Below are 144,179 nucleotides of genomic sequence, written 5' to 3'. Positions count from 1 at the left end.
CAACTTAATATTTGAACTATTCCGATAAAATTTGGGAAACAATCAATATGATCTATTATTAGATAATATAATTTACAGTTTTTCATATTTAAAGTGACAATAATAGCAAGCGAGGCGACCCGCAAATTATTTCACTTATACAAAATAAATATGATGTAGCTTTAAGATTTTCTTAGCATAGGCTCTGGAATATATCTATTACTTAATTCCACGAAACGTTACACAGATCAAAAATAGCATTGGGTACTTATTTATAATTAACAATTATTATGTATTTCGAAATACAAGTAATATAAAATATAAAATATATTACAAATAGGAGGTACTTACAACATTTTTTTTTCATTGAAATGTTAAAATGTTAATTTGAATTTAATGTCACGCGAATAAAGGAAATCACATTATGAATGTTATGTTTGAATTGACTACGAATTCAGGTATATGACATTACTTGGTTATTTTCCGGCAAAAAAACTGAAAATACGGTTACAACAGCTGGTATACGCTCTATTTTGAATCGTTTCCCATTCTGGGATAATTTATGGCCTCAGATTTCAAATTTCAAACGACAACACACCCACAGCTTATATCTGCAGAAGGCAAAAACAATAGTTATTAATCATTGCCTAAAAAAATAGTGTGGCGTGAAACTATACCTACAGGTGGAAGTATAGTTATATAATATGAGTCTTCCTGCACGTTCCCAGCCTTCGTCGTACAATGCGATCTAGCTAGGATTTATTCAAAAGCATATAAAAACTAATATTATATGTAATTACTGATTGGTGTAATAACAATAAATAACAATTGATATTATGGTAAAATGTAATTTCAGAGCAATTATTCGTTTATCGTAAATATCTGTCACAAAAACACCAAATTCATTTAAAATCATTTGTTAAAAAAAAAAAAATCAGTCGTTAACAGACGATTTCACTAGTGAAATAGATTTTATATTTTGGGGTATACTACATGCACATATATTTATATGCGGGTGTATAATAAATTTGGTGGAGGTGTATTGTTTTGAATTCAAAAACAATGAATCATCGAGTTCTAAAAACTGTTCTGAACGGATCTTGTGTCGGCGCGGCGGGCGTGTAGTATTTATTTATTTTAGTGTATGTTTAAAAGTACAAAATAACAATAAATTTTATTTTCAATTACACTTATGGCTGCCACTCAACTCAATTTCAAAAATATTTATGAACAAATGAACATAAAAAAAAATTACTTTGACAAATTTCAGCCCTGAAGAGCTCATATTATAAGCAAGTAAGTATGATATAATATTTTTGAACGTATATTTGTTTATACACATTGTACTTACATAATTATTATTATTGAAAAATATATAGTTAGGTATTGAGATACTATTTACTTCAAAACTTCAAAAGTAGTTTTGATTATAGTATACACGCATCTACTATAATCATATATGTTTATTTATTGAAATATAATTATAATATGTATAATATTCCACGCGCTATCGGAATATTCGTCTTATAATAAAAAAATAATGTTTTTTTTGGCCGTGGGAATTTTTATTGTGTATAGCTTATACTCTTATATAATATAATTTAATATTAGTATATATAATATTAATACACAACTATACATATTATGTTATGCGTATTGTTTCCATATTATTAGATGAATTTCGTTTTTTTTTTTTATTTATTCAAATTTCAATTTAACATTATATACCTGTCGACGTGCTTAGACAGTCGTTTATTGACATATACGAGAGTATTATATAGGCAGTTGTCAGAAATTTGTTAAAAATACATCTTCGCGAAACTCGAATATACGCGTTGTTCTCGAATCAGGACGTTAATGAAATTTAACACTCGACCAAGCATATTTTTAACGCAATATCATATGGCGATGAATAATTGTGTGCGTTTTTTTTTTTTAAATTCTTTATAATAACACTGAATACTCAAACACTTTTTGATCGTCGCTCGTATTACATTTTAATACGTTATTTTGTTATTATCAACCACGTAGTTCTATATTTTAGGATTTATAAGACATATTTTGTCGTTATTATGTCTATTGCAACTTTGGATAATTATTTACGCGTTACATATTGTATTCTATTTTCTATAATCATCTGCTTAGTTTTATTCGAATTTTCTTAATAATATGTCAAATAAAACGGATAGTGTACACCCGACTTGTTTCAGATAATAAGTACTGCAGTTCTATATAAATAGTAACATTAAACTCATATAAACGAGAGCATTAACGCGCGTGCAGGCATGTCGAGTAGTTGACGTACAGCTCATTTTATTCAAATCTGACGTATAAAATACTTTTGTTAAAAACGAGTTCTTGCATTTACTCATCGGTTGTTTTTTTTTTAGTTTTTTTTTTATGACTTTTTTGAAAACAATGAAAAGAACAAAAAATTATCTGTGCAATTCGCAGATGGTTTCTGAGGTACATGTGCTGTATTTAATGAGCATTTTATTACCACAAAAAAACGTTTTTGTGAAAATAAAATAAATAGTTATAAGGATAATATATTATATTATTGTACTTGTAAAACGATAATTTTAGCTTCCTCGTTATACTCCAAATATGATCGCGGACAGTTGGGCGATCGTGTTCACGGGGTAATCGATGTAATCAGTAATCACAAGTAACTTAACCCGCGAAGCCTGTATACTTGTAGTATAGACAATTTTGAAGGTCGTGACTAAGCCGAATTCGAAAAAAAATTGTCCGATCGGTGCTTGAATGGGTACGCGAATAAATAGTGAATAAATATCGTATAGGTACAAGCAATTCTATAAAAAAAAAAAACAATTTTCAGCGCTTTCTTAAATTCGACTATAGAAAATTCCATTTTTGACCAATTTCCACGGATGTGATCAATATAAGTCTTAAATAATCATATTATATTGTTATAATGTACCCAATAATAAGACATTATGAACAACGAAACGCGCTTGATTTATTGGCACGAATAGATTTCTAGTTTCGCCCAGAAGCTAAAACTTAAAATATAATGTAGTATCACTGTATATTAGTATAATATACTTTGTACATGCAATATAAACAGCGCTTATTAGATACGCCGCGATATGCTGAAATAATTTATTATAATATGTTCTTTTGTAAAGTTGTTAACATTAAGTCAACAGTTGTTTACGCTGTTATTTTTATTGTCGGTGATTTTTCAAAAGCGCATTTTCTATTTATCTATGCACGGAATAACTGCAATACTCAATACGCAATACAAAATAATATTACAATGTAATATTGTCACGTCGGGACACGTCATATAATAATTGAAATAATTGAATACGAAAAACAAAATCGATTAATACGCTAAAATATAATTTAATATCGCGTAATAAAGTTACGAATAATAATAACAGTAATGCCGTATAAATATATACACCGGCCGTTGATAAGTTTTACGGAGGGTCCCCGCGGTATAAATATTATTATAGAAGACATATTATTACTATTACACGCATGTATGATGTGTATGCGCACAGAAGGGTGCCAAACCCTCCCCTGCAGTACATATAATAATAATCTTTAACGGACATTTTCCGTTTATTATTATTATTCCACGCACACAGCGACCCGTCTTGCAATAAAATTCAAACATCTAATTATTATAATATACAGTCGCGAAATCACTTTATCGTTAAATTTTTCAGAGCCGAGCAACATGTGGTCTGGTATCAGCACACACGATTGTAATAATGATTTCTCACTAATCATTATAAATCGCACGTTTTTTAATATGTACATTGTACACACAGACGAAAATGTGGGTTTAGGACGCGTTTAGATACTCTGTCCCGTATATTATGCTGTATGTAGTGCAGTATGTGTTATACTAGGCGGAACCATTATTTTTTTTCCAAAAATGAGATACTGTTTCCCACTAAATATTATATTCATATATTAGATTTTTTAATATTAAAATTATTTGTTTTATGAAGAAAATATTAAACGATAACAAATTATTTTATTTGTATCCTTATAATGTTATACACCAGGGGTGGGCAACTGGCGGCCCGCGAACCATTTTTATCTGGCCCGTATTACATTTTCAAATTACATCATAAAATTTCAAAGTCAATTGTCTATACTCTATGCTACGTCTATACTAAATTAAAATGCATATTTTAAATGACCTTTTTTTTTGCTCTCTATAGTCTATACTATGGCCGCTATATTTTAATTTTCTAAAAATTGGCCCTTTAATAACTTTTAGTTGCCCAACCCTGTTATACACTATTATATAAATGTATATAACACTCGTAATATTTATAATATACCTATACATAATTTATATAAATAGTTAATTAAACAGTTGACGATAATATGTATTTTTTGTATGACATAATATTTCGATTAGAAGTTATTAATTCTAAATTGTATGAAAAATTAATCTATTGTGACTATAATTTCATGTTAAATTATAGTTACCACAGAGACGTTTAAATTCTACCCATATATTGCAAGTATACCGTATCCGATTCGGCTAAAGGTACTTAAATGTTATACGTTTTACTTCAATTTATACAGCAAAAAAAAAAAAAAAAAAAACACTTAATCCAAATTATTGATTCATACGAAATTCTTGTTAGGATCTTTTTGGGCTTATGGTATGCTAATAAGGTACAGGGCCAGGACGTTATCCTAAATCCATACCACTCAGTATTCAGTATTCACAATAATCAATCACTGCCCGTTTTATTTCCTCAGCTCCCTTGACATGTATATGCGACTAATCACATGGTTCACTCAACACAGATTTATAAATATTACAAATAACAATTTTTGTTCAAATAAAAATTGTAGATTAACTAGCCAAGATCGATTTTGATTTTAGATTATATCTCCCTGCCCTCTATAAATAGTTTGTCATCTATTCTCACTGTTTCCCGAAACTCGAGTACAGCAAAAGGACAAGCTTGATTATGTGCAGATTAATAGTTCTTAAATATAGGTGGACCTTGTTAGTCAAATAACGACATGCGCACGCGAAGCTTTCGACTTATTTGTTCGCGATTTTTACACGTTGCAGCGCGAGAAAAAGAATTCGCAGTGTATAAAACATAAAGTCGAACACGAATTAACTTCTGCGGAATATAATAATATATGAAATAAGCTGTTCCAATCGCGCAGCGAGAATGTAAAAATGTAAATACAGACAATATCAAATCAAATAAAAAACAAAACGCGAAATATACGAAACGTTATAAGTTATTCGGAACGGGCGAAATTGTAACTATGAACACTTCGCGTACTGCATATAATATTCTATACGTTGGCGACTATTTAATATTAATAATTACTAAATATTATACACGTACCGGTACGGCGGTACGTCTTGTTGCCAATTGGAACGTTCTACAAATGTGCACAATATTTTTATTAAAATTTAGGGCTTTGGCGTTATGTTCAGTCGAATTATACTCATTACTAGAAGGCCGTGAGTGACGTAAGCGATTCGTTTTGAAACATTTAAAAAAAAAAAAATCGCTCACATTTAACAGCTATACGCATACGTGATTATAATAATTGTCTATTGTAATAAATAATACTTACTATACAGTAGACGAGTCTGACGAGAACTAATTAAATCGGTAAATTATTGCAGGAAACATAATATTTGTTATTTAACATAATATTATTGACGTACGTGTCACCCACTCGTATCTAATTTAGAATCGACGGAAAAGTTAGCCGAATATGTTGAGATTGAAAAAAAATCGAAGAGACGAATATCAGTACCTATTATGTACAAATATTGACGCAAACACACGGATACGCGTACTGAAGCAAATACACGGGTACACAGTTTTCAACGTTCATTTACCCGTTAAATAGGGTAATAGGGACCTCTAGTATGCCTAGGTGTAATGGTATAGCCATTAGCCGCTGCACCCCATGAACTTTTTTATACTTTACTCGTATATCTAAATACACGTCTTAAACAATATTCTAAAAATCAAAGTTATCAGATACAGAGAGAATGTCTGACAGCGGACAGTTATACCTTCTAACAAGGGAAAAAATATTGAAAATTTCCCACAAAATTAAAATGTATGTCCTCGATAAATATTCCATCCCATACTTTTACATCAATACAGTCCGAGACTGCTGGTAACGCGAATGCGAATCACATATTATATTATTTATTATTATATTCATATATATATACACACACGCTATGCAGAGCCGGGTTTAAGGCTAATAACTTTACAAATTTACATAGTGCACATACTAATAAACTTATATATATATATATCGTAATGAATATGGTATGATCGAACTTTGCAACACAAAGACTATTGTCGCCGCATTGTGTATTGTATATACATAGTATATACGTCATATACACACATATTATAAACGTGCACGGCTATCCGGCCTTGTCGTTATAAAAATACTATGTAGATGTGTGTATAATTGTTGTCACGTGGAAATTACGGAACTATGTGTACGTTAAAACGAGCTCATACTAATCAGTGACCAGCGTGTTTACTTACTCATCCGCCGCATTTACTCTTAGCAAAGCTACGATAACCTTATACACACGAATATTATGCGCGTATACGGTATACCTATATACTCTCGAATAAGGTTTCGTATTTACGACGATAACGACTATTATACGTGTCTATACACAAATAATAAATCACGATAAATAATAATTTAGCACTGTAAACAATGTAGTAAGTAATGATATCAATACATAGTTATTGTAATCAATATCATTGGTAAGCGCCAAGCATATTTTGATATTAATCGTCGTGCGTATATACTCTGAGCTCGAACATTTTGCACATACCTTCTCAATATTAATCTACATTTTATGGTATGGTACACCTATCTCTGCAAATGGTTACAACTTATAAATTTTATTTGGGCGTCAAATCACTGCAGCAGATTTGAATAATTGCTATGTCAAATACCCATAATCATACACATTTAATATCTATACTCGAATGTATATAAATTTCCTGAATGTTTTAGTAGATACTTTCGGATTGTCCCGTATTAATCACCATTAGAAAACGCAGTCCAAGGAAAATGTTGCCATATAAATTATTCGAGAAATAAACAATGATTTTTTATATTAATTCAGCACTTGAAGTGGCTCAAAATAAATTGTGGGAGAGACGAGAAGTGGTAGCTAAAAATGTGATAAATATCAACAAATTGCTTCTTAAGTGCAATTTATGTGTGTGATTTTCTCTTATGGCAGCTTAAACTTTGATCACAGGGTCTAAACGATAGCTTTATAAGTATATTTTAATATCTGTTAAGTACTTATGTATAATATATTATAATTTTATAAAATAAACATAATTTATAGTTAATGATATCTGAATTAATAGACGCATAGATAATTGCATCGATTGAACATGACAAGACTTACTATGTACACACTGTATTACACTATACCTACTTGAATACTATCAGAAGTCTTGCGCCTCAACGAGTATAATTTATAATTTATTACATTTATTACAATTTATAGATCTACGACACACACATACACACGCAATAAACGTTTCGACATTTTGATGTAAATGGTCAATCCAATAACATATTAATATATTAATTTATTATTATTGATTTCCATCCATCGACCTTTTATGTTTCATAAAATATGGCAGAGTAAACGACCGCTGAATACATATTACTAATATATTAATCTATTAATGTAGACAATATAGTCATCCGGTATAATTCAATACATTATATATTAGCCTATTTGAATCTGAAATATACCGAATAGACTGTAATTTTGGTGATATTTTCTGAATTGAAAACATACTGAGGTGCCGAAATCGCATATAATAGTACACTGTTGTAGTCAGTAGTATCAAATATTTATACTTTACAACGTAAACTTTTCAGCATTCAGCGTACTAAACGACGCGCGACACAATGCGTATATGAGTATTATATGATTATTATTTACAGTTGTTGTATATACTATATAGTATATATAATATAGATAGTACAAGATTTCCTTAAAAAACGATTATTAAATACCATTGAAATGACTAAGTAATATTTTATATTTCATTAAAACTAGTTCACGACTAAAAAAAAAAAAAAAAAATCATATAAGGTCAAATTAATTAAAACATAATTGTTTTTATTTTTGTTAGAAACGCGTCTAATACAATATAATATATTGTATGGTATTCGTATACCTATATATACGAATACCATATTATTGTAAGTTTAGCCATTGAATTTTAGTACTCACTCAGTCTCATTTTTCACCCAAAAATAACTTTCTTTTTTTTATATTATAAGGTGCTTTCTTGTTTTTGCCTAACAATAATTGTATCCTTTTTTCCTGCTGTTTGGCGTTCAACATTTTGGAAAACATTGTCTATCTCAAAATTATTTACATTTTATTTTTTCTTATAATTTGTGTGTGGTATTGGATTGTGACAATCTTGTCTGTGTATAAATCTGATATCGGTTTCTTTAACGGAAGTCATTATCTTCACGGACAATGTAATAAATTATTTTACATGACGTGTGTTATCAGTATAATTCGAAATTTAAATAATATGAATATATTAATATAATATCAATTTATTTCAGTTATAGTACATCGTTCGCTTTTGTGCCAAATAGTATACTTGCTTATTTTCTTTTTCGTTGTTTTATGGTGGTAATTTCACTAAAGACTAACAAAAATATAAATTTACCCGTTGAATGTGTGTAAAAAGGGTATGCAATGTAAAATTATACCGGATAAAAATAATGAATTAACTTCAGCAGTTGAAGAGATAATCAAAATTAATTTTTCAATTAATAAATCGAATATTAAATACAGGAATCTATTGAAGATATAAGACCAAACAAAATTATATTAAAATAAATTGTTCAAAACACTAATGTTAAGTAGCTTTGAGGTGATTTTGAGACATTATTTTCAGAAATGTTGAAAGTGAAATTTTGGGCAAAATGAATGCAATTATTTTTAAGCAGAGAAAGAAACTATTTTATCATATTTGGATGAAATGATGACGAGGGCAAAAAGAGGAAAGTCATTTTTGGGTATAAAGATGAGTTATGTCCGAATAATGCATTGTTTTTCAAAATAATCTAATCTGTTGGATTTATAATTAAAGCAAACTATTATTTTAATGTAAATGTCGTATAGGGTGACGCAGCGTTTAAAATAATTTATTTGAATATTTAAATTGTATAAAGTCTAAAAAGAGTTTAATTTTTCTTAGTCGAGTCATGTATGTGGGCTAACGCATGATGCCGGTAAATCGTATACATAGATACATCAGTTGACAACGTGTAATAACATTTTAAGACAATTATTAAAATTGTCAAGGAGGTACCTACAATTTTCGGACCATTATTTTTTGTGATATAAATGGTTACTTATGGTTCTTAAATTTAAATTTTCAAAATAATATGTTGAACAATAATTTTTTATTTTTTATAAATGTACGGTATAAACTATACCGATGTCCGATAGTGTTACTATACTAACTTTTTTTGTACATAAACTGAGTAAATAATTTATGTAAATGCGTAAAAGTCGAATTCGGTTGCCTTAATTGCTGAAAAGCGATGATAATATGTTAGATTATCAGGACCCCTACCACCCCTAGAAAAATGTTGAAAATCCGCTACTGCTGCAGATTAGCGTATGCGATAATAGCATCGTATCTGCCGTTTTAGTGACTAATTCTTTGTGCTCATTATAAATGCCAATATTATATTTATATTATCGCATCATTATTACAACGATATGCAGAAAACAATTAAAGAGACTGTTGAGTATCAGTGGACGGTGGTTGTTATCAGTAATGACGGTACGATATTATATTTCACGCGGCGGTTACTAAACGTTAACACGTAATCTCGGAATACTAAAAAATATAATATCATAACAATACAGCATCGTTCACGAGAATACAAGCTCCAAATGTCTACGCATATATCCGTGTACAAGATATTATAGCAAAACAGTCCCCCCCCCACTGTTATAATGCAACACATAATATCGCTATGAATTGTATTATATTATTATTATAATATCGACGGTGTTGTTCGGGACGGATTTCACAATCAAAACGACGACGAGCAATACACGTTTGTGTATTATAATACCGATAAGTCGATAACCCAACCACGTAGACGGTGCACGATTAAAACGGTATTATTACTATCGGGTCCGACATGTGATGTATATATTACTATAAGCAATAAGCATGTACACAGTTTAATAACACTATGGTAGTACGTGAAATATCAAAAACGTGTTTAATATTATTAAAAATAATGATAATATACCTATACGCCATAATGTAATACTGTAATAGTAGTCCTGCAGGGATCCCCAATACATTTTTTTTTTTCAAAAGTCATTATTTAAGAATCCAAGAAGTTTTTGGGTACCATAAAAATTGAATTCACAACAGAAAAGTTATAAATATAATGTGTATATACTATCGATAGAAGGCCGCGGCTAAGACACGTCCTTACCTTAACACACTACCTATATAGTATAAAAACACAACGAAATTTCCAACAACCATCGCAATAATAACAATAATAATATTATATTTTTTCTATTATATTATGAGTATATAATAACTACTATAGCTGACTCTGCAGCGGCTAAGGGGGAAGTCGCATGAGCAATACTCGCACATTTCGAATCGTCACGGTGAAATCGAGGTACCAATATTATAATGGCGCATGTACAAAAATATGTCGTCAGAATAAAATATAACAGACATTTCATTATAGTATAATAATGCATAATATGCATAACTCGAATTCAATAATAATCAATATAATAGCTAGTAAACAATATAGTATAACAATTAATATTATAAAAATATAGCTGCAATATAAATATACTATATGAGTATACAGTATACATAACTAGAAAATTCAAGCATAATTAATATTTAATAGTTACATTAATTATTTTTAATTTTAAACTCTAGAAATAATATTATTAATAATTTTATAATATTTGTATACTATTAAATATTAATTATACTATTGAATTCGATTTATGTATTATAATGATAATATGATATCGCTGTTAAATTTAATACTGACGAAATTTCGTTTACGCGTACTCTGTGGCGTACCAAATTGTGGCGCCACGCGTTATAAGTAGTTATTTGATCAATATTATATTATATTTAGATCGATTTATTTATACGAGCTGCCGGTCTTTCGGGGATTTGATTTGAGATAGCTCTGAAGTTGCAATAAAAAAAACCTAAGTTTTCTTCTGACTAGAGCTTAGATTTAAATGTAAATACCCATACATATTTCTACTATGACTTCATAAATTAATTTAGACACGTGACACATTCTTTTCTCATAAAATTCAATTAAATTAACTATATTTGATTTTACATTGTATCTTGTCATCAATACGTGTCTTGCATATAATACAATAATTCCGTTTTTTTATGTATTTAGACGGTTTCTACAATTAAGACTAATATACTTTTATACATTTGTAAGCTTATTTTTAGATAACATTTTATCGACTAAGATACTAACTATCTTATCGAAATTAAATTAATAATCAATCCATTGCAACCGAGATGACTGAATTGTATTTAATATGAATAAATGTGTATCTATTTTTTAGTATATTACTTTACCACTTTACCTTATTTGAATTTTAAGTTAAACATAAGAAAAAATTCAAATTCAATAAATGAATCATATTTTGGTAATTAGTATATTATTATATATATATATATAAATTTATTATTAGATATTTTTATTGTAAATTTATCAACACATATTTTGATATTAAATATATTACAATTTCAGGATTATTTAAAACATTGATCGTATTAAATATTATCTCTACTACTTTAATCTAATTTATCTGTTAACTATGTATGTATATTCTTGAATTATTATTGCTATTTAATTAATTATGTTATTTTATGAATATACAAATCTAATTATAATTAGAACTATAACTTATTTGTCACTGTAGAAAAGATTGTCGCTTGGCGTTTAATAAATAAATAAATATGTACATTCAATACATTGAATATTCCGCAAAGCTATTTTTTGGTCTCTGGTTTCCTAATTATGCCAGTTTGCTTAATGTTAGGTAACAATATCCATTAATACAAGACTTCAGTTATGTGTTGAAATTTGAAACACTAGATTCGAGCCCCGAGACGGCGAGACCTATACATTTTGCTGTAGAATGATATCCATTATTCAGCTGGTCACAATGAGTGATGACACTTGTAAGATATAAACTACAGCAGTAAGGCAACTGTTACTAAGATTATGAATTTACACGTGTCCATGAGCCGCAAATAGCAAGTCTACAGATTCTTTTTTGTAGCTTTATTTACAGTAGTCTAGAACTGAGCATTCTATTCGGTTGCAAAATAGGCTTTGTTTACAGAAAATAATATTCTGAAGTGTATACTTAATTTCACTATAAACTTGTTATTTTGTGTGGTTATGATGACTCCTGGGTAATTTAAACTCATCTATTTGCTCGAAAGAAATAGTGGCCGTCTACTTTTAAAGGTACCTTGTCAACCACATCATGTCTAGACATCACTATAGGTAGTTACTAATTAGTTAAGGTTCATTTCGTGGCTAGACTCAATTAGTTTGTCTATCGTCTGTGATCTAAACTACCTACATCGTTTTTGTAATCTACTAATACTATATTATGTCTGCTGTGCACGCGAGTATTATTTACGTTGTTATTACCATTCTGCATTCAACTCCGTTTCGTGGGTTTCCATATCGGATTATATTTTCGAGTGCTAAGTTAAATAGTATGTATACGAGACATTGCGTCTTCTTGTCCAAGTCCAGATTTAATCTCATATTATGATGACAACTTCTCTTAATATTTTACAGTATGTGTTTGAATTACACATTTCAACTATTTTCAGAATTTTTTTTGTAATTCCGAAGTTTCTTAACGATGTTTATACACATATACTAGTATAAGATGTCACATCTATTTTTTTCTCCACATATTCAGTAACAACACATAAAAAGTGACCATCACGTCTAATATATAGGTAATATATAAATTAAAATGTCGTTTTTACAATGGTGGTCGGTAATGAGTTGAATTACATTTGTATAATGTAGATAACTATTACAAGATTAAATTCGTCGATATAATATGTACGAAATCATTAAAATTACAGCAGTTACGACAATGACGAATTATTATTTTTTCATCGACAGTCGTAAATTTTTTAGATCCCGTAATAACGTATTTATATAAATAGACATTGACCGTGTGAATCACATCGTCCGACTGATCGAATCATATTACGCGAGTGCAATACATATATGTATACCACGAAGACAATATAATATATAGGTGTATAATTTTTATATTATAATACCTATGTATGCCGCGTGTGCACAACTCATTACGTCACTCTTGATACGTAAAAAAGTGACTATACATATATGTATATCTATACATCACGACACAAGTCAATTTGATGACCACGTCAACGGCTGACGACGAATGTCATATAGTAATGAGAAATTTTTAACACGTAAAATAGCAAATATTACGTACACTAATGTACGCGTGTATGTTATGATATAATGCCGTGTGTGGTGTACAGTATACCTACGTACAATACACATATATATATATAGTCATATGGATGATATTTGTAATATGGCACGTGTCTCGTTGGTCTTCGAAACGTTTACATGGCCGGACAGTCAACAATATGTTTATATAGGTATGTATGTATAATGTATATATATATATATATATATATATTATAGGTGTATAGTATATTGTTATTGTATACAGTAATAATCCGAATATGTTTGCGTTTAAATATTTATAGTTTCAAATATCTAAGATATTACATATTTGATACACGAGGTGTCTATGGCGGATTGATGAGCGTCACAAAAAATATAGGTGGAAAAATGTTCTCGATGACGCCAACATTATTATAATAACGATTGAACACGATGGATAAATGATAATTTTTGCGCTCCGTACTACAGTATTGGGATTCTTTTCTTCATATCTACTATAAAACATTCCTGGCTTATGAGCAATTTATACCTGCGTTATATATAAATATTTAGACACTATAGATAGAGCCAAAGTGGCGTTTGGTGAATATGCGATAAAAGTACCTATTTATGTAATTATTAAAAAAATTATGTCATTTTTTTCTTTACTAAACTGGTGGCCTAGTTAATTTAGGAACATTTTTTAATTATCATTTATGCATTATGCATGTGATTTTTTGCAATGGTTATTAAAAAACTTTTAGAAATAATTATCAGTAATCTCGTAACTCAAATATAAATATATATACATATGTTTAAAAATAGTTATGTTACCTACTTAAAAATATAATGTTTTAAAAAAAAATTTGATGACGAATGCATTTGACTTTAGGGGTAGTAAAAAAAATATTTTCTAGTGGTGGATATCACGTCGTAAATCAGTCGACGTACATTGTATATTACATACGTATTATTATGGTCTAGCGCGTCCTGTGTACTAGAAATATTATATGCATATTACATTATTACATGTTATAGTCAAAAGGCTAAGGCTTAAAGATACTCGGCTTGCAGAGAACTCGATACGTAATGTAATATAGCTGAGCAAAAGCTACTGTATTTTCGTGATTTTTAAACGGTCACGCGATCGCCGTACCGGTCGCCACCGTCGGTTAGGGTTCAAAAAATCCGAAAACAATAAAAAAAAAAACATAATTAATATATCCGTTATCTAGAGAGAAGTCACGTATACGTGTCGGAAAATATAATCTCGACACGGAATAATAACCATCAATCAAAAACCGATTAATTGTCGAAATATTAATACAACACCGTCGGTTTAAGGCCTTGGGTACGTTTATTTATGTGAGAAGACGAGCACTATACTATGCGACCGACGGCGGACGGTAATAAATTGACAGAACAACGTCCAAAACAATTAAATCCGTCGTGTTATTTTAATTTGTATTTATAGGTATATTTACGATTTGCACACCAAACGTAAACATTTTATCATTCTTATCTAAACGACGTAGTCATTTTTTTTTTTTTTGTTCAACCATCGTAAGTCAATAATATAACGTGACATATTATTAGGTCTAGGAACTTCCAGAATTTCCACGTTTTTTTGAATAGTTAAAAAATTATTTAAGTACTAAAAATCTCACTGTTAAGATACAAAGAATCTAAATCCAAAACGGTATTTCGCATATTTTTAAGTTTTTGTTTATTAGAGCATATTTACGTATTATTTTGCTTTTATCCCTTTTACCTTGACTATTCTACTAGAAAAAATTGTTTATATTATTTATAATAAATAAATAATAATTTTATTATTATTATTTTTACATCGCTATTGCCTATAGAATCCCAACATTGTGTAAATATTTAAGTGCCCCTCACTGCCGATTGATTTGGAATAGTGATATATATATAGTTAAATAAAAAGAGAAAAATTAATAATACGAATAGATATAAAATACAAATTTCAATAATTCAGTGAACATTTTGTTTTTGTTTTAGTGCATATTTAAAATGTTGATTGAATTTTTTGGAGAATATATGTTGGCACCTTTTTAGAACTAGTATAATATCCTTAATAATCCTACATATTATGTTGTATCACATTCGTACTATAAACTCTGGATAATAGTGTAATACCTTAAACCTATAATCTATACCGGTTGGTGTCAACCGATACAACATCGAATCAAAACGCATATTAAATACAGAAGTTTGTTTTTTGAATCAATTGAATATGAAAATATACGAACGTATAATAAATTATATGTAATAAAAATTATTAAGCCTCATGCGAGTATAATTTAATTGAATCCAATTAAGTTGTGTGTACTTAATAATAATTCGATGTACGCACAACCCACATTAAAAATTAGTCTAGTTATTAAATAAAATCACGTTCCTATTCATAGATGAAAGGGGAAGAAGGGTTTAAAATGTTTAGATGTTATAAGTTTTATTAAAGTGCGATTTCGAAGGGAAACCGGGCAAGTTTATTATAGCTCTGCTGTGTAGCGTGTCTCGAGTGCATACCTCGTCAGTCATCGTCATTGAGCAGTATTTACTGAAATGGATGTATTAAATTTAAATTCAACGATGAATCATTATAAACAAAAAACGATTCTCAGCTACGATGACGATATGTCAACCTTGCTGATCTATCTAATTTTTTTTCGAGGACTTAGTAATGTTTTCCAGTCTCAAATTAAATCGTTTATTTGAAAACGTTCATTTACCATAATATTTTATTTTTGATATAACTATGAAATATTTTTTAACAATCGTTATACTGACAATATTTATTTACTGTTTATAATGATCATTATGATGTATAGTACTCACACTATTTATATTTTTCCAGTATTTATTATTATATAGAGCGTTGATTTATAAAAATATATAATCACTTTCGATAGTATAATACAATATAGTACATATAGTATAGGTTCACATATATACAAGTATACAACTACAACATACCTACATATACATATTATGTAGGTATATGTCGAATGCATTTATTACGTAAAATTAAATTACACAAATTAGTTAATATTATATATTACGCAATAATAATAAGAGAGTTTAGCCAACACGATAATTATTTAACGACCAGCACGACGCAATTTCCCTAGAACAACAGATTTGCCAACGTCGAAGTTGCCGTTGCATCGACATTAAATTGCACTTGTGATTGTTGTCGCAGCTTACGAAAACGACTTGGACACAGATATATATTGGTCGAGTGGCAGGGGGGGGGAGAGGTCTGCAATCGCCTCCCCCGTGGAAATTTCTAATCGATGAACATATAATATAATAATAAGTAGTTACCTACTAAGATTAATTATATATAATTTGAACATCAAGATATTATATTATGTAGATATAATATACACACAGTGTAAGGACAAGTTTTTCGACATAATACTGATACATCATGTATTTTTCGCTTTCCGATAAAAAAAACCTGCTGCGGACTTACGCGTAGTAAGTATTATATACATATAATATTAGAATTGACAAAAATGGTGTAATGATAAATTTTGTCACGAAAAACGTAAAAGACCCGGCAATAATATATTATTAAAGACATATAATATATCTGTCAACAGCTAAAATCGCAATTTATCGCAAGTACGCAGGCTCGTTTATAGGCATAACTAGCGTAACTGCACGTGTGACGCGGGACTGAAATTATTACTATTACGCGTATATTTTCGACCCAATACGATGCAATAATACGAACGCGGATGGCGGCGTTTACAGCGTAATTTACGATTAAAATGATTAATATTATTGATTTTTTTTTTTTTCTAAACGACACATTTTAGTTCTGTGACGTGTTGACAACGACTTTTTGATATAGCTCACCGCGCACCGCGTGTATATACGAGGTATTGAGTAAACCTACTTGTATATTAGTAGGTATTATGTGCATCGTGTGCTCAGTGGTGCACACACTGCACACTAAGTTTTTGTGATAGCTGTCTAGAACACTTTTCAAAGACATACACTCACGACACCCTACGCTTGTGTACAGAAAAATTAAGCCAAGCGTACTTTTCACTTTGGTTACATCGCTTTAATTAATATATTATTGTGAGCGTCGCAGTCCAGGTTTTTTTACGACATTCTATAATTTCACGCGTGGCACACCGAAAGCGAAGCCTAACATGTTTGACACATTACAAGTTTTTTGCTGTCTTTATTTGTCAAGGGTAATAAATTAGGTACTGTTTTTTTTTTTTTAAATTTGTTTTTTCCCGTTATATACACATTAAAATCGTGTTTTGGTTTTTGGCAATATTGGTTAGATAGCTAGAGAGAACTTTGGCTACGTAAAATAATTTTTTTTTTTTTATTCACGCTGATGATTTTATACAAACACATCACTAATAATACTCGTAATAATATGTATACAACCGTATCTAATAAACGAAGACGGGTTATTGTAATTTATACGGTAAAAGCATCACTTTAACAGCCATAAGGAACCCTTGGGGGGAGGGGGTGCAATTTCATTCGGGTATTAATGTATTATTATTTATTAGATATTACTACTGTCTACAGGCAGCTTTCCGCCACCCGATTTACGCGTCGAATAAAGATCACGAGTGGTTTGTACAGATTGAACAAAGGAACCTGCGAATTCATGTCTATTCCTATTACATCACAATATGCAGATATCAAAAGATTATAATAGGTCGGGGGCAAGTCAGTTCGCATAAAACGTTGTATTTTATTCGGATAACTGCCCGAAACTGGCGTAAACTATACGAAAGAAATTATTCAAGTCCATCCCAATAAACATTTTCTTGGCACCACCGATTATTTATTATCCGATGGCGACACGCGCCTCAACGTTGTATTCTGTAGATTTACATAATAATTTACTGATACACTTTTTAGATTTTTAGATACATATAATTGATAATTATATTATGATGTGTATACCTACCTAATATCCGCACAATACCGCACATACACAGTCAGCGGCTTTAAGTCGGACCGTGTGTCAGTCTCTTGCGATTTATCGTCATTAGTCATATTATTCTCTTATGTATATTTTCGCCCTCCCGGCTTTGTACACTGCAACACACACGCACACATAATATATCTACTGCATGTAGTCGACGCGCTGCGGATGATGTCATTCAATCCGCTGCCCCGTATATACAACCGACTATATATATAATGCGCCGTTGAAGTGTACTCATAATAATAATAATAATAATAATAAAGAGGAAAGCTGCAAGATGACTAATAGCCCGTACAAAGGGTAAAAAATATAACGCCGCTCGCACGGTTGTTTGAAAAGGGATTTTTGGTTTGACTCATCATCTCCCCTGCAATGATTCGCCGCCGCAGACCCCCTCGCGGCGGCGGCGGCGGCGGCTGTGCACCGGCCTGTAAACTCGGGATTAAAACCTGTCGAAAATCAATCGCCGGGGACTTTTGTGTACGTATAATGTGTAAATCCGCCGTGAAAATTCGGAGGGCCAAACACCGCTGACATTGTACACACACACACAACTTAAATACTTTACTCGACAAGTGATGTATATATTGTGTTTATTGTGGTGCGTTAAGGAAATGAATTGCGAATCATGTATCATAATAATATATTATGTATCACGTGATACGTTAAGGTTAGCGTGTAAATCGGTTACTTATATGGGTACACTATTTGTACACAATAATATTATGGTAGTTATGATGTAATATATTTTGTAGCTGAGTTCATTGTATAAGATAAATATATGACATACAGCATATGCGTATAGTTCATTCAATATACCTGTGAGGTTGCTTTGAGTGCAAGGCACGTATATTTTATTTTCGAAGCTAAGCCGTCACCATCCGAGGAGAGTTTCTATAGGCTTTCCAGACGATGGTATGTCATATCGCCAGAAAATCGCATTCGTCGATGTTGTCCCGCTTATTTTTTAATTTAGCCGGAAGTTAATGATAATAATATTATAGTCGAACCTATACACAGTAATGTAAACAAACTGTGTATAATAACTGTCAAACGACTAAAAATGTTCCGCGGTCAATAATATAATATATAGATCTACAAATAAACAATATAAAATAAAGGAGTATAGATATTCAAAATGTTTAAATATCAACTAGGATGATTAATGTCATTCAAAACAAATTAACCACTATCTATATACTATACTCGTAGTATTATTATTTAACCGTTATTTGTAGTAATTATTTTTAGGAAATCATTCAAGGAACGCACCAGTGTGCCACACACACAATTTTTCAAAGCAACGTTTATTTTTTCCGATATCTATTTTCTAAAATACTATAAGACCAATTTCGTCAAGACTGCACTCTCGGGACAAATATATCGATAAACGACTACAAAGTACCAAGTTATTATTACACGTCATAAAAGTATCTGCCCTTATTTGAATTTCCAAAATTCTTATTATGAGCCATTCATACTTTCTATAAGTAATAGAAACTTTTGAATTATCTATACCTAAGCCTCTAAGATACCCCAAAAAGTTCAATTAAACAATAATTGTTGTGAAATAATGATATACTGATTCATGTGGGGGCTTAAAAAGTTGCAAAGTGTAATTGAAATATTGAATGATGCAAATTCTTTTTGTTATAATGTGAATAAGATTCCCTTTATCTGCCTTTCAATGGCCTTAAACATACTTATAATACAAAAATGTGTATATAAAAGGGCACCAATTTTTTTTTTCATAACAATATTGTTGAAACAAAAGCCAAGACTCATTCTGAACTGAATACAAATTAACTTAAACTAGCGTATAATTGTACCATAATACAAATACATTGATATAAATTGACTAGTATAAAAAATTAAAATTAAATATAAATATTTTAAAACTGTAATATACTAATATATACTTTTAAAACACCCCAATCACGCCATTAGACTATAATATAAAAGTATTATAATAGTACAGATGGTTTTAGAAATGCATGGGTACACGCGCTTTGTTAGAAAATTGTCGACAAGGATTTACTGTATCACGTGGGCGCGTTTTCGGGTAAAATGAAAAACTGGGCGGGATTTGCACGCGTCATGATGCGCGCGAATTTCTCTTGGAAACGTTCGGGGGCGGCGGAATATCGACTGCGACTGCCCACCACCATGAATCGCTTAAAATTATTAATAAAGGCGCTCAAACGCTGAACAATTCTGTTTTATTTAAACTTTTGACACGTATAATTTATGGAAAAACTTTTTGTTTTATTTTAATAATTTTACATAATTCATATTTTTTTAAATTATTCCACCCCAGATTATGAAATTAAAATTATAGGTATACGAGTTGCAATTTAAAATATGGATAACAGTTTCAATTATACACGTTTAAAGATAAAAAATTAAATAAATACAGAATAAAATGTTCGGTTTAAAGTAGGTATTTGCTTACATCAGATATTTTTAATTTCCCAAAAAGTAAAAAAGTAAATTTCGAAAAAAATAACTGATATTTTTCGAAATAATTAACGGCGTTCGCTTCAGCAGTTGGTACTATAAAATGACCCTAGTATACTCGTATACTATATTCAAGCATATACAATATAATATGTACATTTTTATCATTTTATAATTTAAATAGGTAGGTATGAATTATTTGAAACAACATTTTAGTAGGTACACGACATATATGTTATAATGTGGTTGTATGGAGTTGTCATTACCGTTATCGGATTCGTGGCTGATTAAAGAATTTTGAATAGATGTAGAATTCAATGTCCAAAAAGTAATCTTTTGTTTTTTTTTTGGTTGTTTAGTTCCGTGGTAATATATAATCTGTGATGTTTATCTCAATATCTCAACAGTTTATTGCTGAGCGAGTCATAATGGACTTGCGGTGCAAATAATATGAGTAAGTATTGCTACGAGAAAATGAGTCTTAATCGCATAACCTTAAAAACTATTCTTCTCGCCGGGTTATATGAATGTATAAGGCTGTTGAGTCTCGTATTCATCCTGCAATGGAACGGTGACAGGATCAATCCGAGCCGAAATGGTATCCGTCCACGCACTTGCATTCACGCTTACGTGAAGTTGGCAGAACTTAAAAAAATAGGATATATATTTGGAAAAATGAAATAAAAATATTTTTACTAAGGGAGGTATTGACCGTGATTAAGTTTTCCTTCCATATTCACATCGTATCCATACGCATATTATAACTTAATAGTGCGTTAATAAATAGTACACACTACATTATTATCTACACGGTAGCGCCAATATAGGTCACGATTGGCGTGTGTATGCGGTCCAATCACGATGTTGTATTGATGTAACCATAAGCGAACATACGCGTCGCGGTAGAAGACAATCGTTCGTCACAAATTTGATTTTGATAAGTGAAAAGGGATACGGAGCCTCAACATGAACCATAATCACAAGGTTAGAGTTGTGTACTATAATTATATTACTCGTAAGCTAAATGATTTCGACGAGAAATTTCAACTGATGTCGTCACTCGCTGCTCGAAGAAAAACGATGAATAATCTGCAACGTTGTAAATAATAATATTTATTATTACGATTTACGACAGTAAATTATAAAACACGGCGTATTTTATTTGTTTAAGTTTACCGACTAAGTTCACGATTTCACGGGCATGTCCGATGTCAGTGTCAGTGTACCTCGCTTTATGGACAAATCCGACCGAGATGATGGGAAATTTGACAGCGGATTCATAATCATAATCTAATCGGCTTAGGCGTAGCTCCATCTGCATAAATGAACAATTTTAAGATATAAAATTACAGCACTTGTTTTAATTATTAGATTATAATGTATGATAATATATATGATCAACAAAAATATTTTAAAAAAAACTTTCAACACCAACAAGGACGTATTTCTAATTATTCTATACATTTTTATGGGCGACTCTTAGAACAATCTTCGACATTTTTGTGAAAATCGATCGATTGTAGTTTTTGAGTCCATCGCAATAACTACACACGTGTACACGTTGTTTCTTATATATTAGAATACATAGATCGAATAAGCCACCCTACCTCTCCCCGCACATTAATAATCGGAGTAGCGATACCACTCGAACACAATATGACGACTATATTATTCTATTATATTATCTATAAGTTGTAACTGAATCAAAGTATTAAGTAGTAACTACAGACTACAGTGAGTAGAGGAATACGTATATCTATGTTTTTGATTTTTTGATCCATAATAAATTGTTATTGTAATTGTGTAATTGGTTCGTTAAGAGTAAATATTATTTACACGAAAAATTATTGTTTTTAATAGTAATGGTTTATAATATTCAAGCGACGCAATAATCTGAATAATCCAATGTAAATAATGGGCATTTTGCAGATTTAATGTACAATTAAAACAATAATAATAACATGTTCTTTATAATAGCGATTTAACTTAACGGTTGTCCGACATTACTGTATCATATTCGCCGACGATGTTTGGGCATGATTATTGCGCAAGATGTGTACGACCGTCATACAGCACGCGTCTCGAATAACCACAACGCATTGCGCGTTAAATATTGAAAATACGATTTTATCAATAACTCTAATAGAAAAAAAAATATTTGTGCTCATTAAATTGTACGTATATGTGTATAAGTACATGCTTAACGAGTACCTTTTTATTCATACGCGTATTAAAATAAAATAAATAATTAGGTAATCGATCTACTGTACAATGGGTGTCGAGTGTACCTATAGTCATTGAAGAGTAAGTCACAGTAATGTATATGTATTATATCATAAATCGTTGCATACGAAAAACGCTGCTGAGCAAAGACTAGCTATATATTACGCACTAAGTATATTTTATGATACATAAACATATTGATATTAAAGTAATTTATTTCATTATTAGAGCAATACGAACGGTTGAATTAGATTTTACCAAAAACATTGTAACCAATTCCATGAATTTCGCCAAAATACTAACTTTAAATGTTTGTAAAAGAATATTGTGGCTAATGGCTATTTATTTTTGATATTTTAATATGTTGTATGTGAAAAACTCTTGAAGAAATTTGCATTAAATTAATAAGTAGCATTCAGTTAAATAACGCCCAGCAAATTATTTTTTTATTGATATTAACAGAAAAAAAGAATAGAAAAAAATTTTAAATGTCAAATGTCTATAAATAGTTTTCTTACGCAAAAAAAAACAAAATCGATTTCGATTTTGAGTAAAAATCCCCGTTTTTTCATAATATTATTTTGAAAATTAATGGGAATTTATGTCTTTTGATCCTTCAAAGTAGGTACCAACTAGCAGCGTGATAAAATCCCCGTGTTTGAAAATAAAATCATTTTTACAGTTTCAAAAGATAAAAAATGACAGATGGAAAAACACACACATCATATTCTAAGTTCAGAATAGGAAAATATTCACTATTTGTCATGCTAAAAAAATTGCATATAATTGGTTATGTTAACAATTATTTTAAGTCTTTCATACGTTCGTGTGATTATCCTATGTCATATTACTTGTAATTGTCTATTTAAATTATGTTTTAAAAATTATGCACGCATTAATGAAATACTCGCCACCTCTATATTATCTAACACGAGTTCAATTTAATGCTTAAAATATATCGTCATTAAATCGTATTAAAAGTATTTTGTACTGTGTAAATTATGAAATGATTTTAATGAAATGTTATATAAAATTATTAATTAATAATTTTTATAAATAAATTATATAAACATAATGTTTACATATATACTTACCAGTTTCTATACCTATATAGTACGATTCAGGATCATAACACATATATTACAATCAAAATAATGTTCCAAGATAAATGCGTATACAATATAGTATTTTGTATATAGACGCTTTATGTATACCAATCTAGACTAATAAAAATAGAAAAGAAATATTATGAACGCTAAATGCTAACACATAGTCAAAGACAATAATATATATACAAGTAATTATTATAAAAAACTTGTTTTCCGAATCAAAACAAAACTACCTATTCAAAACGTCAGTGCGTCATGCAATATTATGAAATATATGCGTTTAAAATTTAAAAACCTTATTAATGTTGTCTAAAACTGCTCTGTCCGGTTGTGTGTTTTGTTTTTTTTAGGAGCGTTTTAATAATTGTCCTTCTAACACATCTTTTGATAGTTCCTAGTTGAGTCCATCGTAGGGACACTCAACGATTATTGTTGTACAGCAGTAAGTCGTACATCGTACATCATGAGTAACGACTATATCAAAAACGATAGTCGAACGAATAAATAAGTAACGAAATAACGAATATACTGTGCTATAGCCATCATGTGTGAGAGAAGGGCAAAGGAACATGTTCTCCCACTATTATTTGTATGACTACTATAGTATGTACTATGTATAAAATTTAAAAAAGTTCATTCAAAAACATTAGAGGAGTATAGAAAAGTTCAGTAGTTGGCCTTGATAAGTATAAGCTAAAAAATATCAGCAAACTAAAAATTATTCAAATTTTTGCCAAAAAAGCTCCAGCGTCTTCGATTTTTGGACCGAGAAAAAAAATCATAAAAATTAAAACCTTTTGACGTAACAATAAGTAGATACCAATATAGGTAACCTTTAGATTAAAAAAAAAACTATCAAAAAGAGATATAAAAAGTAAAACTAAACACGAATAATGACTTGTTTACTACCGAGTATTTGATATCCCCCCTTCACTGTTCCATTAAAAATTCTAACTACGCCGTTGAACGCATACACACACACACACACACACACACACACACATTTATATACATATATATTTACATAATATATTGAAATCATTACTCGTACACACTCAACCGTTCATACACACACGCAGTTTAAAGCGCCCCATTATGCACACCCATACATGTTATAACATTATTAATTATGTGATGCACACATATGATTCACCGTCTACGGAGTGATTGTGTGATTCATGCGCAGTTTGCGCATGCTTGTATGCGTGTTTTTCTCGCAGTGTCGTGCCGCGTGTATTGTGTAGACGTACCTATGTATTATAGAGGTACCTATTTGGACGACATCAGCGCGGTCGCAAAAAAAAAAAACAATTATTTCCAACGTAGTTCAATAATTCAACAACAATGCAATATATATTTTTGTTTTCAACGATTTCGTTTTGTATTTAGACGGTCAAATATAAAATACAAATCATCTTGCTACATATTGACTCAATTTTAAAAAATATGTGGGGGGGTACATGATCATCATCAATTATAAATATTCTATGATTATATCTACAAACACAGCCTTTAATTTTTGTTAAAAAAAAAACATAATTTTTACATCAATTTTTCTTTTTACATTTCATACATAATATATATTATATATATAATAATAATAATAATAATAATGGTGTAATTAAAAAAAATAGTAGTAGTCTCAGCGAGTAATAATACGTATATTATATCATATTATATCTTATGTACAATGTTTGCAAGACTAGATAATGCTCGTTTTTCGAATCGTGTCAAGTCTGCACCAGTATATGATGCAGCGGTGTCATCACATGGTGTCTAAAAGTTTATATATATATTATATTATGCGTAGCTGCGAAGAAATCGCCGTACGATAATAATATTTGATGTACCTACTGCGAATTCACGCGGACAGTTTTTAATTTTTTTATTTATAACATTACAAACAACAATATAATAATAATAATGATGATGATGATGATGATGATATTAATAATAATAATAGGCACATACGTTATAATATACAAACATATATGTATATATATACTTTCACATTCTTAAACGGATACGTACGCAAGTTTATATATACACATAGATATAGGTACTTTTATATTATTACTATCATTTCGTTTTAATCATTTATTTAATATATATATATTTTTTTTTTTTACATACATTTGCGCGAGAATGGAAAAACTAATTATTAGGAACACATTATATAGGTTGGAATATCTCGAACGCAATTGACACAAACAAATATTATACAGATGCTTAATACGTATATATATATTATACATATACCAATATTATAATATTATCTTAGCATGCCCGAAGCGGGGACATGGTACCTTGTCTCTGTCCTGCGCACGCGCGCAGGCACACACGTACACACAAAAACCCGTAAATTTGAGCACGTGTGTGCGTGCGTACAGTCGTCGGGTGCGGCGGCCTTTTTTTTTTATGTACTACATCCGGGCGACAGTTCGTCTGCGGTGGATTGGGCGGTGACCCAAGACTGGCCGCAACGCGGTTGCTGTTGTTGCTGTTGCTGTTGTTGCTGTTGCTGCTGCTGGTGTTGCTGTTCGTACTGCTGCAAGCTCTGCTCGAGCTCCAACAGCTGGCCCATAAAGTTTAGGTTCGGCGATATGATCGGCCGGGCTGCTTTGACCATCTTGTATGCGTCCACCATGGACGTATTCCGGTGGCGCATCACGTATGCGATGGCTATGGTCGGCGACCGGGATATGCCGGCCTGGCAGTGTATCAGAACGCTTCCGCCGGACTTCCGAGCGCCTTCTGTGAAACCAAAAAAATAGATCGCGATCAGTATAATCACGAAGGCACGACTATAACGGTCAGTGGTGATGGTGGAACTTGGGCGGGGTATTACCGGTGGTAGGTACGTGATTTATGCTATTATAATATATCGGTTTGCTGTCGATCAAACATATTTATATAACGTTGGCGCGTGGTCGTGTAGTATGTTTAATCCCGACAAATCAATATTGGCAGATATTATCAATATTTTTAACACACGGCAGTAGCCATCATTTGTACACAAACTACACCACGTCCATCTCTGCGAGACATGACTCACCGTATCGATAAATGGCGTTATAGCGTGTGTTTTGAGGTTAATTTTAGAAGACAACCTAGCCAGAAATAAACAAGTCGCGAGCGGCACCCGAATTTGGCTATAAAAATACAACCGCGGTCAGAGATCTGGTAGACGTCCAGCTTAAATCAAATCTCGGTGTGCGTCCAAACTGACGGTTTTAATTTTGGCTCTAGACGCACTTCTAAACGCGTGAGTCTATTTCGAGTTGTACGTTATAACCAACATAACACACCTACACACTCACCCCCCTACCCGTCGCACTACACTTCACTTATGGTGTCATAATCGTATGGGTCGCACAAGCGGACGATCTAATTTTGAAATTTCCACGCTCAAGTCGCCGCCACCACAGGATCCCACGGTTTTATTGAAATTAATAGGCCTGCAGGACTATATAGCTACTGCTGTATATTATGTGTGAGGGCAACAGGACAGCTTCCGTGACGTCATCTATTGTGACATCAACGGGTCTAGTACCCTCACAAATATCACATAGGGGTTGTCGTCGCGTGTGCGCCGCAGAAAGGGGTGACAATCACGGGGCAATTACATTACGTCCAAGAACATATATGAGTCATTAGTAGTAATAGTTTTAGGGGGACAGGGGAAAGTGGTGCATCGATGACGGGTAATTGGGAATAACCTAATATATTTATAGATACGTAAATATATATGGTTCACACCGCGAAAAACGATGACCAAAACGTAACGAATAACTCTTATTTGTAGTCTGGATGTTCACAACTTCATAAGACGTACGGAAATATATTTTACGAGCGCGTGCAACTCGAATAATATCATAACAGCAGTGATATCGGTGTGAACAGCTCCGCCGCAAATACGGCGGATACGTCGTATATATATATATATATATATATATATATATATATAATAACACGACGTGACTCACGCGAGAGGTCGTGCGCCGATGAGCTATAAATGGCTAAACACAACCGCACCGGTGCGCTCGTCTAGAAATCCGCTCGCACTAACATTTCCCCGGTCTCGTGTTAAAACAATATAAACATCACCGGCGTGTGTCGGTTGTCGGAGCTTCCACTTATATGAAAAAGGGATTCTGGGCGCACCCTACAGTACACCTAATAATACACGTAATTGTGTTTGCCGTTAATAGTTTCCAAGTACGGGTTTTAAATACCGGTCGGACCGATGTTATTGTTTTGTCAAAATAGGAATCGGAAGGGCGGGGGTGGGTGGCGTGTTTCCGGACGGGTGTCCGCGGACGACGTCGTTGTCAACACGATACATAGAGGGAACCACCACCGCCGCTGTCGCTGAAAACAATACAAACAATAAAACTCGGTCAAACGCGGGCGATGACGTCATCCATACGTGTGCTATCGTTGAGTCTTGTACGATACAGCTGCCACCGTACTTTGACGTGACTCACAGGTCCACGGAAACATAGGGGAAACGGCTTCTGTTTTCCCGCCCTTTTTTCGCGGGAGAAAAAGCGACCCCCTATGAATATGACTACCTACAACCTATACCACTAGCGTTTAACAACAATGACGAACACTATGAATAGTATAAATTATATTTGTTTGATGCGCAATTACGTGTCACAAACGGCAGTATCCTGCAGCAGTTAAATACACAGCGAAAAGATAATTTAGATATCGGTATGGACGGCGAATCGTTATGTCGAAAACTATACATTGATAATGAATTAGTCTATAATAATAATCACATAAACCAGAGATGATGGTTATGGGCATAGGATCCTGAATATTATATGGCAATCCGCAGTGACTTACCGATGAATTCGAACGCTTCCTCGAAGTACTGTTTAAGGTTGGCATGCCCGTTATCTAAGACGGAAAGCCGCTTGTAAACGACGCCGGAAGCGCGGTGGTCCATAGTAGGGGATGGTGACTGTTGGCTTGTAGTCACGTTCAACACACGTGTCACCCCGATGGCAGTCATACTATCCCGGTCGTCAGCATCCTTGCTGTTACCCAGGTACAAGAACGGCAGCACCTTGGTCAGAGGGTGGGTGTCCATAGACTCTCGGTCCACATCTGGAGGACAGCTGGCGCTCAGCGGCGCCGGCAACAGGGAGTTTTCGCACATGTCCTTATGCCGGGAATGGAATTCTTTGTGGCCACCTAAATAGAAAAATAAACGCGTTAAAAAGACCATCTGATGCTTAATACCTCAAATGGTGGAACCGTTAAGACTGTTGAAAACGATGATAATATTATTAAAATACGAGAAAATAATATTTCTGTCGGATTAGCGCGAATCGATTATAATAGGTAGGTTAGGTATACTATAGTGCTATACGGGATACGTATCATTTGCGCAGTGTCTATCAATAGACATAATACTAAATGTATAGCCAAATTTTATAACAATTGACTGATATGTGTATATATATATATATATATCGTTGATCGTTCGGATTGATCTGGATGATAATTATTGTGTATTCTATAAACAACATCGACATGTTTGTATACTCGATAATAACATAGAATCGCTTTATTTACAAACACGGAATAAAAGTTTTAAAAACAATCAAGTAGTTAAAATATGTTTATGCAGAGTTAAAGTAAACAGTCTCGGTTTTCGAGTTATATTTCGTTTGGGTAAACAAGGAAATTGTAATTTGATTAGTCAAGAAAGTAACATTAAATATGTAATGGTATTAATAAAATAAGTAAAAGAGTTAATAAATATTTCAATATAAAACAAAGTATTATTATCTATACATTATGAAATACGAGTACTATTACTACTATAGTAACTATGAGTTGACTTGTAACTTTCTTTTTGGTTATTTAAATTATCCTGCATGTGAAGTGTGTAAACAGTTCTAAATATGTTTTCGTTTTATAATACCGTACACGATTACCCACTGATTACTAACCGTTGTTAGTGGTATATACCTTCATAAAATATCAGTAAAATAAAAGAAATCAAACAGATTTTTGTATCATCACTAGTCAGGTGGATTGAATAATATAAATATATATATATATATTGCAATAGAATTCAATATGATAAGACCGTGATTACTCGCACATAACATTAGAGGGGGGTGATTCGAAATGATCGTAGTCGATCCGTTAACACATAGTGATTTGCGTAGGTACCTGAACGGATTCTGCTCCAAGTGGGACAAGCGTCCAGGGAAAGCTTGAGCTTAAGCGTGAGTTTCTTGTGTCCTATTGCAGCGGTCATCTTTGCGCTTTTCCGTAAAAGTAGGTTGTAGACGATATTACAAGAATCGAAAACGCGAACACAAAATACTTATGACAGTATTATTATTGTTGTTATTTTTAATAACGGTATTGTAAATAATCGTTGGTCGAGACACGAAACTATATTCAATAAATATGACTGTTGATAATGTACATAATATGTAAACTTATTAAACGCGTATGATAATATATTATTATATTATTATAAAAAAAAATATTACTGAGATGCACAGTAACAATGTTTTTTATTATATTATATTATATTAAACTGTGCGAAACCACCGGAAAAAGGTCGAAAACGAAGAAGGAAAACGTTTGCCCACGGAAGGCTACGCACGATATATTTGTACCACACACATTTTTTCGGATACGCGGTAAACGGTTACGATCAGCTGCGTGCGACGCGTTACACGACTACGAGTCGAATGATGGCAACTAGCGACGTTCGAATCTGCGAGCGCGGTCGCACGCGGTCTCTGGAATACGGAAGGCGCACGGGCTGGGAGGGGCGAATAGTCAAACGGTGAGGGGCCAGAGAGGGGTAACGCATAAACACATCGTACTACTACGCGACGGACAAACCGGCTGGTATAATATCGTATGCCTCTCTCGCTGTGCATTAGTCATCCGACCTTGTCTCCTCCCCTTCGGCTCGCCTTCCCCTCGGCCCCACCAACGCCGCCGCCGTGAATGAGAGAGAGTGTATACATGACATCCCCCGCGCGCAAATTATATTATTATTATTATTATTATTATTATTATTATTATTATGCTTTTCGTAAACAAGCGCCACACCGTCGCCGATATATTTTTCGCGTTTCAACCGTCGTAATTAAAATAATTAAATAATATTTCTATTAATTACCATGAATAATAATACTGCGTATTGCACGTTGCGCATGATGTATCACCGTCAAGATAGTACACTCATCAAATTCGAGAAAAAAAAATGGTTTTCGCAATTCATTATTATTGTTATTAATATCATAATAATACAATGCCTATTACTGCAACTCGCTGCAATTCCGCAGGTATCGGGAAAACTCACTTAGTGTGTAATACTTGTATATGTATAATAATACTACATACGATGATCATAGCACATATTATAAATGCGTTAAATGGTGAAAAAATCCGAATGTATATGGAAAAAAGTATTTAAAATGAATATTTTGTTTTATTATAAATTAAATACACAATTATTTGTTGTTAAGTCATTATAATTAATAACCAATTAACTGCAAAGGTAACAAATACGTCTCTTTAAATTCATAGGTACCTATAATATAATTTTTATAATCATAAAAAATATTTAGGACTTGGAAAAAAAAACAATTATTTGCATCAGCAATAAAACGCATTTCCCAAAACAAAAATAATCGTTTATTAGAGCTAAGTCAACTATAAAAAGGGTTGATCTTAAATCTAAGCCCTAGCATCAGTAATAACTAAACTCGGGTAAACTTTTTAGGATATGCTCGACTTTTAAAATTCACAATTCGACAAAAATGTTCTTTTTCTTCGTCAAACTTTTTTTAGATAAATATTTTGTCTAGAAATAGAAATGTTCAATGTTATATCAAAGTTTCGATAGTCCGGATATATCGATGACTTGAGAATTTGAGAATACATTTATTTTTACTTACTATTTAATTTAATTTACTTGTTTAGTTTTATATGATATACCATATGGTACACACTACATACGAGTATTATAATATTTAAATGTTTGCGTTATGCCTACTCTACTGTGTAAACTATATTAAACTATTAACTACCTTTGTAATTTTTTTTTATTTTAATTCCATATTCATCATGCCCTACGGTGTAAATAATTGCTTACAAACATTGTTGTATACTATGATAATAATAACTTACAATTTATTTAGGTATAAAATATATTTTTATCCATTGGACATTTTGCTAGTGTACCGTTACGAATGCACGCCAAAAATCGGAAACGATTTTTTGATTTTTCCGCCCTATTTGACAAACCGACGAAGTGTGAAATCAAATTTTGTCTGTAATGTCAAACGCCGCTGCCGCGTCATATCATAATTTAATATTATTATATTTGTGAAACAGATCGCCACCCTTCAACTTAATACCAGTTGTGTTCGCATAAGTGCAACGTATACGATAGTATGGTCTGTTTCACTTATCGAAATTTGATCTTTATAGTGCGAAATTCGAATACGAATAATAATTAATAATTAAATCGATGAATGGATCGATTTTCTGATTTTTAATCGAATCGTTTACGCCATTCGTCGGCGTGGCACAAGAAAAGTACCTAAGAGATAGATATACGCTAGTAAAATGATATTATTTATTTGTCAGGACAAAGTTTAATACTATAATCGAATAATATATATATATAACAACGGTTTATGCATTACATTACTAGTCGGATATTTAATGGGCCTATATAATATATTGAATACACACGAATACGGGTACTTAACAACTGACGTTTTTTGATATATGAAACTACTTAACGATAAATAAAAATAAATTGGTATAGTATTTTCGTATAATATATTATATTGTTATAAAATAATATATCCTCTATATTATACGCATCGAACCCTACAAATGACGACATCGTACTTAAAACACTGCGGTATTGGTTTTCATCTGGACTATATAACGCCATTGCATTGACGTATTTTATTTTCAATAATATAATTTTTAGTTATTCCGAAGTCGTTGTATTTAAATCATAATTTATAACATATTAATATACAAATAATCATTAATTAATAGATAATATCGAAAAAATTAAATACTATTAAACGATTATACCATACTATACAATTATTTGAATTTCATTAAACTAATTATAAAAAATAATAAGCACAATTGTGCATAAAATGACGAATTCAAAAATATTAAGTATTAATAATAATATCAATATGTTCCAGATATTTAGATAATATAATAATAAGACGATGTCATTAAACAAATATTATATCTTTATCTATATTATTGACAATTTAATCAGATTGAGTTCAATTATAATATTTGTCATTTACTGTACTTAATCAATTTATACATTAAGTACATTAAGTATGAGTCATTCAATTATGGATGAGACGTACTGCTTCAGTATAGGAACACATATATACACAATATAACAATAATTTTCATATGAAGAAAAAGAAGTACTTGCGAATTGCTTATATGATATTATTTTTTTTCATTTTCGTCGTATGTTATGAAAATATTTCTCCCGAGCAAAATTATTAATTATCGCCGGCTGAGTAAACGCTAATATGCATCACTAAATCTCATCTCCCGTATATAATAGTATTAGTTAACAACGATCGAAAAACCGGTTATGCGATGGAATGACAAAATTGTTTGGCCTTGATATGCTGTGAGACCTTTATGATACGCGCGCGTTTCCTCATTTCTTCCTAGTTGAATCAGAATGACCAATCATATCGGAAGAACAACGAAACTAAATTTACTCAAAATATTAGCTATATATGGTACTAAGTACAAGTGTTGTGATATGGTGCGGAATCCTACCTAATGTGCCCGTATAAGCAGATTCCTGGGAAAATGGTTCGTAATTTGTGAGCATTTATGTGTTTAGGAACGCAAGGAAAATATGACGAGGACTACAGCATAATATGATATGATGACATACGATAATATACTTTTTACTTACGGTTTAAATATTATGTTACCTCACAAACTTTCGATTGCAGTTCAAATAGTAAACTGCAGAACGAGAGAGTTGGCACAGATAACTTGAGATAAAATTACGCATATTGACATGTTAAACGATATGATTATAATATTTAAATAGTATCATACGATTTTAAGAGCACAACGGAAAAGAAAATGCAGTTATCTAAAAATTATAAATATTCTAAAAAATTGTATAAATGTGCACCACCAACTATATTTGATTCATGATCAGCCACTTTGTACAACAATTATATTGTAATATTATATATTTATAGAGTGCAGTAAATCGATCGTGTGAAAATCATTGAAGTCGGGCGCGACAATTCGCGTAATATTATTATTATTCAATCGAATTTGCTATGGATAAATGTATTATGTATAATATATTGTTATTATATAACAATGTATTTTGCATACAAGATACAACTATGATAAAATGTTTTGAAATACGTTATTTTTTCCATAATTTATTATACCATCTAATTTAAATGCACATTTATTTCTCAGACATTGACACGCGCTAGTATAATAGTTGATATCTATATTATATTATAGATCCGATCTAGTGCACACGTGTTATATAATATAACATAACTATACCTATAAGATATTATTTTCTTAGCTCGAGTAGCACAACTGATTTGCAGATTATTACATCGTATGCTTAAGCATATTTGTGAGAAATTATCTATTGGACAACGGAGGCTATGAGCAGTCATCGCCCTCAAAAAAACCTAAGACGGAAAATGTCTATAGGCCACTGTAGGTAGATACTATTCTTAAATTCATCAAAATAACTTGTAAAAAAATTAAAATAATAATTATCGCTAAAATGTGTATGCATTGCAGGTATGTTTTTTTTTACAGTGGACTTTTATAAATTAGGCTAAGGTATCTACAAATCACCTCATATCGATACATATGGTTAATATATTGCGTTGCATACTTTATGAATAATGCATGTTATTGCATACTAACATACCGATATATATTTGTAAAATAAGCTCAATAAATATATGTTTTATGGTATATTTAAGCAAAATAAGTGTACAAGGCTAGATGACACATCATATTACGCTCATAATTTTAATTTCATTAAAACAATATGTAAAATATCGGTAAATTAATATTTTATCTATATTCTATAATACCTATCTATATTTTATTATAATTTTTTTGCATATTTTAACATACCTTAACAAAATAAAAATACACGTGTTTTATTATTTTATAATGCATATACAAATACTAGCACCAATAAAAATCATTGTTATTAGTCCTTAATTATGGTTAATCTGACCAATCAAAAAACAAATACTAAACTTTAATCTTTAAAATATAAACTCATCGACTTATCGTACTCACTTTAATTGTTACTTTTCTCTTGGATATATCATCACCGCATGATATTATTTACAATAGTACACTGTTTGACTTCAACAACTACGAACCTACGATGATAATTGATAATTTGATATCGATTATGATGAGAAAATAATTTTCTATAGTTATAATTGTATAATTATTATATTACTGTAAATGTTTACTGTCCATAGGTACTACGTTGTCCATTATAGGTATTTAACGTGTTATTTTTGAGCTGTAATACTTTAAAAGAAAATGGTTGTTATTATGGATAATTTTTAATTTTGGCATAATATTAAGTAATAATATAATATTATTAATAAGCTTTTAGTGTTTTGTCTTTTAACTAAAACTATGATTATATTAGATTTTAATAAAGATATTTACTTAATGTTATTAGAAAATGAATGAAAAATAAATCTAATTAATTCGATACCTTTTATAATTCACGAGTCGAGTGTTGTATATTTCTAAATAAAACTAAATAAAACTATAGAAAATATATATTATATGATGGTTAAAAATGTGGCATTATATTGACGTTTCGAGGACCGATATAATAATAAGTACAGCTGAGTATATGTCGACCCAAATAAAAAGTTTATTCGACAGAATGAACAATAATGTTTGACGTATTGCAACAGGAAATAGGAAATCAACAAAAATTGCAAATATATAATATATGTATACTATAAGGTGCTGTGTCTGAACTAAACGTAGAACGATTCAAACTGTACAGTGTACACATCACATATTTTATTTGATTTGAACTAAATATAGTGTGGGCGAAACCGGTGTAAAAAAAATATCATCAACAATCTATGAGTGTGATTTTTCACACAGAAAAGTATAACTTACACGAGTGATTACAATAAGAATAATTTTTTCTGACTTGATTTTTCCCATGCAAAACTACTGCGACGAACGTAAAATTGAAAAAAAGGTCGTTATTTTTCGTCTCACCGGCGTATTGTATTATATTGTGTGTATGTGTACAAAATTTGTAAAGAAGTTCCTTCATGACGTAATATTTCCAGCATGATATCATGTTCACTATTTTTACACCGTTACTGCATTTCATTATTTGCCACGATCGTCATTGTGTGTATAAGCGTGTATCTTTTATCAGTGTACTGAATTTATAAAGTACATTGCAGATATAGGTAAATATACCAAATAAGAGTATTTTGACACTTTCGTTACCGAATTACCAAAATAATTTTACACACATAATTCATAAATGTCAAAAATCATAAATCTCTAAACGATCACTATTATTTGCACATGTGCGACCATTTGAATATAAATTTATTTTTCACGTATTTAATGTATCATTCGTTATATTTAGATAATGATTACATATATATATATATATATATATATAAATAATAAAACAATTATGCATAGTAGTGTGGAAAAAAATGATGTCATCTAATAAAAAAACAAATGAGTATTATTGACACTTTTTTTGAAGCGTTTACACGAATGACTGTTTTGGAACGGTTAGGAATAGACTACCTACATGATGTGATTATATTATGTTCAACTTGATTTTAAAAGGTAAATACCCAAACCCCATTTAAGATCTTTAGTTGTCAACCTAAAATTATATCATGTTAATTTTTTTAACAAAACAATTACTAGAAATACTAATATTACTAATATTACTAATATTATATTAATATTATACTTTAAAAATTTATTCCAATTGCTTAAACTATTATTTAATTGAGTGAATATTTTTTCTCGCAATGTACTTTTTATTTGAGACCAGTAATTTTCTCGAGAAAAACATTTACTCATAGACCAAAAAGTTTCATGTAATTCTCATACTCTAAATATCCCGTTACATGTCTCCAGGCTTTTCCGAAAAATGGAACTACTTGCCAGCAAATTGACAATATCTCTAAACGTTGCGACGAATAGGTACGGACAACTAAGAGGTATCGAGGACTACTTTTGCTACTATAAAAAAAAATTTCAATTTTGAAAATGTATTAATTATATTAAATACTAATTATTATAGTTTAAGCAAAAATTATTTATTTCGATAGTTGTAAGTTGTGATTTTTAATATGAAGAAAAATATCCGGTCAAATTAATTTTTGATAGTTGTATAAAAAATATATTCTATGATAATATGCTTACGTTAATTATATTTTTCTACGTGATTATTATTGTAAAATTTCCTTAACCAAGTTCAATTAAAATTTTAAAATATATACTAAATACAATATTATATAAAATAATGATGTTACCTATACATTTTATTTTAGGAAAAATACTTCTTTGACAATTTTTTTTTTTATATCATCGTATGTAGAAGTAAAACTTTTGTTTTTCTTATATTAGGTATTAAGTAAAACTATTTAAGCGCGTTCAAACCCAAATTTATGAAAATTGCACCCACAGTATTTGTGAAAAACCATTTTCTGTGTTTGGCCTAGTGCAGGTAATGTAGTACTTATGTCTTTTAGGATAAATAAATAATTAATATTTCTGAAGACATATTCGCAATGTTTTAGTGTTTCACACAGAATTTTACCATCGAATATGATGTCAATTGTTCGTTTACACAATAAATAAGGTTGTAAAACATAAATTACTTAAATAATTATAATTGATTTAATATAAAAGTCATACACTCATCCGACGTTCTATTCTCAGGCTGCAAAACTTGTTACAGCGGTCATTCAATCGTACGGATACCGTATACTTAAAACAATACGCACGCAGGAGACTGCAGGAGATACAATAATGTAATAACACACACACACACTATCTATATAATTTAATAGCCGTACTTGCGACTATTATTCTATTCGTTCTTATTCGAACCGCTTTCACGACGTCGAGCGGCTATCGGTAACAGTAATAATAAGGATACTTTTGTAACAAACAGAGGTTATATACGAGTGTATGTATACAATAACCCTCGTTATTGAAAACACTACAGCCTTTCACCTCGATCCTCGCCGTGATTTACAAAATATTATTTACAATATACTGTAGCGTGGACCGAGTGGAAAGTGGAAACTGCAGTATACACCTGTATGAGCATTATTGTACGCGTTAAATAGTGTTTATAGGTAGGCACCGATAAAGTGCATTGAAAAAAGAGCGAGTAATTATTGTCGTCTTAATAATCGGCGTTGTGCAGTAATATCGGGATAGTATGGTCATTTCCCAGAAAACCTATTAATACATAGACAGTCGTTTCATAGACAATTTCTTGCCACTCCTTGCAGTTCTGCGACACTGAATCATCCTGAGGTAATAATTTAATGTGGATAATAACGTATGAATCACAACGTTTGTCATTAATGATATATATATAGGTGCCCGCTGCAATGTAATAAACATTAACGATATAGGTATTTGTTACGACGTTAGACGCAAATATCACCAATGTTAAATCTGTACACACATAAAGCATACATAATATATTGTTATATTAGATCTTATCGAATACAAAAAAAAATGTAAAACAAAATCATTTGAAATCGCTCGACAATAGAACGGGGTTGACAAAATTCAATTTCGAAACGAGCACATTATGTAGAGAGGGCTTTCTTATTTCGTGTTTATATTCAATAATGTTATGGTAATTTTTTAACTCTTATACCTCATATGATATACATATGACGTACGTATATATCGTATTATATTGTACCTATATAGCTTTCGTGTTGAATCTGTTTTAGTCACTGTGCATAACAAAACGTCTACGTTTTGTTCAGCAAAAACCATTAGAATAAACACAAAACGTCTTTTTTTTTCTCACAATCTATAATCTGGAAAACATTATATTATGTCGTTTACAATAAACATGAGTCAACCGCGTGTTCGGTATATATTATACTATTCTTAAAGCATTTGGAGCACTCACAAAGCATGTAATATGAAAAGTCCGATAAATTTAAAATCTGTATGACTCATGCATGTTAATGAATCGATTAAAATGATTAACTCGGCAAACGCATTATGTGTTTAGGATAACCCTTCCGAGACTGAGCAATAAAAAAATATAGAAATCTAAGATAGTTGAATTGCGTTTTAATGACATTATAATTAATTTGAATGACTGTGATTCTGTTGTATCAAACATTCATTTAAATTTTCAATTCTAATTTTCATATTAAAAACTAATTTAAATATATCAATTTTGAATTCATACATAAAATATGAAAATCGGCTTTAATCAGTGATATTAAGAAACCATTAACATTGTGTGATGAATAATAAATTTAACAGTCGATACAGATTAGGTTAAGTAACATTAATGAGTACTTTCAATATTATTTTTTAATTTTATATTTCACGCCTTATAGAAACGATAAATAAAGACGATTTTAGTTTAAAAATTAACTAGTATTTAAATAAATTCAAGTAAGTACTTAAATATGTATTTATTCGGATAGATTTATTTTAGTGCAGTCGTACGTGATTTGATTTCACATTATATTATGTACCTATATATATTATTATCATAGTTTATTATTAATGTGTATACTGTATAATTTACAGTACTGTTTTGATCCTGATTATTATTTTACTTAAATACAAATAATAGTTTAATGATAATAATTCTGACCCGTTTAACGTTATTAATTGGCTCTATTGAAATAGATTTGAACGGTAGTTACTGGCTTTACCACATGATATAGTTAAGGGCAGAAAATAAAAGGGATACTGTATCGTTAGTCATCATTGTATACGTGAGAGTATAATCCATTGGGATTTTTCAATTAGGGACGCACACCACGAACGCGACAACCCTCGTACAACAAACCAGATGTTTTAAGTTATATAAAAGCCGATGGTTTGAATAATTTATAAATCTGAAACAACATTTTTCGCATAATAGTTGAATAGTATTATAGACCGTTACCTTTCCCTCGATTATAATGCACTAATATCACGGTATCTATAACAATTTGGATTGCATTTTTTTTCAATAAATTTTATTGTCAACATTTTATAATATGTTCGATAGCAAATTTATTTATTTTCTAGTCGTAAATTTTAATTAGCGTTATAGTTGTAGGTATATTGCGTTTAGACATTTAGGATACTGAATATTATAATAACTTGATAAAACAATAATAATGTCATCGTAGTCTAGGTTGTTTTAGACTAATAACTATATAGGTGGTGTAAAATAATTATACGTTTCATGCTACCGAGCAATTCATTTATTTCAAGGATATTTAAATAATTCAGCTTTTTAAGGCGATACCCGTGCGTATTGTGGATATAAAAATTGCAATTACCCAATCGGCCATTCTTCGAAAACAACATTAAATATAGTTAAATGCACATGTGGCCAAAGTATAACAACAATACGATGTATACCCTTCGCGAACACTCGATGACACATACACAACACTTGTAAGAAATCAGAAGGGTTGCTGGTTGGATAACTATTGTTTATTGTTTCCAGAACAAAATACAGAGCACTCATCTAGGAAACCCCACGGCAAAAGAAAGCTACCCCCTAGGGTAGGTCTTTTTTATATTATTTCCCCTCAGTTTTTTTTTTCAAATAAATCTGTAACATTACGGAGATTAATATATTTAAGTAGTCCGTGTTTCTAATACAAATAACATGGGGTATTACAGAAGCGTTTAAAATAATAATGTAGTTAATACTTTTTTGAAAAATAATTGACGATTCTTCATTGTTAAAAATGACCTTATATATATTATAATTACCTAGTTTTATTGTAATTTTTTTTAAGTATAGTTTAGTAACTTTACACGGTTTTGTATTTATGTCAATAATAATATGGATGAAAAAAAATAGCGTATAGTAACTACATACATCCGAAAACGTGTTCTTGTGCTCACTGCTCAGATTTACATATAACATAAATAATATTACAAATTATGAAACAGCTGATACTACTCAGCAGTCACGCGTTGGTGTGGATTTACAGGGACTGTGTTGGGTATTATCTACGGAATTTCTTTGTACGATGGTAATATGAATAAGGTTATATATATATATTATGCGTATCGCGTCGCCATGTCTGATGTTGTTCAAATCATATGTATTCCACCTGGTAAGGACGATCTTTGTCTGCGTACCGGATGGCAGATGCTTCACTTCGTTGTGACAATGGTTTCTCAAAATAAACCATACTTTAATTCAACTGTCAATATTGGTGTCAAAGTGCGTAGACAACTAGTAGGTGCGAGTAGCACCAAAGTTCACTAAAAATAATTTTTTTTCATTTGGTCTTATTGTGCACATATACTAGGTAGCTTATGTTCATTATTCCATCACCACTAGTCTTTCGACCAAACTTGTAACGAAATTAATATGTGCAATCACTTATTATAAGTAGTAAATATAATACATAACACGCGATGGTCCAACAAAAAATCACTATTGTAGTAAGTTTATGCGTTTTAGGACTATATCAGTTGAAGTTTTGCCTACAGGAAACAATGAAATAAAGTTCCTACCTACATAATATTATATAGCAAATCATACCAATTACCTATAACGGCTATAGCTATAATAATGATCGATAATATTTTCAGTATTGTGGGTTTGTCGAGAATATAAAGTTCAACATATTGATTCATGTATAAACGCATAATGAACAATTACGTCATACTATATGTTTTTATTTTTATTTTATTTGTAATTATTACATATCATATGTTTGATTATACTGATAATTGTATGATGTTTCATTAAATTCTTAATATATTCATTAATAGGAAAAATAATAAAATGTAAATGTGAATGCGATAATACTGTTAATAAACAAATTAACTCAATTTCACAATTGTAAGTTGTAAATACATTTTTTATACGAATGATCATGTCATATTTTGATTTTATTCCAGACAATTTCCAAAGGTTGACTGATGATGTTAGTATCTAACAACTTCTATGCGACAATTTTTAGTATACAATTTACAGGTACGTATAATTTAAAATTATTTCTTCATAATTCGTAATAATAAATTTAATAGAATGTAAGTATATGTAACTAAATTGAGTGGGCAACCAATATATTAAGGATTGACGAATATATCGCGAATAATGACCGAACACAAATTGACGAATATAATGACAGTATAATATAATATATATTCACCACTCCCTTCATCCCTTAAGAGGACGCAACACCAGCATGTGTTGTCTCTGTATGACACATACGAACAACAAGCACATTTGTGTTTAAGCAATTCTGTTTTGTGTACTAATGGCTTTAATAATAAAGTGGATAAAAATAACACAATAATTATATTTATATATATATATATAATCTATTATCAAACTTAAAGGTAAAAAATTTATCCGTGTTTTTTCGTGGTTTTTTTTAAGTTATTTTAATTTTTAAACAAGTAAGCTATGAAAATTTTTAAGTTTTAATATTTTACATACTCATAACTCGCTTAAAATTTGAATGTGTTATAAAACTCTGGGATTCTCTTATTAATATATAACTGAGATAGTAATTTGCTTTAATTTGCCTGACGCGTGTAGATTTATATTCTATAAATCTACAACAAAACAAAATATTTTTAACAAAAGCTTAAGTAATTATCCATTACTAGTTCTCATAGCAGATTCAGTAATTTTTAATAATTGTATTTATTGATTATACAACGCAATGAAATATATTATTGTATTATTACGTGATAGAAATTAGGTCAAAGATAAAATTCAGTGACAATATATGAGTAACTAAATTATAAACAATAATACAATATAGCATCATCATTCCACACTTCTATAATAAAGTTGTATTCTTCATTAGATCTCAAAGTTATTTAATGCTCTTAAAACAACAAATAATTTATTATATCTGTTGAGAGGTTTAGTACAAGGGTGCCCGCAGAAATATAAGCCGGGAGGGGGTCAAAGTCTAAAGTATAAATATTAAAGCCATGTAAGTAGGTAATAAAACAATTAATATTTAATATTAACTAAAATAGTAGGAGGTATCCCCCCGGGCGCCCTTGGTTTAGTGTCAGAACTCGGTGAAATATTTTAAAATACATAGATATTTATAATATATTTTAACAAATGAATAACATTTTTACTACTTTTTTGAATAACAGTAGGTAGTAGTTGATTATAACTTATAAGTAAGACCAAAATAACTAGTTATTTTCGTTCAAATATCTTATTTTGTCAAAATTTGAATTTGTAATATTGTTTATACGTATTTTTAATAATTAAAATTTCTGTAAGAATAACTTATAAGATGTTTTATATTAAATTGTAAGCTTTTTATCTGAGTATAAACATTTTTATCGAATTTCGCAGAGAAGAAAATTCGAAATTTTCAAATACGTATAAATATTCGTAGCTTAGTATTACTTTAAACACTTGGATAATTAGATTTTGTACCTAAAGAAAATAATAATTTAAGAATAGTGAAGTATTTTAGTATCTACGATTAATATTTTTTTAATCAACTAATGAACAAAATGATAAATATCATTTGAGGAAAACGTGTTATAAAAGCCTATGATTTATTATTAGGTACATTTGAAAATCTAATGCCAAAAATGTTATCTTCAAACGCTCATGAAAAATTATGAAGGTATGTGATTTTCGTTTAATTGCTTCTATAACTCCCGTAAAAAACTAACAAGAAATATATAGATACAATAGAAAATAGTACAGTTAGTGTATCTTATACTTACATACCTTTAATCTACGATATTTAATCTCGTATAATGTAAAGCACGTCTATACAAAAAAATTATAACCATTCAGTGAGAATAAGAATTTTTAGAAACTGTGGTCCTATATACGCCATACCTATCTTATGGACAATATTGTATATTTTGTGTGTTCACAAATACAAAAAATAATATCATTAAATGAGTTTATATACTCTATACGGTTTTACGGGTTAACACCTTTTAAATATAATCGTTTGAGGAGAAATCGTTTTTTTATACTTGAATATCCAATTTTATCTACATTTTAATTTTAAATGCTCATAAAAAAACGTATTTGACTTGAAACGTCGAAATATTTAGTCAGAATTGTTATTAGTCATAATGTTGAAAAAATACATTAACATAAAAATCCAGACCCTAGATTATGTTTTTAAATTTTATATGAGCCGAAGGTGAGTGGCAGACAGATACTCCACAAAATGGTCTACTACTCAGCTCGTCTAAATGTTAAATACTTATAATTGATTCTTTTTTCAAAGTCAATTTATGCTATTTTATGGTAATTTATGTTGTAAAAATATCTTATATTTTTAAAAAATATTGTTTTCAAGTATTTATCCGAATTATTTAAAAATACGAGTAGTATTTGGAAAAACATTGATAATTTTGAAATTATGAGCATTAATTGTTAAGAGAATCCCATTGTATATGTATAATTTTTTAATAATATTTTGTCTAAGATCATTACTATAAATTAATAACCCTAAAGTACTAATCTAGTTAATATTATTTTTTTAATGATGGTATAAAATAGATACAATAATAATTATCAAATTAACATGATATATATATATATATAAATATATATATACATATACGTATATATGCATATATCTATTATATCCAAATACTATACACATATTGACAATAATGACAATTAATCATATAAATGTAGTATGTACTCAGAAAATCATTTAAATAATGATGAAAACGTTGTAAAAATGTAAATGTTTGAATATTTTACTAGACAATATTTTTTAATTTAGGTAGTAGATTAAAATCATTTGTTTAAAGCAAAATATAAGACCCACGGGCAACATAGATAAAACGCATTTACGTAAAATTATTTTTAATGATAAGTAATCTTAGAGTTAAATTACTTGTCAACAAAAATGATAGAGGATAATATTTTTAAGTTTTTTTAAGTAAATTTAAATTGTTTTGAAACGACAATATTTATATAAACCATACCCTTAAAAATATTATTGTTTTTAATTTTTGTGTTGGATAATTTCATTTTAAGATTATTCAAAAATATAAACAAAATTATTTTGCGTGAATGCTTTTTGTCCATGTTGCGCGTGGGCCAGTAAGAGAAAACAAACAGTGCACTGATATCCTCATAACGATATCTTATGTTATACTTACCAATTTTTTTTTTTTTTTTTTTTGATAAGTATAAATATTAATACAATATTAACTTATAATTAATAATAAGTCAAGATAGCTTAATTTAATGTGACTATTATTGCCACTTGTCAAGAGTTGATTTGAAATATATTTATTTGCTCTTCATATTTTATACTAGCTACCTACGCATCTTGTATTTATCTAATGTGTCACTTTAGTATATTGAAACAGATTATTTCACGAATAATTTATAATATAAAAATAATAAGTGTATAAAATCTTTACTCTTACAGGTGGGGTTTGAATTACAATAAATAATGTATAATGTATATACACAGGTGCATACAATTTAAAATTATTCAAAATAAATATATAATATACTATATAGCCTAAGTCCTCAAGGTTCAAAGTCTTGTAACTACGCCTTACAGTTTAGTGACTTACCGATAAGAAACGACGGTTCTCTTTCATCATCCACTAATGAAGCAAGGATTAGTATCAGAGGATGGGTATGGGGCACTCTGTCTAAGTCTGTAGTCGAGTCATCATACACCACAATTTCTCTGTACCCACGCCTCCTTAGAGCATCTTTGGCGTCCCTAGAAGTCGCCAACTCTACCAAAGTTGCTTTTCCTGTTTGCAATCTCCGTCTGTTAATCCGGTCGGCAACGTTCACGTTCACAGCACCCCTGACATGGCTGACGTTGTAACACACGAAAGACCGACAGTCAATAGCCAAGACCGCCGGACCAAAAAGTTCCAGTTTTTGTCTAAAATAATCACTGCTCATTCGTTTTACCTACATTATAATAATACAATAATTATCTCTGATACAAGTAATGATATTAACGATAATAAATATTTATTATAATACAAAATTTAATAGTAAATAAAAAACGAATGACGTGCCATTTTGCTGAGGTATAACATTGCAGCAGAAAGCAAATCTAACCCGACTAGATATATTCAACCTTTTGACATTATTATACAGAGATAACATAGTAAAACGTTATATTATGATATAGCTAGGTGCCTAAAGGTATCAAGTTTTATAATATTTATAAATATGGCATATTAAGTCATTCCTCGGTGAGTCAGTTTATAGCTGTGGATATAGATCAGCGATTGGTCGGCAAGAATAAATATTTGATAAAATATAATATAGTAGGTTTATATTATACCTACACGATTACTATATATAATATATATATGCAGTACTTGAATATACATACCTTGTTGAGTATTAGAGCACTGCTTAAATTTGTACCGTCAGAATTGGGGCTAGCGGGTAAACTAACCGGTAGACTAGGTATCGATTCCAATCGAAATCGTTTTGAGGTTGTTGGTGTAGAAACAGTAATTGGTGTTGCTGGGCCCGGCTCACTGATACTCCTGTTCAGGCTGAGCCTAAGCCCAGCTCGGGATCTACCGCCGACTCCACCCTCGTAACAAACGGCCGACATGGAGCAACGTTGTTGGTGAGCTTTCAAACTGCAAACTGATTCACAACAATTCACATAAATACTATAGTTTATTGAGTAGTATAATTAGCCTTAAACGTAATATTAAAAAATAACTATACGCTTGTAAAATGTTTGTATCTACTCACACAGGCGATTATAATAATACTACAAATGTGAATTATTTTGAAGAAATCATTCAAATTGAATGTATTAAATATGTGTACCCGTGTATATTCACGATGCTTATATATTTACACGATAGAAATTATAAATTGTAATTACGTCAACCACAAGGCATAAATTAGAATAAAATAACCATATAACATGTACTGTCAGTATAAGTGTTTTAAACTGTGGCATTAAAAATCAATATTACTTAAATTTCAAATAACATCTATAAAAATTAATTTTAAATAAATAATAATTATGCAACATAATTATGTATAATAAAAATTAATTAATTGGTGCGTTTAATGGGATAGCTCACAATAACCAACTTTATTTTATATTTTCCTAATAAATATTGGTGTAAATGCACAAATATATGCAAAAAAAATAATAATTTTCCAAAATTATAAACTTGCAATCAATTAATTATGTTGATAGAATATTTTTGATGAATATGATAGTGATTTGTAACTCAGTTTTAAAAATATAAACGTTTATTCTTGATATAAATAAATAAATAAAATAATAAATATATTCATATAAATAATATAAACTATTACATTAAATTAGACACTTATAATTAATAATTTTAATATTAACTGTTAAGAATCGTGTTAGACGTCAGAAAAAAATATATTATATTTATATAAATGATTTATTGATTTGTAAAATTGAAAATTATCATATTTTCAGAATAAACTATGGTTAATTAATAAGTATTTTAATAATTCATTTTGAATTAAAGATATTTGTATTTTTTATTTAAGGGTAAGACTGTAAGTAGGAACGTGTTCAGATTACTTGTATTTTTTTATTTTTATTTATTGTGACGTGGTTGTAATTTTTTTTTTTTTTGTAAAATATACATACTTACAAAACTAAGACGAAATAATGTTAATTACGTTTCAGATGATAACTACCGGTGAAGCGATGAACTTACTATCTTTGAAACAGAGAACATTTTATTTCTATACATAAATACGAGTAATTGTGGTATAAGTACTTGTACTTGAATGATTGGAGGGAGCAATTAATATAACTTAAATTTTGTGATATAGGTAATTATATAAACGACACCATAATAAATTGTACATATTATGTACTTTTTTGAGATAATACACAATTCTCAACTTTTTATCTGCTTATTAATATTTTATTTTTTTTTAAACAAAAAGTATTAATAAATGGATTGATTGTCAAATACGTTTTATGCTTTAAAACTTTAAAACAGTATTTTTACACTAAATTAAAATAAACTTATTAATTCCGTCATTAAATACCATACTCCAATTTTTTATACAATTATTTTAATAATTTGCAAGAAAACCTGGATTATTAACAGTTTCGTACAGTGTTGGAATAAAAATTAAAAGATCGAAGGAAACTAGCAATGATTTAACCACTTCATTTCTTGTTAAATCTTATGTTATGTAATATATTATATAATAATGTTATTTTCGTGTATAAATCAATAAATTGTTGGCAATATTTTAATTTTTTGAGATATTAGCCTTATGCCTTATTGTTAACTTAATATTCTACCATGTGTTGAGCTTTGCACACTACCATCCCTTCTGATTTAAACTCCCACTCCACAAATAATACTCACCATCAAAGGTCATAATTTAATTGTAACACAAAAATTTCGTTTTAAATTCTTATTAATATTTTTAATTTCTTCGCAAGTAAAAATGATATATTATTGTTAAAAATATGAAAATAATCCTTTGCTCATCGGTCATCTCTACTCTATAATTTATGTAACGTAAAAATAATAATTAAACTATATAAACAAATAATTAATAGCGATAAATTCAATTACTGATTAGCAATTAGCTTATTAATACTGATAATTCAATGTATACATATATTAAACAATATAATGTATTTATGATTATATTATATTTTATTAATATTTATCGGGTTGTAATTTTCAAAATGATCTGCGAAACTATAATATCATAATAATTATTAATTTTGCTGCTGATGTTGCAAATGTTGAACATTTTGGTATATATTGATTCAAAGTTATAATGCTGCGTGTTATATAAACGACCATTTCAAAACTCCTTCAAACGAAACACCTACACTAGAAATGTATGAGTCACCTTATTAATATAAATTATAACGTGTTGAGTGAAGTAAAAAATCATCCGATAAACCATAATAAAAAAATAAGATACTTAAGAAACCTGATGCACCGGCCGATATCAGTTTTGTTCGAGTCGCAATTAAACAAAAATAATGAAAAATATGCAAATTTGTTTAAAATTGCACGGGTCACGTGAAAATTTTGAAATGTTGCCAACGGTTACAGCATGAACTTAACATATATGTGTAAGAGTATAAAAATAAAAACAGTTTGAAAATTCTCGAAGGCAAAGATAAATGTATTATATTCACAGGTCGGGCGTTATTATTTGGTCAGTCGTCACAGCCGAAGAGATCGAGCGTGTTGCAGCGGTTGTTGCAATAACGCAGAAACGTGAGGTTTACGTCGATCGACGACCGTACCTGTATAATAATAACTATATAGGTAACGCAGGCGTTCTCGGGTACAAAATGAAGAATCTGAGGAGGAGGCATTCGATTTTTTTCTCGCGTCGTCCTAAAGAATTTCTATACGTACGTCGAATGTCATCGCATGGCGTGCGATTGCGTAAAAACCTAATGAAATATTTAAGCGAACGGACGACACCTGCAGTAGGTACCTGTACGACGGCGGCGTATAACACTATATTATTATATTATTATAACGACGTCGGGAGATTTCGCGGTGAAAGTCGACTGACCGAAAACCGTTTCGAAAAAAAAACATATCCTCACGCTAATGCAGGTACCTACGATTACACACTCGTACACGCACGCGCGCACACACACACACACACACACACACACACACACACACACACACACACACACACACACACACACACACGTTATACGCACTCGTAGGCATACGTAGTGATATGGGCACACACGCTCAACACACTTACCCCAGTCATCCGGTCAGTGGGAATTCGATCAGTTTCCGTAGGAATATTCCCGATAGCGGTCGACGGCACCCATGTCTCGTCGTGTGCGCTGGCCGATACGTATGATTATGATATCGAATCGCGTATAAAACCGACAGCGAAGACTTACGAAAACGTCAAACTGTTTACGGTGTTTACACGATGTTTACACCAAAACTCACTAGATATAATATTGTGCGTGGGTCACGGCCGAGGGCCGGAAATAAAAATTCAAAAACCTTTTAAGATTTGTAACATCGCAATGACCAATATACAATATCATGTACGTTGCGGTGCGCGGCGGACCTTACGCGACGAACCCGTGTGTGGATGGCGCGCACGAGTTTCGTACAGTGTCCGTGTATCGGTATTAGTCGTGGTCTCAGCGGCGGCGATGGTGGTAGTAGTAGTAGTATAGTAATAGTAGTGTAGTTGTAGTAGTAGTAGTAGTAGTAGTAGTGGTGGTGGTGGTGGTGTAGTAGTGGTAGTAGTGTGGCGGCGGTGTAAAAAAACTCGCCGAGAGCACGGCGCGGGCGCGCTCGCCATCAATCGATGTTACAGTCACGCTTGGCGTCGACGTCGATTTCGCGTCGTACGCGATTTAATATCATTATAACGACGCGGAAACAGTAACGCGGCGGCGATATCGTCGCGGCAAACATCGAGCGCGCATGCACTCGGCCAGGCACCACGATCAACCCCGACGCACGGGGCGGTCGTCTTCGACGGGGGTTGGCGTCTTGGTGGTGGATCGTCGTCGGATAAAAAAATAGAAGGGGATGATTGATACGTCGTGTATACGACGCTATTTACCCGCTTTACCCGGGTCCCCCTCCCCGTCCGCTCGTTCGTCGTGTAGCGACCCGAAAGGTATTTCGTCCACGGTCGACCGACGGCGGACAGGTGCGACAAACATCGATATCAATACTACGCGGTCACCGGCGGCGGCGATAGTTGTGCGTCGTGACGATGCGGCAGAGCGAGGCGTACGGCGGCGGCGGCGGCGTCTCTACGATGAGTCATCCGATCACATGCCTATACACACACTCTCGCACACGGACACGCTCACGCAAACGCACACGCACACGCGGCCCGAATCGACCTTACGAAACCGCTGCGGTGGCACTATTATAATACAACTTTACGTGCACACGCGCACACAGAGCGGATTGGATGGGAGAGGTTGCGAGCGGGGGGGGGACGGTCCGACTGCAACCTTGCTCACGGGCCGCCGTGCAATAGTGTGGTGCATTGTATAATAATGATAATAATAATAGTAATAATAATAATAATAATAATATGCTAATGTATAAAAATAAATATTATGATTATTATTATTATTATGTGGCACGTAGCAGTCGAGCGGGAGGTTTTGCCGAATGAAAATTGTTCGAAAAAAATAAAAACCGTATCCGCACTGTGGTGCGTTTTATACAGGACGAGTTATATGCCTATCGCATAACATAATAATCATAATATGTAATATAATATTCGACGATTAGTCGAAAATATGAAACCATTCGGGAACATTTGTTTTGAACGTTGTTGCTGCAAAACGCGGATAATTTTTTATTCATAAGGACTGGAAAAGTATATTTTCGAAAAAAGAAAAACCCGACTTAAAATATTATTATTTTGATGTGTACAGTAAGCCTGCAGAGCGACGACGACGAATAATTTATAGACTGTTTATCGTGTTCAATCGCGAGTCACGAGACTATGTCTCATGCTAATGCATTATTATTTTTATACCGCCGAAGTACCGGGTGAAGTCGGCCGTTTCACAATGTTGTTTAATTTGTGCTATATACGTAATACGCGACGCTGTACCCAATTTCCCTCCGTATAGTATCGAATATTTTTCGTGACGACGGCGGTTGTCGACTGACTGTATAACAGAAAATGTATTATTATTATTATTACTATTACTCGATTTACGATATAATGTATCGTCGTTCAAGTACTCGTGTTCAACGTCCCTGCTCGTTTGTTTCGAATTTAAGTAGGTAGTGTTTATCTTATTTTTTTTTTATTAATATAGGTAAGGTGCCGTAAATGATGTCATCGGCCGTTATGAAATAGAAGTAAATCGTATAGGTACATTTAGATACGGTGGTAACATTAATTCAAGATTTATGACTATATATACAGTTTTTTCGTTCTTAATTCTTATCGAATGTATAAACAAAAGGTCAACAGTTCGTATAAATGACGATGCGAGACCACAACATTATACACGAGTAATGAATTTGTTCTATTCGCTAAACAATTCATTTTGATTATCATTTCCAATAAGTACTATTAATATCCTGCTACAATTCGAACACAAACGAGGTATTTATTTTTTGCTTACCACGCAAATGATTTCAAATAATTTGTTTTTTATGAACATTTATTTTTAGTAGATATTTTAATAACATTTTAGGTTAGTATGATATTGTAATTTTATTAAAAAAAAAAAGAAAAGATTATGAAAATAAATATCAACAAATTACTAGACAATAGACATAGATAAAGTTATGAATTTATTATGTGCAATAATTATCAATAATTCAATATCAATGAATACATTAGTTATTACATAATATAATACAACTGGTAGGTAGGTATGATGCTTAATAATAATTTTCTGTTATTAGGTCCCGTTAGTAAAAGATTAAATGTCAAATGACTTTATATGTTCAAAAAAAAAAAAAATAAATAAATAAACAGTTTAAAATGAGTATGAAAAATAATACTTAAAAAAAATTAAAATTGGTTTTAACAATAACCAAATTTGTGTATTATTTTATGATTCGATAAAATAAGTATTGGATTATACGTTTTATACGTGACAACATCTATTAAAACAAAATCAAAAACGTTTTAGACGTTTTTGAAAGTTCGACAAACATAAATGTTAAATAATATTTATACATTTGAGCGCGTATATTGTAAAAGCAGCATATGACGGTCATAAAGGGGGTAAGAGAATATGGCGCATGACTCACCTGTGACTGTGTATATTGATCTTTTGTTTTGGGGAGGTGTCTTTTTGGGTTTCTCTCTATCGTATCGTCGGACGATTGGTAAACTTTTGCATATTACCCCGTGTAATATAATGGATTAAATAACTTATACGGACGTACAAAATGTGTGAACGCGTACAATAATTTTAAATACGACGCAAAATATGTACTTTATTGTAGCAGACATGAGCGACAAAATACTAGCGAATTTTCAAGGTCCAACTTTACATTATATACTCATGCCGTTACGCTGCAGCAGTGTATACTGTACAAACCTCGTTTGTATATATGAATTTGAACGTATAAATTATGACTCACGCCAAGAACTGACGTATAGCGGGTAACTTCTGATTGGTCGATAAAATACGTACAAAATTTAAAAAAAAACAACATTAAAGATGTACATCGTAAGTTACTGCATTTTGAAAGTTTGATCCTAATTTTATCATCTTACGGCAGACTAGTACTCTTAAAGGGGTATTGTGTATGCAATTTAATAGCACGACGATGGTGTTTTTTTTTAATTCAAAGCGTGAACTATTATTTATTCAAACGATTATGTTTTTACGTATAAAAATTATCGTGATCTTTTACATTAAAATAGATTGAGATATAAAATTTTACGACTTCAAAAATCACACTTAAAACGTGTACTTCAACAAAATGTAATTAAATTACTATGATTTTAAATTGAAAAGTTCCATATGACCGAGCGTATACACACGTACGCTATCATATAACCACAATAAGTTAGCTATGTGTATAATGTAGAAAAATTTGAAATACTCAATAATTAAATTTAAAATCAGATACCTAATATTATATGATACTATTTATAGCAACACGAAACATAAGAATCACTCTGCTATATAATATAATACGAAATTAGCTCTAAAACAATATAAAGTAATTAACTCACTATGTGTTATATTTGCCATGGTGCACATCATACCCATTACACCACATAATATTATATAATCTATATAAGACTCTGAAGTCTTACTATATTATACATTTATACGAAATAGTTTTAATAAAATTATAATTTCAAATGAACTGAATACATAATGTATACCAAAATATTTTACTTACAGCGGTCGTGCGTACTGTTGGTAGCTGGCATGGAACGTTTTCTGGACGGCGAACGAACATTTAATCTAGGTACGGCTATTCCCATCATGCTCAAGTCTAAAAATGTATACAATAACTGAATAACGGCGGTTTAAAAATTGCCACTTTATTAAAATACAAAATTTGGTAGAAAAAGCCTTTGAAGAAAATATTTTATATCAACACAACAACGGGATTTATCAAAATAATAGAATTTATAACGTTAATCGATGTTATGATAAATAATAATGAATACGATATGGTCACATTAGATTGAATTACTTACTATAATTAACTATACAATAAAAACCATCATCAAGACTTAAAAATACCTCCTTTTGACAAATTAGCTTAAACACAATACTCTTTATTCCATATTAAATAAAACTAAAATAGAAACTCGTCAATAAAACAATCATTTTCCTTCTCTAACTTTTTTTTTTTTTAATGTATATAATGTACAGATAGTAAATATAATATTAAGAGAATGGAGGATGACTTTCGTATGTACTTATCATTGTCTTGAAATGTAATTATATTTTGTCATTTGAACGGAAACACTCAATATGATTTATTTTTAGTTATAATTTTATTAATTTTTTCTTAACTAGTCTTAATTAGTCTTAACTCTAATCGAATATAATATTGTTTTTAAAAAAATCGGTTAGATAAATATTAAAGTAAGAAGGTAGGTACATAGGTAATTTTAAAGTTGATTTTAAGTACAATGAAATATGTACGTAATTCAAGAAGTTAAGAAGTTGAAATTAAAACTACATTTTATTGTTCAAATACTAAATTAACGTAAGAAAACAGAATAATCCAAATTAGTTTGTGAGATATCAGTTTTATTATTTTAGAATTCTAGAATTTGTTTTACGATTGTGTGCCATACTATAATAGCTCGCATAAGAAACCTTATAAATGGAAAAAGGTCATAATGCACTTTAGGTCCAGTATTATTGATTTCTATAACTGGTCGATATTTATTATAACCCTATTTTATTGTTATTATAACAGTTTTAACAAATTTATTAGTAGACACATAAATAATAAGACTATAACAAAAAAAAAAAAATAATAAACTTTTTTATAAACTATTATAAATTTTAATAGAAAGATCAAACGCATAATGAAATTGTTACCGTCAAAATAAAGAAAAATTTTCAAGCACATCATTTTGAGCCAAATTGTAGTTCAGCTTAAAAAAAGCCGTAAATATGTAGATACAATCATTGGGTTGACGTTTCACCCTACGCATTCACTCATGTTCGAAGTCAAGGACGTTCGTTTTTTAAATAGAACAGACAGAAAATGTGTTTGAATTAGTAATACAAGACAAATTTACACCTAATTTTTTGTACAGAATTATACAATGACTTAATTTTAAAATCATATTTATTTTATTATTGAGTGTTAGTTGTATTTATGTATAGAGTATAATAACATGTAGTATTAGTAATAATACTATTTATGCATAATTTTGTTTTTCGCCATAACACAATACCTATAAAATATAATAAGTATAAATAAATGTGATTCAATAGGAATGTAATTTTAAGCTGGAACTGGAATGTATTACTTTTAGTCTTATAGAACATATAAACGATGTGTCGATACGCGTATGCATTCCTTTTATATTAGTGTCATACATTGTTCAAACTTATTATTATAAATCACCTAATCGGTCAAAAAACTATAGCAACCTTTTACAGAAAATCCATAAGCTTAGTAAATACACTAAAATTTAATTAAACACCAAATAGGTACCACAATCTTAATTCTTTTTAGTCTATAGAATATTCGATTTTGAGTAAAATAAAAATAAAAATTATAATACATTTTAGTTAAGTTATAATATTTTTATGGATAAGAAACTCTGGAGCAACTAATAAAAACACGGTGTGAAAAGTTGACCGTACAGACAAATTGTATCCTATTGAATGATACTTTAAATTTTTATACATAATAATTAATAAATAAAATTGTTTTGTAGTCAAACATGAATATTTTATATCGTGTTATATGTGTATCGTTTTGCTTCTCCGGCTATTTTTAACAGTTCTATAACGGTTTATTATAAATACATTTCTCATAGTTATGTTAAAAATGAGTTAAAATAAAGCAATTAGAACAAAAATTTACATCATTGACTATTGATATTCTCATTACCAGTACAAGTGGTTATTTATAAGTGTTTACCTAGTAAGTATATTTTTTTTTTAGATAAAAAAAAATTTGACGACATTCAATTATTTTTAATCATGAATGAGAATGTTGTCATACTTTAAAATTACTTTTAAAAGTTTATAATAATTCTTCAAAATAACTTCAATAAAAGTTAGTTGAAACTAGAATTATAATTGCTAAGTCACACTAAAATAAAAGGTGTAAGATTAACTTTGGGTTAAAAATAAATTATTATTTAGTTCTTACTTTAGTTTGACTGGTAACTGGTTTGAGATGCACTTAAATAAAACCAATAGGGATCGCGGAGGATTGGATGACGTGATGAAGAATATATCACAAGACACAAACAATAATTATTACACTACTAAAACATTAACCCGTCCGGCAGTCACTGTAGTGTTTAACAGCATAAAAAGAAATGACGCTGATTTTTCCGTCACCGTTACCGCGTGATTACGCGGACTAGTCTATAATAACCTTGAGACGACTGCACCACAGTAATAATTGACCTTATTGTTATAAAAATAAGATTGTTAATATTATAACCATATTAAAGGCGGAAGGACGAGCTTTATTTAAACACAATATTCATACGTAATATAGTCTTTCGTTTTTATTCCCGTTTTTCCTTTTTTTTTGCTGTCATAGTTAAATCTGAGCACAATCTAATTTCGTCCAAATAGTATAATAATAATATGTGGAGGGTGCTTAAAACGTCATAACATGTATTTATTTCGAGAAACAGTAGAAATCATAGAAAAAAAAAGTAATGCCTAATAATATAATAATATAAAGCATACACAGCATCTCCTAAATTTCGTGTGACAAATACTGTGTGGATAATGTGTTAGATTCACGCGATCTGCACCATTTTGTCACACAACATTTGGAAGACCCTATATAACAGCATTTTATATTTATTTTAATATTTAACGGGCAAACGCCCAGATACATAAAGTATATATACATTACATAATAGATACCTATAACAGTTATGTAACAATTTTAAACATTTATACATTTATTTTTTAAATTAAATCTATAACACTATACCTATAGGTACTTTTAAAGTAGTATCTCTCAATATCCGATAACCAGCTAACGTTAAAAAATATACGATTGTATTCTATTTAATTAGACGAATGAAACACAAACGGTAATGCAAGTATGATACATTTCAAATTTAAATAGATCCACTGCCCACAACAATATAATAATATAATATTTTTAGTTGAATTTAATACTTAATAAATTATTAATACATCTTTTAATCGTAGTACTTTGCACAATACTAATATTTACCAATAATAAATGTTTGTGTTTAATATATTCCATGTTCTAGTATATCAATATTTGATGAAAAGCAATTTTACATCATAATGTGTAATTGTATTCGTGATTACATACTCATTACCGTAAGCTATTTACTATTCTAATAATATTACAGTATAATAATATTATATTAGATAGTACGGCTGCGTGTGTCGTTTAACTCATGCGCATCTATTTATGTCCTGCATTAGGTACTGATTCTCACGCAATTTGACATGCATAGGTACGTAAATAATATTAATAGTTATTCTAATACGCTAGGAATATCGTGTCATTAACCTTACAAGTTGTACTCAATATAAAATAATAAATTAGGTAATTTACAGGTATTATTTGTTTTCTAGATAATAGTAGACTAACGCGTAACTTGTTCCGTGTAGTGTTTAATGTTATTAACATTATATTAAATGTACCGATTTAAGATTTAATTTTTTTTTTAATATTAAATAATAATAATATTCGATCTTGTATATTATATAAGCTAAAAAATTTGAATAAAACCAAGAAGGAAATCACACTCCATATACATAATATAATAATATTAACTTCCAGGTTTATTTATACACAAGTAATTAATGAGTCTTTAATGGAATATCTGTGTAGTGTGTATGTAAATAAACCTAATCGTCATAACCAATTCCATCCAAGCGTAATCGAGTTCAGATTTGTTCAAAATAATATTACAGAAGTATTACAGTAAAACGGTTACTACTAAGTATTAACCTTCGCATTAACGCAATAACGCTAGATAAATACCAGCTATAAATTAAACATGGTGTACCTATACACATTATATTTCATGAAGTGGTGTGATATACCTACTAGTATGGCGTATACATTTATGAACATTGGTGGTTAAAATTATCTATGTATTATATTAATTCAAATTTCAATAACAACAATAAAATGGTAAATTACAAATAATGATACGAACCATGAAGTGAATAATCAACAAATAATAACTATATGAAAATCAATGCAATATTGCAATGGTATTGATAAATTTATTTGCATGTAGGTACAAACTTTCAAGTGAAAACCACTAAATTATTAAAAGATACTGTAGAATGTAAAGATATTATTTATACGTAACTACCTAATTGTATAAAAGCCAGCTAACGTTATTCTATTACGACCACAAGCAGTGCCCATTTAACAACTTTGGAAAAACAATTGAAAATATCTTTCAATTTAGAATAATTAGATTACTACACTTATTGAAAATATTAACATGGTAATTTTTTTAATTTAAAAATTTTAAAAAAAATTACGTTTATCGTATTATCTTTGCTTTCTATATGCTATATAGTATAACTGAAATATGAATTCAGATAGTCCCCACACCATTCACATTATGTCTTATAGACTGGAAATTCATAAATATTTGTAACTTAAAACATTAAAACAACATTGAATTCAAATATCATTGATTCGAAAAAAAATATTATCCGATGATTCATAATATAAGTTATACTAATGACATTGATTAATCATTATTCATTAGGCTTATTCATATAGTTTAATAATTATTGTCTATAAAAGGTAAAGCGAATATAATACATAATATTATATAACACATATGCATCGCGATAAAAATATCGTTGTAAATATTTATATTTTTTACACAATTTTAAGACGATAAGATTTTTGTTAGTCTTTATTTAAAGATTGACAGATTTTGTTGTCAATATTTCATTGCTCAACTTTTGTAACAATAATACTTGTGTTATTTTAAATAATTACATATCAGTCAGTGATGCAATGATTTATAAACAATAACATCGCATGCTATACATAGAAACAATATTTATTATACATCATAGTCCATATGATTATACATATTGTATAATATATATATATACATATATATATATATATATATATCCAATAAAACAAATGAATTAATAAATAATAATTAAATAATTACTCTTTACACAAGTTATGTAAAACCAAAATTCCCAAAAAAAAATATCTTTCAATCATATCTTAATACATAAAAGTTAACAATAGAAAATAAATAAATAGGTAACAACCAACCAATATTTAATATTCTGTTTTATAAGTTTAATATTAATATCGGTTAAATATTTTAGAATTCATTAAGTTTCAGTTTTATATAAATCTGAATGATAATAAACCTACACTTTGATAGCTTATTAGAAAAATGTATTTGTTACCCCACCTAAATTTGAAGTTTAGAAACTTAACAGTTAACACTAAATTTAAATAAAACGTACGAAATTAATTACTAATTAGTATATTATTATTTTAAATTTAAACTTGACGATAGTTGATTCATCACTAAAAATACATCACATTTTTAATTTATTTTTTATATTTGCTATTTTATACAACCTGTTTAAGTAATTTGTCACACCCCCATGTGTTGTCTCCGTCTTACAAATGTACACATAGTTCGACAGAATTTCGTGTTGTTTTCATACAAGAATGAATTGACCTATTATAATATTAAAATACATATTTATAAAATATTACATCTGTGTTTGTAAGACGGTGACAACACATGCGGGCAAGACATTAAGACGTCATATAACGTAAAATTAAAAAAACAAATAACTTTATTTGAAGTCAAGACAAAAGCAATATTGTAATAAGCATCTTCCATAAATAAACAAGTAAATAATTGTTTTCTCCTTCAAGTGTTATAAATAATTGATAATACTCATTGTATATTTAAATAATTATGGCGTATATCATCAAAATTAAAAGACCTAATAAATTAATAATACAATGACTATTTAAATTAACATTACATTACTATTATTATTATTAATTACTATTTACCTTTAAATAATCACAAAGCATGATTTCAAATCCTTCAGGATCATTAATATTAAACTTGATAGCTATTTTTCAATTTCTATTCATTCAATTATTAGTATATTATATTATTACCTATTATAATTATAATTTGTTATTTTAAATCGGTCTAATTACTCAAAATATTATACATTTATAATCAATGAACAATTTGTCAATAATCAATATTAATTTTTTTTCTATAGCCAAATTTTATAATGTAGTATGGTATTGTTCGTGCATTCGTGGTAGCTATAAATAATAATTCAATAACATATACAACAACTATAACAATAATCGTATTTCAATGTATATAAAATATTTCAATATTTCAATTATTATATACCTTTGTAACATTTGGATAGTTGATTGTTTTAAATCAGTGTTTAAAATGCATTAATTAATATTAATCATATTATTTTACACATGAGAGACCATAATATATAACAATATACTTTCACGGTTATTATGATTATTCAATTTTTCATTATAAATATGATTTATTATTATTATTACCTTGTTCCATAGTTTCACGTGGTTTTAAACGGCTCTTGCCAAAACACATTTTTAACGTCTTCATTCCCCAAGTATTTCTGTGCTTATTTCGAATTGAACACGGTGCATCACGATGCATTTTCATGAAAAAAAAAGCTATTATAATTTGTGTTTATTCTCAACGACGCAATAATATACGTAGTAGGGTCATATATATAAATAATATCTTAGAAAAAAAACTTTGTAAAAAATTACAAAAGAAAAAAAAAAGAACATTCGTGCGTTTTAAAGTCGGCTAGGTTAAGTTTTTAAATTGGTTTTAAGCTAAACGTTGTAAAGACAAACCGGCACGATTCACTTCTCATCGTCCTGACTGTTCGATTCACATTAAGCTATTATAATTTCACGTACCCACCTATCTACCTAACAAATTTAACCAGTCTATAAATTAGCGATAAGATAACACTACAAAAAGATTAATAAAATTACCCAGATTATTTAGGTTTTTATTCAGGTGTTAAAAATAAGTTTTAATAGAAAACAAATTTGTTGGATACTTTTATAAGTTTATAATGTTATAGTATTATGGTCTATATAAAATATTGTGGCTATGATATACCTAGGTAAATATGGCCAGTTTAGTAATATTTTAATAATTAATCAGTTAACATAGATTTGTTTATTTTACTTTTGGTGAACTGTGGTAAATTGTATAACATTCAATTTCAAAATAAGTGTGGTAATAGTGGTAATATTCTGTTTGGTAGGTAACTGGAATAAATTGAATGGTTGTATTATTAAATTTAAAAGCAAAAATAAAGCATTATTTTTGGAAAAATGATTCGAAAATTAGAAAAAGAATTAACATCATTCAAAATGTTGGTTTTAGTAGATTTATAGAAAAACAATATATAATTTGAAAACCAATAATACTAAGAGTCTAAAATAAAATAATATATAATATAATTTCAAATATTTCAATCAATATTTTATTGGCAAAAAATGTATATATTTTTATTTACATTTGGTTATTGTATTGTGAACAGTTACTAACGAGCAATTAGCTCTCCTAATTTACCGTTATATATGAACACGAGACTAAAGAATTTTCAAAGAGATCAAAAAAGACTTGTGTACATAAATTAATAACCATATCCCTTGTCATTATAAGTCACAGATGGTAATTTTCAACCAATTATGTTTTATGTATCTACATTAGCCGAGATAATAATTAGTGTACGTTTAATAATATATGTACCAATATACCTGTAAAATAGAAAACAAAACCAATTGTATGGTACCTATATAATATTATTTAAAAATATATTGTAAATTATGATTAATATCATATCATCATCTAACAATTAAATAATTTAATGATGCAATATAGTTGTTTGATTGATAAAAATAAAATTGTTAAAATAAAAAGTAGTCAACAAAGGTAAATATTATAATACAATAATACTTAAATATTTAGAATCTATTTAATTGCATCAATTTGCATGTAAATATATATTATATAATTAATATATCATGACGAATATAGCCCAGTAAAATTATTAAATAGATTTTAATATCAAATTGTATTGTTCAAAATGACAAATTTAAAGCGTGCGTATAAACATATCCATAATTATTTATTTTGTTTTTGGGGTTATTACTGTTATTAGTAATCTGTATTTACTATTTTATATATATTTAGGTGTAAGCGCAGAGATAATTAATCAATTATACATAATGTCAAATTTAATAATTATAATTCAAATATTAATGTTTCGTGATCAGCGCATTATCAGTCGATAAAAGATAAAAACTATGGAATTTTCTCTGCTGTATCCACTAAAAAGATTCTTTAATGACGTAGTAACAAAAACTATGATTTTTCCGTCGTAGTAGATTCTAGAAGCATTATTATAAATTAAAATTTTGAGAAGTTTGAATATTACCTATTTGATTCATACTTCTGGATTTGTAAGGAAATAAAAATCCCTAGTGTTTATTCTTTTTTTTCGGTAGGTATAGATATTTGACCCCCCTCCTCCCCCCCCGCCATGGACTTAAATATAATTTTGAAAATTGTAAACTTTATTAATGTTTAAACAAACATTTCATTGATATTATTTTGACTTTTAACTTTATTTTTATTTAATTTATTTGTAGTGTAAATTTTCACCTTTATTTTGTAGTTGGCAAATAATAAACTTTTTTAGTACATTTTTCTATGTTTAATTTGATTATGTCTATTTCTGGTACATTTCTCGCGGGCGGACATAATGGGTAAAATATTGCTAGTGTATTATATTATATGATTCATATAACTATATAAGTCTAACTCTCTTAATACTAAAATAATGTTTTTGAATTATAAGAAAATAATAAATATCGTTATCCAAAGTACCAATTATGAATTCTAAATGCTTACATATTTTTCGTTTGTTTTTCCAATTATTAAGTAAAGTAATAAAAATTGTTTAATTTTGAACACCCCCCTCCCTCGTTAAAGATTACCAACTAAATTCACTTTTCTATTATAGATACAAGACGAAGTTAAAAATCTAAACATTTTTACTGCTCCAAAATATGACGACATAGAAAAATAAAGGAACACAAATCATTGTAAATACAATACATAAATTGTCTATCCGCACTCAAAATCCAAAATTAATATTTTGAATTTTCACTAACGACACTAGGGACACTCGACCCTAACGTGAGACTTCTGGACTCTGGGCGGTAGTATCATATTATGGATATATTGTGCATTACGTACAAATCATTATAAATTATAATACAACGTTCGTAGAGCTTAAGGCGGCGTTTAAAAATTAGAATGACAAACGAAAATCGCACTCGAAGGGTAGGCTAACCTATATACATATTATATAGTATATGGGGGAAACATATTTAAGCTTAATGCGCTGTGTTTATCTTTAACCGGCGGCAGTCGGCGGTGTTGTTGTTTTTCCAGCCCCTTGTTTTCCGCGGGATCAGATCGCGGATTTGGGAGGGATGGTTGTTGTGTGATACACTTTATATAGCCGTGCGCGTGTGTATACGATAAAAAAAAACGACACCGGCAGAGAGGGGTGGACGTCCAAAATAAGACGGAAATATCGTGAGTCATCGAACGCTGTGACGACGGCCTGCCGGTCTGCGTATTAATAGAGAACGAGCGCGCAGGGACCTCCCACACACATACATGCATACTACGCAAGACACGGTGCGACGTGCACATAAATGGACCTCTTCCGGCCGGTCCCTCGGTGACAAAAACAAAAGGTTTTCACAGCCGGACAACAATGTTTTCTGCTTTTCTGTTTAGATCTCTATTCACACGCCCCATTTATATTATTTTAACAATATATGGTTATTGGTCACCGTATGTATTAATATGTACTTGAGCATGATTAATATACATACAGCAGTATAGAGTTCGGAAGCTGCTGTCCTATAAAACACGTTCTCAGTCTAAAAATACAAAAAATGTCATAATAATCTAATACAGAAACGCCCTTAAAAAACTATTTAATGATCTATAAGAACATTAAAAAATACATTGAGGTTTTTTAAATTAATATACTCCAGTTATTTGTTTATTCGTGTTTTTAATTAATAATAATTGACACTTGTGAACATACACGATATGCAAAGAAAATTTTCGGGTGAGTAAACATTCATAAACAATCTACGAGGAAACTTTTGAAACTTAATTAGTCCGATCCGTAGCTATAATGGTTAAATTTAAACAGTTATTTAGAAAACGGTACCTATATAAAAACATTTATTTGTATGTTTATTATTTTCTTAAAACATCTGCTTCCAAATAAATAAAATTAAATAAACACGATAATCTAATACGAATAACAACCAAACAGATATTGCAGACTACTGAGCACTAGGTATCACATACGGTTCTATAGGTAGGTAATATATATCCACCTACATATAATGACGAGATTGCTTAGCTACTTTGGTTCGCGTTGTTTAGGAAAATAAAAATCAGATCATAACATTCATAAAGCTTGTGTGAAATATCCATACCCGTTCTAATAATTGAGTCACTTATATTATTATAGTATTGTTTATATTTGTAGGTATCAATGTATTACGTTTACAATTAAATGAATGTTAAGAAAGTTTTTGAAAAAAGTAATATTATGGGAAATTAAATGTAGATTAATATCATGCTTGCTTTACACTTTTACAGTCATAAGCAGCACAACACGTTTTTCAATATGATAAATCTGAACCAAAATGTTGTACAGAGATAAAGAAAAATTGTATAACATAATATATTATATTTATTACAAATAGACAAATAAACATCCAATATCTATAGTAGTATTGCAATATCTATATAATAATATTATGTATAGTTATAGTACTCAGTTTGTGGGTCTGTAGAGTGTAATTATTAGTTTGTACAGTTTGTCGATGTGTCACTCTCATTGTTTTATTTTAATAAATTCCGAGAATAGAACATTCGTTATTGGTTATAATTAAGTAGGTATTTAGACGTTATGCGTATGTAAACGCTATAGTATGGTTATTATTTATTAAGTTATTTCTGCAACGTAGGTATTATAAATTATAAGCTAGACTAATACTTTTTTTTCTTATTAATTCGACCACATTTCGAAAACTGCTTGCGCATTACTCCCACAACTTACAAGTTAGACTAATACTTAAAAATTAAAATTAAAACTTAAATAAAATATTGCACTAATAGTATTTAACTTTTTAATTTATAGATATTTTTAACTGTTTAATTACTTGATTATTTTTTCTTGATCAGATTCGATTACGTGTTTGAAAATTTCTGAATCTTTACAATCAAAAATCTCATTTAACGAACATAACAGTATAAAACTAATTCGTTAAAAACACTCAGAAATCAAAAAAATTTAAGTATTTTTAAACATTACTTATAACTTTATAAGTAATCACTTTTTGTCATGAACATGAATACAAGTAGGTATAGATTAATACGATATATTGTATTAAATTATATTACTCTTATAAAAAATTTCTGAAACGAATCGAGGGAGACACGAATCTGCACTTAACACCAACCCCAACTCTTACTTGGATCTAATTGAATCGTTGGACGGAAAACTCCCATAAGCGATTTTTTCATCTCGATGGTTTTACAATTTTAAAGGGAACCTTTAGAAATTTGATTTGATACTAATGAGCTATGAATTGTATTAAAATGTATTATATTATGTTATTATAGTTATTATTTATTACATATATATAATTTTTTTCCATACATAATTCATGTTTAAATTTTTAATAATGTAATATTTTTATTACATAAACATTACTCTATAATACAACTGTACAATTATTTGAATTTTTATTTAGCTCAGTAAGGTTAAGAGTGTTTCAGAATCTTAAATAATAGATATAAATTAAAACTTAGCTTTTACAAAAATGTAGACATAGATACCTACGTATTGATAACTATTTTATACTATATTTATCTTGATCAACGTTGTCTCAAACTTAAAGGTTAAAATACGTTTACCTACCTATTGGCTACAACGCATAATTTAACATAAATGTGTATCACACATAACTTAAGTTGATACTCTTATCAACTTCTATACATTACATAATGACTACATTACATATAAATATTGTAAAGTATCTTGTACTGTTATTATGAATATTTTATTAAATTTTCATGAAAGTTTATTAACCATGTTTCTGGGTCATACAGGCTATATAGGCTATAGGCATATAGCTAAAGACTAAAGCGAAACTAATTAATTTGTGTAGATTACTAAACATATAATTGAACAAAAGTAACACTTTTTATTTTTTATTATTAGACTTAAATACCAATGAATCATTTAATGCATTAATAACTAATTTGATTTTAATGAAATGGATTAAGAAATTTTATTAAACTTAGGTATTTTAGGAGGCGGGTTGAGTAATATTATAATGCTTTGCTACGGCGAGAAAAAAATTCTTTGGCGCCTGTGTGCCCGCGGGTATGTCACAAATATCAAAATTAAAACAGTTATCGGAAATCAACAAAATAATATAACTAGCGCTCAATCTGCCTATCATGCGTGGACTGCGCTTTTAATCGAATTATTCCCTATACGCACTATGCATAATATTATCTACTGTTTTACAACAATATTTATATATTTTTATCCCCGGTGAAGTGTGCGCAGACTCGTATTTGTAATACGAAATGCGCAATACACGCAGAAATAATGTACCTATATATCGTCTGTGTGTTTATCTGCGGTCGGATAAAACATTAAAGTGACACGACAGCTTTTTATCGCAAATCGTTCTTTGTGTACACCGGCGGCGATGGTGTTGAATACACGCGCACGTGCCAGTTTGTCTGCACGTGTAAGCTCTTCGCCGCCAGGCGACAAATAATGCGAACCAGCCGATGATAATGAGTCATCCTGCACACTGCTGGGTGTGTGTAAATAGGGAGGTTCGACTTTTAAAAATATCCTCAGCGCATGTGGCATGTAAAATATAATTGTTGTATATAATATATATATATATATATTTAATATTTGTAACATCCTAGCTAGGTTGAAACGAAACGTGTGTATAATAATGAATAATGATATATATATATATGCATATATATTATTAATATGTTATTGTTTCGAATACGATTGAAGAATTTCTTCCGCATGTCGGACTCTGAAATCTATTTTTCGACTGCAAGTCAGCAATTCTATATTGGAAATAAATTGGATTCTGTAACGTTAAGTGCAGCGATGTTGGCCGAAAAAAATTATGAGATTTCCAGTCCGTTATATATGTTCTAGTTAAATATGTACAAGTGAGTAACTAGGTAAGTTAGTTATAAAAAAAAATAACTTGAATTTGTTAGTTAACTTTCCGTGCGTGAAGTTAATAATTAATAAATAATAATATATATTTAACTAAGAATTTAAAGATAATACAGATACAATATATTATTAACTTTATTCAGTTAAAATAAAGTTAATCGATTTTTTCGTGATCAAGCAACCTCGCAATTATTTTTTTTAAATAACTAACAGTTTTATTAAAAATTGATCCTACTATTCCTTCTTAGTAATTTAGAGCACACGAGTATAATATTATAAATTACTTTATTTAAACTTTACAAAGGAGTATCTACCCAATATTGGCTGGGTATATTAAAAGCATAATATGTATTTCCAATAGAATTCATAAACTAAGCTAAAGAATGTTATTTATAATGATAATAGTTAGAAGTTTCAAGTTGTTAATAATATAGGTATACTCACAGAATATACTGTGATTATTAAAAATGTAATACCATACACAATAACGTTCCAACAAAAAGATTCCATGGATATATAACAGTGATTAATTTTATAACTACCATTACTCGGAGTACTCGGACTTTCTCAAGTACTCTATCAAGTAAAGGTTAGCTGATATAGTCCTACACACACATACACACACAAAGGTTGTCATTAACTAAGTAAAAATTGATTACTATAAACTTTTTAATTTATCTAGTTAATGGAATTAATTTTCTAATTAAAACTTAATAACTTATAACTAGATTGATATTGTCTATCATTATAATAACTTGAGTTTTTTTCTATTAGATTAAAAAAGAATAATAGCAACTATACTAAGTTAAAAATTTAAATCATGTTCATAAAAAAATCTATAACTATGTTTAAAGATAAAAAAACGAATGCTATATTATTTTATTTTATACTTTTCTCAGTATTAAATTTAAATTGTTTAAGTTAAATATATTGATATTTGGTAATCATAAACTTAAAACTTAACGTCCAATTCATTGAAAAAAGTACTGGAAATTTTCCATTTTTGCCTCTCGCAAAATACAAGCTTGATAAAATTTGCTGCCAAAAACTACCTTCAATACGTCTAAGATGAAAGTAAATTTTCTTCTCCAAAACGTGATGACTCCAGATAAAAAGACATATTATTAAAAAAACATGATTAAGGCTGCTCAAAATCTAAATATTCAAACAATTGATATCGAGGTTATTAAAACATACTTTACTATATGATACTATGATTCACGAAGTTACGACTATTATAGGTACGAACATTGATTTAGTCATTTAGATGATATTTTGTTAAAGTTACTAAACAAAAAATTAAGCCGAAAACAAGCAATTTAAAGGTTGAACGATCATTTTAATGTAAATACAAATATTTTCGATTTTATAAATAATAATAAAAAAAATTGTATAAAATTGTATTATAAATATCTATATATATATTTGGAAAACTAAGATAGAAATCTACTTATATAGTCGATAGAGTTTATCCAAAATTATATAAATCATAACTAATTTTGCTCAAGTATACAGTATATCGCGTTTTTTGCTGGTAATTACAAAGTTAACCAGTAATGCTTATATCATAATATAAACAAGATTGTTTCATAATATATAATAATTCAATCTAAGAATTTAACAATTATATAATGTTATGAAATTCTCGATCCAGACTGAGCATTATTATTATTTGTTAAGCCCACAATCTATACAGATCGGTAAAATATGTTGTTCAAGCGTTCAGAAATCCTTTAATATTTAGGTACGCGTATCATATGCTAGTAGCAAGTGTAATCAATGCGCCTTTGGTAGATTATAGAGCACTTATTTTTTTTATTATTTTTTTTTTCCGCGCCATCTCCCTATTACTTTACTGCTTGTCCATTAATCATATATACGTTTCTGTGGTTGATTTTTGTAATTTAAAAGCTGTACATTTTTTTACGAGCACCATATCTTTCTTTATATCAAGCTCGGGGGTCATAATTCTATTATGAAGTCATCCACCCCTCTATTCGATGGTGCCATAGTTTGATAAGGGTGAATAATCCCGTGAAGCAAGGCATATGACTAATGGGCTATGTTAACACCCACGAAACCCCAACAACTGAGCCCTAATTTTTAAACACTCCATTAATAAGGCCGAACTATATAGCGTGCATATCTCTACCGCCGGGAATCATCCCTGGAGAATTGAACCATTTATTCCACATACGAATACCGGATTTGTTTGCATGGAATATAATCTGGACATTTAAATGTAGATTTATGCATATGTAAAATACACTGTCCCAATTATTTAGGTACATTAATTCTTTACATTACTTTAAGCTTATAAAGTTATTTCATTTGACTGTACATTACATTTTTATTTTTTTTTTATAATTGAATATTTAGTTTCAATTTAAAATTATAATTGCATTCATATAACTTTTATGTACTATACTTATACTAAATAATAGTTAACTTTATATTTTACTATTGTTATTTATTGTATACTAATGCAGTAATGCCACAACAGTTTATTCGTTGTATTTTTTTATGTATATCTATATAGTATATAGCTATAACATCGCCACACATAACATCTAAAAAATTGTTGTATTATTTTTAAAAGTGAATTGGAGGTGTCCACGTGCTACCATAGATACGGGGATTGCCACACATGAAAAAAAACTTATATTGGGCAGTGTCCACAGCGGAACACTGCTTATAAATCAATAAAATAATTATCAATAATCACACTTAAAAGGGAAATTGTGTGATAAATCTCTCCGAGTGATGGTATCAATTAAAAAAAAAATTGCATATTGAAAGTGAATTTTCATTTACAAAACATTTTGGTTTTCACATTTGTTTTGCCCAATATTACTTCTATAATAAATTATAAGTTACAAGATCATGTTGTATATCTAAATTATATGAAAAAATATTTGGAGATAAATTGACTATTATTTATTTATTGTGTATTTGTGACTCAGATAATGATGAAAATTAGCTTACCTACAGATTACTTTTTGTTCTATAAATTTTATTATTGTACATAACTCTTTTTGAGTTATTTATAGCTATGAGAAATTTTTAATTTTTAATTTCTATAAATGTCGATAAAAATGATTTGCTGGGTTAAAATTCTTGAAAATTTAATACAAGATCCCACAAAAATTGTTCTTATAGATTTATAAAAATATTAAAAATATATAGGCAACATTTATTTTTATATGCATTTGAAATTAGAATTTTGATAAAATTCGTCAAAATCCAAAAAAATCACAAAAAATTACATACTATATTGTAGTTAAAAATTAATAAAAACTTTTCATTTTGTATCTAAGTTTTGAAAAATGAATGCAAGATTCTTCATAAATTTTACAATTATTTTAGACATTTTACTTAAAAAATAGTTATTACAATAAATAACAACATATTAATCAATTTGTTATAATTTAAAAACACGATTCGTGGAAACCTAAATTTTTATATATTTTAGGTTATTATATATTTTTCTAATTTAATAAAATGTTTATTTTATTTTTAAATATGATCTGTTTGTAAGTTACTATATAAATCCGTTTTTATTGTTTTTCTAGTATTTACAGAAAGATGTTATTAAATTTTGAGTTATATAAGTTGATATAATATGGTATAAATATATGTTATTCTAATAATTTTATTTAAAATGTTAATAAATAATAATATAAATACAATATTCTCTGCAAAAATTACATCAACTTACTATCGTGTGTCTCTTCACTCAGAAGATTGGTCAGTCGCTAGAATTAACTGAATAAAGACGTGTTCTTAATTTCAACGTTTCTTCAGTCCGGTGAAGGGTATAAGTTACTATTTACTTTATCAGGAATCCGTAATTATCCGGCTAAACAAGTAAAAAGCCAGATGGATTTGTCGGATTTGATAAAAACTCTATTTATTCATAATACCATAATAATTATTGATATACAAGACATTTCACATATTCATACTATTGTGTTAGTCGACTGCGTTGTTGAGATATAGTTTTTCCATTTTTTTTGTATTACAGTTATTACTTGTTTTGTTTAATTTATTGCAACTTTGAATTTTAATGTATATTTCAGTTCGAAAATGATAACTCGGGAGAGCTTACCATCGGGAGAGTTGACTATTTTTAAAAATCAGGAGAGTTTACTACCACCCAAAAAAATATACAATGAGATAGGTTTTGAAGATTTAATTCACAATTGTCAAAAATAATAATAATTAATTAACATTTAAAAAATTCTTTATTCAGTAATTAATAATTACAATTTACATTTGGTAAATAAGTCAATTCGTATAATCTACTGATTGTACTATAATAAAAAATATATGATTAAATGTAATTCATAGTTGTTTGATAAAAAAAAAAATATATTTCTATCCATGATGGGGTTTATGGTATCAAACAACCTTTTTCGATATTATATTAAATTAACTGTTACTAAACTCTAATCAATCTGCCGGATAAGCCACTGGATTGGGCGATGAATTTAGGAACACTGCACGGTTAAACTACTAAAAGTAAAATGATTAGCTTTAATAACTATATCAAAAAAAAAAAACATTATCACTTGGTAGTTGGTGACATTGACTGATTGATCGTTTCCGCTCAGAACCATTTTTCGTGATGTACAATGGTGTATCATATAGAATTCAAATTTAACCCACCCACTCGACACCTAATGTACAGTAGAGCGGTACTCACTTACCTACCTTGTTTAATATTAAAATTAATTTTCTGTTATTAAAAAAAAATGCAGTTACATATTTTTGCGCATATTTTGGTTATTTTATTTTTACTACGTACCTAAGTACTTATTTTTGAGTTTTTATATTTCTAAGGTTTTAATATGTTTTATTTTAAGAAATAAAATAAAATATTAGTTGCATATTTTTAATCATATTTTGATCACCTTTAATGCAACAAGTCCCGAACCCTCCTGATAAATGATACCAGATAGGCAGAGACTCTCCTAATTGCAATTACATCACAACTGGTTACGTTTTTCCCTAGATAATAAATAGGTAATCCAATCAGAAAAATTATGTAGTAGTTTTTAGTGATAAACTGATAATAAATAAATATATACATATTATTTGTCTAAATTATTACTTTCATAATCCAACGTCAAATGGTTTACATATATAAACGTTAACATAATATTACAGTCTATCGTCATAAATACTGATTTAAATCAAATTGCTTGTTACTAATTATTTTTTAATTTATAATTTTATGTTAAACTTTGACCTTTAAAATTAATATACACATGCGAGTACATAACAATATATTGTCTAAGTATAATTTTTTTTTTTTAAATAGTAATGTATATTGTATTTGTATATATTATATATATTTAGTTTTTTTTAAATCTATTGGAACACGGCTTTAGCTTAGTGCTCAAAACAAATTAAATTTTTTCCAAAATAAAATATAATGTATTGTTGTTCCGATTTATGTAAAATAGCATTTAGATTAGAGATTTATATTATTAGATATTAATAGATATTTTTTTTGAAAATCTATATAATTATTCGAAATTGAACATTAAATTATAGAATAAAAAATAAATAGTGACAAACAATTTAAATTAAATCAGAACTTATAGCCACTGACTTGTACTTGGTATTATGTACGTATATAACTATGAAATCTGTGTATATAAAACAGTAAGCCGATTGACTGATCTATCAACGCACAGCTCAAACCATTGGACGGATTAGACTGAAATTTGGCATACAGATAGCTATTATGGCGTAGGCATCCGCTAAGAAAGGATTTTTCGAAATTTTGATTTTAAAAGGTTGAAATCGGTAAAAATAATTTTTTACACGTAATTTGTATATTTATATTTATATTCATATAATAATAACAATAGCAGTAGACCGATTACGGGAAATACGGTTCGGCACGGGGGCCATCTACCTGTAATCTGACCTTTTTTTGTGTATATATTTTATTAGCGTGTAGATATGAATTATTCCGTGGCTATATTATTATTTAAGAGTTGTATAGAAAACACCGACTAGCTCAATTATACAAATTGCGTATATTAATCTTACTTTACAGCGATTTCGGGGTATTATTTATAATATCGGGTATTATTCCAGAAAATTTGTGCACAGTTGTAACTACGGTTCAGGAATTAATATCAAAAATTTATCTAGATATTGCTCATATTCATGATAAGCCTATGGAATGGTTGTGTGCACGTGCTATACTCACTCCAAAAAATGACCATGCGGCGGCTATCAATGATACACTGCTGATGTCTTTTGAAGGGGAAGAAAAAGTATATACTTCGATAGATACGGTGGTCAATATAGACGATGCCACTAATTATCCGGTTGAATTTTAAAATTCATTAAAACCGTCGGGTATGCCATATTATAAGCTTATTCTGCGTGTGGACACACCTATTATGTTGTTACGGAATTTGAAACCATCTAACCTGCACAATGGGACCAGGCTTAAAGTCAAAGCTTTACATCGCAATATAGTAGAAGCCACAATTAACAAAAACTATTAGTAAAACATTTATTTTGAACATGCACTGCTAAAATTTATCGTGAACAAAATTACGGCCGCCAAAAGCTATAACTTATACAATAGGTTATGATAATAATTTTTATCTTAAAAACTAAATTAATATGTATAAAATATTATTTAAACAATCTTAATTAATTTAAACTTCAATAGATAAAACAAAATTTAATCTTACCAGGTTATATACATTTATATACTTAAACCCGGAAACGATGGGTAATTCGGCTAGTTTAAAAATAAAATAAATGTAACCTGTTAGCTGTTAATTATATTTTAAGTTGAAACCTTCACACACGACTGATATTTTTCTATCTACAAATAGTATGCCATATATTTAATATTATTAAAAACTTGTTTAGTAATAACAAAAAGGTAATGGCCGAACAAAATAAAATTAATTTTAAATTTCAGCGTACTTAAAATAGACTATATATAGTATTTACTACAGTTTCATTGTATCTCTAATTACTGTTTCTTAATTTTGAATAATTAGATTTAAGGTACGGTAAACAATTAATAGAAACACTGGCCTTCGAAAAGTTTTTACATGGGAATATTACACTTAATTATCCTAAAATATCATTTCAAATGTACAGATAAATATACAGATTATAATAATTGTAACAGTATTAATTATAATAAAACTACAGGTCCAAAAATATGCAAACACGCGATCAGTTTGTCTATAAATATGTAGGTTGTTTCAAATTGTCGTACAGTTACTCAGTCAGATTTTTGAACGTTTGCAAAAATGGCATTCAATATACACATATCTGGACCAAAAATGATTATGCATAATAAAACAATAGCAGAAATGTTTGTAGATCAATTGAATAACAATGAAGGTCTTTATGGTGTAAGATATTTGATATTGTACCTGTACGATGCTTACGCATCACATACAGTTCTTTACATACATTTATAATACAATATATACCTATTATCATGTATTTTAGTATTTATATGTTTATCAAATTCATATATACAGATCGACTGTTCTACCGGTAAAGAGTACGGTTATCCAAAATTGAAAAAAGACGTTTTAGCAATGGCTACTGCATTTAAAAAATATGAACTTGGACACGGAGACGTCGTGATGATTACAGACTATGGCTCGTACGAAGCGCAAGTTGTTATGTTAGCTGGGATTTTGATCGGAGCAACTATAGCTGCGTTGAATCACAGTTTAAAAAAAAGTAATAGTAATGATTTGGTTTCGTACAATATTATAACTTGTTTTGTTTCGTTTTATTTATCATTAACGATGTTTTATAGGTGTCTTGATAGCGCTCATTGACGAGTCCAAACCAAGCGTATTATTTTGTAATACGTTTAGCATAAGTACAATAACAGATGTTTTAAATAATATTACGCATCAACCGACATTGAAGATTTCTACTATGGTTCGTGACGGCTTTACTACCTATTCGAGTATCGTTGTTGCGGCGGAAGAAATTTTGTTTGTCCGTCCGATAAAATCAAAAAATCCAATTGGCCCATGTGCTATTATATATTCGAGTGGTACTACAGGAATCCCGAAAGGAATTTATTTGTCGGACAACGCTATAAAATCAGCTTTAATATCGTTCAAGCAGTGAGTACTTACATTAAATAACTCAGTCGATCAGTGTACGAGTTTAAAAAAAAATATTGTTAAAATTTAATGCAGTTAGGTGATTTGGCATGATTCTATTATGACATTAAATTTTTTAAGGTCATTAATGGAAGAACCTATTGAAAACAAATTTATGATAACTTCTCCTATATTTTGGTACACGGGAATTGTATTAATGATGCTCGGTATTCATTTTGGCAAACCAAGACTATTTTTTTCGACAAAATCGACCATTGAACAAATACTTAGTTCAATAGACAAATTTAAAGTAAACATTAACCACTATTATTTTTTCTTACTATACTATAAATATTAAATGACTGCTTATATTTTTTAAGTTATACAATATATTTTATATGTACAATAGATAACGCTAAATAAAATACATACTATATATCAGTGGCGTAGACATAATTTCTGAAAGGGGGAGGATCAAAAAAAAAAAGCTAAATGGGAGGGGAAAATTGAAAAATTTCCCACCCTCCCAAAACTTTTTACTTTGGTAGTAAAATATAGGAATAAATGAGGAAAAATTGATAAAATTTGAATTGATTCAAAATTCATATTAAACACAATATGAAAGATTATTCACTCCAATACTCCATAAAGTCAAAACTTCTGTACATATTATAAAATGCCATATCATTAAATGTATGAATAAATTAAATAACAATTAAATTAACAAATCTCGTTTTCTTTTTCCTTTTTTTTGCTAGTTAATCTACAACTTCGCTGTAATTAAATATTTCTATAAACTAGCATAATTGTAAGGCCATTTAGCCGTTCCTGTAACAAATACATTTTCACACATTTTCAACAATCCGGTGAGTGTCTTTTTTTATATTTCAGATAAATAAATAGTAGGTAAGTACTATATACTAGTGTGCTAAGTATACGCGGTGAACTAAACCCGTAGTGTTAATGATCTCATTAGTCATTTCTCATAATTTAATAACAACGATAATATCTGATAAAATTTTAAACACAGGCTCATTCACAATGGAAACATAGCCCTTTTGGTCGAGCCTACATAGATAATTATATATAAAGTATTGTCTCTATAAATAATAAGATAAACTATAATAAAGACAATAAAGTATAAACATAGTTGTCATTGACCATTTCGACTAAATAAATATCACTTTGCTACAAATAAAATAACGTAAAATTATAATGGTATTTAGTATTGACAAAATTGTCAAAATTCAATAGCTCGATAGATCTTATTATCACAAAATATTACATTATAATGCATATTGCATAATGTATGCAAAAACAAAAAAAAAAAAATAATAAAAAGCTAATAGGGGGGATCTGACCCTCACGTCACCCCTTGAATACGCCACTGCTATATATACAAGACTAAACGCATAATATAATAGTGCGTTATAGAATATATCATATTATACGATATGATTTAGCTAATTTTATGTGATATAGCCAACATTTTTGATGACTGGTGTAGCTGCAATCAATGAAATGATGTCCTATCAAATGGCAAATGGCCACAAGTATAATATCCAGAGTTTAAGGACATGCGTAGTTGGTGGCTCTCCGATGCGAGCTGATTTACAAAAGACAGTGGTAAACAATTTACTGCGGGGAAGGATACCGATCAAACAAGGGTACGGTGCATCTGAACAGGGTATTATAGCGGTTTGGTCGATGGATTCGGGTATAGATACCGTTAGAGACGGATCTGTTGGGAGACCAGCAGCTGGTATAAAAATCAAAGTTAGTCGAATAAAAAAATTGTTTATTGTGGTTATTAATTAATAATTATATTTTAAACATCGTTTTTAGGTCGTTAGTTTGGAAACTGGCGAATGTGTTGGCCCCAATACTGAAGGCGAAATTCGTATTAAATCGGTGTCTAACATGATGGGATATGTCAACGACATGAAAAAAACGATTTGTTCGTACGACGAGGACGGTTGGTTCAGGAGCGGTGATGTTGGATATTATACGGACGATTGCTGTTTGTTCATTGTCGGTCGGATTAAAGAGTTGATGATTTACAAGCACCAGAGGGTACGATGAGATATTTGATTTAGAATTTTGATCGAAAAACCGTGTGATATTTTTAACATCACGCTATTACATATATACTTACATAATAATATATATTATATAAATGTTCATAGATCGCTCCGGTTGACATAGAAACCGTTTTATTAAGTCATCCTGCCGTGCTCGATGCCGGAGTGACGAGTAAATACAGTGTTCACGGAGATTTGTTGGTAGGAGTTGTCAAAGTCAAATCTGGTCAAAATGTCGCACCTGACGTACTCTTATTGTATGTCAATGGTAAGATTCTACAGTCATAGATAATAATATGTTCCCCCGAAATGTGTTTATATAGTTTCTTGTTGTCAAGATGTTGGTAAACATTTTTCAGATAGAGTGAATGACCACGAGAAACTGCGTGGCGGCATTATATTCGTAGACGATGTGCCTAGATCTCCGGCTGGTAAATTGAAACGAGAAGAACTTCTTAAGCTCGTACAATAATTGTATTTGCATACAATTCAATACTATCAATAAAAATAACATAACAGAGTAATATGGAATTTTTTCACCCGATCCACAGATGGTTAACGGTTTACGTAAATACACAAAAATAAAAATATATAGGTAGTCCTGACAGTCCTGTACGATTATACGAACTGTAGGTATTAAGTAGATATACTGAATAATAAACTGAATATAGTATAAGTATTCCATACTTGTATTTTCATATTTTATAATTGTAAAAATTATTTTAGTGGAGTAATTACTAAGGAGTAGTCAAATATTGAATTGAAAAACAATTAAAAAAATAAAAGCGCAAAAGTGTAAAAAAATGCCACATTGTAAAAAAACTATGATATTGATCTCAAAACAATTAATTAATTAAATAAAAAAGAAACAAAATTAAATAAATACATTAGTAAGTTATAACTGGAGTATGTAGTTTGGTGGTAGTGAAAAAATAAGACAATTCATTAAAAATTAAGCAACATTTAGCCAAGTTAAAAAAGCGATATTTGCACAGTTGAGAATATTTCAGGGGTTAGGGAATACTATGTGTACTTAGCATAGTATCTTAGAATATTTTATAAATTTTGAGGTATACCTATACAATTATTTTGAATTCTAATTTAGTTTAAAAATATATTGTTTTATGTTAATCATATTATTGTGAATCTCTTTATAAAAATGTTACTAATAAAAATCGAAAATAAAACTTTAAAAATCGTAATATTCATAAATGTCTCAAAAAGAACTAAAAATGTCCTAAATAATGTTAATTTGTATCATGTCCAAAAATATTAACATTTTGTGGAAAGATTAGTAATTTTTAACATTAAACTTATTTTGTACAAAAATATCTTGTATCCATTAAAATGAATTTTTTATTGGCTTGTCTTGGTTAAGTACTAGTTTACTTTTGAATCTTCCCCTCCTATACTATACCTACAAACTAGATCCTGTTTTTGACCCAAACCACTCTTAAAGTTGAATATTGAAGTACTTTCACTGCTCCAGAAAGTGATGGACAGACACGTAAAAACTAAAAAAGAACATCATTGTAAAATCAATACATTCGTTGTTTTGCTCATAATCTGAATTCAATAAAAAAACCAATATTGTATATAGCAATGCCATCTAGCGACGAAAGTCCACAACCTGCGATATGAAATAAGGCTTCGTTAAATGAAAATCCAAAACCGTACTAGGTTTGAAACATAATAATATTGTACAATATAACAGTTGTTAGGAGTTTAGGACGACGGCGGATTACAAGTGATTATAAAGTTATAAAAAAAAAAAAAAACCACTTGATCTGCCGTATAACAGGTTTTGACACGGTTACACACTAAGATATCTTAGTCCGTGGGTTTTGTGTTTTTATCAATGAATAGGCCGCAGTAATGAATTTGTATAATTGGAATTCAACAATAAATCATTGTATACGAAAAACGATTCTGAGCAGAAATTGTGTGACTTAATTTTCTAAGTAATAATGTAATATTATATACTACAATTTATTTATATTACAATAAGTAATTTACATATGTTGCATATGATACAATATTATTTTTATTGGCTCGTAGTTTATATTAGGGCTAGGATTTATGGGGCTTAGTGGGACCTAGGCACTTGGCCCTCTATAATTTTTTAAAAATTTTTCAACAAGTTTTAGGTTATTTACTAGAGAAACTTATAAAATGTACAACATCATTCCTCAACAGGATATCCAATAAGATGTTATGTGAGCGTTTAAAGTTCATGCAAGATTTTTATATTGTAAATTTGTAATAAAATTAATTAAAATAATGGAGTTATATGTACGTTGATATTTTATAACGACAACGTTATGTATACGCAATTAAGAGGACCCATTATCAAATTTAAAAGTAAGAAAATTATCTAGACAATGAAATATGCTTTTAATGATATTATTATTTTAAAGTGAGTTATGAACATTTTAAAGTTGTTATATTTTTTATAGCTGTAATTCACTTACAATGATAATATCAATAAAATCATATGTCATTGTCTAAATAATATTTTTACCTTTACATTTGATAATAACCAATAGGTAAATTTATTCTAATATTAAAGCTAACATCACAAAAGGTATTCTACTGAATGAAAATTTGTTATGATGTACGTTAGTAAGACAGAGATAACATATGCGGGTATGGCGTCCTCTTAAATAATTTTTAAGTGTTTATATACATCTTTTATAATAAATGTTACAATAAAAGTGTAAAATTTACATGTAGGAGGTGCAGGGAGCGAAGCCCTCTGTGGCCCTGTTTTAGGTTTATTATTTTAACCCCCCTCCCCTTCTAACAAGCCAAATGTACAACTGAGTATGATGTCGTCAGGTTGATGCCTGATGGTATCATCCGGGCGTATTTTTGACGTAGGTATACGGGTTCCGTACTGACTTATAATCGTGGCACTCAACGTGTAACTATAATAATATACAGAGTATTATGTTTTTAAATTATTTTCAGATACAATTTAATCTTCTGAAATATCATTTATCTTTATAACATAATCGACATGTAATATTTTTAATATTTTAAGTTGCCATCCAGAATCTAGATGCACGATTGCTATATCTACGTATTTTATATTATAGGATGAGTATGACTAGTGCTCAAATTGGAAAAAAATATGTAGAGGAGTTCAACTTAACGATTTAAAAATTGCGTCCCAAGTGCATAATTATTTAACACTAACAAGTTGGGGTGGGGGGGAGGGGCTTCGCTGCCCTCTCCCACGACAAGACTAATATTTTTAGCTGCATTTTAGCTGCCCACATATAAATTAAATTTCAAGTATAATCCATGCAAGTGAATGTAAATTAATTTTTAATTTACACTCAATTTTCTCAAATTCACCCAGTATACTTCAAACATTCAGCCACTTAAAATGGCAATTTAAAAAAATAATTAAAATCCAATTTTGATGGCAATACTTTCATGTAGTAAAAATAAAAAAATAATAAATATCAACGTTTTGATAATATGAAAATATTGTTAATAAATAAGAAAGTTAATAATTACTGTTTTTATTACAAAGTAACTATATATTTTGAATTTTGATAAGTATATTCTTCGTCATTTACATTTCTCTTTGGACAACATAAATGGTCAGAGGTCAACTGATCTATTAATTATTACTATGCGTAACCAAGGTCCAAGATGTAACATAACGACCTGATTCAAATAAATTAACTCAAAAACCAATATAGTGTTTTATATAAGACGTAACATAAAATTATACAGTGAGTTTTGCTTAATGTGATTACATTGGTTCAGATCATTTTGATTCTATTAATCGATTGATTCCATATAACATTTCTTTTATTGATGAGTTTATATGTGTGTGTATGTTTAAAATTAAATTAAAATAAAGTAAAGAAACTAGCTACTTTTTTATTGTACTTAAGAATTTACTAATTTCATTTTCATATTAGCCTGAAATTAAAATTCATACTCAATTAATATAATGTATACATGATTTTTAATTATTTAAAATTAAATAAATAATAATGTATGTACATTATACCATTGATTATAAATAGTACTATTTATAATCAATGATTGTACCTATAACAGCATAACTTTTGGAACAACTGAAAAGTGTGAATTTAATTATTTAGGTAGATTGAGGCATAGGGCACTTTTGCCCATGAAAAATTACAGATCGTGCCTGGGCACACGCCTATGAACATTAGTAACATAAGATCTGGTTTGGGATTTTCAATTATAATTCCAATAAACAGTTGATTCTATAAACCAGAGATTACATTAAACAGAACTCACTGTATTAAAATAAATATTAATGTCACATAATTTGATAAATATAAGAGAATGATGATTTAATCTTAGTAATCAATGTAATAAAATGTAAATTGTAATACATGAACGCATATTACAACAAAATGATATATTACTACACTAGTTTTGTCCCAAAGATAGCAGAAACTGAGTGTATACATTCAATATTCAACATTAGGTTTTATTTTTTTAATTTACTATTGTCATGCCCATAATATATACAAACATTTTTTCTAAAAGTTCACATTTACCTGTGATAAATTAATCACATTTTATATTGCCTGGACAATAAAGAAATTGTTTAAATAATTATTCATATTAGTAAAAAATGATCAGATTTTCCACATTATTGTACTTAACAATAACAATGGTAACTAACAAAATTCATAAATGTTTTAAAAAAAAAAATTAGAGTACTAGTGTAGACTTGTAGTATGATTGAAATGTATAATTTTCGTATTATGATATTACACATTTTATTATGAAAAAGTACTTGTTATTTGAGTCATTGTGATAACGGTTATAAATTTTTATTCTAATAAAGCTTAAAATTAATATTTAGTTTACTAACTATTTTTGAATAATTTAATTTTATGAAGTTTATTCCTATACGTATACAGGGTGTAACAGATAGACTTGACCAAAAAAAAAATAAAAAATTATGCTTCTTAAATGTATGACAAAAATTGTTAATATTATATGATGAATTGATGAGTAAATAATTTAAAAAATATACTCATGTAGCAAATTCTTAAACATCTAAAAAATAAACTAATTGACTTAGAAAACTCTTTTTACCGTCAAAATTGTTCTTATAATCAGATTCACAAATTAGGCTATTTAAATTTATTCAAGAAATTTATTTTTTTTAGTACTAAAAAATAAACATAAAAATTATATTATACATGTAGTGCTAGGGTCTCTTAATGATAAATAAAAAAAGAATTGAAAATATTAATTAGAACAAAAGTTATTCCAAAAGTCAGTTCTATCTGTTATACTGTATATTTTGTAAAGAAAAAATTGCATATTTTTAAGATTATTTTAGTACATCAATTTCTAAGGGCTGGTCACATATTTTGTTTTTTAATATCTTATCAATGCGCAAAAATAATATGTTTTTCTATATTTAATTTTCATTAAAACTAACTATGATTCATTTTTTTTAAAGGAAGAAATTAGTGTTTCAAACATAGGTTCAAAATCAAAATTTCAAGAAGTTAAATACATAAAATCAGCAATAATATGTACTAATCTGTCTAAGAGTCCTAACCTTAATAAATAATTAATATGTAATACAATTCAAATTCTTTTTGAAAATATTGACAGTTTTATAACACAAAACTCTGTTTTAGTTCTTTTTTAGTATAATCGGCCTTACAATGAAATAGTTAAAAAAAGTAATTTTAATTCTTTAAAGTGAATTAAATGATAAATATTATTACACAACAAATGAATCAAACAATAAATTTATATTATTTCAAATGTACAAATAAGATGTTTTTAAACACATAATTACTTCCTTTTCTTTTTTAGTTTATTCATTTTCCTATTTTCTTTTCTTATTTTAGATGCCATTTTAGGATTAGCCATTAATATATTCTTGTAACGTTTTTTAGTAGTTTGCTTGAATTCTGCATCTGCTAAAAGTTCATCGACCATTGTACATTTTCGTTCCTTATTAGTGAGACGCCCACATTTACTTTCAAATGGTGAATCTACTACAGTACCAATCTAAAGATAAATAACACAAATACATTTGAGAAAAAATAATTTTTGAAATAAATATTTTATAAATTTACTTGGAAATATTTGGGATATGCTTCAGTTTCATTCTTCTTATAAAAACGTTTAGTATCTAATGCTGATCTCATACGGATTAAGTCGAGATCGTGTCGAACATTGTCAGTCAATTTAGTTGCTGGTAAATTAAACCAACCTTTGCCTTTAGTTTTTGCTTCTTCTTTCTAAACAAAAAATATATAATATACATGTAATTATAAATTTTAGCAAAATAAGGTATTTTTTATAAATAATAAATGCATTTTATTATATACAATTTTCTACTCATTAATTGAATATTATTTAAATATTAATTGTAGTACATTTTAAGAACAGGTACTAACAATATGTTAGTTGATGTCATACTACCATACTTTCTATCACTCAAATTTAAGTATTAAGTGAAACTGCTGTAAAATGTTTAATGGAAGATCTAAAAAATGATAGCCTTCTGGAAGTAGCAATACAGTATTAGAGAATATTATATTTATATTACAATGTTTTTAACTTTTAGATACAAGTCTTTTTTTAATGGTTATAAATTACAAGTAGTCTTTAATTTATATTACAACATGTTATAATAGGAATTTAACTTTATATAATATATTTTCATAAAATATGACGAGTATAATACCAACAACTAACAGAATCATAGATCATAATCAATAAAAATATAATTGATAAGTGTACATATTTATTAAGTCATTAAATTATTATTAATTGTGAGCTTTTAAAATGAATGGCATATTGGCATTATTGATTTCAATTTTTCAAACCAACATTGTATTGAATTTTTAAGTAGATTATTAATTATTAAATCAACGAAACCATACGACAATATGCAATAAATAACTGAAATACCTTTTTATTTCTTTTGATGATTTTTGAACTCTTTTCATTAACTGGAACCTTGTAATTTTTTTGGAAACCAGGTTTCAAAACGCTCTGACTCAGAAGTGCATCGACAGCATCCATGGTTTTATCAAAATAACGACTATCTATCGTAATAAAGTAGTAAATAACAATAATTATTTGATTTTACTACTAAATAGAAATCATTCTAATTTCTATACTATGGTATGGTTTGGGTCCATACTCTATACACTATACAGTAAGTTAGTAGTCAAATACTCACATGTCGGAAAATCGGTATTATTGTTTTTGGATTTTATGATAACTGACAATGATAAACGATAAGAGCTAACTATATAGACCGCGGTTGATGTATAATAATTATTATTCTAACCAAAGACCTTCAAATACAAAACTACGAATTGTTGTATGCACGGCACGGTTAAAGATATATCTACATCCATGATGCACGGTAAACAGAAAGTTGTCGAAGCACTGCTAACCTAACCTATAGCTGTGATCGAAACATGGAGTAACTATGGTAACTTACTCTATGGGTCGAAAGATATTGTATATTTATGTACACCTTAATGTGTTTTTCGAGAAAGGTAACACTTTTTATTTTCTTGTTTCCATTTATTCAACTAAATAGGGAGATTTTAGGGCGCGAATTAAAAATAAAAACATAATATGTGCCGAAACAAGAATTGTCAATTAAAATTTTGTTTTTATACTACCAATGTGTACAATTAATACATAGTTCAATCACGATTTAAGGTGTATAAACATACATGGATAGATCTAAGACCGTGGCACGACTTAAGATCTACCTTTTTTCAAGTATTTACTTATACTTAATTCTGTTACATAAATTACTCATTTAAAGCATTATAACGTCCGGGTTCGATATTTTAAATCGTAATTTCAATACTATTATTATATATTTTTAAAAATATAGTATGGTAATACCTTGACAAACAATTAGTTAATGTTGTTTCCTCCATGGTTAGGAAACAAAATGGTAGACCAGTCAGACCAGTCATCGGTGTATTCATAATTTTGTCATTATTTTTATAAACTTATTAAGTTATAACAATATAATATCCAAATCATTTATGATCCTCGTTTCGCATCTTGTTTCTTTTTAGCATTTCAGACCTAATTATATCGATTTTTCATCCCATTTCCGATTAAATTACTTAATACATAATGAGTAATAAATAGCAAGATATAAATTTTAGGAAATGTTGAACGTTATTACAATTAATCGCCTATCATAACGGTTAGGTAAACACTATGAAAACGATTAATTTAATGATGTATTTCAAATATAATAGTCTTATACCGTATAACTGCAAAAGATCAATAATTCAGTGTATAGACTAACTCGCGCGTCCAGCCCGAAAATATTCAGTTAGATGAAAACGTAAATATTTTTTGTATTAATTTATATATATTAATTTTTCAAACTGATTAATACATTAATATATTTTTGGTATTAAACGCGTGATATAATTTGATAGTAATAAAGTATACAATAGTCTATAATAATGTAGAATCCATTTATTGTGTATTTGTGTTAGTCACGACTCACGAGTAGTGGCGACCATAGAAAAATTATATAATAATATATTAGTATGCTTCAGCATGAAATCTTGTCGCCGATAGGCGATAACGCCGCACTCTGTCAGCACCGTCTAATGATATGATCTATATAGAATCGCTATAGTATTATTAATTATTCTTGCTTACGACGTGAAAATTAAATTCGATTACAACTACGCATCATATGTCAACTTTTCTTCTGCCGATACGATTATAAATTATAATGATATAATACCTTTAAGTAATATGTGTTCGAAAAAATATGAAATATTTTCTAGCAAAACGCTGCCAAGGCGTGCGCCGAACCAAGTCTTGACGGTCTCGTTGCGTCGGCGTGTCACGATCACATAAATTGTGGAACGTCGAGCGTACTTCAATAAATACATAATATTATGTTATTATAAATTTAAACATTAACATTACGTGTTGCCTAATGCAACTACAGTCAAGTAAAAAAAACTTGTGGAATGTAGGCGTTTAAAGAATATGCCGAACATTGTCAGAATATGATTAAAGAGTTTTGGAGAGAAAATAACTAAAAACAAAACTAAATCGGAAGAATAGCGCTTACGTAGTTGTCTGGAGACCGATATTTGATATTCGCCGAGAAAATATTTTGTCGAAATACGTTTAAAATATATTTGTAATTATAATGCAACATGGATCTAAATACAATTCTGAGAATCATATTCTTCTCGATTTGATTTTTTGTGTTGTTCCATTTATGTATAATATAAGGTATAAAACTGAGTAATGTACTGACGCACAATGGCCGCGTAATCGTCGTCGTTCTCCTCAATGGATTTCTATGCCATTGTGCACCCACTATTCTATTTATTTTATACTTATATAGTTATGAATACACTTTCGTGAACTCTATTCTCTAAATCGTTAAAACACATACATTTCGTTAATTTTGTTCATCATTATATTGTACAAGTAAACAATGGATTCTTTTCGTTTGTCAGTCAACTGTCCGCGTTAGACCATGTATGATACTTTGGTTTATTCTGTTTATTACATGCATTAAAAATGAATTATTAATAAGCTATAGAGTACTAATACTAACCACCAACCCTGCTACATTTTATAGTTTTATACGTATGAAAATAGAAATTGTGTAGTGTAATATTATTTTGTAGTTCGTAGGTTAGGAATTAGGATACAAAAATGTTTCAACGTTTCAGCTTTCGGGGAGGGTGCTCTGTACGGACAGAGCACCCTCTATCAGTTAATCAGTTGTCCGCACCCCTCGAAAACGTGCTGAACTTGTACTATACTGTATGTATTTGTATAGTCGTAATATAGGTATAATATTCGTTTGAAACAGCATTTCAGTCGGAGAATAGCATTTTTTTGCTTGGAAAATTGGAATTATCAAGACGCAGAAAAAATACCCTATCTTCCGGGTTTTTCGAATCATTATCTTTACTTTCGAGGAATAATATAATTGCAGCAGTCATCAGTGATCATCACAACATTTTTTGATTTTCTTATCTGAATAGTTAATGATCTAATGGCGTAATATTGAAATATAGCTGCCTAGCGTAGTAGCCTAAAATAATAATATAATAATGTTCGGTTATTTCCGTTAATAAATCGATCGTCGGTGTTCATGTGGCGTCCTTTGTGGTTTTTATATTATTATTACACCGCCGGCATCTGGCACGCGTCCTGCAGCTGCTCTGCCAAAGAACACGGTGTCGGTGTGTGTCACGAACACTTGAAAGACGAAAAAATTTTTTTTAAAAATATTGTAGATGTACGACGATCGTGTGTTGAATAATCGGTAGCATAGTGGGGATGGGCAGGAGGATATTCACTTTCTCGTTCGTTTCGTTATTTTGTACACCATACAAGCATTAACGTATACGGTTACGGTAGGTATCAACATCAATTACCAATATAATTGAAACAGTGAGCAAAAGATTAGTTTGAACTCGGGAGTTCCGAACAAAACTACCTATTTAATAGTCAGTCAATAGCAAAACGCTTTCAGTTATCAAAGTATTAGGAACTATATTATGATAAGATTCTAATAACTATTAAATTAGTAAAAACTATAAAATAATAACATATATTTTGGAAGTAACTAAGGATGCAAAAGTTGTAAAAATTCGTCATGTTTTGAATTATCTTAGCATCCACTACAAAACTAAAATTACAGAACACTGAACAGGTACAAACTACGAATGTACGATGAAAAAAGCCATTTTCGGCCTTAATAATAATATTATCGTTATTATTACGACACGATGACCGCTCCTGCTTTTTTTCACTGTGCGTTACTGCGATCGATGATTCGTAACCATCAACGCATAAAATAATATAATATATAACATATTCCTATCTTTTGGACGGGAGAAGAGATAGGTATAGCCGTAAAGGCAACCGCTTTCGTATTTCTACCATAGTTTTAAGAATGTTTTCTGAATTATATTTTACGGCGATTGCGAAAAAAGGTACGAACGGGTGATGAGGTGGCGGTGGACGACCAAAATATATATGACATGAGTCAAATGGCAAATACCATAATAAGCATTATATTGTTGGTTTTTCCTTTCCGTCATTATGGGTCGTAAACCTGCCATAAAGACCTCGATATTGTAATGTATTATTATCAGTTTATAAGCGTTGAAGTTGTAGGTATAAATATAAATGTATAATAATAATAAAACGTACGGCTAAATAATGTGGTGAGAAAAAGATATATGTAAAAAGCGAGCGAAATCGTCGGTCTACGGCGGAGGTGGGTGGTTGTGAACTCTTGATGGTCGGAGGGGTTGCGAGTGTCGTAAAAAAATAAAAGCCGACTGGAGTTGCCAACCGTAGAGTTGTTTACCGGGCAGCCCATAAAGTTGGTCACGCCGCCCGGATGTCGCTAGTCGGATTGGCTCAACCAATCGAGGTCACTGCGCGTGCGCTCTGCTGGTTCAACGGTTTTCACCCACGCCGACCTGACCCGCGGAATCGCGATCGATAGCCGTTCGATTTTGGTGATTAGCGGCACAAAAAAATTGGCCAAAACAAAATTTTTGACGACGAGAACCATCCAGAAGTCCATTTCCATATTCCTGAGGTGTTTGCGGTATTTTCGTTCCCCGGAAAAGGCCGAATCACCGTCGGATGCGGTCCGCCGGGATATCGATAGTTTTGGTGTGATGTCGATAGTGATGGGTACGCGTCGCGGTTGGCGTCCGGCGGCATTCCCTCCATTGTTGCCGCCGCTACCGACGCTTCTTCTCATTCGCGAAACTCAAACGCCGCGTCTCTTCCCTTTGTCGCGCTCGCTCTACGGTTTATTTATTCCGAGTCCGTTACCGAACGCACAACACAGTTCCTATTCGCTTTTCGCTTGCCCTTCTGTCTACAAACTCTAAAAATACCGCACACAATGGCCGACGTTGTAGCTGATGTTAGGTAAGTCTTAATTAGCATTGTTAATTATTGTTAATATTATTATTACTTACAACTATTATTACGATTATTATTATTATTAAGAGTATATGTATACTATTGTTATGTATTGTCACTGCATTTGCGCCGACGCGTTGTGGCTACTATACTAACGTCGCCGCTACCAGTCGGGGTGGCCGTTTTTTCCCCGTTCGCCGCGATCACGCGCATACTTCGTTGGACGCCGACGCCAATGCCGCGCCGAGACGTTGGCTCGCCGCGAGTCTTTGACCGCTGTCGACAATCATCGTTTCCCTTGACCCGTGACGACTCCCTGCGCGGAGGACTCAAATCGTCTATCCACCCTCCCAGTTAAACGTTGGCTTACTGTTTAAACTAAAACTATTTCCAATCCGGAAATCCGGCTTTTAGCGAATGTTACGGACAGGCGTGAGAATCACATGGTCGGGTGGCGTACGCTGTTGTTAATCCGAAATACATCGCTTTTCGACCTTGCCGATAGACGCAGAGTCGTTTTTTTCTCAATCGTTAAGCGTCTGTTTGAAGCGGTTCGCTTATCTTACTATGTCGCCATCCACACTCATGTCAGGACCCTCGCGAAAAAAACATTTTATTTATCGATAACGTATGATGTTTTTTGCTTATGCAGTTACGCTCCATTAAATTACAATTAACAGAGGTCAGCCATATAGCACGTTGACCCCTCGTTCTTATAATTATTGCCCCTGTAATTAGCCCATTAGTCGGTGTCAATATTAGTATAGTAGTAGACGATTAAAATGTTGCCCTCATATTGTGTCCACTCATTCCCTCGTTTGTTATGTAAACAAATTTAATACTTGATTAATGTACTCCTGTTATAAAGCAAATGCATTTGTTGGGTATAGTATAAATTTATTATTATTTTCAAAACTTGTTAAATGATTAAAGCTATTATTCAGTTTCAACTGTGCTGTAAACACCTGGACTATATATTGTACAGTCACTGCCCACCTGCTAGAATTCTTTTTATCACTTATTATAATTTCTATTTTTATTTGCTTGTAGATATATAATAATAATTGTATCTCTATGATGTTAAGTCAAATGAATGCTGCAATCAACTATATTTTTGCCTTTGTAATTAGAAAACAATTTTATTATATAATTTTTATGGTTTTTTATTTTCTTTAGTGAATCAATCACCACCCCAGAAAAGAAAGTAGTAGAATCGCCAGTAAAAGATAAGAAGGTGCCAGATTCTCCAGCCAAGAAAGTTGAATCTCCAGTGAAAGAAAAGGCTGCTGAAAATGGATCTGCAAAAGCTGAAGAGGAAGACGATGAAGTAAAAGAAAATGGTGCTTCAGAAGAAGAAGAAGAGGATGTTGAAAAAGAACAGAATGGTGACACCAAAGGTATGTTTTATTAAATATATATTGTATATGTATATTTGAATAAAATTAATTAACTTATATGTATTTATTTTAGACGAAGAAGAAACTGACAGTTGTCAAAAGGGTGTTAAGAGGAAATCTGGTGCTTCTGAAGCAGCAGTTGAATCTGAAGACAATGAGAAGAAGGCTAAATTAGAAGAAGCTGAAGAAGATCCAGCTACTGCAGAGCCCCAATTTGTCGAAGCGTAAACATATGTCCATGACATTAAATTATTCTAGACCCTGCCCTCCTTTTGTTATAATGATAACTACCATTTTGACTTCGAAGCAGATCTCTTTGATACATGAATTATAAACTCTCCATGTTCAATTTGTTAACTGCTCCAAATTATAATATGACGTACAAAATGTTTCCTTTTCTCAAAACTCGACAGCTCCGCGGTACTTTGATAATTAATTAATTAATTTTAAACTTAATTTTAAGTTAATGGTTTTTTTTTACGTCTTAATGAACTTGGTCAATTTTTATTTTATATCTTTTTACTATAGGATATGGTAAAATTATATTATACAAAAGTATAGTTTTAGACAAGGGATGGTTTCTTTTTAATATTAATATTGAAAACTATCAATATTTCTTTTAAACTACAATGTAAGTAGCTAGAAAATTAGTAATACCTGTTGTGGTCCCACTAGTAAGGTTTTTGTATTATATTCTACTTTAAATTTAAATAAACAATTTATCTATAAGTTCAAAGTGGAATACATTTTTAAAACTATGGTTGTAATTACAATTTACCTATTTAGGATAATACAGTTCTAGTATTAAATATATTTACCTATGGTAATTATATATATTATATAGTCTATAAAGTCCTACCTATTTTATTTTTTTTTACCCTTGTATACATCCTATTTCATTCAATTTTTCTTTGCATAAAATAGGTGTAATTTTTATGATTATTTAAAAATATTTTTCAATGTCCTGTTTTGGTAATACTAAAAATTGTGTATCTTACACAGTCATAAATTGTACTGTACTGTATCTGTTTTAATTAATAAATTGTCTAGAATGTATACCTGGCATTTGTGATTTACTATATTAACTAAAATCCTATTCAACATCGTTTTTTTATTTCATAAAAATGTTAACATTAGCTAATATTGTTAATAATTAATATTAAAAAAAGGGGTAATAACAAGTTCTGCAATTAATTTTAGTTTTTCAATCATAATAGTTTTGTCTAGTGTTATATTATTTTAGTTTCACTTGTAAATTAGTCAAATTAAGAGAACAATTGTTTTTTGAAATGACATTTTTAATACCTTAATATAATTAATATTTACTTGTTAGTGTCCTTTATGTTCATTAGTATCTCAATGGACTTATTATTTGCATAATGCAATTATAATTGGTTAAAGTAAGATTAATCAGAAAAGGTTTTGAAGATTTATTTTTCATTAACAGTATTATTGATGAAAAAATTCATTTATAATTGTAAGCTTTTCTTATATTTTTTATTTTGCATATGGTAATTATTTAATTGTCTGTTACTTATTATTAACACAATAAATTTCCAATCTATTTTAATTATAACAGATTATTGTTATTTGTGATTATTATTCCACAATAGTAGAATTTTAATGTATTTAGTATTATTTTTTTTTCTAATGATTTAATACGTTCTTGTTTTAGTACAAATTTGTGTCATATCTGTTATTAAAATGATAAATTTATTTTATTTTTATTTTGTATGATTATAAGGGTAATTTTCTAGAATTTTAAATTTAAGAAAATATTTCAAGTTTCCATTGATCTACTAAAATTTTTAATATGTTCTACCAATAAAAACAATTGCACTTGATCTTGCATTTGAAGTTTTGTCTAACTAATTAAACCAATATAGGTAACATATAAATCAGTGAATATATATTAGAATAATACTTTTATAACCATAGAACACAAATAAACCAAATTTCGTCAAATCAAATCAATATGTATATTAGCATACTATAAATAATTAAGATAAATTATTTCTAACTTATATGTGTAATATAACAGATAATGTTAAATTTTAGATTTTTATACCCTATATTTTTGTTGTAATTAAAATGTTTACTGATTTATTTTAAATAGTTATATTAGTGTTATGAGTTTTTTGTAGAATTTTCTCAATTGGTTTAGGGCATCAAATTTCTTGCTTTTTAATATTTTTAAATATTCATCGTTCATTAAAATAAAGTAATTGTTTTATTTTTTGGTAATTAAGCTACCTAGTTATATTGCATTGATTATTACAACATATTGCCTTAAATGTGAAGTCAATAGTCTTGTAGATAATTCACGTTGTGAGTATTTTTGTATACTTAATATTATATTGTATATTGTGTTATTATGTATGTTCCACTTGACACTTGCAGAATAATTTGAAAATAAATTAAATTATCCAATTCATATATTACTCAAACTATGCAATTTTAAAACAATTAGCTAATAGCTATACTTAAATTTATAAATATAATATGAAATTTAAATATTTAACAATTGATAATATTTGTATTTATATATTTTTTCTCTGAAGTAATAACGTGACCATCAATTACAATAATAAATTACATATTATTGGCCACTGTTTAGTGCTTAATATTTACCACAATAAAACTATAAAAATATAATCGTCATTTAAAAAGTTACATTAAAATGATAACAATAAGTGCGACAATTTTTTTCGGAAATCTAGATACTAGAAGTGTGCTTTAAATGCTGATTTATTTTAATACAAATGTAATACATATTTTTATCGTGTTGACTAAAATGTAGAAAACGTACTATGCTTTGCCGATTAGTTAAGGTATGATGTCATGGAATATATTATAATGTTATGTGTTCATCTCGAGACAAGAGCTTAGAGCCTTAGACGATATTATTATATTTACTTAATTCTTGTTAATCTTAATTTTCGATATAAGTCGGGATAAATGTTGTACGTGCGTCAATACGCTGAGCGAGTAATACTTCGCCACTCGACCATATTATATATTTTTGTTAGGTAATTATGTTTTATTATTATTACAAACGCTTAATCTTATAAGTAGTGTGTATGAGACACGTCAATTGCACCGGTTTTCGGAAAGAAACAGATCGACGGACAAATCTAGAGTAACGGAGTGTGGACTGAGTATTGAGTAATAACTAAAAAACTGTATATGAGTACTTTTTATTTTGTTATCATAATTCTTTTTTTTTTTTCAAACACTGAACGAACTCGGTACGAGACCGGTCGCCATTATTGTCCTTGTTGCTATTCGGCTTTCGCCGGCGTTGGTGACGTATCACGAACGTTTGGTACTATCGTCGTTGTCGGTGGTGGGCTGGTGGCAAATGGGCGACAGCAAGTTGTTGTGCTCTCAGATGGCGGTGTGGTGAGAATTTGTGTGGTGGCGGTGCAATGCGCGTTTTTTCTTCCCGGTCCCGGGAGTCGTCTCTTCCACGGTTAGCCCGCAGCTGGTCGATCGGCCATTTTGAGAATTTTTGGTCGGGGGAAAAGGAAAAATTCTTTTCCTATCAATTTTTTTTATTGACCATTTTGTTTATGTATTTTCGAGATTTTAATCCCTTGACCGATTCCCGTAAGTCGTCGATTAAACAATAAATTATGACAGTGCCCGATCGTTTGCGAATATCGCCGTCGTTCCGCCGAACCAGCCTCGTCCGATTTTGAGGTAAGCCCGTGATGATACACTATAAGGCTTGATTAACTTGGCAGTACAGAGACGGTTTCGATTAAAACTTAGAGTTGACCGTGCAGCGAACGTTCGGCGCAGCACGCTAAAAAATCAGCTGTACGTCGTTGGTTAATGACAACTCGTTCGTTGGGAGCCCTGGAAGGTAAAAAAGCGAACGCAATGGGCAACGCCGCGACGGCTAACAAGAAAGGCGACTCGGCTGAGAGCGTCAAAGAGTTCCTCGACCAGGCCAAAGAGGACTTCGAGGAGAAGTGGAAAAAGAACCCCACGAATACGGCGGCCCTTGAAGACTTCGACCGTATCAAGACGTTGGGTACGGGTTCGTTTGGCCGTGTCATGATTGTACAACATAAGGCTTCCAAGGAGTATTATGCTATGAAAATACTTGACAAACAGAAAGTGGTGAAGTTGAAACAGGTAGAACACACGTTGAACGAAAAGAGAATTTTACAAGCAATTAGTTTCCCGTTCCTCGTCAGTTTGAAATACCACTTCAAGGACAATTCCAATTTATATATGGTGCTTGAATATGTGCCGGGAGGTGAAATGTTCTCTCACCTGCGAAAGGTTGGCCGTTTCAGCGAGCCACATTCGCGTTTTTACGCGGCTCAAATAGTGCTAGCATTCGAGTACCTACACTATCTTGACCTAATCTACAGAGATCTCAAGCCAGAAAACTTGCTGATCGATTCGCAGGGCTATTTGAAAGTGACTGACTTTGGTTTTGCGAAACGTGTCAAAGGGCGAACATGGACCCTGTGTGGTACGCCTGAATATTTGGCGCCCGAAATTATATTAAGCAAGGGATATAACAAAGCCGTCGACTGGTGGGCTCTTGGAGTTCTAGTATACGAGATGGCTGCTGGTTACCCACCATTCTTTGCCGACCAACCTATACAGATATACGAGAAAATTGTCTCGGGCAAAGTACGTTTCCCATCACATTTTGGTTCTGACCTAAAAGACCTACTGAGGAACTTGCTGCAAGTGGATCTAACCAAACGATTTGGAAACCTGAAGAATGGTGTCAACGATATTAAAGGACACAAGTGGTTTGCATCAACAGATTGGATTGCCGTGTTTCAGAAGAAAATTGAAGCTCCGTTCATTCCTAGGTGCAAAGGACCAGGAGATACAAGCAATTTTGATGAATATGAGGAAGAAGCATTGAGAATCTCTTCAACAGAAAAATGCGCCAAAGAGTTTGCCGAGTTTTAAGGTACGCAAACTGTCTATTTTATTTAGATACATTTATACATTTTGTTTTTGCAACCTCAGTACACAATTAATAATAAAATAGGAGGACCAAACTGTTTATGAGAAATTCTGCTTATGTCAATATTATTATGATTTAGTAGGTTTTTACTAAGATGGCTTTGTTTAGCCAGTGGCGTTCGCAGGAAATCAATTTTGTTCAAGAGTCAGAAAATTCAGAAATATTGTTATTACATCACTGTGTGGATATATATACCATGCTGAACTAAAATGACAATGGTACATTTCATACATATAAATATACTTAGGTATATTTATAGAATATCAAAATCTTGCTCTACCTTAGATAAGATACAATCTCTTTTTACATTGATTTTGTTCTTTTGTTAACTTGTTTACAAAATCTGAATTCATATATTTCTTTTGATCCTTTCTTGTTGTTAGATTTTGACAAATTGGGACTTTAGAGACATAATAGATAATTGAAGTATAGTTATTTGTAAAAAAATAAATATATATATATATATATAATATATTATAACAATAATAATAATAATAATAATATTAATAATAATAATAAAAATAAAAATAATTATTAATAATTAACTAAATTAAAATATTACTAGTTGTTACTTATATCATATTATTATTATATAGTGTATTCTGACCTCTGCGTACACCACTGCCTAAGTTTTCTCAAACCTTTTTATTTACTCAAAATAATCAAATATGGTTTAATCAACTATTAAAATGAATAGAACAATTTTTTTAGCCAATAATTTAAGTGTATACGTAAAAAAATTTCCTCATCATAATGTATTATTTTATGTTTAAAATCGGTGCCATTTGTATTGTACCACCATTTGAACAACAGGTATCTGATTTCTTTGCTTTTATTATCTGTTTAAACATTTTAAAGAGCTTGTCTAATATTAATTACTGTATAGTAATTATTATTGTTAATCATTTTTTTGTTTTTGTTTTTTTTTTTTTTCGGAATTGGATAGTTCCTAGTGAAGTCACATTTTAAATCTCCAATGTTAATGCAATTTTTTCTTCATGCAATGTTGACAAAAAAAAAAAAAAAAATTAAAAATTATTCTATGTTCTGAATGATTAAATCTATTGTGTAAAATGCTAAAATGTTGAAAACAAATTGCATTTAAATAATATAATATTTACTTTTATGTTTAGTTTAAATGTAAAGTTTCTTAAAAACAAATTTGAGTAATTGTTAATTTTTGTATAGACATTTAAAGAATTTTTTTTAACTTGTTATATGTTATCTACACTTGGATATTTTTGATGTTTTATTTGGAATTCACTAAGAACTATTCATTTTGTATTCTGTTTTGTTTTTCTTTATACATATGTATGTATTTATTTATTTATTTTTATTTTCATGTCGAGTGCAATGCTATAATGTGTTAAGTGGTTTTTTTTTTTAATGTAGAATTCACACTGAAAATATACTACATAATATACAATAATAATTAATATAATTATAATTATAGACTTAAACAGTTAACAATATTCTAGATATTAATATTTTATTAGGTTTCTTTAAAAAAAAAAAAACCATTTTGTCCCATTTATTATACCTGTTTGATACATATTGTTAAATTGGCTTCCCAACATTTTGTGACAGAATACTAATATCCATGTATGTATTTTTTGTTTATATATATACTAAGCTCTAACTGATATTTCATTTTTCGTGCGGAGTTCAGGGTATGTTTCCCGGAGTTAGAAGCATCTACATATTACAACTTGTACTTAACTTAAAATTATGTTTTCTTTAGGTATCAGTCTTGAAATGGTGTCAGCTCTTATGATTTTAAGTTATAATAAAACTAAAAATAATTTTATTAATAATCGCTTTACTTATCTACTTATTTATTACACACCTACAGTCTTTTTGTGATTTCTCCTAAATTAATTACATTAATTATGTTTTATTTTAATTATTTGTTTGTCATTTTGTAAGAAGCACAATCTATGAAATCATATTCTTGTTACCAATATTTACCATGTTTAGATTTTAAATGTGTAATAATTTAAAACTTAGTCTAAATGAGCATAAAAGATCCCTAGTCAGTATTTCAAACTAAAATAATAATTATTGTTTTATAATCTTTCACTTTATTATTGTTTAACTTTTGTTTTTCAATTGTCTATTTTTAGTTACAATTGATGAGTATTATTTTAAATTATTATGTTTTTATTATTATTAATTGTGATGTTTTTGTTTTGTGTTTTAACAAATCATTAGGCTATATGATAAAATTAAAAATAATATTTCTAATATTTTAGATGGCATTTAATATTAGGTATTGTTTGTGTATGAATTTATGTTGGTTTTATTTATATTTTATTTTGTAGTGTTCTTTTAGATCTATCATAATAATTATTATTATTATAATACTATGCTGTATATATATTATATTTTATTAAAATTATTTAAAAATAATATTTTTGTTGTTTTTATGTATACAATCATAAACATATATGTGTTGTTAACCTTGTTACACTGTTAACATAGGTAGATACATCATAGTTTACTAGAAACTCAGATATTTAAGGTGTTTAATTTTAAAAACACTGTTTAAAACAGGAATGTGCTGTATTTCGACATAAAATAAAATATGAGTTAAACATTTTAAGTCATTGAGTTTACAATTCAAATAGTCTAATTAAAAGAAATACGTACAGTAAGCAATTATGCTAATCTATAACATTTTATAATCTGTTAACATTCTACTGAAGGTGGGATAACATTCACAAAACAATGGATGGATTATGCTTAAAATAATCATTGACTTGTAATATGTCTATATATATATATAAATATATATATTTATTTATTTATTTATTTATATTATTATATATATATATAATTCATATATTTATATAATATTTAGTATATATTTGAATGTAATAGTTTGTAAATATAATTTATAACAAACTAAAAGTTTAAGGTGTAAGAAGCTTAGGAAGCATATCACTGCGACGTCGACGTCCTGGACCACCAGCAAAATTAGCTGCTGCCATGCCCATTAAGTGTTTTGCCGCTTGTGTGCCTGAATAGCCTCGGCTTAAGCCCAAATCAAGCCCACGCTTGGAACTGAAAAACAATTAAAATTTTTTTAAAAATTGAATTTTTACAATTCATTTTTATTAAGCGCTTAAAGAGCTCAAATTGATTCACTATAGTATTGAAAGGTCAAAGTATGTAACTTAGCCTTTAGAATAACTTGTTATTAGTGAAATTTACTCAACACAGGTTTCACAGGTAAGTTATATAATTATATTGTTATAAACTTTGGTTTATGGATAAAGTTGTATCCCCTCAGGAAGTTTAAAAGTGTATCAATGTTATGCAATGTTGGACAATAACTGTGTACCAACCTTTGATATAACATTCAATATCTGTGTTGATTCTATACTATATACCTTGTTTTTTCTTGAATATTTGAAGATACAATATAAAAGGTTTAAATAAAAAAGTGTAATTTGCATATCATTTATTTAACCAAAGTAAGCATTTTTATGCATATATTTATATAGTTATATATACATATCAGTTAATTAATTATATTTATATAGTCATATTAAGTTAATTTTTTTATTTTGAAACCAGTTGGCTTTCCTTTCTGTTATTTTTCTATCAATTTCTCTAACATGCATTATTTTTAACTGTATTATATTTTTATTGCATTTGCCTATTATTATGCATTTGGTATAAACTGTAAAAATTTAGTAAAAGAAAAAAAAATAGAACTGATTTTTAATCAAGTTGAGTTCCTTTTTTTTCGATTTAACTAATAACAAACAAGTTAAATACAGATAAGTAACTTTTAACTATAAACTTAACTTATAATTATTTATATATTAATTTAACTTAATGAGTTAATAAAATAATCGTTTAGTTAACTTGCCTAGTCTTGAGAAATAATACTTACGGACTATGCTTTTGTGATTATTATAAAATTAAACTTTTTAATAAATTGTTAACTATTTTAATCAATGCATACAAATAAATAATAATATTAATATACTATTTATTTTTATTTTATTAGTTAGATATTGCATTTGAGTAATCGACGAAATGTAATTTATGGACAAGGAATATCGAAGGTAGGTAGGTAGGTAGGTAGGTGGTAGTGTAGTACTGCACAATTACAATTAGATACCTCTGCATATTTTGTGATTTGGATATTTTATACTTAGTCACGTACAGTGATTTTTATAATTTGTTTTCATGCTTAAATTAATTTTTTTTTTAATTGTGTACCTATGTGATTTTTAGATTAGTTATGGGAAGAGAGATTGTTTAAATTTAATTAGTATTCACTTTAAAGTTTGTTTATTTGCCGTATGAGTGTTGATTTGCAGTCTTATTAATTGTTATTATTGCAATGAGAAAGTATGACTGAAATTGTATACTATGTAGTTGGGTACTATTGATCAGTTTATGGTTTGAGACTATGAATTATGATTGTGAGTAGTTTTTTTAAATATATTAATTCACATAATATATTACTTGCTTACAAAATTTAAATTAATGTTAATGAGCCAGAAAGTACTTTATATTTACAATTCTTATTATTGACAATGTAGGTATTTATTATTTAATCAAGAAAAAACCATTTACCTATATATTCTTAACAAATAATATATAGGAATATATAATATACATTATACTGTAATATATATCTATATATAGGTATACAGTCATTAATGTCTATATATACACACATTGCGTCATCACTCATATATTTTTTACTATGTACTATAATGGTACCTACCTATTATAAAAACTAACAAGGCATATAAAAACAGAATATAAAAATTGTTAGCAAAAAACTATTAACCAGTAGGTACCTACTCGGTAGTAATTACTAGCATTGGTTATAGAATAGATTATTATAGTTTAACTTATGTACCTAGGTAACTATTTAGAACGCTTAGTTATAACTATTTAATATTTATCATAAATGTAGTTAATAAATTATTAATTTAATGCGCTTATAATATAAGTAATTAAACCTTATTATTTTTATTGGATTCAATAAAACATGATTTTTTTTTTTTTTTATTGATTTTTTCCGTTTGGACATTTAGGACTTCAGGTAGAAGAAAAACTCAAAAATTGTATTTTATCTCGTAATCAATCTCAATAGATTGAAAATCAATTTATACCTTTCAAGAAATACCACAATCAACGAATTATGTACTAATGATTCAATTTTAATCTCGTTTCATATATTTTTAAATACCTACCTACTCTTATATTTATTTAAATTTTAAAAGTAACGTGTAAAAATATTGTTCTTGCAGAGAATTAATTTTTTTTAAAAGGAAAATATATTTTAATTTGTTTTATGATTTATTGGTATTACATGATTTTTTCATCTTTCATCTTTCAATGATTTTCATTTATGTCACAGACCTACAACACATTTTTCATAATGTTAATTTATAATATTATGTTTTGCTAGGTTTCATGAATATTAATATATTATATTAGATAACTGAACAGTCAACACGGAGTAATAATATTCCCGTTATGGATATTGCAAAATTGAATAGACATCTTAGTTGTTGAAGGTTAGTTGTAGATGTCTATCTGCGAAATGTAACTTTTAATGATTGACCAAACTAAGCAATTTTTCCATATAAGATAAAAATCATATTTTTCTATAAATGCTACCTATAATAACTACCTAGTTATAAGTCTATAGTACCTACCTTTTTTCCCCCCGTTTGAATCGTAAAGCAATGAGGGAAATATAGAAGTCTATAGTATATATAATTACCTACATATTATGATATGCATATGGCATCTGTCTAGTATTTAAGTATTTAAGCAGTATGCTTTCATAAAAAAAATAACAAAAATAGCCTAGTAGGTGATACCTTATACGTTTTAGCTGCAGATTTAAAATTTTTTGTAAATGTGAATTTTCAATTTTGTAAAAATAAATTAAAAAATTAGAATATTCAATGTTATATTTTTTAGAATTTATCTCGAAATTCTTGATGTGGAGTCACGAAAACGCCAAGAAGATTAATGATAAATGTTGCTATTATATTTAGCAATATAATATATTATAATCGTTTAATCTTGAGATTTTGTTTTTTAAATAAGGTCAATGTTTTGGAACTAGGTTGGTGAATTATATGTGGTCAATTGGACCAAGTTCAATCTAAACTTAACTGGGATTCTCGTAAAAAAAAAAAAACAGAAGATCAAAAACTTTGGTTTAGCAAAGCTTAACTTTTTATTCTTAACCTGATAATCGAGCTAAATTGTGCTTATACGAAATAAATGTTCAAGTTTGTGTTGGACTAATGAGAACAAGTATCTACTGAAATCATTTATTGAAAATATTTTTCTTAACTGGAAATGCTTTATTATTATATTAGGTAATAGATTTACTGCAGTTTTTTTGATTTGAATTATCTTGTACTATTTGATTAGTTATCTTGGCGGAGAGAGTTTAGTAGATTATGTATTATAATCCATTTACCTACAATATAAAAACGATGACCCGGTGTGCAATACCAATATACACTTAAACTTATTTCTTAATTAATATTAACTAGTTAGTAGGTAGTTTCTAATTAAACTTTTAGGTATGTTATTTTAGATACCACGAAATATTAAGATATGATTTAAAGATATGAATATGTATTTTACGTGTAAGCTTACTTTTAAGTAGATACGTAGATATTACCTCTACTGTTTACGATCTACACTACTTTCTATACATTCTAACATTTTTAACTATTAGTAGGTAGGTACTTTATAAAACAAAAATTTTTCAAATATACTCTGTAAATACGATTTTAAAACTAAAACAAATCATAATTGATAATTAAAAAAAAAAATTTAAAGTAGGTACCAACTACCAAGCTTTTATTTTTTTATTAAATATTAAAAGATAATGGTTATTCTCAGTTAAAATGTTGTCTGTTGATACCATATATTATGTTTGCAAAGCTAATTTTTCATATCTAAGCTTTTATTAACTTAAATAGGATAATTATAATTGTTTAAGTCGAAGTTAAAAAATCATTAAATAGTAGGTGTATTAATAAATAATATTATTTTATTTTATTATAAAAAATTGAATTCGATTTGGAATTTTTAGCGTCTAAAATAATTGTTATTTCTTAGTATCTCAATTTATTTAAATCGAATTTTAAACGCATAATAATTATAATTATATAACTTTTAAATAGATACAACTAATAGCTAATATTTGATTAGCAGAATGAAGTGGCACAATAGTACCCTGTAAAATGTTAGTCTATTTATTTGCTCATATATATTTTAAATATTTTTAAGTTATAACTAATTCACTAGTCTAGTAAATTTATGGTTTTATAATGAAATCCTTAGAAAAAAGTTTTCGCTTTAGAATATGAAATTAAACAGGTCCATTGTTATCCTTGTCATTGACAAAAATTAAACGAATTAAAATAAAACTTTATAAATGATAACAATAAAATATAATTACATAAGTAGGCGCAGGTAGCTACGCCCTATTTGTTATTTATATTTAATAATTTAATGAATATTATGATTGAAAATCCATAGTCATATCTTAAAATAAAATTTATTTAGGTACATAACCCAATCATATTCAATTTGTATATTTAAAAAAAAAAAAACATAAAAATGTACCAAAAAATAATATGAATTTGCTATACCCTAGGGAATAGCGCCTATTCGAATAAGTAATAATTCCATTATATCATGTCATGCTTTCTAGTTTTTTCACCGTTATTAACATGTTAATATTTTATTTTATAGTCGATCAATAATAAAAAATAACAAAAAGTTTTATTTTTTGTGTCTATTACATTCTTGGAAATATTTTATAGATTGTACATTATAATATACGTTCGGTTATTTCAATAATAATATTTTATTTATTTTCAAAATACTCTCAGCATTTGCATTTCCAGTAGGCAAGTATAAATACAATCTCAACGATAATAATTATTCGTCGTTGATAACTGATAAACTATTGCTGTCGAGGAGTCCATTTGTGTTGGAATTCTACTGAAATGACTTACGTCGTATATAGTATAATATACAATATAACTTCCGTGGTCCCGTTACTACGGGCGCAAATGCGTGAACCGTATACCGTATTAATGAACCATATGACATATGAAACACACCCCTCAGACCACACTTTGTCAACGATGTTCACTTGCAATCATCAACAGGGACATGATGTGACAACTATGCAACAATACCTTTAAATAATTTATTTAAAGTTTAGACAAGGGAGCTACACTTTGCGGGGGGGGGGGAGGGTAGGCATCCCTGTGCCACTCCTTTCCACAACATCAAAATTCATGAAAAAATATTCCGTTTAGCCCTTAGGTGTATGAAATTCGATATTTTTATTATCATTTAAAAGAGAAAAAAATACTTGTAATTAAATTATCATAATAATCGTGATGATAAAATACCTACATAATTTTAACATTATTATCTGTTGAAGAACTTACCGATCATGCATCCGCTGTTTATTCTTTTTTTGATTTTAGAAACTTCAGTTTACTTAAACTTGGTATTTTAAAATACCCGCTACAATAGTTATGTCATTTAAGTAGTGTAGTATGGGGCGCTTTTATGATTATCAATAAAAATTAGAACAAATAGTTACTGAATTATTAAACTTTATTATTTTGAGCTAAGAATAATAGTTTTTTTTTAAGATCTGAGGCCTATGATGATTTTCCAAAATTATATGCATATAAAATATGTAAATAATATGTATATTTAGTAATTAATAATTGACATTAAGTAATAAAAGTATAAACATTTTACGTTTGTAAAAATTATCCGAATATAATTATTGTTGTATTACATGTATTTTACATTTGATAAAAATTATTATTATTTTGTTTAATAAATCAGATATAACTTCGAATTTGAATGGAAATTGAAAAATATAGGTACATACAAGTCAATTATTATTACAATATACGGAGTAAAAAATATATATGAATCACACGAAGTAGATAATTTAAGCTAACTAAGGACTAAGTTATGGTTTACGAGTTATCCTAAGAAGAGGATGATTGAAATCGAAGGTTGTAGAATGGTATGTGTGATGCGAAAAAAGAAAGGATAGATTAAGTTAATTCCTTAGTTAATCGTAATCATAGGTAGTATCTGGGCATATTAACTATGTAATCTAACTATACGTGCTGCAAAGGAAATGAATAGGTTTTTTTACACGGTTCAATCTAGGTAATTTTGCCTTTTGTGAGCTATAGATGGCACACCACAACACCGATCTCTAGAATATATCACACAGGAGCGAAGTAACGAAGACGGGTAAGAGAAGATAATAACTATTAATGTTACGTTTGACAAATCCAAGTACTTTAAGGGCACGTGATACCGTGAAGTAAGTTTATGTGTCTACATAACGAAAGAGAAGATGCGTAATGGATTCCCAAGTATTTTATTTGTGTAACACGAGCAACCGAGAAGCCATATTAATAAAATACGCTCGATTAGAAAGAGTATGAGATCTAGATAAAGTAATTGAATGGTATCTGTCTGGGCGAATCCCGGATCAGTAATGCGGGCGGAGAATAAATTTAGTCTGTCCTGCGGAACAGCAGAATCAGCCGGTGACTTGATCCTGTGAAATATTTGGTTATCGTCTGCTAAAAGAATATATTTAGTCTTGCTTAAGCGCTGCGAGAAGAAATTAATTAGAAGAGATAACAGCAGAGGACCGAAACGTCTGTCTCGAGGAACGCCCGAAGGACTTCGATGACGTGACCATCGACACCAAATACCTTGACAGATTACCTGTTGTTTATCGTGTAGGATTTAAACAGTCCGAGTGATGTGTAACTAACACCGAAATATTTTAGTTCGTCGATGTGAGGAGTGATTGGTCGACAATGTCGAATGCTCTTGTAAAATCTACAGTGTTAATGACGTCTAATTGACGATCAGATTCGCGCTTTAATTTTTGTACGAGTAGAAAGATACACCACTATAGTGACAGTCGATTAACTAGGCCTAAAGCCGCACCGTTCATCAATCAGAACATAAGCTAGGTTACGTTTGATGTACAGGTAACACCAGCCTTAGACTCAACATGTATCTTGGCAATACGTATAGGGTAACGGAAAAAAGTCTTTAGTTGTTCATATTTTTATTTTCCGAAATACCACCAACTGTGCTCTCGGGTTAAACACGTATAAATTATTATTATTTACTCTTACTCACTTGTAATCAATATAATGACGTAAAATTATAACGTAGGTACCTTGTTCTAATGACAATATTGTAGGTATCTGCCAAAATAGTTATAAACGGTAGGAAGGTATAGGCATATCCCTACCTATTTACCACTCACTCGGTTAGAATCTGGTATCGTCACGTATTATTATAGCAGGTATGTATTTATCAGGGTGTAGTGTTAAATCAAATTTAATTGTGGGCGTAGCTGTTGAAAGTATAAGATTCGAAGAGTTTAAATCTTTGTTTTGAATCCGTTAAACTAAATGTATTTGATTCTCATCGCTCGGTATACCAATTTGGCCATCTATGATTTAAGCATTATTTTATTTATAGTATTTATTATTTTCTTTATCAGTGTAGGAATCATATACTATTACAGGAGAGTGACGTATGTAAAAACTATAGTTTCCGAAGTCTGTATAAATACGTTGTAATAAGAAAATGTATTTTTGTGTTTATATACGAGTACAAAGCGATTGACCAAGCATGCTCACCATTTTTTATCCTTCGTTTATTAAAATTTCGATCTTAAAAATTTTAAAGTACACCTATTTAAGGACCAAGTACTAAGATTTTTATACCTTTATAGAGGAAAGTCTTGTGGTAATATAAATTTATTATTTTTTTTATGAGAATCGCCCCTCTTCACTATAAATTGTTTATAAAATGATTTTTATGAAAATGTATGTTTTTAAATCAAAATTAAAATAAATAGTTTTTAAGTTATCCAACTTAACGTACTTAGTATAGGTAATAGTCCTTAATAATGATTAAACATAAAATATCAAAAAAAATCTAGTAGTCTAATACGTTGATAATTTGTACAAACTACATATTTTTAATAAATTAACATTAATTATTATTATTTTAAAATCGTCACAACCCCTACACATTTCAATCGTATTGTTTTAAATAAATTAAGGTTAATAACATAGGGTGTATTTTTTCGAATTTTGATTTATATCATACATAAACATTTGAATTCTCTTTGATAATGGTATAAAAAAAAAATCTAAGAACTTGAAAATATGGTTTTAAAGTAAACTAATGATTTAAAAAGCAAGAATTTGAATAAACCCAGTATTTAATAAAAAAAAAAAAAAATGGGGTTGAGCGTACTTGACGAATCGCCCTTGCTCTGTGTATATACTTTGTATGACGTTTTAGTGGCGCATACGTTGCGATATGTATATTTTTTGGAGAAACCGCTTTTTATAGCGGTCGTAAACTTTTTTTTATCCATTTGACTGATGATATATTGAACACCAATATAATAAATACCAGTGACTTTACTGCAGCAGCAGAGCACATTACGTATGTCCGCATAGAGAAACGCGCGCAGGTGTAAACATATTATTGTATTATATCATAGGTTTTTCGTTTGATCATAATAGACAATATAATTGGTGAAACTCAGCTATTCCAATTTTCTCTCTCTAGTCTTACTCGGGATTAAAGGTCTGGAGGCACACACTTTGTAAAAAGATATATAAAAAAAAAAAAATAATATGTCATTGAATTATTGAAAAATTATTCCTGAATATCGTCTGAAAACTAATTTAAAATAAAGTAAAATTTAAATTGAACAAATCTAATGAAATGCGCGCGTTTGTTACATAAAATATCTGTACAACCGTACTTTATTATTTTTTTTTTCTAATAAACAAATCTTTTATTTTATATTATTACGGTTATCTGGAAACTAACAATTTGATCAAATAATATTATTCGCGTAGTGCCTTGCGGCCAGTGCTGGTATATATTATATTTTCAGTGCCCACAGTGTAGAGCTATATTACCTATTTCTTTTGTACTCTTAAGATTGAAAAATAAATTCGTTTTGACAAAAAACAAACGAATTCCACAACTTCGAAGTCTTAATACTTAATGTTGGTCTTACTTTTCCAATTCATTTGCTCTCATGATATTTTGGCCTATTCGGGCCAATAATTCCAACATGACTTCAGGGTCTCCGTCGTTTTCTGATGACAAATACGCGTTGTTTTGCCTGAAATAAACAAAACGGACTGTTATGAAATATATTATTTAACCGTCACGAGTTAAATGACTAAAACTTTTATAATAATAAAAAGAGACAACAATAAAATAGTATTTGCATTTTATTTTTTTATCATTCATACATTTTCGCAAAACAGACAATAGTTAAGTTTTGCAAATTCACGTGCTATAAAATATGTTTCAATGCATTGCAATATCTACTCAATGATCTCGATCTGTTCTATTAGTGAAAAGGTAGGTAATAACTACTGTAGCTATGTTGACTCAATTAGTTAACTATTTATTTGATGCCGGACAAACTTTCTACGTTTTAATTGTACGGAAAAATGATCAGGGTCATAGCTGTTATTAATTAAAAATTGAAAGTTTTTTTTAGTTTCTTAGTTTGTACCAAGAAAGGCAACTGTTTCGAAAATATGAAAATAAAATGAAATAAACAAATAACGAGTCGGTAGAAAATATAAAATCCCCACGAGAAAATATTGTTTAAGTTTAACTAAAAATAATGTTAGGGAATATTGATTATATTTAAAAAAGTTACCATGTATATATTTTATTATAATTTATGTTATAAATAGTATAAATATATTATGTACCCTTACCGTATTAGAAAATATAACATTGAATTATAATTTCCGTACGTACATTTATTTTAAAACAATATTTTGTTTTATACGATATTTTTTGTCACGTTTTTATTATTTATTTCGGTGTGAGCTATTATTTTTTTCTATGATAAATTGTAGATTGATACCTATTATAGTTATTTCCTCAATATTTACGCACGTGCGTGTTTTGACTGTTTCGAGACTTCAAGGAGACAATTTTCGATTCATCGTCTGTCGGGTTGTAATATGATATCTGAAGTAAACATTCAAACTGTCGAAACATTGATATTGATCTCACAAGTTAATATATTTTATAGATTGTGTATTCAATAAATGTAAAAGAAAAAAATATTAAATAGGTAGGTAGTAAAAAGTAAAAACTTTTTAATTCTATTCATATTTAAGTTTTTATAAGATTTTTAATTATAAATTCATAATATGTTTAAAAACTTAATGTTTTAGAAAAAACTTAGGGAAAGAAAGGTTTTTATCAGGTTTAGCGTCATGTAGGTATTATATAGATATAGACAATTTTACACTTGATGTCGGACGAAAGTATTGGGCCAAAAATTGTAGATGGTTAACCTCTAATGATTAAAGTTTGCAAGGATTGTATATAGGTATATAAACTTCCTTACAAACTCACTCTCACTATCTATATGGGTAAGTAAAATATAATAATACTTTAAAATATATTTTATAACTAATAAAAATTTATTACTATAAAACCAAATGAATTATCGTTAGTGATTGAATTGTTTATCATGGGGTCCGAATGTATGATCGAGTTACACGATAATAACTATAGAAGGTTACGTACTAATCTCTGTTACGGTCAGTGTTGTGCAAAGATAACGGACAAATTATCTAGATAAGGTAACAGATAAAATTTTGAACCGACTAGCATTTTCCGAGTAAATTTGTAGGTCGTACCTACCGGCTATATCTAACGTAAAAATTACGTCCTATCAATCCATTTTTATATCGCAATGTTCGATGAATGTTTATCTATTGAGATTTTTATCGATAATTTTAAATTAACGTTGTAGCGGGCACCTCATCTCTATATTGCTTTTAATCAAATTCACGTGATTGATTATTAACCGTCAGATTGTCCCGTTGACACGGCCTACAACGGGACAACGGCGGCAGTAAACAAACGGACGATAATAATTCACAACTTCTGATATCACGGCCAATTTCGCCCCCCCCCCCAACTGTGAGCAGCGTCAAGCGATCGCAGGGCAGCGGTTCGACCCGCAGCACACGCATATTATTGGCGCATTTCCGAGTGTGGCGCGTATACACACGGCATATACGATTTGGTACTCACATCGTCAGGAAATAAATTTACAGCGCTGTTTTGCGGGCAATGGTTTGGGCCCCCGACGCGCGTTATTATTGTGGACCAGAGCCATCGCCGTGATACACGCACGCACACACACACACACATATGTTACGCGTGCGTTACACCCGCAAACAATCGTTTTCGAACCAATACAGTGGGTGTGCCTCTGTTGATTTATCCGTACCCTACGTAAGCCCGTACACATCATGTGCGCGTGTGTGGCGTATTATTACAATATCGTATCACGGTCCAGACGGTCGTGTGTGATCGTGGTAGACTTTTAGCGAAACCCATGACGCCCGGTGGATCGGCAGTAGTTTTTCGAAACACGCCGTTCTATGGTTTTATATGAATTATACAAAACAATAATAAAAAGTTGTTATTTTAAATTTCTAACTGTAATCTATTCATATACCTTGTATGCCCATATGTTATTTATGTTCCCTGTATAGTGCAGGGACGGGCAACTGAAAGTTATTAGAGGGCCAATTTTAAGAAAATTGAAATTTAGCGGGCCAGAGTATAGAGAGCAAAAGAAAGGTCATTCAAAATATATGCATTTTAATTTAGCATGGACGTAGCATAAAGTATAGACGGTTGACTTTGAAATCGTATGATGTAATTTGAAAATGTAGCGCGGGCCAGATAAAAAAAGGTTCGTGGGCCGCCGGTTGCCCACCCCTGATAGTGCATTTAAAGTGGGGTAAATTTAGTTTGTATCGATAGTACTCGGGGTACGTTATATAGTCATTTTTCTACACAATCGTCGTTCAAATCGATTGGTTTTGGTAGGAACAGGTTTTAGTGTTGCAAAGTTAATGTACCGATTCTGTAAGCCGCTTTTCCCACTCCTCATAGTTAGAAAAATATTTTTCATCTATAAGCTTCTAGAGTCCAATGAAAAAGTGATAATTATTGCAGGGTGCACGATCTGAACTGCTGTGCGGCGGCTTCTCCTCTTTATACGAGGCGAACGAGCGGCGATGTCACGCCGACACAAATTACATCTATTTAAACGGTGATGGTGCACAAAAATAACTTAATACCCGTGGATTATGGTACAATTTCTGTACATTTTACGAAAATATAATAACGTGTACTGGTTGGTTTAGGAAAAAGAAATTTTTTGTAACCTTAAGATGCATTGGTACATATAGTAATAATTACTATCCGGACGATTCTCATCGTGTATTCACGAATTGTTTTATAGTGGGTTATCTGTCCGTTTCGATTTCTAAAATTCAAAAATCCGGACTAATCACGGTGACACGAGTATTGGTCGCTCCATTTACCTCGTATGAAAAATGGTGATAACATTTTTGTCATAAACCTGAGAGATTATACTACTTATATTCTTTACGATTTATATAAAAAAAAAAAAAAAAACACAAAGGCTATAGGAAAATAATTTTGTGCTTAGCTATAGTCTTGCTTTATCGTCTATAGTATGCTAATTTGTTAATCGCACATGGTAATGAATTACGAATATAAATTCGAATTAAATTAAACAAGTCTTTACACACTGTAAAACGTATAAAAGCGTTCAGTGTGACTTATTTAGTCAGCGTTATATATTTGTGTATATTATAATGTTTCTTTTTTTTTTCGTTTTTTTCGTTTGAGTTGTTTTTTTACATTTTGTATATTTAAAAAATTTTGGTTACCCTTGTAACAACGGATAAGGTGCAGATAATGATGCTGGGATAGTGCACACAAGTATCACGACCAACAAGCCACACGCCACCGAAGCTCCCACCATCATGTTTCCTGCGAACATACTGTAAATAAATAGATTTTATTAAGCATTCTGCAGTACATATAATTTGACAAAATACAGTCAATAAAAACAAGTGTATAATAATATATTTGTATTTAAAAACTAAAATAAGTGTCAAAAGAGAGTAGAAAGTTAAATTTTATTATGCTTTACATAGTATAATATATGGCATTGAAAAAGGTAAGGAAATATAATATCTCATGGTGAATATGAAAATGAAAAGTGTTATGTATATCGAAATATAACTTGGTATGCTTAAGCTCGTCGTTTTTTTTTTTTTTTTTTTATAATAATATTGTCATAATCAATAATGACAACGTTATGCATAAAGTAGTCACAATTTTTGTGTTTGTATTACATAAAATATTGAAGTTTTACAAACATCATTTGAAAAAATGTTTTATGTGCATACATGCATTGAAGTTTAAGTGTTTCATCTATTTTTTATTTATTAAATACAATGTTTATGTTATTATTATTTGAAGTGTATTGTAAATTAAAATGATGAAATAGTTAAAAGTTAAACGCGAGGTAGGATCGTTGTTTCCGCATTCGTCGCGTTCGTTCAAGTGTATCACATTTGCCTATTCATGACGCCGTCTAACTTTTGTTACGAATTATTATTATTATTCATATTATAATAATAATGTCATTATTATTCAGTTACACATACACCTTTTCGGAAAAGGTCATATTTTTATATTTTAGTTGCGGCAAAGTCGAATATATTCGTTTGAAACTACTGTACAACATCGTAAATTTTTTTTCTACCGTATGTTTTAGTCTGTTTGATGTATTTTTTGTACATAAATACATAATATATGTATATAAAAATCAATTTATACCGTTCTTCAATAAAGCGATCCCGAATACAGAAATATGAGTTTTATACCAAACATGTACTCATATAACTTTTGAGTAGGTATATTATATGTTGATGGTGTATTTTACATAAATTTGTAATACAGAATACAGTATCATAATCACAAGCTGAAGTGGCATTTATTAAGTTAAAACTACGTATTAAATTCATGTTAAAAAATAAATCAACTAATAAAGCTTAATCTAAATTCGATAAAAAAAAAATGCCAAGTAAATTATACGCAGAGCGATTCTTATAAAGTTACGTTAATTTAAAATGTATTAACACTATATTTTTACAATATTTGAAGTCATTATAAAACAATATTTATAAAATATTTATATTATTTTTTTTAAAGTTTGTACATTTTTGAATGTCAGTATTTAATTTAGTATTTTAATATTTCACACTAAAATATATTTTGGAGAATTAAGAAGACAGAAATCGAATTTTGAACGAGTATTTAATAAGTTAAGAAAATTTAAAGTTTTGATGAACGGAGTGTTTTGATGGGCACAGTGTACTCTTGAGCCCCTCGATTCAGCTCATTTAAACTTTAAATACTTATAACTTGTAAGTTGCAAGTCTTAAGTCATAACTCATTAAATACTCGTCCAAAATTTGATTTTTATATTTTGTAATTCGTAGTATCGTAGTTATTATGTCGTTATATAATTTTACTTGGTAAAATTGTTATTCGATATTAATGGGAAGATCTAAAGTGTTTTAGAAGTAAAATATTAATTATTATATGGCACATGATTTTTAAGAATTATTAATAGTTGGTAACTGGTATATAAAATTTTGATGTACAAGTTATCTACAGTAATTCTTACCGATATACGAAATTTTGCTTCAAACAAATAATTATTATAGCAATTAAATTTATTAAATCGAGTGACAATATTACAGTATAGGTATCTATTACCTATTTATTATATTAAAATATCAAAATCTTTTTGTAATGGCCAATGGGTTGTAGTAGTTTTTTTACATTAATATTATAATTTTTTTAAATTTAATTTTATAAAATTTCGGTGACTATGAACATTGATTGTAACGAATTAGCATAAGTTTACATTTTATCTTAAATTACATTATTTATACAAATTACAATTGATTAATTGGTTTAGACATAAATACATTTATTATATTTATATAATGATGACTAGCGTATAAACTATAAAGTAAGAGGTTAACAATATTTTTTTCACTAAGACTAGGATCGTTAATATGAAATAGGTAATAAGACTTCAGTAAAAACTATAAATGTATTATAATTTAACATGGTATTAGCCCAAAACACGCTTTGAATTTATACTATTAGTACTCATATAAATTATAATAACAATAAAATATGTATTTGTTCTTGGCATTTATTTAAAACTTAAATTAATTATTATTATTATTTTTTAAAGTTTTTTCAACAATACCATCCGAAATTTTAAATTTTAGTTATTAATAAAGTTCTTATTTAAAAATTACTACTTAAATCCATACGGATCTACGAACATTCTCAACAGCCTCATTTTTTTTTTACTTATAACCCGTAATATGTTTATTAAAATTTAGATTAAAGGATACTTTACTATTTAATAAGTCAAGTGGCAGTTCAAAATGTTTAATTTTAAATAAAAATTACCTTTTTTTATTATATATTATATTTGTTATGGAGATGATTTTTGTTGAAAACGTTGGAGGATTTAAACCGAAATATAAAGGACTAGTTTTTGAGTACTTTACTATTCAACTATAAGTATTATAGATCTATATGATTGTTATATGGTGGACGGTAATATGGTTTAATAAGTCTGAAACTATTCATTAAAATTTCTATTTAAATAACTGATAATGTTAAAAAAAAAAAAAAATAAAAAATAATCTTCTTTATAATTTACACTTCAAAAGAGCAGTTCGTTAAAAATATACGAGTTTTTATTGCCACAGTACATTCTTTAAATGGTAATAAACCTAAATATTTGAAAATGATCTTTAATAGTATATTTAAAAACTCTAAGAATCGTAATTTTAATGAATACATTATCGAATGATAAGATGAAGACGATCATGCCGGGTTAGTGGTTAATCACTCGGTTGATTGGATAAAGAATACCACCGTGGTGGTCTGAGCGCTTTGTAAATATTTATAGTGTCCATTGCGCTAATAACGTGTACGATTAGGCGACCATCAAAACTGGTGCCATATTATTTTATTCGTAATCATTATCAAAGGATTTAATATTATTCATTATATTAACGTAGGCGCACCTAATATATCCATCACGCTGTTCTGCTGGGTTCCGAGGAGGTCATATTTCCGAATAATTATATTTGAAGTTCATGATTCACACGTGTACCCACCGCAGCAGTTATTGCGCATTAAACTATTGAAAAGTAAACGCGCGTAGCCGACGCATTGCACAAAGGCTTAGTCAATATCGCAGAATAATAATAATAATATAATACGTCTCGTGTGTTTTCCCGTTGCGCGGTTAGGCGTATGAAAACAAAGGTCCGCTGGCTAATAACATTGTAAATATTAAAGAGCCCGAGGGATCAGTGCCGGCCACATTCGAATAATTAATATTCCGTGCCACGTATAGCTGGCTCGAAACCAGAGAGTCTGTAGATAATATAACATTATTACATCACACATTTTGTTGACAAAATGGCTATGATACACTCATACGTTAAAATACGGTTGCACAGGTAGGTGGATGATGGTAATATTATTGTAAAATATCGGATTTCATGCATAATAAAGCATTCGTGCGTTCTTATAATTAAACACCAAGAGTTAATTACGCGTCTTAGTTACACGAGCAAATGATCAGTTTGTTTGTGGGAAAAAAATTACAATTTTAAATTTTCGATTTGTTTTTCGTGATTTCATATCAAATACAAATGTATTGGTCGCATAATTCAAGAATTTACAATTTCGTATTTTGTATTTCGTAATTTTCTGATTACTTATACACAAAAAAATCATTCTGTTTGTATTGTTTTTAACTTTAATCGTCAACTATCGAGCTGTTCACGTAATTGTTTAATCTATTTTTAAATACTTATATAATGTACAATTGAAACATCTATTTCGTATTTTCCATTTAACTTACCGCTTGTATAATTTGTATTTTATTTCTATGATTTTTTTTTTTAAAAGAAATCGTTACTTTTTATGTTTTGTATTTTTGATAAAACTCGATAGTTTTTGGAGTACATTTTTAATATTCTTATTGCGTGTTTATTATTTTTTTTATTCGTACGTTAATTTGATATGTACAAATACAACTAACATTAAGTTATTTTCACATCTTGATAAATAAAAGCTATCAAAACATATTTTCTATCCATATAAGTGACACACAAAAATTAATTATTATGATACACATATCAAGCTTTCATATTACATCAGTTATTTACAACTATTTTCTCTCAAGAGTACATGCCGTTGCTTACTTGGTCTGGGTACCTCTGTGTTTAACGCGGAATTGCAAAAGCCACTAAAGATAATGTGAAATAAGAAGGAACATAATGTAGAATGCATTTTTAACAAAATACTAAGTCACCGTTAATGTTAATATTAATGCGTTACTTAGGTTGTAATAATAAAAAAAAAAAAAAAAAAATAATTAACAGTTTCTTAATTCAATTGAGTTAAATTGTTCTCCATAGTAACTGTCTAATAATATAATACAAATAGTTTCCAACTTTTGGAATTAAATATATTATTAGTTATTAATGTGTAACGTCAACTGAACTCAAATTAATTGAAGTTAATTTTTTTTCATTAACTTGCTCACCTTCGAATTTAAGCATAGGAGTAGGTACATATATAATAATATGCATACATTGTTACAACGATAATGTGATATCAAATTTTTGTGTATGTGTAATGTTAATGACATTTGAAATGAGTAGTATTTCAACAAATGATCGTTTGGTGGCAAGTACTGTTGTTTTATCTTATTATTTATAATATTTATTCCCTACTAAGAGAAAAAAGTTGTCTTGTAAATGTTCAATGAGTAATCAAAAAGTCAACTCCAACAAAATAGATGTTTAATAATAATAAAGTTTTTAAAAAACTAGACAACTAAAAAAATGTAGTTTTTATTATCTAGTATTGTGTTACCGATATAATTTTAAATAAACAAATTAGGTCATCAAAGAATAAAATGATTCACGATATGTGTGTTTGAATATACCTACCTATGAAATGACGGAATAAAATAAAATAGATTAAAATTGAAAAACCCAGCCATAATATTTAATCGTAAATGACTGTTTTTAATTAGAATTTTAAATATTCCTAACTAAACCACATCGATATCTGATTGTTTTAAATATTTTGTTTGTATTTTACATTTTAATACGAGTTTAAGTTATAAAAACGATTTTTATCAAAACGCATAATATTAATGAAAATCAAGTAAATGAAACGACAGAGCTGTCGGTGAGGAATTACAATAGTGGTATATCACTTTCATATCTCTGATTAGATTTGACGTGAGTTACAACGAATTGCAGTGGAAAAAATAGCTGTGTACGGTTTACTCGGGCCAGTAAAAAAACCGAAATGCAAGTCAAACAGGACTAATAGAACATACAAATTTAATATTAATTAAATAATTAAAAACGATTGCCGTGACTTATATTAAATGTACCTACTAATAAATTAATTGTGTAAATTATAGCAATAGATCAAATGACTACCACACGAGAGAATTAAGAGGATTATTAAGAACTTCGGAGTGTAATGTTTATTGTCGGCTTTTGTTGTAAGCATCCCATGAAAACCGTGAATTAATTAGTTCTGCATTATACATATAATATATCAGTGGCGAAACCAAATGCCAAGAGAACAACCGTACCAAAGGTGGTATTATTTAAAGCTGTTACTACACGCTTGCTAGTTTGTTCACCACGCAGATAGGGTATAATATCTCTCGGAAAACAAAATAATAGGTACGTAATAATATTGTTGTGTAGGTACATAGAATATTATTTTACGTTATAATTTTGCGAGAGTGGAAAAAAATCTCGTACAAGAACGTTTCATAAGCTGTTTAATCTTATTCGTTCATTTAAAGTACGAGTATTATGATAATAAGTACTATTATAAAAGTTCGCTATTGTGTGATATTGCTCACATTACGTTTTTATGTTGTTAATAACATAACATTTTTTTTTTCTGAAACACGATTTGATAATATCTTACAAAACAATTAGGTAAACACTTTGTTTATTAAGTACTATTAATATCAAGTATATTATTTTATTATAACAATTTGCATACTAAAGGGATAGCTCTGAAATTTTTTTTAAATAGTTAATCATAGTTTGTAGACATCAGGTTTTTTTTTTAAATTGAAACAAAATAATGGTGGTGATTAATAATTTGAAATATTATAGTTCTGTATTATTATGAATACATATTAATATACTGCAGGGCTTAAGAAGTCAATCTTATTTTTATAAATTAAAATTAAATTTATTACAATTACGATTTTTGGAATTTTGAAGTACATCTTAAGATCATATTTTTAAATACTTGCTACTTTGTATACCACTTATACTCTCTGTAACTGTGGTTATACAGTCGAGTCACGATAACTCGAAGTTAAAGGGATATGAAAATTCGCTTCGAGATATAAATAATTCGAGATATCTAATTCGAATTTATATTAATTTATATTTATATTTCTAGGGGAATAAATAAAAATCGAATTATCAAGCTTTTTAAGTTGTCGAGGTTTGAGTTATCATCGTGACTTGGCTGTATGAAGTTTATTTTCAAATAAAGACTACACTTGTTCAATGTTTGTTATTGAGAAGATAGGGTTTTGAAAATAATAATGCACCCAAATCAAATTTTTTGAAATTTTAATACAAGTATTTCATTATTTTACTGAGAACAAGTAGTTTGTTTTTGTTAAAAAAATAAAATTAAAAAATATTACATTACAGCACTTAACTTAAATCATCTGGTTTTGTGCAAGTGTGCAAACTTTATAATCACATAAAACTTAATAATCATGTGATTTGGCAATTGCGTTAATTTATCAAAGTCAATCATCGGATAATGTAGATTGACTACATTTAATTTGCTTTAGACTCTCAAACGAGTTTGACATTATTCATGTCAGATGAGATGTTTTTGACAATTTATTCGCAATGAAATTACTATTGGAAATAACGTCTCGCAAGAATTTTCTTGAATACAGGTAATCCCTAGAATAATAATACTCTAAAAAACTCTTTAAATGATTTAACTAGGTATTTAGTCTCTTGTACAGAGTGGTTTGTGCTGTAATAATGATTATATTTACAGTGTTGGTAATAAATCCTTCTTGTATGTATATATGCATACATTTTTACACATTTAGTCTTTGTCTTGTGCCCAGTATTGAGTACTTACATTGTTTACAATTGTTGTTAGCGTGTCTTTATTTTTTTTACATTTAATTGTTAATTAATTTCTTAGACGATAATAATAATTATTTCACACCTTTCGTGAGTTAGACATGTTAAACCTTAAGTCCTACATTATATAACACCTACATAAATAACTGTAATTTTACTGAAGTTAAAACATTCGAATATATAAATCAATTACCGTTAAGTCATTTATTTTCCCAATCCCCCGTAAATAAAATATAGATGAATATTATATTATATAGCATTGTTATATCATACAAATATTTATTATTATTTTAAGTTATTTATAAATTTAATTTTGCTTTTGTCTCTTCTTGTAGTATTTATTTTTGGTACCATCCTGGAGATGAAAATACATTTTTTTCAGTCATAGAAAATATTCTATATTTGATTATTTAACTATCATTTATGTTTTATACTTTTACGAATAAAAATACCTAAGTATTATAATATATTTTATAATGCTCATTATGGTTATGCGAATTTTTTTACTTATTCAAAATGCTTAATATTTAGATGCTTAAAAATAAATGGGAAACATCACCGAGCTAAAATTCGACCAAATATTCGCCTACGCGTGTTGTATACGTTATGTTTATCAACAATAATATTATATTATCGTTGTTTATAATATGTATTACTATAATACCATACTATTTAATATTTAAAATCAATAATGAACACGCGAGGCCGTTGCAGCGAAGAACATTGACGATAATCACTTTTTGAACACAAAGTACTACGCAAACATATATAACCGACAATCATATATATTAAAACCAACGTTGTTCCACTATTATAATGTATGGATGTATTACATCGTTTCGGAATTGTGTTTCAGACATTATTCGTACAAGCGAAATTGGTTGCTCACAATATATAGGTATGTCTATATTCATATAATATATTATGCACGCACACTTGCAAGAGTATCATAAACCACGTTACTTAGCTTCAATGGTTTTTGAATTTTGAAATGCGCGTTCACATGTAATAATGGACAGAAACTGTGATCACATGAAATTCTACTGATACATTTAAATTTGTAAAATGCTTTTGACGTTCGATACGTATTATTTGTTATTTTATTTCAATATCTATTTTTAAAATTTTTTTTATCAATAATTTTAATAATTTTCATACTTTTAATTTTGGTACCTTATTCATCGATAGAAAAAATTGTTCAAAACTATATTTCCGGAAAATTTGGAATATTATATTAAAAATAACTTCTGTCATTTAAGAAAGTAGTAACAACTTAAAAATGTTAATGGAAAAAATATTAAAAAATATAATTTTAAAATTTTGTTTTGTAAGGATTTTAAATTATATTTCTAAAATAGTTATAAAGTATCGATACAATACTTTGTATTTTTAAACTTTAAACCTGCAGTTCTTTTTCATCATCATAGCAATATTCACTAATTAGCGAGTTTTGGTCCAATATCAACCAATAATTAAATGTCGTTAATAAAATAATTATGCACGCATATTGCATTGTATGCCTAGTCTACCAGGTATCTATAAAGTTATATTATACCTAGTCAACTTCACATTAATCCTCAGTTTATTGTTTCTGGTATGGTATTTGTGTAGTTTATATTGTGTTCTAAAAACTGCAATGTGCACAGTGTTTTACTCTTTATAATACCGTATTATATCGATAATATTTAAAAAGTATACTTTTTCTTTTGGGTTTTTTATTATTATTATTATTAGGATAAGTACTTCTGAGCTACTGGTTTTATTTTTTATTTTACTGACTTTTGTATTATATGGAAACGATTATGATACCTGTATTAACGTAATATGATTTCCATATTGGAGAGATATTATTAAAACCATACGTGATCGAGATTTTTTTTTATAGTCGTGAAGCGCAATGAAAAAAATAATATCGTGTAAATATAATCCCGTATTATAGCTAATGATGGGGGAAGGGGTAGTTTGTGTGACCATTGTTAGATGATAGTAAAAACTAAATTTATATAATACAAGTATTATTCAGTGATTGCAGCAAAATACCTTCCTTCTTAAGGGGATGTAATTTTGATTGTTATTTATTTAAAGGTAAGTAACTTTTACATAGTTTTATATTATTTTATCAATGATGTATGATTTCGTGTTAAAAAACATAAAATCAATGTTTAATTTAGAAATATTTTTAATTTATTTGATTTTTGTTCGATGTTAAAATTGCGTTTTTCATGTAATTTATATAATTTCTAAACAGATGCTTGAAGATTTATTATAAATATTTAAAAACGAAAATTTTGAAATAAATACTTACCTAGTGACCACAGCTAGTTTAATATATTATTATAGATATATGGATTATCAATTATATGTGTTTATATCATATTAAGTTTAATACCGTATATAATTTGATGTAATCATATTATTAATAATAATCGAAGGACGGTAAAATAATACGAAGGTACTTCAGACTATTTAAAGTGCAGTTTCCGTTTAATATCTTCAGGACAATATAATCCATTAAATTAATTACAATGTCTATCAAGTACAGTCGTCCGACGTGAATTTGTATCTATTCAAATGATTGTTTTACACGACTAACTACTGTATGCCGACAAAATAACCTGATAAAAAATAAAAAAATAACATTTGCTCTCTGATTCAAATAATATTATGATACGGCGATACCTATCTATACTTATAACAGGTGTAAAAGTTTAATAATTATCGGTTTATGTAAAATTGTACGAGTAGTGGTATTGTGGTAAGCGTTTGAAGTCTTTGGAGCATACGAAGTTTAAATGGATTTTTGCACCCGCAGAAAAGCAGCAAACCCGGTGAAAGTTTTTCGAAAATAAGTATGCGCATAAGGTCAAAAACATTTACAAGAACTGCAGGTTCCAACCACACCGACCGAAAACCGATCGGAATTGACGTGGCCAGCTCCCCGCAGATATGTACGTATTACAATATAATAGTTGTGGCAAACCAACGGTGGCCGCGTGAGTTCTCGTTGGCATTGAGGGCTTGTTCTCGGACATCACAACTAGTATTTCGATTTCAGCGGCGATATTTGTTTACGCCATCCGTGATTCGGTAGTGTATTTTTTTTGTTCCCGAATTTTAGAACTCGCCGATTTTTATCCCTCGGGATTGGCCTCGATTGTCATTGACTGATGTACCGAAAAAAGAGACAATACGTACCTACGAGATATATAGAGCCCTAAAAGAAACGAAAAAAAAAAAACAAACGTAATATGCACTGTTATTGTACTGCTGTATGTGTTCACGTAAGTACGACCGCGGTATATATATATTTTCATCATCCCATCGAAAGTTTGTATTAAAGAAAACTTGCCACTACAGTAATAGTCATAGAGATTTTTCTCCGATATTGTACGCGTCCGTCGATTACGGGGTTTGTCGTGAAATTGAACCCTTATACGGATGCTGTGACCGGAATTATTTTCACACGTCATGAAAAACCATTTTTTCTCCATTATACTACGCGCGGAGGCACACATATCAAAAGTCAATGAGAAATATTACTTGAATATTGAGTTTGTTAATTTACGTCAAAGTCTAGAACATAATAAGTATTAAGTTGAAGTTCGGAGTTAATAAATATATAGTATTTTATTAAAAATTTCAAATTAATATGGAAAAAAATATTGACTTAACTCAGTTAAAAAAAATTGGTTGGTTTTATTTTTTATCAGAAACATCAATGATTGTGCAACTATGTTACTTAAATAATTTAACATTTCGTTAAAAATGTATCCTAATATTCCTTCTAATTGCAAAAATAATTATGTATAGCTCAATCGAATAAAAAACACTAAATTTAATTTTGAGTTATAAATTTGTATCAATATATTTTTTAACTTAATACATACCTACTTGTATTATATTTTAAAATGAATTGAAAAATACTCAGTTTAGACAATGAACAATTAATCTAGTAATGTTATTGAGTTTATTTAAATAGAAAATAACTCGAGTAAGATGAAAAGCTTAAAAAATATTAGTTTTTTAACTTAGTTTTGACTTATGCTCACTTCTATTATCATCTCATAGAGAATTGTTTTATTTTCAGTGGCTTATACTGCTGTTTATTTTTTGATGGCTTGAATACGTTTGGTATATTGTACGTATAATATGATATTGTTGACTAAATTTACTAAACTATCTAGTACTTTTGGTTAGGTTCTTTTTCTACTTAAGTTATTGTTGTAAGTACTAATTATACAGTTCTACAATTCAAATTTATTTGCATATTCGATGATAATTTAAATTACTAAAATTAAAACATTTCACAATATTTTTGTAAATGTTCTATAGTTATTCATAGTAATGTATTATAAATAATTTTATGTATTTTTTTTTAAATTTTTTTATTTCTTGTTTAAAATATTTAAAATAACCATATTTTATTTTGAATTTATAACATTGTGATGCGGTGCATATATAACCATGATAAATTATTCAAAAGTTTCTAAATCCAAGTTAAATTAAATTGACAAGAAAGGTTTTGAAAAATCTATCAGACCTCTAGCCTTTAAAAACACAAACATCAAACAGGAAACCTCGTAGAAGTTACTCTTCTTAGAGAACTTTAACTTTTTAGAATAGTTATTACCCGAAAACTTTTTCAATTCGTTGATGATAATTTATTTAGACGTACAATATGAAGTAAATAGTTTTTACTTAAATATAAGACTGTTATTGATATATTGATTAACACGTGGTCGTATAATTTGATTAAAAAGAAAAATTAAACTGTACAGTCATTAAATGCATTTAAATTAATAAAGTTATTTATCAAGCAATGGCTTATCTGAATTTTTAATTTAATAATTAATTAATTAAAATTTTGATATACCTATGGAGTTTGTAAAATATATGCTTAAAGACCATATTTTAAAATTCTTAAAAGTTTTTGAACTATTCAAGGAGTGTCCTGTGACAATACAAACTTCTGTTTTTCAAACGAATATTCCGTTTTTTTTACTGCAAGTTATTAAGCGAATAATTTTTTTTTTAAATTTTATGTATCTTTTTGATCTTTTTCAATATATTTGAACGAGTGGTTTTTCAGTTATTATTATGTTACTAAGAAAAAATCGCCTTTAAAAATAGTTTAATAAATATATAAAATTGATGTGATATTGGATAAAATATATTTTATTACACTTAGACAATTTTTAAAAATTATAAATGTTAATACTTAGCCCGTCTAATATTAATAACTAGAAAATTTAAAATTACCATAGGTTCCATATCTTAAAAATCCATTACTATGGGTCTATTATCCTTAATACACAAAGCTAAATAACTCAAAAACTACTGGTTTGAATTTTTATTTCAGATATTTTCAATATTTTTAGAAAATGTATTCGTTAAATAATTTACAGCACAAAAAAGCAATTGTCATTTGAAAACAGAAGTTTGTACCTCCACAGAAAACTCTTTAAGTAATACAAAAAAAAAAAAAATAGATATTAAATAATTACATTATTAACTGTATTGTACACTATATTCTACTTTATATATAGGTACATTATTATTGTTCATTCATATATAAAGTTATTAAAAATATAGGTAACTATGTAATTAAAAGCTAATGACAAAGTCCAATTAAAGAACAAATAAGAAAACAAAACTGTAAGAATGTAAACTTTTTTCAAAAAAAATATTATTTTCTATATTGAAAATAAAAGTTTATTTTTAGTGGTCTTATTAAATTATTATAATTTTCTTTGTTATAATTTATAAATCATCTGAGTACAACAGAAAAACGAACATTCTTTTCTATTTTATAGGTAGTATGTACTAATTTAATAGAATTATTTTTAAAGTAACAAAATTAATTCTGGAAATGAATTTTATATTTAAATTTGTTTGGTATGAATTCGGCAAATGTGGATTTTCAATTAATAATTTAATGTTATCGTTACTTTGTTAACAGTCTTATAGGAATATGAGATAAGTAAGTTTAGAACGGAAGTTTTAAAACGTGTACGTTTAATTTTGATTAAGTTTGCACTCGTGTCGTCTTTCTACATTTTACTTCTTTTAAGTATTAACTTGTTAAAGCTGAAGACGTTTACTAAATTTTAATTAAACTACAGTTCTGTTGCCTCCTTGAGTTATTTTCGATATTCAAAAATATTAATTAGGAAGATTTCATTAATTTGTTATGCGAATTAGACATTGGTGTGAGTATGATGTGATGTTGGAAATTGGAATAAACGAAATTCGATTGGTTATATAATTGTCAACATGATAGAATATTGTTTCTTAAAAGCGGTTTTACAGTAATAAAAATAAAAAGGAAAGACATATGATGCTGTCTTACTTGATAAGCGTTTATAAATTCAAATTGTCCACTTCCTTTGCTCAGAATCGTTTTTTAGTATACGAGTACAACAATTTATCATCGAAGTCAAGACTATACTATGCAACAAAAGCGTATTCTCCGGTTTTATAATTTATTTTTAAAATAATGACAGGCGGTTACCGTTCACTGAAGCATTTCGTGGAAAATGATAAATTTTTTTTGCTCAAAATATTTCCACCTTTACCATGAACATATTCCATGTACGCAGTGGTTTTCTTTGGATATTTCGTACAATATTCTTAATGAAAAATATAAGAGTTATTTTTTCATTCGTTATCAGACGGCCTAGAAAGACTTATAAGCTTCCGATTTCTGTAGAACGTGGCGTGCATCCACTGGTTTATGGGTAAAAACTGGTCCAGAAGTTTTCTAACGAAAGACACGGCGAACACGATTTGTGTAACAAGAATAGATTAAGGATCGATGATAAAATTGTATTGTACACAACGGCAGTACCGCCGTTGTCGTTTCGTTTTATTTGATGTTTTATTCAAACGGTTACGCGTGAGTTCGTCGTCAAAAAGGTTGCCGGCTTTACTATTAAGCTATATATGTGGTACAGAATCGTTCTCGGCGCGCGCGAACGAAATTGGATTTGAGTCGGGCGCGAAAAACAAGAAAATATATTAACTATAACTACTATACAAACGGGGGAGTGCTTCTGCTATATATCCGTGCAATATGAAACGTTGGCGATCATTCGAAATACAATTTATCGGACGTTTTGCAGACTACCACCTATCACGTTACACTCGCATTATATATAAGGTAATTCCCTTTTCAGTTTACAGTCCTTTTTTATTTTTGTTTGTAAATTTACGTCTTTTTAAAATTTTATATACAATTTGTAGTCATATATTACAACATAACATTTTTGTAAAAAATTTCATTTTTATCGTTATACTCTGATTCACATTTTTAAATAATAATGCGTCATACATTTTTAATATAGTATTCCGGAGTGGCACATTTTTCTGAGGATTTTGATTTATTATTTAAATCGAATTTCAAACCACTATAGTTAATTAGTTGTGTTATTTATGACCAGAGTAGTATTTTTTGGGGGATAATAAAAATGTAATTTGTTTTATTAAAAATGTTGTTTTAGGAAAAATGTAAAAAAATCCTTAAATACCAATTTTATATAGAAAAAATATAATAATAGTTACTGTACTCACAAATTACATATAATTATCTCATGACAACAGCATTAAATCAGGATAATTTTTTCTTTGAGAATGCTCTTCTCTTTAAGCTATAGGAATTCATTTATTTCCAAGTTTTCGAATTTTAAGTCGAATAAAGACATTAAAAGATTTTTTACGACATTTTAATGATTGTTTGCCGAGTTTTTTCGCTTGTATATACGTACTAACAATAATTTGTATCTTAATGAATGTAATATATTATAATTATAATTTATAGTATATGACGTAAGTAGTATGGCGTAGGTTGGGTATTGTATTATGTTCATGATGCTTACGTTGGACAAGAAGATATCTTGTTGTTTCTGTAAGTTCTATTATGTCTTTATGATAGTAATTATTCCTCAATAGAGATAGACTAAAATGGGACCACAATAAGTGATTATTTGTTTTCTATAAAACGTGATTTAATTCTCTTTCAGTCATTGTAATAATAATAGATTTATAAATGAAGTTTGCCCCCATTATTATTAATAATTGTAATTCGTATTATTTGCGTTGGTAGATTTGAAGTTCCGGACGGATGGGATTTACGTGACATCTTGAAAACCGGAAGTAATAGGTTTCGATAATTGACAGATGATACATCCAATAATAAATATTTTTTTTAGGTGTAAAAATAAAAGTAGGTACTCATCTACCAACATAGGCAGCACCCACACATTTAGTTTTATCACTGATTAAACTGATCAAAGTGAATAATTAACCGATTTAGTAAAACGTTTCGTTTTCACTGAATTTAGCCTATGGTTTAACTTTGAAAATGCGGACGCCATCAAACCCATCATTAATTGCGTATATACATTGGAATGTAGCGAAATTAAATAACAGAAATCAGACTAAAATGCTCGTCACGTTTTACATTATTTGTAAATATTTCTCGTTGTACATTATAAATTGGTTTGGGTTTTCCGTAAACGTCGCATAAATTTACTTCTACAAATTTAAAACCAATTCGATCTCTTAATCTTTCAGATTATATTATGTTTGGTCTGATTAACACAGATCGTGTGTTCATCAGCGATTTGCCAATACGAAAATCGTTATAAAAAACGACGAACAGAGAGACGTACCCAATATTATTCAGAATGAATTTTCAGCGCTAATGTTTCGTTTTGCCATCTCTCTATATAAATGTCGATTATTGAAGATAGAAAGTTAATCGAATAAACACATTCAACATAGAAAAATTAAAAATATTATCAACCATGTTTCAACAAGAAATAGAAATAATTATAATCATAATAACTAATGAAAAGTAGAAACAATAAAAACAATTAATGTGGTAAGAATATATTTTCCAACGACTAGAAAATAATATGTTTGGACTTGAACGAAGGTTAAACACTACCTTTGTATTTTATTAATATTTATTACGATAATTAAAAACACAAATATTAGATAAAAATACAGTCAGTGTTGATAAGCCCCCACCCACAACTACTCCTAAAAACGTATATCAGGCTATGCGATATAATATGTCGTATGCAGTTATGTGATTGTTTTCTCACTTAAACAGTTATTTATGCACGTAATCTTACGGAAAATAATCTCGTGTGGTGCACGTTCGAAATTAAAAACGCACGTGTACATTTAAAAATCGACGAAATTTCGAGACACGATTAACGTAGTGATTATTTGCTCTCAAAATATCGATTTATCTAGAAAATATTATAAGTAAGTGCTTTTCATAAAGTGATCGAAAAATCACGTAAACGGTGTGCTCGCATACTATACAGGACTTCTATAATGCAATATAAGTGATGCCGCCGCAATGGTGGTAAAGCCCCGAGTGAATAGTTTCGTTGTTCGAAAAATAAAATAAACTATTTCCGGCCGTACTCACGTTTTCGAAGAGGAGTCAGTCACACGTAAGTACGCACGATACGTATACACTAAATATGTGCACACATATATACGTCTATATATATATATATATATATTATGTTAGGCGCGCGCGGTCCGCAGTAGGGTCGTTACCGAAAAATCTCTGGGGACCGTAAAGTACGCACTTAGACGGTCCGGTACAGACATTTTCGGTGCGATTCGCAAGCCATCGTTTAATACCGGCGGCCGCGCGTATAATATTATGATATTGTAATAATATTATTATTATTCGTGCTTCGGGGCCCGGGGCAAAAAAAAGATCCTCTAACACTTTGGGGTTGGGGTGAGTGGATAAGGGGTTTACGGGGAAGGAATAAACCATTTAAGACGCACGGAATTGATTGACGGGCCTTTTAATTGGTTTCTGCAGTATAATTATACAATATGCTATACAATTATACAGAGTCCCGCGCTTGTTGCGATGCGTATGCGATTCATATCTGTACCTGTACAATATAATGTTATATAATATCATAACACGACAAATGTGCGTGGCTAAAGAGCGTATTTAGCGTGTTTCGACCATCGCGCCGTGACCACCGATAAATGTTTATGTCTCGCCCCGTCTCTCTCAAACTTGGTGGGAAATAATGTTATTTCGATTATTCAAATATTATGCGTTCGTATTATAAATCGGGTCCGACGCGAAATCTGCGCGTATTCGGACAACTTAATCGAAAACCGCCGTGGCGTCCGTCTCCATTTGCATAATATAATACTACGTTCGACGTTCATAATATATAATGGCGATACAACACCTCGTTATAATTTAGGTAAAAATAACAATAGATGTGTGGAATAGGCACTAAGGCGACTGAATTTTTTATACAAACACTGGCAGTAGATAGTAATTGAATTATATCATAATAATGTAATGTGCGTCGTGAAAAACACTGCGAATCCTCGTCGGCCGTCCCGCTGTAAATATACCAAAAATTAAATACGAAAAAGACAAATTCAATCCACGCATATTATTGTTATACAATACGTTGGTATAATCCGACATTTCATTTTATCGTTTTAGACATTTCTACATAAGATTAAAAATAAACGCAAACGTGCTAATAGTTGTAATTTTACTTAATTTTTTTTTTTAACCGTTTAAAATATAAACATAATATAATGTACTTACTTGAATTATCTACAACAGTATTTAAGTCGAGTAAATATAAATTATTGAAAAAAAATGTCTTAGACGGTGTTGAGCACATAAAGCAAACTGGAAATGTAATACAACCAAGTCATATCCGATTTAACCCAAAATACTAAATCTGTTATTGAAATAAAAATTGTTGAAAGCACAGTTCAAACGTTCGAGTTTTTAACGAACACAGTTTATAAAATGTGCTAACTAAACGTATGGTCTCTTATAATCCATTCGATGTAGTATACTATCTCCTCTCCACGTATTTCATATCATTGTTTTTGAACTTTTGTCATCTATGTTACTTATTGATTATCCATGTACAACATATTGAATATACATTTTAATGACAATAATGATAAAAAAAAATATATAGAATATACGATGTATCTACAGACCTTCTATCAATATTTGTATATTAGTAGGTAAGTACGTGAGACTATACAGCTACCGACTTAAGTAATAAACAGCCATTGGTCATATATAGTTAATGTAAGGAATAGCATTTTCAAACAGTAAATTGATATGGATCGCGTCCTTCGTCGACCAACTAAGGGCCTTGTAGCGAACTTTGAGAATCGGGTAATAGTTAAAAAGCGATATTTTATAAAAACCAAAACTTAATCCGCTAAATTATTTTATCTATATGATAATTTTTAAAACTAATCTATAAAAGAAACCAAATTATTTTCGTGAATAAAGGAAAAATAAACTATGTATTTCATAGGATATAATAGGTTATTTAATTTTCGAGTAAAATCATTTCCACAGCTAAAAAGATTACATTAAAAAAGAAAACTTATTCGGCAATCTAATTATTCTGGAAAATTTAATTAAGTTTATAAACATATAATTAATGAGTTTTGAAACAGTAAATAGGTACTTTTTTTTATAATAGTGATATCAAAAAATATGAAAATTACGACAGTGTTAATACTCTCTACAACAATGGTTGTTTCTCGACCGGAACAGTTTTACGGAAATAATTTTTATTTAGTGTACGAAACACTACGTTATTAATAGCTATCTACCGAGCGTGTTACAAGTGTCTAAAATTTTGCACGATTTCAAATAAATAACCAAGTTATGGAATTTAATCAGAGTTTATATACCCTAATTTATTATGATAGTTTATAATTAATGTTTGGAAGAAATCGATTTTTTTTTTGCAAATATAACGAATTAAATGAAATATTTCACGGGATAAGGTGGGTAAGATTATTCAAACAGACAGTGAATATTATGGAGGATTGAATGGAAATATGAGTCACATGTTTTGTAGTAATTGCTTACATTACCGATTAGTCCTCAAAAAGTTCAAAAAAAAAAAAAAATAAATATGTGTAAAATAACCGTAATACTGTCACGTAAAACTAGGAATAACTCAATTATACATACCACGTGGTTGATTTGATTTTGAAAATATAATTAAAAAAAAAAAAAAAAACAAAACATCTGAAATGAATAAATATCCAACAACGACGGTATCAGCTTATACGAGTGTATGTTTGCATTAAACAATACAACATGTACATATTTATCATAATTTTTCTCCGCCATCTGACGTTAACGTTGTACAGCATCAATTCACACGCGTACCCACACAATATTTGGATTCACTTCGTCTATTCCTTTATTACGCGGATTAATGCCAAATGTTCAAATTTATTTCGATGTTTCGGGTATAGTCGGGCATTTTATATTATAACTCGTGATCAGCCATTTATTACGACCACGAATTTTAACATTACAATTTATAACGTTGAATTTACCATATTTAAATTAAACGGCACCGTATAATACTGCTCCGTAACTGTGAACGAACTACCACGGTACACTACGTAAAACAAATACGAATGAATAATTCATCGGCGAGCGCACATTTCTATTCATTCAACTACGAAACATTCGTGTTGCACTTGACCGTCCGAAGATGGTATATGATTTCTATGATATTTTTCAATAATTTAATAAAATATTTGTCGTGCGTATAATATTTAAAATGTATATTATAATAATATTGCTTGTGTGGGCATTTTCGAAGTGACACTATGAAATATATTTTGTATTTCGACGGTGTAATAGACTTGTTCACTGTAACTATGTGTTGTATAATATAACTACGACAGATTTGTACTCTGTGCGTTTAATGTGTCCGCGAAAATAGCTTAGTAATACAAGTTAACGTAATAATAATATAATGATATAATATCGCTGATAATTACACTAACTAACCAACTCGCTTACCCACTGCATATTATATTATATAATATTATAGTATCGACCGTGCAACTAAAACAGTTATGATGATAATTTTTTATTTATCTACCGACACCGTTTCCGCAGCAAGTTCAATACCACGGTTAGCCAACTATAGGGATTATATTTTCTACATTGTTCAACCCATAGATTTAGAATGTTTTAGTGTTATATATTTAATACGCTCTTACACCGGATCAATTGATAACACCATTTTACACAAATCGCCTGTGATAGAAATGAACAAAATCACAGATAGAACATAGAAATAATGTACGCAAGAAAAATGAATTTTCACTATATATATGTAGGCGATTTAAAATAAAAATCATGTAACTTTACAATATAGCATTATAAAATAATTACGATGTTAAGAGTACCACCTATCTACCTACCTACCTGTACGAGTTTAGTTATTGAAAATAATAAGTTAATTTTGTTTATCTCCGGCAAAAGGTTGTATAATTACATTATACAGCCGTAAACACTAATAACACGTTTTACATAATTACAACCCGAGCATCGCGGGTCTCTTGGAAAATGGAAAAAAAATGTATATATATATACATATTATACACATAAATATATATTCATTATATTTCGAAAGTTCGGTAAAAGCTTATTACTCAATAGACTAATAATAATTAATAAAATATATCCACGAAAAATCGCCTCTTTGATATTTAAAAAAATAACGCACACGCGCAAATTATGTTGGACTTTCTGCAAACATTTTTAATTACAGACTGAAACACTATACTACGGATTGATATATTTTCATAATAACGTTTTAAGCTAAACTCTAACGACATCTGCGATGTAAATATAACGATGTAAATGTGCAAAACGCTTAAATAAAATTCAGCACGAGTGGATCCTCTATCTCTTTCTCTCAGTCTCTCTCATTTTTCAAAAACAAATGCTTAACTAGACAGTAGATATTTTATTTTAAAAGTTCAGATTAGTTTTTTTTACACCAAACGCACTTTTTAATCACGACGCGTTGAGTCCAATTTAATTTTGTTTATAGTTTAAATAAATGAAAACTAATGTTTGTTATTATATATACGTATATCAGAGAAAATTTAAACGCGTGTGGAAAACTTTACCATTTAAGTCCATTGGTTTTTGTTTTCGTAAAGACTCAGACGCATCGCATATATTATTTTATGTGCATTATTGTTAGTATAATAAATTCAGATTTATTTCGGTCAACAAACTTATGCATCTTGTATCGTTTTAATCTCATAGCAATATGTTTTCTCTACTAGTGGAAAATGTGTACGATGATTAGAACCGTTCAAACTTATGAGATTAGATTTCGAGAAACAAAAACATTATGACGCTAAAGGAGTTGGATAGGGAGCAAGTTTTGAAGATCGAACGACAATGTTGACGAGAAGAGCGATTTTAGTCAAAATAATGTCGACCGCTTCCGCCAAAAAATGTGTAATGATTTAAGTTTTTAGCCAATGTACAATATATGTCAATCAATAGTATTATAATGCTTTGAAATTTGTAAATAATCGCAAAGTTCGTACAATAATGTAGGTACAGCGAGTCAGCGATAACCGCTGATTAATTTTTGTCAGTATTAGGTTATTTATCACGATCGATATCTGATTTTTTTTAAACAATAATTTAGTTGTATGATATATCACGTATGCACTTATTTGAACATTAATTTCAGTACTGTTAACTAATACTGTACTGTAATACTATTAAGATTTATTTTTATATCGATTATTATTATTTTTTTAACGTTGTGTATAAAAATCCACACATGACAATGTTGCATTGTTGCGCTTTAACATAATTTTCAAACATTAGCTGGTGTTAACGTCTTCTGATAATAAAAAGAAAAAGTTACATTTTTTCGAAAACGACATATTCGTAAATCAGAAAACTGGTTTTGATCTGGAAAACTTCAAGGGCTGTAATTATTAACTGAGTTATTAACCAAATTTAAAAAATATGTTATTTTTTTTACTGCACAGCTGATGCACCGAGTTTAGGTTAATTACAAATATTAATATTCAGTAACAAATTAGTTTATGTTTTGTAGTGTTATAAGTGGGTGTAAAGTGTATATCTGGTATATTACATTTTTGTTGTTCCCGAATAAAAATTATCTGCTCGTTTTAAATTATACTATAGTGATTTGTGCTGAAAAAATAACCGCTTTCAACATGTTATTTAAATTTAATTTAAATTTATATAATTGATTAATAAAAACAAAATAATTTCAAATGACTATTTTGGTACATAACATTTTGATCTTAGGATTTTTTTATCAAAAAATTAACTTACATTTTATCAATTACAAAATGTATGTATTATATTATATATTATTAATGGTTACAGAAACTATTCGTTGCGAGTCTACGATTTAAATATTTATTTTTGAGTCCGGTCAAAATGTTAACTTATTTGATATATATGCGTATAAACAACTATAAATCAATTAATTAATTAATAAATAACTTCCGTCGGACTACCTAGATCAACCTTCCAAGATTTCATTTAAATATTAACTTAGGTAAATTCTGAATAGGTATGTATAATACATTATTTAAAATATTTATGTTCGTTCAAAATCGTGTTATTATCGAGTGGTTTATTGTCGCTTTAAAATTTCAACGATAGAAGCAAAAATACAATATATATATATATATATATATTTTTTAAGCAGCACGCGAGTCGTATTATAATTTTCGGCGATTATCACTCTAAATCCGAAGACTTACGGTTCATAAATACAATATGCCTAACGTTATATTCTTATATTCCTTAGATTTACGGCGGTGATGAGGAAATTCAATAGATCATATCATCATTATGTGATTACGACACTGTATGTTCGACAGGATAAATTACGTATTTTTGTCGATTCATCTCGATTTAGGTGTATTAATAATGTTGTCGGGACATGTAACACATTAATCGCATACGCCCTCACATGGTTCTAATATGCGTTTACACGTCTAATGTTGTCGCGTCTGTCACGGTTATAACGATTCATAAATCAAAAATCGTAACTTTACTACGAAATTATTATTATTGTTTATATAAGTATAGTATATTATGTATATTGTAAAGCTTAATCTTACCGAACGTTATTATGATAACTACCAAGGGATGATAACGATGCGGCAAAATCAAATTAATCGAACATAGCTGTTTCAAATAAATTAAGTGTTTAGAATTTAAGATTGCATTTTAGCATATTCTACACGCTATACAGAATTTTCTTCATAACGACTTGCAAGTTATAACTCATAGAGCGGTGGTTGTTTTAAATTTGAAACCATTTTTTTTTTTTTTATAACCTAAAGATCTGCACGTTTTATGCTGTAAACAAAATTGTTTTTTGTTCTCGCACGTTTTAATTCGGTTTTATGTTTTATTTTTAAAAATGTTCAATCCCAGCGTTATACAGTGATTAGTCCAGCAATCAAACACTCGAGTCACGATCATCCGCCGTTGATTGCTGTCCTGCAGTAATTAAGCTGTAGCTGAAAAATACAAGGGAGTTCCATCGCGAGTTCCGTGCGCTAGTGGCATATAATACAACCGTACAAAATGGTAAATTGAAATTTTAAGTTCGCCTCCGTCAAAAATACTAAATTCAATCGGGGCGTTAATAATATTTTAGTATCATATACAATTGCGTTTTACAGCTTTTCGCGTAGAAATCGAATCCATGACCTTAAAAGCTGTCGGCTTCAGGCATCAAATGCGGACGATGTGTAGTACTCGCTTGTATTTCACGGACGAATATTTTGTGATTAATTTCACGATAGAAGTATAATATTTTTTTTTCGTTAATAAAAACATACAATGTTCAATTATCGCAGGTTATAACGAGTGCATATAGATGGATTGAGATGGTGGGTCGAACGGGTTGATCGTCAGAAGTTTCTTAACATTTTTCAGCTATTCGTAAGACACTTATTCCACAGCAATTTATAACGCAATACAATGTGTAGAATATCAGTGTAGTTTTGTTTAAAAAGCGATATGCACATTTTCTATTTAAGCCATCTACTGCATTGGCGGTCGATGTATTATAGTCGATCCGCCGTATGGACATGGTTTTTCTGATATACCTGTATAGTAGTGTACTATAACGTAGTAGATACCAATCGGTTACCATACCGATGTTTTAGTAGACAAAAACCGAACAAAACGGTCCTCGCTCATTATTTCCCGATTGCTGCCACAATGCTTGAAAGGATTACTCGCGTGTATATAATATGTACCATCTGGCGAGATATTTTTGTCCTTTTGCCCGGAATAAATACAGTGCGCGTCGAATGTCATATTATTATTATGATAAAAGTTTGCCTCTCTTGTTTGATGGAATTCTTGTGAGAAAACCATAGGAATGTTGCCGGTGTAGAGATCCTTCGACTACGCTTTATACATTTCTCTCAGGTCTCCGTGGTCTCACGTTTGGACTGTTGGTCGGTTTTTCAGAAAAAAGCAGTTGATGTCAGTTACTTAAAATGTAATTTAGGTATTTATTAGAGTTTGTAAAATTAGTGGACAGATTCGAATTTTTATATACTCGAGGTTATAGTTAAGTAGTAATGTGTACCTATCTGGACACATAACACAATATTGGCGATGGTAGGGCGTGGCTCGACCGCCAAACAAAGCCCTACAAGCTGTGATATCAAAGGCAGTCAACCAAGTGGTGTTGTTGTAAAATGTCCTTCGGCTTCTTTGTGGCTCGAATTGTTTTGACGTCGAAATCGAATTTGCCAATTCTCGTAATTTATGAGCAGCGTGTTTGCTGCGAATGTTTTGTTTTTGGCAATCTGTTTTAATTATATAGTTAAATAGCAGGTACTGGATTCTAGGGATCTACGAGCCAAGTCGTTTGCGAATGTGTTATAATAAAATATAAGTTAAACGACACCGTTGATTTACTACACTGGGAATTCGTATTTTATGTGCGGGGAAACCTTTAAAACTTATTGGAACAACCTTGTTTCGGCTGTTGTTTACACGGTTGAATTTTGTTTAAATTTACTCGTCTTTCGTTTTCGTAGGGGTAAATAAAAATTTTTAACTTTGGTATTGATGTAAAAATCCAAATTAAAATGGTTAGGTAAGGCAGTTTAGGTAAAATTGATGAAAAAATTTCGAATAGAATAAAATTCTACAAATAATATATGATAACTAAAAAAAAAAAAACACAAATTAACTTTAACATTTTACCGAAACCGATATTGTGTGTGAATGTGTTTGTTATTAGCGTTAGGGACTTCTAGAAATTTGCATATTTACATTTTATACATACTCATAATTCCAGGGTATTAAAGTTATACTTTTTTTTTTGCAAATTTTACTCTTTTTTTCATTTAAAGTACATATTTAGTTAAAAATGCATAAACCATATTTTGTTCTATTAATTGATATTTACTACACAACCACTTGGCTATGTATAATTTAATTTTAATTGTATTCTACGCCGGTTAGATCGATCATTTAGAATTTCGAAGGTTTAAAATATAAATTAAAAAAAATATATTAAAAATCATTGGTATAATACAATAGTTAATATTGTATACGATTTTTTCCTTGACGGGAGTACAGGAAAATAATAAATAGTTAACAACGATAAAATGACTATAATAGTATGTACCAATTTTTTTGCTGCTCAACAGGTTAGGTATTCCACAAACATAATTGTTGTTATTAATTATTATTATTACTTGTGACGACTAATGAGTATATAAACTGAATACAATAATCATATTAATATGTTGTTCGGACGAGAATTACACACACCAACGTACAACTATCGCGTCACCGAATATTAAATTAAACGTTAAACTGTAATAATGATTTGGCTTCGCAGTATGTGCACAGCGGCACAGGTTGCGTAGATTTTCCCACTCTACGTACATCACGATCTCACCGCAGAGTGTCATTTCAAAAATAATCATTTCGCGCCAAAACCATTACTAAGGCACGTATCCGTGATCCCGACGAACCAATAGTATAAACAATTTCCTAAGCCGTTATACTATGTTATTAGATGGCAGATACTGCGTGCTAGTGTGCTTGTGTGTGCGTCGTGCGTGCGGTGTGTGCAATGTGCAATATGCAATGTGTACGGTGCACACCAAATCCGTGTGCCTATAACAGGTTAACTTAGGTTATGCCATCTCTGTATAGCACAGAAATATTATGCGTTAACGTGAGGTAATATATAATATTCGGATTTCGTATACAATACAGATTAACGAAAAACAGAATAAATAATGAATAGGTATACCAATGACTTTTTAAAATATTTTTATTGAAATATCTAAGGTGCTTCGAAGGTACCTAAATATTTGTTTGCCAGAATAAAATAATATACAATGTCGATTATTTAGCACGGCAAATGATAATATTTAAAACATGTGCAAAAGTGTACACTCCAGCATTTAAATATTGAGCCGATCATTGGTCATAATTACGATTAATATTTCAATGAACTTGCGCCTTTTTGTTTTTGGAACGTTTAACACGATTTTAACTAATCTACAAATGTGGTTCAAGTGAATACTATAACTTAAAATTGAATACATTTTAAGTTTCCGGGTATTCCTAATATTTTTTTTATGGATTTTTTTGAATTTTTAGATATTTTTAAGAACACGACAAAAATTATGTATTTTTAAAGTTTTCTTTAAAATTGAAACGTAATAGTCACAAATATCTTTTTAGTTCAAATTGTGCCAACCTATTGTTTTTATAAAATATAATAGTGATATTATTGAAATATTAAAATAAAAATATATTTCTAGTTCATTTTATTTAGTGGAATTATTTGGAGTTAAGGTCATAAATGAATTTTTTAAGGGAATTCAAATTGTTTAAAGCAATAAAATCTAATCCCTAGTCATAGCATACCCTTTTTTTTAAAATAAATTCACAATAGTAAATTAATAAAACTGCCTGTCGATTGGTAATAAATAGGGTTTGGAATTTGAACTAATATAAATTAAAAAAAAAAACCCTTTTAATGTAAAATAAAAATATTTTTATTTTTTTAATTATTTAGTAACCTCAATTGTTAAAAAAATGTACACTTATACCTATATTTTGATAAACTGTTTTCCAAAGAACATTGACGATTAGCTGCTAAAATGTTTTTATACATGCAAGTATACCTTTTACGTACACTCTTGTTGCCGATGTATATTTCATAGACAAATAATTATCTATTTTACCAGTAAAATATTACCACAAAAAAAATACGTTACTGTGAGTACACATAGGTATATTACATTTATATTCTACACGAACTATGTAGAACTATATATGTATTATATTATATGAAGAAATATCAAGATAAAAGGATAAATTAAGATTATTTAATCAAAATTAAGTTAAATATATCTGTAAGTATATTATAATAATATTACCTTTCCATGTAAATATATATTTCGAAAAACAAATACTTTCAGATCAAAGTCCTATAAATAAATAATTAAGTGCTACTTATACTTAAATACTGTAAATCGATTAATGTAAACGTTGGATTAAGAACTTTAATCTATACCCATTTTAAAAGAAGTATAATATAGAAAAGAAATATGTATTGATTATATTATTGTACCCAGTAATATCATTTTACGGATCAAAACACGCGATGTAGTGATCGTCTAAGAAAAATATTTTTCTAGTCGAATTTTAACAGAATGAAATATGTTTTGGTCGATGGGATATATAGACAAAACATCTATATCTCTTTCAATTCAAGCATTGCGAAAATAACATACTCGAGAAATATCACATTTTTATTTGATTAAAAATACCTACTGTTTTTTAATTAATGATTTTTGTTTTTGTTGAAACGTATTTTGATAGTTTCTCGGAGATATATTCCCCAATTATATATATATATTATAAAGCCACAGAATTCAACACACTGTTAAGTTCCAAATAGTGTATCTCATTTGATCTTTTCTAATTACAAACATTTAACGTACCTATCCAAAGCATTTATGAATTAGTGAATTACATTGAAACATTGAATACTGACTACTGAGCTTACAACGTTAATTGGAAATAACTAATTAAAAACCAAAAATCCTCATTGCTATTATATTATTATATCCCGCGTATTGTTTATTAAAATCTGTTATCGAAACAAAATTCTTGTTTCAATATCTTTGTTTGTGGATTATTTTTCCAACGATATTAATGATTTTTATACTCATACGGGCAAGCTCTACCTAATATAATATTTTTCAGGATGTGAAATATTTTGATAAGATTAACAATATTTAGATTTACGATTCAAACTGTTATAAATTATGATATTATGTATGCGTGAAGGTAGTATAAATTGTAGGAAACCTTTATCGGGGCCGCACTTAATGAGTAAATTATTAATTTATGTACCGGAATATATAATATAATTATTATTTATACACTCGCATTGTTACGCCCGTGTTGATTTAATTCGATAGCGAAATCTGTTCACCAAGGATTTTGATTACTTTCTAATACGTAGGTAATAACAACACTGACCCACTGTTTCTTTAACAGTATAGTAAAAGTCTTTGAAAAATAAAATGTTTACGTTATTATCGTTATTTGATAATTTATTCGTTCGTTTTAAATAATTTAATTTTTAATAATTGTTACTCGATTACAATTTGTAATTTAATGAAACCCCAACAAATATCCAAAATTAATTGACCACGCTCACTCGGCCGGCACGCTTATAATTTTAAGTGTACGTTAATATATTTACCACTGTTTAATGTAATTAAACAATACAAAAAATATATAAATAAATAAAATATACAAAAAATGTAATTTTAATCGAATGATATACAATTTAACACGTAATACTTGTATGAAATCTTAATGAACTACACCAATATTATTATTCCTGTGAATTATAAACGAAAAATTAACACCACGGGATTCTTGCAACTATAATTGATCGTACAAATAATTAAAGATTTGTACGTATTTTCTTTTATGTAACTAAAAAACAGATATAAACAGGCGATCCATTCATTTTTGTACAATAAATAGTATACATTATGCACTGTTAGCAAAAATTATTTTTGGCTGTTTTTAATCACAAACAAAACAATTTAAAAAATATAAATAATAAATTTAACAATCGGTCAAAATATTAAGAGTTAATTATTTAGCTCTTTGACTAACACAATATATAGTTGCTTATGTTTTTGTTTTATTAAATTAAAATTAATTGTATTTTACAAAATAGTACATGGAATTCTATTTGATGTCTATTTATAATTGGTAATTAAAAACATTTTAATTGCGTAAAAAATTAAATTAAACATTTTTTTTTCATAATAGACTTTTTTTATCAGATTAATTGAGAAAATTTATTTTAACAGTGGTTTTTTGTGTGATTTACAATGTGATATAAGACGTAAAATTAAAGTTTTACTATATAATAATACATTTGAGTATTGTTCATTATAAATTATTGTATATGGAAATAAAAATATTTTGGACGCTCGACGGTAAATAATTTATTTTTTCCAGTAAAAATGAGGTAGAAAAATTGGTTTGATTTATAACACAAAGTCATGAAATCGCAGATTTTTTAAAATGACAAAACAATATTAAATACATCCTAAGAAAAATTCGGAAACACGTATCTACTGGATAATCTTTTATATTTTAATAATTTCCATAATCCGATTTCTGCAATAATACTATATAATAATAATTATTATCGGTTAATGTATATTATATACAATAATATTAACGATATTGATTTAATATTAAATCTTGTAAAAATAATTGTTTATATAAATTTAAATAGAGGTGGGTACTGCCATTTAAATGTATTTAAATACAAAAACACTTTTCAAACACTTTTTTTTTAATGTAGGATGTATTTTCAGATTTTTAGCATAACATAAAGGTAAAAATATTAAAATAATCTAATATCGATAATTCTTAGACTACTTTTCTCTATTAAAACTAATTTTAATAAAAATACTTATGTAATGTTCCAATTTTGTGTATTAATCTAAGTACATTATTATCATGCAATAAAATCATATTAGAAAAGCCGATGATAATAACGGAGCCACAATAATGTCTGTAGTTGGATGTCACATGGCCAAATATTTAAATGCATATTTAGTTTGAGAATTATTTTAATATAATCACACGAATACTTTACATGGTTAATAACAATATCGAAACGTATATAATATAATATTATTAAATATAAATTATTGTTGGGTCATCTTCTCATGATGGTCATACCGTTTTTTTTTTTTTTGTAAGTATAGTCGTTTTATATTATTATCTATAAGTTGGGAAGATATGGCTTTGCATATTATTTGATTGATTAACAAAAAAGATAATTCATACAAAATTATGTTCTGTGATCTAATGATCAAGTGTGAAAAATTTCAATTTTAATATTTAGTATTTGAAGTTGAGTACTAAAAGAAATACAAATTTAAGCGTTTTGAACAATATCATTAAACTTTCTATTTAATTTTTGGATTAAAAAAAGCATAACTTACTAGAAGCCAAGGAAGTATTTTTACTTATTATTTTTGTTTTTATTCTAAAAATGACATTTTTAGTGAATGTACGACACGAGTTAAATATCTATTTCAAAACTATACATCATTTAATGTGGAAGTTTGGTTTTAAAATATCGTAGCTACTACGCGAGAATTAATTTCTGTCCTCGAGAGCATAGCATATTGTTTATTTTTTGTTTGTATTTACAGGGGCCCGTCACGGCGTCATCATTCAGCATATACATGATAATATTATATTTTAGTCGGCTTTCGACGATTACCTGTCCTAGCTATATGTAATATTATATGTACAGACGCGAGTACTTACCGATGATATCCCGACTGAAAGCGAAGTCCGCTGCAGTAGGAGGTATACGTGGTACAGTGGCTGTTGCTCCAACGACCGTGATACTTGTGAAATGCCGATCAACTTGTGGCGCTCGTTTATACTCCGCGCGCTGAAACTCGATGGGACTTCGGGGGTCGGCCGGGCGGACCGTCCGCGGCGGTCGGGTAGCGATTGCAGGGGGGGTGCTTTTCGTCTACGCCACAACGACAACGCCGCCCGACCAATCGGAAACCGTTGTCGGACGATTCATCCGCACCCGCGTACAACACGTTAAACCTCCTACACTCGGGTACGCGTCTACGTCACCGGCCGACTCGGCTAATAATAATTATATATTAATATTTTTTTATATCGTA

At 29.2% G+C, this 144,179-nt stretch overlaps 6 protein-coding genes across 9 annotated transcripts; 3 read left to right on the top strand and 3 right to left on the bottom strand.

The window, feature by feature from the left end:
* Window positions 1-25,691: 25,691 nt before the first annotated feature.
* Window positions 25,692-61,522, bottom strand: LOC113560511 (dual specificity protein phosphatase 10). Of its 4 annotated transcripts, none has more exons than XM_026966418.1 (6): window positions 61,399-61,522; window positions 54,523-54,618; window positions 47,010-47,275; window positions 46,222-46,576; window positions 29,197-29,547; window positions 25,692-27,096 (listed from the first exon to the last, which is right to left on the bottom strand). In XM_026966418.1, the coding sequence occupies exons 1-6, from the start codon at window positions 61,520-61,522 to the stop codon at window positions 26,759-26,761; spliced, it is 1,530 nt and encodes a 509-aa protein (XP_026822219.1). In that variant the 3' UTR covers window positions 25,692-26,758. The 4 variants fall into 4 exon arrangements, with proteins under 4 accessions (XP_026822219.1, XP_026822222.1, XP_026822220.1 ...); XM_026966421.1 differs by lacking the exon at window positions 61,399-61,522 and adding an exon at window positions 56,977-57,114; XM_026966419.1 differs by lacking the exon at window positions 61,399-61,522 and adding an exon at window positions 55,686-55,734.
* Window positions 61,523-75,514: 13,992 nt separating this feature from the next.
* Window positions 75,515-78,972, top strand: LOC113548855 (4-coumarate--CoA ligase 1-like). The gene is made up of 8 exons (XM_026949942.1): window positions 75,515-75,619; window positions 75,752-75,959; window positions 76,039-76,357; window positions 76,478-76,646; window positions 77,819-78,112; window positions 78,182-78,409; window positions 78,523-78,685; window positions 78,777-78,972. Exons 1-8 carry the CDS (start codon window positions 75,515-75,517, stop codon window positions 78,887-78,889), a joined length of 1,599 nt encoding a protein of 532 aa, XP_026805743.1. The 3' UTR covers window positions 78,890-78,972.
* Window positions 78,973-84,200: 5,228 nt separating this feature from the next.
* LOC113548866 (deoxynucleotidyltransferase terminal-interacting protein 2) lies at window positions 84,201-85,823 on the bottom strand. Its single transcript, XM_026949952.1, has 4 exons — window positions 85,637-85,823; window positions 85,363-85,499; window positions 84,522-84,686; window positions 84,201-84,453 (listed from the first exon to the last, which is right to left on the bottom strand). The coding sequence occupies exons 2-4, from the start codon at window positions 85,474-85,476 to the stop codon at window positions 84,235-84,237; spliced, it is 498 nt and encodes a 165-aa protein (XP_026805753.1). The 5' UTR covers window positions 85,477-85,499; window positions 85,637-85,823; the 3' UTR covers window positions 84,201-84,234.
* A 4,346-nt stretch (window positions 85,824-90,169) lies between these two features.
* On the top strand, window positions 90,170-92,606 carry LOC113556110 (prothymosin alpha-like). Its single transcript, XM_026960868.1, has 3 exons — window positions 90,170-90,378; window positions 91,549-91,769; window positions 91,843-92,606. The coding sequence occupies exons 1-3, from the start codon at window positions 90,353-90,355 to the stop codon at window positions 91,995-91,997; spliced, it is 402 nt and encodes a 133-aa protein (XP_026816669.1). The 5' UTR covers window positions 90,170-90,352; the 3' UTR covers window positions 91,998-92,606.
* A 2,484-nt stretch (window positions 92,607-95,090) lies between these two features.
* LOC113547873 (cAMP-dependent protein kinase catalytic subunit 1-like) lies at window positions 95,091-97,852 on the top strand. The gene is made up of 2 exons (XM_026948429.1): window positions 95,091-96,714; window positions 97,718-97,852. Exon 1 carries the CDS (start codon window positions 95,607-95,609, stop codon window positions 96,711-96,713), a length of 1,107 nt encoding a protein of 368 aa, XP_026804230.1. The 5' UTR covers window positions 95,091-95,606; the 3' UTR covers window position 96,714; window positions 97,718-97,852.
* A 1,457-nt stretch (window positions 97,853-99,309) lies between these two features.
* LOC113548579 (diuretic hormone class 2-like) lies at window positions 99,310-143,936 on the bottom strand. Its single transcript, XM_026949530.1, has 4 exons — window positions 143,803-143,936; window positions 112,644-112,757; window positions 108,905-109,012; window positions 99,310-99,834 (listed from the first exon to the last, which is right to left on the bottom strand). The coding sequence occupies exons 2-4, from the start codon at window positions 112,754-112,756 to the stop codon at window positions 99,684-99,686; spliced, it is 372 nt and encodes a 123-aa protein (XP_026805331.1). The 5' UTR covers window position 112,757; window positions 143,803-143,936; the 3' UTR covers window positions 99,310-99,683.
* Window positions 143,937-144,179: the final 243 nt, after the last annotated feature.

This window comes from Rhopalosiphum maidis, chromosome 4 (assembly GCF_003676215.2).
Source record: "Rhopalosiphum maidis isolate BTI-1 chromosome 4, ASM367621v3, whole genome shotgun sequence".
Classification (NCBI taxonomy): domain Eukaryota; kingdom Metazoa; phylum Arthropoda; class Insecta; order Hemiptera; family Aphididae; genus Rhopalosiphum; species Rhopalosiphum maidis.
This window is presented reverse-complemented; position numbering and strand designations above follow the sequence as displayed.

Coding starts and splice junctions, on each gene's coding strand:
- LOC113547873 (XM_026948429.1), top strand. CDS start 95,607: ATGACAACTCGTTCGTTGGGAGCCCTGGAAGGTAAAAAAGCGAACGCA.
- LOC113548866 (XM_026949952.1), bottom strand. CDS start 85,476: ATGGATGCTGTCGATGCACTTCTGAGTCAGAGCGTTTTGAAACCTGGT. Junction 84,687..85,362: donor TCATCAAAAGAAATAAAAAG/GTATTTCAGTTA, acceptor TTTTTTGTTTAG/AAAGAAGAAGCAAAAACTAA. Junction 84,454..84,521: donor CATATCCCAAATATTTCCAA/GTAAATTTATAA, acceptor ATTTATCTTTAG/ATTGGTACTGTAGTAGATTC.
- LOC113560511 (XM_026966418.1), bottom strand. CDS start 61,522: ATGAAAATGCATCGTGATGCACCGTGTTCAATTCGAAATAAGCACAGA. Junction 47,276..54,522: donor CAACAGTACGCACGACCGCT/GTAAGTAAAATA, acceptor GTTGTGAATCAG/TTTGCAGTTTGAAAGCTCAC. Junction 27,097..29,196: donor GGAAGCGTTCGAATTCATCG/GTAAGTCACTGC, acceptor TTGGTTTCACAG/AAGGCGCTCGGAAGTCCGGC.
- LOC113548579 (XM_026949530.1), bottom strand. CDS start 112,756: ATGTTCGCAGGAAACATGATGGTGGGAGCTTCGGTGGCGTGTGGCTTG. Junction 109,013..112,643: donor CCTTATCCGTTGTTACAAGG/GTAACCAAAATT, acceptor TGTTTATTTCAG/GCAAAACAACGCGTATTTGT. Junction 99,835..108,904: donor AGAGCAAATGAATTGGAAAA/GTAAGACCAACA, acceptor ATTGTTTTTCAG/TTCCAAGCGTGGGCTTGATT.
- LOC113556110 (XM_026960868.1), top strand. CDS start 90,353: ATGGCCGACGTTGTAGCTGATGTTAG. Junction 90,379..91,548: donor GACGTTGTAGCTGATGTTAG/GTAAGTCTTAAT, acceptor TATTTTCTTTAG/TGAATCAATCACCACCCCAG. Junction 91,770..91,842: donor ACAGAATGGTGACACCAAAG/GTATGTTTTATT, acceptor TATTTATTTTAG/ACGAAGAAGAAACTGACAGT.
- LOC113548855 (XM_026949942.1), top strand. CDS start 75,515: ATGGCATTCAATATACACATATCTGGACCAAAAATGATTATGCATAAT. Junction 76,358..76,477: donor GCTTTAATATCGTTCAAGCA/GTGAGTACTTAC, acceptor AAATTTTTTAAG/GTCATTAATGGAAGAACCTA. Junction 78,410..78,522: donor TGATTTACAAGCACCAGAGG/GTACGATGAGAT, acceptor AAATGTTCATAG/ATCGCTCCGGTTGACATAGA.